The sequence below is a fragment of the Amborella trichopoda genome, chromosome 6, assembly GCF_054954075.1.
Source record: "Amborella trichopoda isolate Santa Cruz 75 chromosome 6, AtrichopodaSantaCruz75HAP2 v2.0, whole genome shotgun sequence".
Taxonomy (NCBI): domain Eukaryota; kingdom Viridiplantae; phylum Streptophyta; class Magnoliopsida; order Amborellales; family Amborellaceae; genus Amborella; species Amborella trichopoda.
The window spans coordinates 16,594,878-16,738,960 of NC_142341.1; the positions used below are offsets into that span (position 1 = coordinate 16,594,878).

The following is a 144,083-nucleotide window of genomic DNA, read 5'->3' on the forward strand; positions in this document are numbered from 1 at the left end:
TAGGGATGCTATAGGATCCTTCGGAACTAGACTTGCCAGGAATTCTCGAACTAAGATAGATCCAGGTTATCCCCTAGCTAATATTTTGTTCATTAATATATTTAATCTTATGAATTGTTCTTACCCTTACAATGCTTTTTGCATTTTAATACAGCTGAATGGTGGGAGATATATGGTACTGATGCACCTCACCTAAAGAGGATAGCAATCAAGGTGCTCTCCCAGACATGTTCTGTTACTGGCTGTGAGCGCAACTGGAGTACGTTCCAATAGTTGCACACTACTAGGAGAAATCGACTCGCTTTGGAGAAGCTTCATAAACTAGTCTACGCATTACAACTTAAACCTCGAAGAGCGACAAATAAGAAGGACGCTTCAAGACTATGGGCCGATAGACTTAGATACAATATTTGTCACAGACACAGCAGACCAATGGGTAGTAGAAGAGGAGGAGCCAGTGTTGCACAAGAGAGCGTTCTTTGAGGCTATCAGTGAGGAAGATCTTGAAGAACGTGATGAGCAGCATGAAAGAGGAAGCAGTCAGCCAACGTATCCACAATTCGTCGGAGATGTCGGTGATATTGCACCTAATGAGGGAGAGTGGGAAGGGGGTCCAAGGGAAAATGAGAGAGATGATGATTCCGAGGCCACCCTATTCTAGCCATATTATTTACATATCGACTCCCAATAGCAACATGGTAGGGATGAGCACGACAGTGTAGGTGAGCATGAAGGAGCTTCGGGGATTTTGGATTGGGAACACAATGGAACACTAACACTCAGGGATTTGGATATAGTCAGACGCCTGCTAATATCGATGATTCGTTTTTAGATCGAATCAATGAATTGTCAAACGAATTCAATCAATGGCATCAGTGTGACCAAGAAGAAGAACAACGTCGTCTGTCATTTTATTTTTAGATCATATGTTACTAATTGTATGCTTTATTATAGTCCATGTATGTTGATATACTTATTCCATGATAATTCTATGTTTATCCTTTTGTGTGACGTAAATTAAATGGTAAATAGTAGTCCATGCAGGGAAAGAACATATCAATATTCGCATATTCATGCAAAGAAATGAAAATTTTTAATAGAGTACCCCCATTTTTTATTGAATTCCTAAAAAAAAATATTTATAATGAAATTTTATAATTTTTTCAGATTTTTTTGAAGCTTTAATTTGACCGATTCACCTGATTTCCGATCCGAATTGCCGATTCGCAGATCCGAATCGGTTTTTTAAGTGCCCTATCCAGGTCTCCGATCCGCTTTTTAAACCATTGGCTGCAATAGACAAAACAGCAAAAAAATTATTTTTCAAAAAAAAATATAGGTAAAAAAGGATACAATTTTTTCTTTGATTTAAATCGTATTATGAAAAGAACCCATTTTAAATGGGTTTATGAAAATTACATGATTTTTTGCCAACTTTTTCAAAAAGTCACCGTTTAAAACTGTTTCAATAAAAACACTGATTTTTTGAAAAAATCGCCGATTAAACGGCGATTTGCTTACTATTGTTGGGACTCATATCCAAGTACCCTTTTTATGCCAATGCGTCTAAGCCAAATCCCCTTTTTTAGTCGTATTTGGGACCGTCTGGATATATCCGATCTAGATTGCCCAATTTCAGATCGGGTTATGGATTTGTAAACACCATAATGCCAATGCTTCAAAAAGCCAAATCCCCTTTTTTCGTCGTATTCGGGATTGTCTGGATATATTCGATCTGGATTACCCAAATTCAGATCGGATTACAGATTGTTTAAACACCAGGAAAAATATGCATATTTACCTGCGCAAACAATTTATAGGGAAACAAAATAGGTTCATGAAATAGTTTTCTTTAAAAAAAAAATTGTAAAATTTTATTAAAGAAAACTAAAACGAAATTACAGAATTAGAGACAATTGCCTCAGATAAAAACAATGGGGAGAGCTTTCTATGTTCCCCCTACGATATAGAAGTTCTATCCTCCCCCTACCATCTAGCCGTCCATTTGTTATCAAGAGAGTCACTCACCGTTTGATCTTAGATCTGGCGTCTCAAAGTATTTTATTTTTAGTTTTTTTAATAAAAAATTTTTTAATATGAAATTTGGTACGTGCCATCTTATCATTGGGGCGCACCTATAAAAAATATTAACAATAATTTTTCAATAAAATATATAATGATCAAAGTACCCCTTAAAACTTTCAGGGGTATTTAGATCATTTTATTTTATTGAAAATATTTTTCGTTAGTGCGAGTTTAATAGCAGAATGGACCTCCAAAATTTGGTGTCAAAAAAGTTTATAGAAAAAAATTTAAAAATAAAATAGTGTAGAAACGTGACATTGTGATTGGGGCAATCTTAGCCCTCCATTAAAAAATGAACGGTTGTATAAGGGTGAGGATAGATCTTCTATGTTGTAGAGGGAACATAGAAAGCTTTCCCAAAAAAATGCCCCCTTGGCAAGAGAATCAGCCATCACATTGGCTTTCCCGATAGACATGCCCAAAAAAAAATGAGAAAGACCTTAGATAAATCCAAAATCTGCAGCACAGTTCTAAGCTTTCAAGGCGTCTTCGGCTCCCCTTTGTACCACGACATTTAGTGAATCACCTTCGATAATACAAAAGGGACCTACCCTTATAGACTACCCAAGGCTTGCTTGCGAGCTAAGCTAATAGACTCCCCTTGAAGGGCTAAGCTTATAGACTACCCAGGGTTTCCTTGGGAGCTAAGCTTATAGACTCCCCTCGAAGGAGGAACCCATCTATTCTTAAGCTTGCACCGGATAAATTTTTCAACTTCTATAATATCTTTCCCCACTTTCGTAACTGATAGATACAACCAAATAATATGTAAAATTTTCTCCATAACCCTCTCGAAAGGGAAGTTTACCCTCATAAAAAACTTTTCTATTTCCCTTATTCCATATTTCTCACAAAATCATCCCTCACGGAACCTGGTAATAAGTTTAAAATGATGCTTAGGTGCATGAAATAGTTTGACAAACTCTTCTATTTATCTCCTTCCATATCTCCCACAAAATCATCCCTCATGTAACCTGCGAAATCACTAAACCTGTTTGCTGCAAAAGAGGTGGCGTTGAGTTCGAAATGATGCCTTGGTCCATGAAATAGTTTAACATGAAAATATTTATGGGAAACCTACTTACACAGGCCAACAATCTACAGGAAAAAAAATAAACATATATAAAAAGATTATACGCATACTTAGAAATATTGTCATAATATGGTAAATCAATCATATTTTAAAGAATTTATAAGGAGTCCATCAATCGTATTTGAAAGAATTTGTATTTGAAAGAATTTATAAGGACAAAAACAAAGAAGAAAAACTTCATATATCTCCTGGACAATACTTCATATATCCACTGTGTACAAAATCGTCGAGTACGGAAAAATGCCAAATCCCCTTTTTTTTTTCCGGTTCTGGGACTGTCTGGACATAATCGAGATTGCCCAATTTCAAATCGGATTACGGATTTTGTAAACGCCAGTTCGACGTTTCCTTTATACTTTGGGGTAGTTTCGTTCGCATGAAATAGTTTGACATGAAAATATTTACCGGAAAAATATTTATATAGACAAACAATTTATAGGGAAAAAAATAGGTCCATTGAATAGTTTGACATGAAAATATTTATAGGAAAACTACTTGCATAGGCAAACAATCTCCAGGAAAACAATTAAGCATATATAAAAAGATTGCAATAATACTTAGAAATATTGTCATACTAGACTCAATCAATCAGATTTGATAGAATTTAGAAGGACAAAAAAAAAAAAAAAATTCATATATCCCCCTGGACAATACCTCCTGGACATGCTTCGCCAAGAACCTTTTTAAATCATACCACCAATCGAAATACTATTTATTTTTCTCTTTGTACGAAGAGAGTAACTTTTAAGATAAAAATACCCCATGTGTAAACTATAATTTGAGATAGTTTCTTTCTTCACAAATTTTGTGATATTTTCTCTTTAAAATTTAAAATTTTATATAGTCTATCTCTAAAAATTTTAAGATATTTTCTCTCTCTAAAACTTAAAATTTTAGATAGTATATCTCTTCAAAAATTTTAAAATAATTTCTCCCTCTAAAAATTTTAAGATAGTTTTTCACTCTAAAAAAACTTGATTTAGTTTCTCTCTCTAAAAATTTTTAGATATTTTCGCTCTTTAAAACTTGAAATTTGATATAGTTTCTCTCTCTAAAAGCTTTGACATATTTTCTCTCTCTAAAACAAATTTGAGATAGTTTCTTTATCTAAAAATTTGAGATGATTCCTCCTTCTAAAAATTAAAAATTTGAGTAGCTTCTCTCTTTCTCTAAAAACTTTAATAATTTTTCTTTAAAATTTGAAATTTGATATAGTATCTCTCTAGAACTTGAAATATGATATAGTTTTTCCTTCTCAAAATTTTGAGATATTTTCTCTCTAATTGACGTAGTTCTCTCTTTAAAACTTTTATGATAGTTTATCTCTCTAAAATTTGAAATTTGAGTAGCGTCGTTCTCAAAAAACTTTAAGATAATTTCCCCCACTAAAAGTTTTAAGATAGTTTTCTTCTAAAAAACTTTAAGATCTTTCTCTCTAAACTTGAAAATTGATATAGTTCACTTTCTAAAATTTTGAGATTGTTTCTCTCTCTAAAACTTGAAATTTGATATAATCTCTCTCGCTAAAAATTTTAAGATTGTTTCTCTCTTTAAAACTTTGAAATTTTGAAATTTGATATAATCTCTCTCGCTAAAAATTTTAAGATTGTTTCTCTCTTTAAAACTTTGAAATTTGAGATAGTTTCGCTCTACAAAGTTTGAGATAGTTTCTCTTTGTGAAACTTAAAATTTTATATAAAAATTTTGATATAATTTGTCTAAAACTTGAAATTTGATATACTTTCTGTCTCTAAAAATTTTACGCCATTTTCTCTATCTATAATTTGAAAATTAGAGATAATTTTTTTAAAAAAAAAATTTAAAATAGTTTCTCTCATTAAAACTTAAATTTGAGATAGTTTAATTCAGGTTCGATGGGAAAAAAATACCCGATATAATTTTCTCCTCACCTCATGATGTAGGGATTTAGTTTCATGCGAAAATGATCATTTTATGGTAAACGTAACATTTTTCGCATGGAAGAAATTTTCACATGTTTAAAAGAACGAAACAAACAGTGTAACCTCAATTTTCATATGAAAAAAATTCTTAGAATTATTTTCATATTAACCAAACGACCCCTTATTTCGTGTTTAAGCATTAATATAGGACTATTTCACGGTGGTGTTGCCGTATTGGGAATCATCGGGATCATAATTATCAAGATTGAAGTGAATATTAAATCAATAAGGGTTTTGGTCCAAACAAATTAATTTGGCTACTAGTCCAACGAGTTGGAATAGATTATAAATAAATAAAAATTAAAAATAATGGCTAAAAAGTAGATGGTGCGGTTTGTATAGAGCCGAGACTCTAAATAATCAAATTAGAAACGCCTTCAAATAATGTTGAGAAATTTGTTTTCAATACTGAAAAGTTTTGTGATAGCCTTAAATTATATTTTAATATATAGTTATAAAATTTAAAGCTTCAAAAATAGTGTAGATCAAGCATATCTATGAAAACTTAAAAATCTTGAAAATTGATGGTCCAAAAATGTGTTACAAGATGAACTATTTTCAAAACTTGAAATCCATATTTTTCTCATGTCCATGCATCTTGATGTCGAGATGATCAATTTGATGATATTTGGACATCAAAACAACATCTTCTAGTTGAAAATTTTGAGGTACGTTCTTCTTCGATTATTTAGAGCCTAGGCTTTTCCCAAAAATAGAACATATTAGAACAAAAAAAAAAGGTTTCTAAACTTTGTTTAACTGTCGAATTAGTAAAAAATAAATGTTTAGATTTGTCAAATATTGTTTTTGACCATTTTTTGGCTAAACCAAATTTTGTTTTTGATTGGATCAAGCGAACCCCCTTATCAGTAGTCCAACTAGTTGGAGCAAGTGGTCTAGTTCAGTTTTCACGACTATGTAGGGGTGGCAATGGATCCGGACCCGACGCATACCCGTTGGGTATTCTCGACTTGGGTCCGGGTATGGGTACAAGTTTTGGACCCGCTGGTAGGGTCCACGTCTAATAAAGGATACGCGAATAGTCCCTGGTTTGGATACAGGTCCTGCTATACCAAACGCTGCACTTACTTGGACCCGAATTTTTAGTTTACCCAAAGGCCAAAGTTCCAACCCTAAAATAGTTTCAATACTTTTCGACTTCCCTTGGTTCTCCAAACGGCCAACCCCTATCGCCATCCTCCATCTCTCAGTTTCGTAGAGACAGGTCTTTATTTGGATCTCTCTCTCTCTCTCTCTCTCTTATCCCACCCATCAAAACTCAATTCTTTGTTTTTTTTTACTATTGTAGTAGGTTACAAAAAAAAAAGAAGCTCATGGTGAGGCTGGAAATGGACCGGACCAGACCCGGGACCCGACAGGATAGACCTGGAACCCCATGATGGGTTGGGTCCAGGTCTAGTCGGACCCGACCCATTGCCACCCTCCATATGTGAAACATATACCTAGAAAAAAAAAAAAAAAGCTTATATAAGGCCATCACCAATAGGGTTGTATGCTCAAACTGCCTGAAAAACTGTTTTGAGTCTAACAAACTCGAATTGAGACATCAACAATTTGGATATGAGAAAATAAGAACATAGAAAGTTTAGCGACACCTTTCACTATTATCTCTTTCATACTGACACGGACACAGTTTCGGGCTAGGCCATACCGGACCAAGTACATCGTATGGATTCGGGAAGATAGGTCATGTGGTCTGTATTGTTTTAAATAATTAATTGCTTATAGCCATAAGTAACAACCACCGTCTGGGTAGTGTAGTCGGTTATCACGCTAGTCTCACACACTAGAGGCCCCCGGTTCGAACCCGGGCTCAGACAATTTAATTTCTTTTGTGAAGTCAAAAAGGTGCCCACCTTATTATACTGTACAGGTTTTAAGGCAAGGCAGCACTTCTCTAAATTTTGTTACAACTGGCAAGGCAGCACTTCTCTAAATTTTGTCACAAGTTGTAGCTCTATTGTCGAAGCTCTATTGTCGGAAATTTTATAATGGTTTGAAAATCCATATTCAGCCATAATCATGAAATCTAAAAATTAATTTATAATAATTAATTTTATAATAGTTTGAAAATCCATATTAAGCCATAAAATCTCAAAATTTAGAAAAGGTGCAGATCAAGTAAATTTATAAACATTTTAAAATCTTAAAAATAGACAGTCCAAATAATTTGTTGTATAATGTGTTATTTTTAGTAATTCAAATTATTGATTTTTTTTATATCCATATATTTCTAGGTTGAGATGATCAATTAAAACATTTTTCCAATTCATAACACTCTTTTCTACTAGATTTTTGAGATGTACCTTACTTTGTTGCAACCTTATATAATATTTTCTTATAACTATACTTCTCAAGGAGCTTATGAAGTTATCATTCCTACTGGATTTTTTTTGGGAAGGCCCACGTACTTGCTTATTCCAGAAATTCCAAGAAATACCTTAGAAAAAAAACTCTAAAAATAGGAACCCTTGAAAAAATAATAGTCTAAAAATAGGAACCGCTGAAAAAATATAACCTAAAAATAGGAAGGAAAAGTTATATAAGGTGTCAACCGTATGCTGTACACGCAAGGTGCAACTAAAAAACTCACTAGAGAAGGTTGTTTCTATGTTGGAAAATCCTCAAATCGATCATCTCGAACTCAAAAATTCTTAGAAAAGAAAAAAAGAGAAGTTCTAGTCCTAAAAATAGTCCATCTTCTAACACATTATCTAGACCGTCCATTTTTAATAACTTCAAGTATTTATAGATTTGCTTAATCGTCATCATTTCTGGAGCTTTAAATTTCATAATTGGGGGCAACAATAGATTTTTATATCATTTTAAGGCTTTGCGGTACCAATGTGTATTTTCGGAATAGTTTTGAGATGTACCATACTTCAATAGCATAACGTTGATAGCTTATACAAACCTCACCCAAATAGGAAAGGTTCAAGAAATTTGGCTCCACTACAAGTACCAAAGGCCTACAAACTCGATGGAACTATTTTATCGCAATCCAATGTCCAAATAATCCTCAAATAATGTACATATTCACACTCAAATTTGAAAATTTAGCAAAGGGCTCTCCAGTCTAATCCATTACTGGTGTTTAAGAACTTGAATTCCATAACCGATTTGGTGTTTAAAAAATGAACTCGGTGCTCGTTTAGGTTATGCCAAACGGTTAACTTCCCCATCTAATTCATTAAAATTGAAATGTGTAAATGCTCAACTCATTCCGATTAGGTTATGCCAAACGGTTAACTTCCCCATCTAATTCGCCACAATTGAAATGTGTAAAAGCTCAACTCATCAACTGACTTGGTATTGGTAAGAAGTCATGTCACCGAGTTGAAAGATAGACTTAGAAAAATTGTGGACCGATTTTTTTGACCGATTTTCGTGTGAAAAATTCTTAAAAACCCAATATTGGCAGGGCTTGGCAAGACCTGGCCCTAGCCCTAGCCCAATCCTCGTCTCCAAAGGGCCAGCTTAGGCCCAAGCCGAATCGGCCCGGCACCATGTTGGGTTTATGTGGCCTTTAAAGGCCTTATAAGTGCTTGTAAAATGAAATGATATAGTGGAATATAAACTCAGTAGGAGTGTGGTCCTTCGTGGACTATACTAAGCAAATGATGGTTTGCTGATATCAATCTGTGCTTAACGATTTAGGCCAGTCAGTTGGAAAAAACCCATGTTACCTGGGTATGAAGAACAAACCGATAAGGGTTTATGGGTTAGCCCTTGATGAGGTTGGAGAACATGCCCGGATGAGTGAACCGAGAGACTGTGTGACCCTTGTGTGTGATGGTGGCCTACAAAGATAGGGACCAAACCATCATTCATGTACCATCACACGGCATACATATCAATATATCATTCGGGAAAGCCAAAAATCTATCTTTTACGGTGAAGCGTATGCATGTGCGAGAGATACTCCTATGCACCATAGGAGCTATGGTCACATCAGGTCTAGGTGACCTTGACTCGTCTCTAAGGGAGGACCTGAAATCCACAGACTGAGATTGCGATCCCTTGGCTCATCGGCCGGACTTTGGTGACCCGCTAATGAGCCCCTGCTTGGACTGTGGGTCATGGAAAACACTGGATCGGTCTTATAAAACAAATGTGGTATGTAGTCCACAGTTGAAAGTGGAGTGCCCCATGATTGTTGATTCTTAAACCATATAGATCATTTTCCCATCAAATTAATTTAATTGTATCTGTTTTATGATGAAAATTATTTTAAGATTATTATTTGAATTTTTATGAACCTCTGAATATTTTATTTATAATTTTTGGATTTATAAAATTAAAGATATTGATTTTACAATTGTTTAAATATTCAAATAATATTTTAAAATATTTTTATTAATTTTAAATATATAAAAATATCATGGGGGCCCATTGTACACATACCCCCCCCATATTTTTATAAAGTGGGGCCCATGAGTACCTCCCTTCGGTGGCACACCCCACCTTTATTCTCTTTCATATTTTTTGGTGATATGATATGTGGCCATATGGTTGAAAGATATTGACAAAATATTGACTTGATATATCTTTGAAAGATTTTATGAAAAGACTGAGTAGACTTGTGCTATTTTATGGTATGCACAATATTTTGATTAGATTTAATTTATTTAATTTCTATTGATGATAAAATGGTTTAAGAAAGGGGGATAATGGTTTATGCACTTTCCATAATGTTGATGGCCCATCTATGGAATGGATGACTCAGATCTCTCACCCCACAAGTCACCCTTGATCGACGGTCTATGTTCAATTTCACAAGAAGAGGCAAGCCAAAGAAAACCTTAAGAAACCCTAATCTTATTGAAAAGCTACAAAAAATTATTTTCTTTACCAAAAAATCTCTACACTTTATCTTTCTATCTCTCTCTCTTAAGAAAGTTTATCTCTTAAGAAAGTTTATCTCTCTCATGTTTGATCTCTCACTCCCACATTGTGAAAGAAATTGAGGGTTTAGGTTATGGAGTTCTTCTCTCCTATCTCTCAAATATGGATTTATGACTAAGGGTTTTAGGGTTTAACAAAAAGAGAATTCATCTCTCTCAAACTAGGTTGCTTAGAGAATTCATCAAGGGTTTAAGTTTGTGATCAAAGTAGTTCATATTTTATTGATGTGGCTTGGCCGAAATTTGCTTTCCTGGTTCGAGATTGAAGCTAAACCGTTGATCCCACGCCATCGGATGGTGGTGACCCGGTATGGGGTGTAATAAGCCCAATTGAAGTAATCTCCGACACTTTTCTTTTTGTTTCTTACAATCTTATAATTTATTCTCAAGCATAGTGCATAGTTGTTTCAATGGCATTAAGTTGTTAAGATCTTGGTTTTATTGTTATGCTGATTTTATTTTGAAGTTTATCTTATTATAATAAAGACCACATGTAAGTGATCTTTTGCCAAAAGAAAGGGGTGAAAAAAAATAAATAAATGTATTCCCCGTAAAAGATCACATTGGTCTTTTTTTCACACCAGCTTTAGCCATGTCCCATGCCTAACTTTTTAAGGTCGGGCCGGGCCAGGCCCCCCGACACGTTGTAACTACTATACCTCTTTATGGAATTGAAATTGATCTTGTGGGTCATGCATATCAAAGTGCTAGCATATTGGAAAATGTCGGAAATACTGTGTAGTTGATCAATCGTACATAGATTAATTGTTATCACCTTGTACCAGAGATAAATGGTTTCATTGTTTACTTTTTCAAATTATAAATACAAAATACTCGGATACATCCTGAGTTTTTATTTTAGAAATTCTAAAATCTTGTAAATCACCTTGTACCAAAGAGAGAATGTTATTGTGTGTGTGACTAAATGAAAAAGTTATTCGAACTGTTTTATCATTGAAACCATAATATTAAAGAGGAGATCTTGATATATATCTTATATGTGAGCTAAACATTCATTATAAGTGTTATTGCATGTTCATTATAATTTATTAAAATTAATCATTTATAAATGGAAAAGTTTACATAGAGTCGAGGCTCTAATCAATCAAATTTGAGCCTACCTCAAAAATCTCACTAGACGATGTTGTTTTGATGCTCAAATATATCAAATTGATCATCTCGTCATCAAGATGCATGGACATGAGAAAAAAATGGAGTTCAAGTTTGGAAATAGTGTATTTTGTAATGTATTTTTGGACCGTCAATTTTCAAGATTTTCAAGTTTTCATAGATCTGTCGGTCTACACTATTTTTTAAGCTTTAAACTTTATAAATAAAGATGAAAATGTATTTTAAAGCTATCACAAAGATTTTCAATATTGAATCCACATTTCACGATACTATTTGGAGGTACGCTCTGATTTGATTGTTTATAACCTAGGCTTTATACAAACCGCACCCTTTAAGATAAATAGCAAAGTTTCATCTCAAAATGAAATTAGGAAAATTTTGGGGATTACACTAATGTGACTAAAAATCACCCATCATATTTTATCAATCATCATCATCTAAACCTTATCCCAATTATTACATGAATCATGTTCATTCATTCTTTTTTATCAAGGGCCATACCATCAACAAGATCAATAGTTATCATACTTTTGTCACTACTTCTATCCATATCCTTTTGGTCTTTTCTGTTACCCTTTTAGAGCCTTCCACTTAAACCAAATTGTACCTCTTAACCGGTGTTGTATTAAGTCTATACTGCATATGACCAGTCTACATAAGTCTACTTTCCCTTATTTTATCGCCTATAGAAGCCACACCTAAGTTACCTTATATATATTCTTTCTGAATTCTATCATTTCTTATATTGCTACTCGTCCATCTCAACATCCTCATCTCAGGTATGATCATCCTAAGAATATGTTGTTTTCTTAACCGCCCAACATTTTGTCCTATAAAGCATGGCTGGTTTTACAGTCATCCTCTAGAACTTCACCTTCATCCTCAATGGTAGGCGACATTCACATAAAACTCCAGATGTACATTTCCAGTTCATCTATCAAATTCTAATTCTATGTACGACATCTTCATCGATTTCTCCATTCTCTTGAATTATCATCCCATGAAACGTTATCAATATATTTTCCAATATTAAAGTATTATATATATTATTTTAAAATGGAATTTTCTTGTCTGCTTACCTGCTTTATTTAGGAATACCTTATTTTCCTCTTTTCTGTTTTTTCTTGGTAGTTCATCACAGAAGGGAACCGCTAGTCCAAGATTACTTGATGTAGAAAAACACATTTTTTGCATTAAACAAATACTCTAAAAGGACACAGTTAGCATGCGGCTAAGCCCACACATATACAAATGCGGGCTTGACAATAAATATATTTTAAATATAATTTGATCCTAATTTTTAGAGGCATAATATTTAACATGGAGATCATGAATATGAAAAAATAAATAAATTTTAAAAATTAGAAATAATAATTATATTAAGAATACATTTGGACCATTATTTATAATTGTTTTTAGATTGAACTCCTATTTGCATCCATCTTTAAGATTGATGCTTTATACTTCTGGACCGCATATTGTACAAATGTGGTTCAACCCACATGAAAACGATTGTTCCTCTCAAAAAACACATTGCTAAAGATTTCGAGCCTAAAATCATGAGGATATTGTGGGTATCCTAACTTTATAAATTCGTTTTATTGGTGGTGCTACAAGTTTAACGCCCTTATCCATGATGTGTATATGCCAATACCTGCCTTGTTACTAATTTATCATTATTGTTAGTCTTTGTATTTTCTCATTCTTTGTATTTTATCTCAACATGTATATTTGTGCATCCACTCATCATTAAAGAGATTAGTACTCTCTCTGATATCACATTTGTGGAAAATATTATGATATCCCTTCTTGTGGGGAAGATTCTCTCTCTATGTGTGCGTCTCTCTCACTACAAAAAATAGTGCAAGTAGGGAAAGAATAGAAGAAAAGAAATAAGAAAGATAGATAAGAAGAAACTGAATAGTACTTTGGAAGAAATGAACTTGGACGTTTTACTAAGCCTTCAATCAAAGAACTCAAGGAATCCCCTCTTATGGTTTTCTTTCTCAAAGTTCTTTGCAACCCAAAAAACAAGTGGTGGAACATCTAGTTCCCTAGAAAGAACTAGATGATCTAATCTTTCATCTCTTCTTACAATATGAATTTGCGAGGAGATTGTGGGCCTGAAAAATGCAGTTATTGGGTTCACAAATGTCATTGCCCGATGGCATGACACTCATTTTTAACTATCTAAACAGCCCAACATCTACAAAGAGCGGTCAAATTCTATGGTTGGCTTGGAGAGAGTGGTACTGAGGTGTTTCAAATGGTAGTATCAAACATTTTTGGACATAAACACTGTAGAAGATAAAACTAAGGTTTCGAAAAAATAAAAGGAAAGAAAAATAGTACAGAAAGATAAAATAAGCGAGACACAAATATTTATGTAGTTCGGAAAATTACCTACATCTACAAGGCAACAAAATTCTCTTACACTAATAAAAAAAACACCATGCAAGCATGAAGAATACAAGGGATTATAAGCTTTCTCTCAAGCCCAAAAACATGGTCTCTATCTGGAACACTCGCTCAAAGGACTACAAAAACTAACCATTCTCTCAATTTTTCTTTGCATCTCATATTTAGTCTCTCTACAAAACACAAAGTTTATAAAGAATAAACACAAAGACCACCCACGTGAAAGACTTTCCCATCTTGTTTCTAATTTAGAATGACTTTCCTGTCAAATAGGATTTAGTTTCAAAAAAATTTGGGAAAACCCATACCGTATCACATCCTTTTTCCATATTACAAAATAGGAAAGTTCGTATTCTATGGAAATATGATTCATGTACAACATTCTCCCACTTGAAGAAATGTTTCCTTTCTAACTAGTCTGCTACAAGAAATTGTTGCCCACCAGTTATTTCATCAAGTAACCACAAGCTCCAAAGAAGTCCTGCACCATTCATTTCTCAATGGGCTTAGTTAACATATTCGTTGGATTGTCATCAACATGAATTTACTGCAATAAAAAATTTTCATCTTCTACCACATCACGAATAAAGTGATACTTAACATCAATATGTTTAATCTTGTCATATAACGTTGGATTCCTTGCTAAAACCAAAGCACTCTGGTTATCACAATGAAGCATATACTTTATTGCACAACTCGAAACTCACCAAGTAACTTATTTAGTTTAATTGTTTCTTTGGATGTATGAGTACGTGATATATACTCAATCTTTATAGAAGACAAAGCCACCACATAGACTGCAACCTTGATAATTTACTAACTGCACGACCTCCTAAAGAAAAAACATACTTAGTAGTAGACCCTTCCCTTATCTATGTCACCTGCAAAATTTGTATCAACATAACCACTGACTTCTAAATTCATTCTACTGTAACAAATACTAGTATTACAAGCTTCCTTCAAATACCGAAGGATCCACTCCATATATATGTCTTATCTACTTCGGTATTATTTTGAAGAGAACTTCATATGCATGAGAAATGGGGCACAAACTGGTTTGGCGTTATGCATTTTGAACCGTCGCAGAACCTTCTCCACATAACTCTTCTGAGTTAACCACATTTTCCTATTTTTCATGTTTTTAAATACACTCATCCCAAGAATTCGTTTAACGACTCTTAAATATTTTATCTCAGATTTCCTAGCCAACAGAGCTTTAAGTGTGCAATATGCTCTTTTTTTTATTATGCAACAATCATGTAATCGACATAGAATAACAAGATAGTAAAGTTTCCATCACCGTAACCACAAAAATAGGCACAATACTCAGCTTCATTTCTACAAAAATTCAAGCTTAATATGCAAGAGTCGAATCATTTATATCAACACCTGTTTCAACCCATATAAAAATTTCTTGAACTTACAAACTTATTTTTTTACCTTCCTCAATAAAATCTTCAGGTTGGATCATAATAAGTTACCATACAAAAATGAAGTTTTAACATCTAATTGTTCCAAGTCTAAATTAAGAACGATAGCTACAACCAAAACAACTCTAATAGTGGACATGCACACAACAGAAAGAAAATTATACCAAAATTGATACCTAATTTCTGAGCATAATCTTTCACAACCAATTGAGCTTTGTACCTTTTAACAACATATTCTTAAAGACCCACCTACTACCAGTTACCGTTCGTGCTTCTGGTAATTTGACACAGTCTCAAGTTTTACTTTTCCATAGGGCCTCCTTATCTTCTTCCATGGATAAAATCCATTGATTACCTTCTTCGACCTCATATCCCTCATGATAAGAAACTGACTCACCCTCCTTTGTTTGGCAAGCATAGGACAAGAAATAGTCGTTAAGCCCCACATGAGTGTTTTTAAGACTATTAGATCTTCTTAATTCAATACCACTTAAATATTCTCTAAAATTTTTGATAGTTTCAGGTTCTCAGTCCAGACCACTATCTCGCTGGGTCTCATGGGTGCATTCCACATCAATAGCTTTTACATCTGGCTCATCGTGCTTTTTCTGCATGGGTTTTTTATTGAAAACAATATCTTGGCTAATTATAATCTTGTGGTAAGTAGGATCGCACAATGTATGCACCTTTGTACCATCTGCAAAAATCCAAGAAAATTCGTTTTATGGATTTTGCATCCAACTTAGTTCTGTTCTCCTTTAAAATCAAAGAATGTGTATCATAGCAAAAAACACATAGGAAAGAATAATCAACTGATTCACGTATCCAAATCTCTTATGGTATCTTGTAGTCAATAGTAGAACTGAGATGCCTACTAATTAGAAAACAAGTTGTATGAACTACTTCTGCTCAAAAACACTACTCTAACCTGGCATCACTTAACACACACTTGGCACGCTCCATAATAGTATGATTCATCCTCTTAACAACACCATTTTGTTGATGTATTCCAAGAACTGTTACGTTCCTAGCAATATCATGCTCACTACATCAGTTCTTAGACACTTGATGCTCTTAATTTTCTGATTTTCTACCAATGCCTTAAACTTTTTGAAAGAACAACATGCATTTAATTTCCTTTTCAAGATATAAACCCATATTTTTTTTAAAAATCATCAATAAAAGTGAAAAAGTGTGTTGTACCCCTCATAGAAACAACATATGATTTCCATGTGTCCAAATGAATCAATTATAAAAGATCATTACTTTTAGAGATGGATAAAGAAAAGTGGACTTTATTATACTTTCCAAAATAAACAAGAATTCTAAAAATCTAAACTAAAATATTTTAAACTAGGGAGGAGGTTTTTTATCGAGAAGTACATTGAGTCTATACTCACTTGTGTGACCCAAACACGTATTTCATGTCATGAAAGAGTCCACCTCTACAATATCGGTATCTCCCAAAACTGTTTCTTCAACAAGTTTGTACAAATTGCTTGTTGACTCTCCTTTTGCAACAAATAGTTCTCCCTTTGAAATTTTTAGAAATCTATTTTCACATGTAAATATGAAACATTGCTCCTCAAACTTTGTCAAAGACAAGAGACTACTTTTGAGACCTGGAACGTGTTTAACACCACCCAGGATTGTGCATATGCCCAATGAACATCTTGATTCTTACATCTCCAACTCCTACTATTTTATATGAATCATTATTTCTCATGTAAACAATACATCTATCACATGGTTGGTACTTATAGAGCCAATCCCTATGTGAAGTCACGTGAAAGGATGTACCTGAATAAAGTAGCCAATACTACAAAAAATTTTCCTTATCCACAAGCATAACTTTTCCATATGTAGAATACTCAATTATTCTACGAAATTTCCTTGAGACTGATATGAATTAGGCTTCTCATTAGAATCAGATTTAGGGGGGCTTCCAGGTTTTTTTTTTTTGTGTCTTACAATCTTTCTTCACATGACCTAATTTTTACAGCTCCGACACTTCATTTTCTTACGCCCTCTTGATTTGGATTTTGACTGATCTCTTCATGTAGCTTTATCTATTGATTTATCTCATGATACAAATACATTCCCAGATGAATCCTTATCAAACTTTCTCCTAGACTTCTCCGTCATAGTTGCTGAAACAAATGAATCAAATTCAAGAGATTTCACACTATTGAGAGTCATGAGCAATCCATGCATGATTCTGGCATAGAACAAAGTAACATAGTTGCTTTATCTTCTTCATTAATTTTTACATCTAGTGATATCATCTTGGTAATCAAGGCATTTAACTCATTTAGGTGCTCTTGCAAAGATGCACCATTACTCATCTTGAATTGTAAATTAACTGATGACGAAAATTTTTATTAAAAAGTGACTTACCTTCATAAATATTTTTTAGCATGTCCCATAAATCTTTCATGGTAGTTTTTTGAGGAGATATTGACTAGAAGGAACTCATTAAGCGCCAAACAGATATCTACCCTAGCCATCATCCTTCTCATCAAATTCCTCATCATCTTTTAAAGCCACTATGCAACCATCTTTCACCAACATCATATGCATCTTTAATTTCTAGGTTGAGAAATTCAAATCGTCAAAATTTGAAATTCATATTTAGTTGAACTTCCTCAAGCCATATTTAATGATATGCAATCTTCCACAAACCTTGTGCTCAACAAGGATCTTAAACCCTAAATATATGAAACCAATTGTAGAGGATTAAAACAAGGTTTGGAAAAAATAAATAGAAAGCAAAATAATACAGAAAAATAAAAGAAGAGAAACACAAAGATTTACGTAGTTTGACAATTGCCTACGTCTATGGGGCAACAACATTCTCTTCTACTAATAAAAAAACATCATGCGCGTTTGCATAATACAAATGATTATAAGCTTTCTATCAATCCCTAAAAACACCTACCCCAAGGACTACAAAAAAACTAGTCATTTTCTCAATTTTTCCTTGCATCTCATATCTTCTCTCTGCAAAAAATAACTTTTATAAAGAATAACCACAAAGACCACCAACATGAAAGCCGCGATAGACTTTCCTATCCAATAGGATTTAGATTCCACAAAATACGAGAAACACGTGACCTCAAAAACCAATAGCATATCGCATCCCATTTTCATCCTACAAAATACGAAAGTTCCTATTCCATGGAAATATGGAGTCTTGCATAACAAACACAAGCATCATGATGTTTTTAATAGATTGGGAGTATGTGAGGAAGGAATTTTGGGAAATATCAAAGGTGGATGTCTCGTATAAAATCAAAGAGGTCAATGAGATGAGAGATGCAAGTATGGTGGGCATTACCAATGGAAACCACATGTGAGAGGTTATATTAAAATAAACTTTGATGAGAGTTCACAAGCAAATCCAAGATAGGGTGGTGTAGATATTCAGAATGATAATAGGAATAGTTTATTATCCTATTTTGATCGTTTAGGAGTAGTTGCCGCAAATGGGGCAAAAGTTATATCTCTGGTGTGGGGGCTAAAACCAATTAATGAAATGCATAGATGAATTACGAGGGAAGGGGATCCATTGAACTATATCAAATGGTTTAAGGGAGAATTGAGTGTCATGGGCATTGAAATCAATGATTAAGGAAAGGACACGGTTTTTATGCGCCTAGCCTCAACACTGTCGAAATGTGGGCTTAACAATAAATATATTTTTTAAATATAATTTGATCTTAATTTTTAGAGAATATATAATATTTAACATGGAGATCATGAATATGAAAAACAAAAAACAATTTGAAAAATATAAATAATATTTATATTAAGAAAGCATTTGGATCGTTAGGTATAATTGTTTTTAGATGGACCATCAATTTCATCCATCTTTAAGATGAATGTTTTATACCTCTGGACTGCATATTGTAGAAATGCGGTCCAGCCCAACACTCAATTTATTCATCATGTATAGAGGAGTTCTAGTTAACATAGGACTTTCAGCTAATACTTCAACTGTAAAACAATTTATTCATCATGTATAGAGGAGTTCTAGTTAACATATGACTTTCAGCTAATACTTCAACTGTAAAACATAAAGTTTACATGAGGTATCAACAAGTCACAACCACCGGAAAAGGTCAATTGGACGCTATAAGACCTTCCAATTGATCATCTGTCTCTCAAGATGTTTGAAATACATATATTTTTTAAAAATAAAAACTTTAGTCCTATAGTACATCTGGTAACACATTATCCATTACTATTTCATTTTTAATATTTTAAGTGTTTATAGATATGTTTGATTTGCACTATTTCCATGCTTAGAATTCCATAAATAAGGGTCGAAATAGATTATAAGGTGTCATAAGGGTTGGGCACCAGATTTACATTTTCCGAGATACGGAGCTTCACCATTGATTGTTTAAGGCAGACCACGTGTATAGCCCACAACCAATTGTAAATCAATATTAAGCTAAAAGATATTCTACTCCCTTGGAATTATATTGTCTATATACTCCATCAGGTAAAACACTACCTATGCTTAATTTTATATTCATACAATTTATATAAACAAAATTAAAAATAAAATACTTTGGGACGTCGGATTTAAGATCAAATGGAGAGTGGCTCAAAAATAAAATACTTTGAGACGTTGGATTTCATCTTCTAATTTCCTTATGTGGATTTACAAAAACATAAAAAGTTAAAATAAATAAAAAAACATAGACAAACATTACAATTCAACCTTGAGCGGTACAAAGGTTGAGGCCTCTTATAAACCTAACTCAATCAAAACCTTTTGCATCCTGAAAACTCAAAATGAGAATATGTTACATTGATTATCCAAAAATAAGACGAAAAATGTCTAATCCCATGTCTTAAGCCTTCATAATATCAAAAGGGCGCGATTTGGGAGCAACAATCTTCAAGCTTATCTCGTCCAACCCCTGCAAGACCAACACATTAAAAACTTGTGAAAAGATTCTTTGTTCCCACAGGAGAATGGCATCCATTTGTGACCTCATGAAAAACCCAAAGATAAAGTATATGTAGGATCTCAATATCTTTTTTTTAAAAAAAGAAAAATGTTAATGCACTTGCAACCTTAGTAGGAGTATTATTTAGATGTTGGCACCCTGCTCCTTGACCACGTAGACCTACAGGGTACTCCCTTAAAACTTAACCAGGCTATGTGAGTAGCTGGAAACTTCAAAATATTGACTAGCGACCGTCCAAACTTTGGACGGTTACGGCTAATGGTTTAAAACCTCGAAAACCACCTCCTTTTAAATAAATTATTTCGTGATTCTTAAGTTGATCTCAAATTTTGAATAAACAAAAACAAATCTTCGAGCATCTCCTTGTATCAAAAGTAAACGGTCTTATTTTATACTCTTGGATGTGAAACCAGTTGGTTGGGCATGTGTCATTAATTTGGTACAAAGTCCAAAATAGAACTTCTTGAAGGTTGTAACACAATTCAATATGCCAGATTTCAGATTCAATGGTTGAGGATGATTGTGAGCTCTTTGTATCAAAATTGAACATGTTTCATGGTATGCATGGTGTTTCTTTAATTATGGGTATGTTGGAATTTGAACTCCAAACCTTGCCTTTCTTCTAGTAAAGAAAAATTGAGGGCCAGATAGAGAGAGACTCACCATTCCAGACTTGCAGTGCTTATAAGCATTCTCCATCACATCATAGACATTGTTAATATCAGGGCGGCCATCACTTGACTGAGCAACACAGAGAACTGCGACATACAATATAGACCGGAAGTGTTCCTCATCGTACTTTCCATTCAACTTTGGATCTACAAGATCAGACAAGGGTCGGATTCCTGAATTCACATCCTTTGCCTGAAAGATGATCCACCAAATGATAAATATTTGCTCATAGACACACAGGCACGTGCGCATAGAGAGAGAGAGAGAGAGAGAGAGAGAGAGAGATGAATCTTGTGGCACTACCGTTCTAGCCAGCGTATCTCGAGCCAACACGTCAAGCTCAATGACTCTCCTTCCTGAAAGAATTTGCAGAATAACAATGCCAAAGCTATATATATCACTGGCTAATGTGAGTGTAGCATTGCTAGCATACTCAGGATCCATGTACCCGATTGTGCCTTTCACCTCTGTAAACACCTTACTCTGCTCCATCCCCAACATTTTTGCTAATCCGAAATCTGAAAGTTTTGCCTCAAAATTTTCACCCAGCAAAATATTAGTTAGCTTGATATCCCTATGAACAATGCACCCGTCTGGATAATTATGAAGAAATCTGAGAGCCAAAGCACAATCTCTCAGTATGGTTAGCCTTCTCTCCCAAGAAAGAAATGTCTCATTTCCTGAAAAAACAAAGCACATATAGCATCTCCCAATGGGAATTTTGATGCATTTCATTTGAAACAGTAGAAAATAAAACTATGCTCTCATACCATTTGTTAGAATTTAGAAAGCAGCGATGTACATCTTGATTTGGAACTACCCAGGTTCAACGATATTCTAATTGGATAGTGAAAGCCTAACCATATTGGTCAATGGCAATGCAAAAAACTAATAGATAACAACATAATAAGATCAAACACAAAGGAAAGTAAAATTGAAAATAAAAGCATTAAAAAAGCCTAAACTTTACATGGTTCATCACATATGTCACTATTCCACAAAGCAACGAGAATAAGTGATTTTACTATAGCAACTCTTAAAAGGACAATACCTCTCTTAAAAAAGCACATTCTCTCTCTCTCAAAAAAAAACACACCTCTTTATAACCAAAATACCCCTATAGGCCACGGAAGTTCTCAAACCAATGATACCTATCCTTAACCACCCACAAAGGCCCATTGGCCCTACTATGCCCCAACTAGATGCCGGTCCCCCGGACTCTGCCTATTAGGGCTAGAGAGTAGGGAAGATCAAGTCTAATATAAAATAGTTATTATAGGTTATCCTTATAAATCAGGGCATGGCAACACAGAACAAATATCAGAGCAAGTTTTTTTTTTCTTAATAACGAGCATTTGGGAAATATCCAATTCTCTTGATAATCATATTTAAGCTATTCTTGACATGGTACCAGAGCAAGATTCAATTGTCTAATGAGCATTAGTCCGATTCTACGAGTGGGGTTTGGAAAAAGTCCAATTTATATAAACTAATATTACATAATGTGAAATATTATGTAATTGTCTAGCAAGGTCTAACTACTACCAACAAGTGGTATCAGAGTTAATATTGTACTACAGTTCAACACCCTAACAAAAAAAATCATCATATTTAATTGAAAAGAAGAATGCTTTACTTCGGAGTTGGTAAGAGAGGTTCCCGTTAGGGCAATATTCATAGACTAAGTATTGCTGTTGATCTTCCTCACAGCAACCAAAGAGGCAGACGAGATTGGGGTGACGTATCCTCGAGAGGCCATGAACTTCTGCATAGAACGAGTCTGCAGTGCTGCGACGCTGTATGTGTTTAATGGCCACTACTTGGCCACTTGGAAGGACACCCTTGTACACTATGCCTGCGCTTCCATAGCCAAGGCACACCCTTGGGTTGATGGAGTTCATGGCATTTTCAATCTCCTCTTTCGAGAATCTGTAGAGCCCCGACCAGGTGCTCACCTCTTTTATGGACATAGATGGCAGTGCTGTGAGAAAGAGAGAGTCAATAAGCATTTCTTAGGACCCAAGCAGAGGGCGAGAGGGAGAAATTTGATGTGTTTGTATCTGTCAGAGCGAGGAGAGAAGCATTTCGATCCTTCTCTGTCTCTGTGTGTATGTGTGTGTGTGGGAGAGAGTGTTTATGGGAACCCAATCATAGTAGCATAAGTGAGAGAGCTAGGAGAGAAGCACCTTGGAGAGATTTTGTGTCCTTCTCCTTCTTGTTTTGCACTAGTCTTATGAGCAAGACAATCAGGAGTAGTGCAGTGAACGCCATGACTAGGGTCAATACCATGCTCCACACCAGATCTGGGGTTCTCTCACAATTAGTTAATTGAGAGAGAGAGAAATGTGAGAGAGAAAGAGTGTGGTTGTGATGTAGTCGAGATGATCGTGCTCATCTCGACTGCATCAGGTTGTATAAGAAATCCTATGGTTTTAGTGAACTCACATTTGTTCTTTGGGGCATCTGTCCAATGAGAAACCGACGATCAGGTTCATGCAATCAACCACAAAAATGCATAAGAATAGCATTGGTTAAAGGAAAACGTTTATATATGGTTGCAACCTTAAAATGTAGAATTAAGATGCACCTCAAAAATCCATCATAAAAGGTTGTTTTGATGTTTGAAAATCTTCTAATTGATCATCTCGATATGGAGATGTATGAATATAAAACAAGAAACAATTTGACTCCTTAAAATAATGTATCGTGCAATATATTATCTAGACCGTCTGTTTTCAAGATTTTCATGTGTTTGTCAATCTATTTGATTTGAAACATTTTTAGAGTTTAAAATTTTATTATTAGATATGAAAATAAATTCTCAAGCCATCCTAAGAATTTTTTACATACATCTATGACATAATTTAGAAGTACATTTAATTGGATTGTTTAAGATTGCAACCTTATGCAAACCACACCGTTAGTTAAATCCATTATTAATGCAACATAAGTCAATCCATTGGTAAAAAGTAAGGGAAAATATCTCCATACCTCTTATTTTTTACACTTATTTCTCAAGAGACACGAGGATTTAAACTATTTCTGATGACATAAGTTCTCCATCTTTTCCATCTTCCAAGCCCTCATACCCCATGGACATATACAATTTGTGAAATGACTCCATCTCTTTCTCTCTAAACTCTATCTATCGCTCTCAAATCTCTCTCTCTCGCCCTTCTATCTCTCTCAAAACTATGTCTCTCATTCTCTCGCCCCTCTCTCTCTCTCAAATAACCAAAGTAAAGTTTGGGTTTCCCTTGCAAAACACGCATCCATCTCTTTTCTAGTACAAGTTTTGCAATGTTCCCTTATTAAACTCAAGCGTAGAGTTCGCAATAAAAGTAGGAGGAGATCTTGCAGCATTGTACCCACCATATGTCTCCAGTGAAAAGTTGGTGGTATTAATGGTGAGGAGAGAGATTTGGGTCACCATGGGCTTGAGCATTGCAAGTTGGGCATTATTTGTAGAGAGAAAACCTTCGATCAAGGTGAGAACTGTGTGGTACTATTGAAAATGAAAGAAGACCTCAAAGAGAAGGCGATACCAAATGTGTAGCCATGTAATTTCTGGATGCCAGTGTCTTGGCAAAGCTGGAACACATTGTTATTGTCATCAGCCATGATCACAATGGCCAGTACTGCAAGCACTGTGATTGCACTCTCTACCCTAAAGAAAAACCTTAGTTTTTTCGTTGCAAAGATTTTGGAAACTAAAAGCTCTCTAGACCATCGCAAATTGAAATTGAAGAGAGCTAATTCTAGGGTTTGTAAGTCAAATGGAGTTCTTCTCGAGACTTTGAGTAGGAAATTGTAGCCCTTGCTAGAATTTGTGGCCTCCTCTATGTTGAAATTGAGGAGAATCTTTGATGTTTTGAGAGAGAGAGAGAGAGGGGCAAGAGAGTGAGAGATAGAGTTTTAAGAGAGATAGAGGGAGGGGAGACAGAGATGGAGTTGAAAGAGAGGGGAGAGGGAGATATAGAGGGAGGGGAGACAGAGATGGAGTTGAAAGAGAGGGGAGAGGGAGATACGGGTTTTGAGAGAGATTGAGTCATTTCACAAATTGTTTAGGTCAATAATGTATAGTCAAAAGAGTTTAGGGGGTTGGAAGATAAAAAAGATTGAGACTTTATGCCGTCATAAATAGTTTAAATCCTTGGGTGTGGTGAAAAATGAGAGGTATATGATATTTTCCCTAAAAGTAATAAATAAAATCAATCCTATGATAGCATTTGGGTTACAAACAATATACTAACAACTTAAAAAATTGGTATAAATAATTGAGGTACGTCATTCTTGCCCTAAATATCCATCCTTAGACAATTGACAGGCTTGGGGTGGAGGAATAGTACATCTCAATTCTTAAAGAATCTGCTGACCTCCCATTGAATCCCAAATGTTGTATCATACTATAAGCGAAGGTGGAAGTGGATGGGGGGTTTTGTAATACTAATAATGATTTTAAAAATGGGAAACTTATACCCATCTCAATATCTCACATGAGAAGATATCACTTAGTATATGAGATTTTTTTTATTTTTTTTTCAAGAAACCTTTTTTTTTTTTTGGTAATAAAAAAAAGGTAAATCAGTGGAGATTTGGACTCCTACCAATTTCTCTCTCTTCACATCCCATAATAGAAGTATGGGAAATGTATCAAATTACCCATCAGAGATGAACAATTTAACCCCTTAAACACATGTTTTATTTAATTTCAAAATATTAAAAATAATACATGATATTAGTAGGGAATAGTTGCAAATGAGTAAAATGTTAAATAGGTCATGTTTCATGAGTAATTTGATCAATTTCCTTATAAGTACTTTCAAAAACAATATCTCAAGAATACTATCCTAACATCTATTTGCTCAATAAGGCGTAAGAGGTATTAAGGAGCTTTTTTAAGTGATTCACCTAAGAATTATCAAATAATTATTCTAAAAAAATAAAATGGATTATAAGTTTTTTAAACACTTAGATCGAACTGTCCAAAAACTGAACAATCCTTGGTCAATAGACATTAACCTTTTCAGGCACTTAAAGATTCTGATTAAAAAAAAAGAAAAATTTATTTTTTAGGTTGATTAGTAGGTTCAAGAGGTTGCATGCGAATGCTCAAAATACCATTGGGTTGGGTTTTACATGAAGAAAAATGAGAAAATGGTCCTGCAGGAGCAAGAAATCTTTTCAGCTTACTGAATCGAATCCGAAGTCATTTTGAAGTGCTAAAGTTTTCAAATGATATTGGTGTTTCCATACACTATTATCTTAATAAATATTGGGAAAAGTTTATATAGAGCGGAGGATCTAAACAATCAAATCTGAGCCTACAGCGGAACTTTCACTAGAAGATGTTTTGATGCTCAAATATCCTCAAATTGATCATCTCGATATCAAGATATATAGGCATGAGAAAAAAATGGATTTCAAGTTTGAAAAATAGTGTATTTTGTAACGTATTTTTGGACTGTCAATTTTCAAGATTTTCAAGTTTCCATAGATATGTTGAACTACACTATTTTTTAAGCTTTAAACCTTATAAATAAAGTTGAAAATATATTTTAGGGCTATCACAAAGATTTTCGGCATTGAAACTGCATTTCTCATCACTATTTGAAGGTAGGCTCTAATTTGATTGTTGAGAGCCTAGGCTCTATACAAACCGCACCCATAAATATTTTACCTTTTTTGGATACTATTATCTCATAAGGTATTTAGAAAGAGGTATTTGTATTCTTAAATATCAATATGTCCCACATATTCCGGAAGCCGCTTTGAAAGGAGGCACAAAATTGGAAGTTGCCCCTTCATCTATTTATGACCCCTAATGATGTGTACTTGGTACCTTGATAGGTTTTCTAGAAGTCCAAGCGAATTGTCAAAACAGTGTATCCTTGGTGTAGTTGATAAATTCCCATTCTGGGAAAAAGTATATGAGTTGTGATAATGGAATGCATATTATGGTCCATTGGACCATAGAAAATTTATAGTCATTTGGATTGTATGGTGACTGCAGTAGAGAACCTACGAGAACTTTATATGAAGAACCACCATCCGTCTATCGATTTGAACGGTGCTAGACACTTATGACCACATTGGTCACATGAATCGTATAGTATCGGGCCTGGGCCACGTTGACCCCGGCCCTAGTCTAGCCATAGTCTCTATAGGTTAGTGGAAGCCCTGACCAAACTAGACCAAATCGGAAAGACCCTAGCCCAAGCCTAACCTTAGCCCAGAAAGGCCAAATAGACGGAAAAAAAAGTTAGAAAAAGGGATAAAAAAGGACTGGGTCGTTGGCACTAGGTCCTGAATTTTTAAGGACGATTGGACTTAGGGGTGGCAATAGACTCGGGAACCAACCTGAATGAATCCAGGTATGAGTCCAAAAATTAGGTCTAGTAGGTCAGATCTAGGTCCAAATATTGGACGTAAATACTATTCAGGTCCTAATTATATAAAATATAATATTAATGTTTTTTTTATTTTTGGATCGGGTCCGGGTTCAATAACTTCTGGTCGAGGCCCAGCTAGACCCAGACCCGATTTGACCTGTTCCCACCCCTAACTGGGCTGTCAGGCCCATTGCCAGCCCTTCTTTCCTAGTTTCCTTGACAATAATAAATACAATAGAGAGAGAGAGAGAGGAGCTTCTCCTTAATCATTGAGGGCAGAGATTACATGTGGTATGCAATGCCGGAAGGCACTCGAAAAAGCTCCTAACCCAGGTGGCGTTCTTTATATTAGGTGTGGCAACTGCAATAACAAGCGCCGTGCTGCATATGCCAGTCTCATTACTCTCTACCTTCAAGGCTTTCATAAGTGCCTGTGTCGCATTTTTAAGACCATCGGTGCACACCCTGCAATCTTCTTCAAACGTATCAATCTCGATCCTGGAACAAATGCCATCAAATGGAGGAGTCTCCATGGCCTTAACACCTGAGACAGTGAGCTCAGAGCACTTGCCATGGCCTTGAGAGAGGGTTGAGAAGCCACAGTGATCAATATTGATGGATCCATTTTGTGGAAGAGATGAATTGCATTCCATCCATTCTAGGCTAGGCATGAAGATTTCGTTTGATTTATACGCCCGAAGAGCTAGGGCCTCAGTGAGGGTGGCCAAGCCATCGACGCAACAGGTGTTTGTCTGGATGGCTCCCCATGCTTTCACTCTCTCCGGGGAAGCCATGCAGCTGCCCGACGGCTCGTACGGGTATGCTGTGAAATTCAAGAGGCAGGCTGACGAAGAAGAAAGATGAATGATTCATCAGAAAGTTTCAGCAGTATTTCGACTAGTAATTGTGCTCTGTGATACATACAACTTAGATGATGGATGTCATCTCCCTCATCTGAATTTAAATATAGTTGGTGGGGATGAGTTGTTCTACCGCTCGAGCAGAAGAATGACTCATCTGCACCATTTTTATTGAATATGGACCATGGAAATGACATGTGTCAAACAAATGGAATAAGAAACGCGTCATAGGAAACTTTAAAGTAAGGGCGGGTAAAGGTAGAAGAACATAGGGAATTGGACTATATAGTGAAAAATATAACCTGAAACTTCTTGTTAGCTAAGGTTATCACCATCCAATGAAATGCTGAATGTCAATGTAGAAAGAGAGAAGGAGAGAGGTCATGATAGGACGTCCCAATCATGGTTGCATTCTATCTCCATCACCCTCAATCAATCCATCCAACCTTGATAATTCCAATGGAGTATGGATTTCCATGGACCACTAGACTACAATGTAGTTGAAATTATATAATATTTCATTGATTAGGCTGTATTGGAAATTTTTTTATTTTTTGCAGAGAACTCATTGTATAATGATGTATTAAAAAATATACAAGACCAATATAAATATAAATATTGGGGACTTGATCACAGGGCACCACGACAAGTACCTGAGTGAGCCATGTCCAAGAAGAGAAGAAGAAAGATGAAATATGGAAGGTTTCCGTGATAAAGAGCAGCTTTCATGGCGTTCAACACTTATGTTCATGAAATGAAGGTGGTGGAGGATGATAGATTGGAATTGATGGCCATGGGAGATGATAATGTGCTCAAAATTTCAGAAAACGAAGGTGAACCTGGTAGATATAGAGGCATTGTTTCCTTGGGGAATCCGAAAGAAAGCTGGACATTGGTTGGAGAAGTGGATTATTTGTTGGTTTGTTGTCCCTGTACCTCTTTGTGATTCTCGATTCCAATTCTTTACATAAACGGCCCATCCTTCCATTCAAATGCCGCCACTAAGTAATATAAATAAAGGAAAAAGTTTATATAGAACCGAGGCTCTATACAATTAGATTAGAGCCCACTTCAAAAATTTCACTAGAGGAGGTTGTTTTGAAGCCCTAATATCCTCAAATTGATCATACCGACATCAAGATGCATGGACATGAGAAAAAAATGGATTTCAAGTTTTGAAAATAGTGCATCTTGTAACGCATTTTTTGGACTGTCAATTTTCACGATTTTCAAGTTTTCATTGATCTGCTCGATCTACACTATTTTTTAAGCCTTAAATTTTATAATTAAATATTTCTAAGGCTATCTCAGAGATTTCTAGTATTAAAGCCATATTTCTCGACACTGCTTGAAGGTATGTTTTACTTTGATTGTCTAGAGCCTCGGCTCTATACAAACCGCACCCTAATATAAAAGCCTAAACTATCTAAGGGTGGGTTTTATGGGAATTGAAGAAATAAATGGGTAAAATAGGCATTTTTCCCTTCATAAAATAGGTGAGGATGAGGTCAATGGATTATTCTATCATGGAAGCCTTATCCTTTTGTATTTGTAAACGTAGCAAACTCCGGCTATGGAAAAATACCTACCCCGCACACCCCCCCTACACATGAAAACAACAAAGAAAAAAACCTCTCTCTGTCTCTAATGGCGTATTAATGTATATGCCATTGGTATGCTTCTTGATGGAGTGAAATGACGGAACCTCTCTTTCTCATTATGAATTAAAATATATACCATGCATATACTAGTTATCATCATCATCTGAGATTATTTGGGATTGTTTAGACAAATCGTTTTAGCTCATTTTGCTCATACTAGTAGCTCTTGATAGAGAAAAATGTCTGAATAGGATTCGTGTATGCGATCTCAAATAATTGAAATAAGACTCAGATGATGATAACGACGATAATAATGTTGACGACCATATACCTACTGGCGTATTGGCCTATTAGGGAATCTTAATGTACATTTGGGTCCAGTTCGGAAGTGCGTTATCAGATATACATACTGGCCTATTGGCCTATTAGGGAATCTTAATATACATTTGGGTCCAGTTCGGAAGTGCGTTATCAGATATAAATTGAAAAAAACAGTTTTGTTGATCACCAATATATCGGGTTTAGCGTACGCCTATTACGGAATCTTAATGTACATTTGGGTCCAGTTCGGAAGTGCGTTATCAGATATACATACTGGCGTATTGGCCTATTAGGGAATCTTAATATACATTTGGGTCCAGTTCGGAAGTGCGTTATCAGATATAAATTGAAAAAAACAGTTTTGTCGATCACCAATATATCGGGTTTAGCGTACGCCAAAAATACATAAATACAAACATTGTAACCACTGCAACCTAGCTACCAGCATTAAACGGAAGAAAATTTTTATTTGCATGTTATATTTTAATTTGCTTGAAGTAACTAGCGTCCTGAAATTGAACACACACTAATTTTGGGACCATCAAATTTAAGTGTTCAAGCACTCGTAGTCTATTGCTTTTTCTTTTTTCAAAGTATTCTATGATGATTCTAAGGTGGATCTCAAAATTCTAAATAAGGAAAATCCTCCTAAGTAAGTATTGGATGCGGTTAGCATGCTGGCAGCCTGTATAGTGTAGAAATGCAGACTTGGCAATAAATATATTTTTAAATATAATATGGTCCTATTTTTTAGAGAATATATAATTTTTAATATTGAGATCATGAATATGAAAAAAACAAAAAAATGAAAATTAGAAATAATAATTATATTAAGAAAATATTTGGAATGTTAGTTACAATTGTTTCTAGATGGACCACCTATTTGCATCCATCTTTAAGATGGATGCTTATACCTGTGGAACATATACTGTAGAAATGGGGTCCAGCCCACATGAAACAATTGTTCATAAGTATTTTGATCGAGAGATTAACATATAGTGCGCTTATGTAGCAATACACTACCTTGATTTATTGGGATGCACCGCTTTTTACTTGAAGCAATCTGAAATTCAAATTTGGTTTGCCATTTGACTTAATTTTAGTAAGGAAAATGGTTTGATAGGCCTACAACCCTATTAAAATAAGTAAAGCTTCACTTCATAACTCTTTGAAAATTACAATTCGAACTTTAAAAAAATTCCACATCAAACATCTCGGCTAGAACATTATGTTGTGAAAAAAAATTAAGATTTTAAGCTCTAAAAACAGTATAATTGTTAGCTTATGGATATCTTATTAGTATTGATATACATCATTATGAATATATATCAGTATGGATATGTAGCTGTATGGGTATATATCTCTTAATTAGGTGTTTCTTGATTATGATAAGATTAGTTAGTAATTATCTATAACCATTGGAATTTATCTTTAATTATTACTAACTGTATATTTATATAGGGTCTTGTATATTCTTAATCAATAATAAAGCGAGTTCTCTACGAAATTCTGAGTTTCTAATATGGTATCAGAGCTATAGTATTTTCAACCTCAAATCTGCGCTCGCCGACCTCAGATTGAGGCTTCGACCTCATATTTGAGGCTTCAACCTCAAATCTGGGCTCGCCGACCTCAGATCTGAGGCTTCAACCTCAACTTTGGGCTCGCCGACCTCGATCTGAGGCTCGCCAACCTCAAATCTGAGGTCGGGAAATTTCATTACCCTACATGATGACTTGACTTATTCATGCCCTTCTCTCTCTCTCCATGTTCTTTTTCAAATGCAAGTGATACAGGGATTAATCAATTGGGGAATGAGCTTTATGGACCCAATTGTAGGAACTTTGAGATGTGATGCTATTATTCCTTCTCTTCTAAAAAACCCATGCCTCGCTCTCTAGAAACCTAAGCTTTATCTTCCTCATCAACAAGTATTCCCTTGATGGTTTCATAGCACATAATGCCATACCAGGAGCTGGGACCAACTTCATACAACTTGGACCCAATCCCTTATAGAGCCCACCCAGAGACATAGGCTCTAGGCTCCTCAACCTCAAATTTGAGCTCGCACGTTAGATCTGAGGTTGTCGGATTGAGCTCGACTTCAGATTCGTTCCGACTCTCTGTCAAAGCACTACGCCCTTTCTCTCTTTCTCCTTACTTTAGGGTTTTTCATCCTCTCCATTTTCCATTTGGTATCGTTTTAGCTAAATAACCTCACAGCAATTTCTGAGGCTTATCCATTTCGTTGCAAACCCTAGAAAGTGCAAAATAAAAAATAAAATAAAAATAAAAATAAATTTTAGAGAAAATGAACATCCTCATGCAGAGAGCAGCGAGATCGGCTTCCTTGTCTTCAGTGATGAGGCCGGCACTCACTGCTATGATTTCGCTCGATTCCTCTCGAATCTTTGTGAACCAGCACACATCTTTTGTAATTGCGACTAGCCAAAAAGGCCTCCCAAACTAAACGGGCGAGTATTACAAATACTTAGCCTCCTGCTTCACGAGGTGTTGGACCTAGATCCACCTCAAGCACTATTATGGATCGTGCACACACATGCAGGTCTAGGGACGCTATCGGCAAAAAGGGGAAATGAGCGTCCACCGCTCCTCCAACTGCCCCAAAGCCGCTTGCTACCGATCGAATGCCTCGAAGTCGCCTCCCTGGTCTAAGTGATTGGGTGACACATGTCTCGAGTTTGGAAGACCCAGGACCTAATACCGCTCTCTCGAGAACCTTGTTCACAAAACAAGGGCAAGTGCCCAACTGGTGAGAGATGAATTTTGAACCTGAGGTGGGGACCAACCTCACCTAGCTTCGTAGCTTACTCGGGTTGACGCGCGAGGGCGCCCTCTTAGATCGCAATGGAAAGCCCCCTAGTTACTTTAACTTGTTCGGAATCACCTCCCTTGACCTGTAATCTCTTTGTTTTTTGTACAGCACTAACATGGTTAATTTGCGTGACAAGTGGGCCGAAGGATGCACCCTTGTCTTAGGATGATGCACATTTAGGTTGATGAAAAAGAGGGTGTGAATAAGGGGAGAAAAGAGAAGAGGACTTTACAAGGGGATGAGACTAGCAGGATAGTTGAAGGAAACAAGTTCTGGCGGCGTTAGGCATCACTGTCCACAGCTGTAAAGAACTAGTGTCGTGGCCCCTGGACAGCGCTGGACACTTCTGCTCGTGGCAAAGGGACGGGTAGTGAACTTTAGACGACGTTAGCCATCACTGTCGGCAACATGAGAAGGCAGCATGACCCTTCGAGGGCGGCGATAGGCAATGTCGTCTGCGAGGGGCACAGAACGCACAGAAGAAGCTTGCGAACGGCGAAAGGCATTGTCGAGACCCTTCGCGGGCGGTGATAGGCATCGTTGTCTGCGAGAGACGCGAGGTAAAGCGAGACCCCCACGGCCGGCTATAGGCAATGCCGCGACCCCTTCGCGGGCGGCGATAGTTATCGCCATCTGCGATAGGCATGAGGCAAGGCGAGACCCCCCACAGGAGGCGATAGGCATCGCCATCTACAAGAGATGCAAAGCAAGGAGAGACCCCTCAGGCGACGATAGGCATTGCCGTGACCCCTTCACGGGCGGTGATAGGTATCGCCGTCTGCAAGAGACACGAAACCAGTGGGCGGCGACGCGGGAGACGATAGGTATCGCTGTCTGCTATAGGCGAGAGGCAAGGCGAGACCCCTGTGGGTAGAGATAGGTATTGCCCTCTGCGATCCGTGAGAGGAAAGAGAAATAGTCCGCGATCGGCGATACACATCGCCGCACAAAACGCTAGTCTTATAACCAAAACAGGAGCCCTACCCGTTGCTTGAACGTGGCCTGACTTGCCGTGTGCTCCTTCAGACGGCATTTCGCACAACGATGACTAACGCCGTGTGCGAACCATGTTGAGGAAAAGAGACGAACAAAGAGAGAGAGGGAGAAGCTCGGGCATGGCGCTGCCATTGGTATGCACGACCTGCAAAGCCACAGGAGGAGAAAGAAAGAAAGCAGCATGTACGACACTGCCACTGCCGTGCATGGCCTCTGAGAAAATTTCAGACGAGGGGGAAAGAAGAGAGAGAAGAAGAGGAAAAGAAAATCGAAAAGAGAGAAGAAAGGAAGAGAGGGAAAATACCTTGAGAGTAGGAGGGGCACCGCTCTAAACTTTCTCTCTCCTCTTTCTCTCTCCAAGACACACTCATGAAGAATGTCAAATTTTATTGCTCAATGTAGAGAACGAAAGTGGCATTTACAGTGATTTTTTCAGCTTCCCTCTCAATGAGAGGTAGCGTCTTTTTATAGACTAGGGCTAAGGATGACCCAAAACTAGCCCAAATTGATGATAATTAAGGTTTATTTGAATTTAAAAAAAAAAGAAAATAGGGTGCAAAATGGCTGATTTGCCCCTGTCTAACAATTGGAGAAATTCCAAAACAGTCCCTATTGAGAACTAGAGACGTTCTTGATTCTCCCCGGACGATCCATTCGCAGGCAACGATAGTTATCGCCATCTGCGATAGGCATGAGGCAAGGCGAGACCCCTTCGGGCAGTGATAGGCATCACCGTTTGCAAGAGACGCAAAGTAAGGCGAGACCCCCGCAGGCGGCGATAGGCACTGCTGTGCCCCTTCATCGACGGCGATAGGTATTGCCGTCTACAAAGATGCGAACCAGGGCGAGACCCCTGCGGACGGTGATAGGTATCGTTGTCTGTGATAGGCGCGAGGCAAGGTGAGACCCATGCGGGCAGCGATAGGTATCGTTGTCTACGAGCCGTGAGAGGAAAGAGAAATAGTTTGCGGTCAGCGATACACATCGCCACGTGAGACGCTAGTCTTATAACCAAAACAGGAGCCCCGACCCATTGCTTGAACACAGCCCGGCTCGCCGTGTGCTCCTTCAGACAGTGCTTCGCACAATGACGACTAATGTCGTGTGCGAACCATGTTGAGGAAAAGAGACAAACAAAGAGAGAGAGGGAGAAGCTCGTGCATGGTGATGCCATCGACATGCACGACCTGCGAAGCCAAAAGAGGAGAAAGAAAGAAAGAGGCATGTACAGCACTGCTACTGCTGTGCATGGCCTCTGAGAAAAGTTCTGACGAGGGAGAAAGAAGAGAAGAAGAGGAAAATAAAATCGAAAAGAGAGAAGAAAGGAAGAGAGAGAAAATACCTTGAGAGTGGGAGGGGTACTGTTCTAAAATTTCTCTCTCCTCTTTCTCTCTCCGAGATACACTCATGAATTCAAAGAAGAATGTCAAATTTTATTGCTCATAATTAAAGTTTATTTGAATTAAAAAAAAGAAAATATGGTATAAAATGATTGATTTGCCCCTACTTAACAATTGGAGAAATTTCAAAACAGTCCCTGTTGAGAACTAGAGACATTCTTGATTCTTCTCAGACGATCCGTAGACGATCCGGCTTCCGATTGGACAAAAGATGATTGCCATCTTATAGGGCTCGATACTACGATCATTTTGATATGAATTTTAAGTCATGAATGACACTTTAAAGGCATGATCACATAACCTCAAATTTGAATAGATCTTGAAATTTTTGATTGATAGTGCGTCTTCATATCGATGTTTTTCTGAGATTTCTTCACTGAATTACACTGAGCATGTCACCAAGGTGGCATTTCAACAAACGGGATGCAATTTGGTGTCCGAAAAAAGTTTTGGCCATCTTAGACTTTGGCCGGAATTTGAGTTTCCGACTACCAGAATCTGCAGTGATTTCAACTTGATCTTGTGTAAAATCCAACTGTTCATCACAGACGGCGTTCAGACCAATGATATCCATGGACCTTACGCACACGATGCAACTGATCTCATGTCGATCGGGTTCGCTGGAACTGTGATTCGGCAGCTCGAGTGAGCGGATGTCCTGCTAATTTTTTGCAGCACGTAGCTTCAAATCATGAACTTCTCTCTAGTTTTTCTTCTGCCTTGGTCATCATCAAGGGATGTACCACATATTGAAACGCTCATTTTGATGAGATGAATATGCTCTATCAAGTTTGAGCACGATCCGATCTTGGACGAGTGAGATACGAGCATTACAAGTCACTGCTCGTGAGTGCATTTTAATGGAGATTACTTGCAGGGTAGCCGCACAGGAATAGTGTGCGGCTTCTCCTGTTTCGGTCTTTTGCTCATAATTTCTTCCTGGAGTGTCCGTTTAAGCTAAAATTTTACCCCTAATAGTGTGGTCCCACGGCCATTTATTGCTCCGAGAGTAGGGTTCTAGTTATGGGGATCTGTTTCAAGGTGCCAGAGGTTGATTCTACCGAAACTGTTTCTCCGTATGCACTACTTTAGACATGTCGAAATACGATGAAACTTGACAGGAGGCTTTTATAAGTCCTTATGAAGATATTGACCAGTTCTAGGGTCATTCTGAGACTATTGAAATTTCCACTGTTTGTCAGGCTTTATTGACCAGCTTCTCCCTTTTATTCCCCATCGGGAACCCATGGTGCTGAAAAATGTCTTCAAACAGCTACATGGTACTCGAAGAAGTTCCCCTTGAGCACCATCCTCTCCACTCTACCTTCCTTGCACGAGTAAGCCAACCCCCGCGGCAGAACTCGAGATAGGAGGCCGCCGCCAGTGACAACCAGTTAGGCCCCCCATTTCTTTAGACAATTCTCAGCGACCACGATCCCTTACGAACTCCCTTCTTCCTGGGCAGCGCACTTTGCCTGAATTGATCATCTTTGCTGGTGCATCCATCAAGCGGGCCTGCCAAGAAGGAGACTAGAATCATTTCCGATTGTTGGGGAAGATTTGCTAGAGCTTGCAACTTACACAAGTAAAGGGGATGGAAGTGCCACCCTTACAACAAAAAGTAGACTCTTCTATCATAGAAGATCTACAAAAACAAAACCGATTCCACCCGTTGCAAGACACGGAGGAACCCGAGACAAACGACATTGTTCATTCCAATGTTGTTGAAATACATGAAGGTGAACCCACTTTTCCCAACCCGCAGCCCCAAGGCCGTCAAGAGCCAGCAGCCGGGATATGGCCCCTAGGCCATCTTTTGCCCATCCAACTCAAACCTTGGCTCCAAGGCCTTCGGGCATCAGGCTCGACAGCAGTCCGGCCCCAAGGTCGTTCAGAGCCGGTACCCACATGTGCTTTAAAGCAATCTCGGATGCAAAGGGGGCAAGCACAGCCCTTGCTGCTTAGAATGCTGGATCGAGGTACAAAGCGGATCAGGATCACCCCTCCCGCCGAGTTACCAGACTCTGATGAGCAAGTTGAGGTAATGATGGTAAGCAATGACGGGAAAGACCCTGAAAACCCGATGACTCGCTTCGAGAGCATCCGAAACAACATCTTGGATAGGCTTAAAGGGCTTGAAGATGCTCGACCTGCGGTGTCTTCCCATCAAGAGGCAAACTATCCCCCGGAGATGCCGCACGGAGAGGAAGAAAGACCTCAGCCTCCCCCTCAGGCCCAAACCTCATGGCCTCCAAACCCTCTTGTCCCTTTTGAGGACTAGCCCAACATAGCTTCCCAAGTTATGCCATTGATGTTCATGTAAGAAGACGTGCAGTGAATGATAAATAAAAGCATCCAAGACTTGCAGGTGTCTGAAACACAAGAATGTGTTTTATACTAGAAGCCTTACCTGCCCTTTATTGATCAAATCCCCTTCCCTATTAGGTACCAAAAAGGGAGATTTCTAGTCCTCAATGGCACGGGATCGCCTCAGCAGCACGTGGCCCATTTCATGTCCGCATGTTAAGAGTCAGCTTTGGACCCCAAACTGTCGCTCCAACAGTTTGTAGAAACTCTAATTGGGCCTTCTTTCAAGTGCTACGCCTGCTTGCCGCCCAACTCGAAATGGAACAGTTGTTATATAAACGCTTCTACAAAGCGAAGTTGGATGTCCAAGCCATAGAGCTCCTCAAAATGGCTCAAAACCTGGATGAGTCAGTGAGTCAGTACATCCAAAGGTGGATAGATCCTGCTATCCAACAAAAGAATCTAATCAGCGCGGCAATCACTACCACCTCTCAACCTGTACCTAATGTTTCTCCTTTGTAGACATTAGATACCTCTCAGGGGCTATAGCCAAAAAATCAAGGGGGACGCAGCACCAACTACCTCAAAAATGAAATTATAACAAAATGCCCCCTCCATAAAGCTATTATCGAACCAAAGACTTCGAGCGGAGATTGAATCAATAATATAGCTTGAAGAAGGTGTGGGAACCAGCCCTCTTGAGGATGCTGATTGAGCAGGATATGGTGGTCCTTCCTACCATCAAATAAACCACCCCAACTACTGCGCCTATCACCAAACGCTAAGTCACCCTGTGCAGGACTGCATTTAGCTGAAGGACCACATTGAGGCCTTAATCCAAAACGGGAAAATCAACTTGGAAGACCTCAAGAAGGCGTTCGGAACTCCGGAAGCTTCCCATATGATCACAGTCCAGGAAGAGTCGGTGGACGAGGCCCCTATGACTAAACTATCTCTGCACCTGTTTCCCGCCCTCTTCAACATAATGGTGCAGCATGAGATGATAGCCCCTTGCGCACCCAAGAAATGAAGGCAGACTACCGAAAGAAATCAAGACTCTTGGTGTCATTATGATCAACTAAAAGGGCACGACTTGACCTACTGTTTCGGATTCCAATCCATCTTGGAAAGGTATCTACAAAGCGGTAGGATAGTCCTAATAGATTGGCAATCTCTGCCTTTGGGGGAAACTCATGAAGCTGAAGCCCCACAACAGAAGGAGGTCGAACAAGCTCGAGGTCCTGTCTCCATTACTACGGAAGCACCCACTCCTCGTGCTCCCACAAGAATGCTCGCACCGTGGGAAGTATATCATGGTCGTGGCAAGATGAAAAGCATAAGAAGGGAGGCTGCTCGCCAAGTAGATATGGCACCCACACCCCAAGCTTAAGAGTCTTGTCCGCTTGAAGAAAGGGGGAAAATCAAAAGATCTCAGCGGCGCAAGGTCGCAATTTTGAATCCCCTCGACGCCCCATCGAGGCGGGATCCTTTTGCCCTCTTCCTACCTTGCATGACTTCATCCCAAGGTAAGTTCTCTTTGCTGAGGGAGGTCAATACATCACTACAAGGACCGTCCAAGTTGTACCCTATATGGGCGAGAAACCCTAGAAGCACACCGTGCTGGCAGTCTCGAAGGCAAGACTTTAAATTTAAATGTGCCTCCTATCGTCACGGTGGTATGAATTTAAACTACCTCCTCAAAAAAAAAAAAAGGGCGAATGCCTTGAAAGAAAACCTCTGCCGGTGTTTATGACGATTATGAACAAATTCAAATGTCTTCGCAGTAGAGTTCATCCCCTCATTTTCCTTCTCAAAGAAGGTTGGGGGCAAGGTTTGAGGCAGGAGCACGAGAAAGCAAACCATCGATGAATTGAACAAGAAAAGAAAAAGATAACCATCTTCTTCATATGTCAAGAGGATCCAAAATTTGGCCAGCCTCGAGGGCCCGCAAGACAGAATAAAAAGACTCTAAAAAATGGTCAAGGGCCTCGCATAGCTTCACCTTCAGCTCCTGCACACCCTCTAGTGCATCCCGTACCTGCTCCTCACCATGAGTAATGTCCTGAGCGACTGACTCAAACAAAATAGTGACCGCCCTCACTTCAAAGCTCAACTGCTTCAGTCTGCCAGAGTTTGTGGCAATCACCTCCCGATACCGCTGTTGACAGTCTTTTGAATCAGCCATGCGGGCTTGCAATAAGGCAATCTCGTCTTCTGCTTCCAAAATCTCTCAAGATATGCTCACCTCTTGCTTCACGAGGCAAGCATAGTGAGAGGCGATCCGCTTCTTCCTTTCCTCGTGGCCCTTCACAAGAGCTTGTTGATTAACCAGCCTCACCCTCAAAGAAGCCAGGCTGGCCTCATGAGCCGCCCGCACCGAAGTCTCACATAAAAGGGCCTCCGCTCTCCAATCCATGAGTCTCTGCAGCAACTCTTTCAGTTGGTCGAAGGTTTCTTCGTCTGGGTACACGACCTTTAAGCTAGTTGTGCAAGCCTTAATAGCCTATATCTCTTCCTTGAGATCAGAAAGGGCGCACTCTTTAATCCCTTGAAGTTCTGATCGAAGCATACGCTTCACGGTGAGCGCCTTAAAATTCGACGCTGATGAGGCCGAGGTCGAGAACCAATGGAAGCACGAGGGGGAACATCAAGAGTTGTACACCCAACCACAAGAACCAAAGATCCGGGGAGGACTGCATGACGTCCGGACAAGGGCTCCCCAGTTCGCGTCCTTGAAGCGAACACCTTCCGACTCGATGACCCGCACTAAGGAAGGCGCTTTTGAGCCAGATTCCGACCCTTGCTCCACTTCTGAAGCTGCCGAATCATAAGTCGTTGAATTCACATCGCCAACCCTCATGACATTGTCCTCAGCCTCGACATCAATCAGCATCGACGTCGCATGAGGCAGGGTCGAAACCACACCAGCAGCAAACTTCACACGCTTGGCAGAAGTAGTCGCCAGCGACTCACCCGTGGAGGATGAATCCCTCCTCTTTAGTACTCTTCTTTAAAACAGAGGGGACCGACTGAGGACCCTCAGTTCCCTTGCTCCTTTCTCCTCTCGCCTCTCCTCCCTTGCTCCCGAGGGAACACTTTGCGACCCCACAATCACAGGAGTCCTCTGACCACACTCGAGCCTGGCGACTAAGTTGGAGCCTGACCCTCTTCCTACTGGGACGCTCGTAGTATCCTCATGGCTACCAGGCTGAGCAGCCCCTCCTCATGAGTGGCTGTCAAAGGCCATTATATCTCATGAGGATTGTCAGTATTAGGATCAGCTCCTAATTCCCCTTCACGAGGCAAACAGTCCATGTCAGGTATCTCCACTGCAAAGGAGTATCAAAAAGAACAGAAAGAGAAGTTAGCGCCCAAAAAGAAATGGTGTTATGGCCAGACCAAAAGTGTGCCAAAGAGAGCAAATAAACAAGCAGGCACTACTTGGAGGAGGAGTCGAATTGGCACCCACCATGGTCGTCAATAAAAGCACTGGAGTGTAGCAAGAGGCTCCACTCAATAGACCAACGATAAAAGGGGGCGCAGCCAGAAGGTAAAAAAGAAATTAGGGTTTTCACTCTGGATAAAAAAGCCCTTGTAAAAATGAGAACTTCCCTTGTGAATTCCTTTTATAAAGCCAAAAAGTAAGGATGGCGTATCCCTTAAAATCGGCAGCATGATGCATGGCCCAATCATGAGGGAGTGTCAACGGCATGCGGGACGACACGTCGCGTAAAAACGGCGTCACAGAAGCACAACCAACATGCAAACTAAAGCTCCACACAAGCGAAACGTCTTGTGACTCAAAGGTACAGAAGTACGAATGGAACAAGAAGCGACACGCCACACATGTGAAAGGTCACGTTCTGTCCCGAGAAGGCATGAAGGACACATAATCAAGACGTTTTGCAATCCCGACGTAGCCTGCTCATGTAGAATTTACTTCCCCTCATGCGCAGCCCTGTTCACCAAGAACGACGCGTCCACTACCGGAAAACGCTGCTCAGGTACACAATACTTCCCCTCAGCCCACACGTGCTTCAAGGTCACTCAAGAGTTCGATGTGCACTCACGCACCACTACACTGGGTGGATAAGGGAACCACGTTCCTTGCGCCATCCAATCACTCAGCACCCTCTACGGTCAAGTGCTAACAACAAAAAAAACAAAAATAATAAAAAAATAAAATAAAATCAGGGTCCTTGCGAAAATAAAAAATGATATATACCCCAAGGATTAGGATGAAAACCCACAGGGGTGTTCCAACAATTCAGATCAAGGCAAATGGTGACTGCCCCACATGCAAGATGAGCATCCTACAGACCATTTCTTATCCTCGCCAATAGCAGGGATAAGAACTAAGCCAAGGAAAGAGAAGATAAAACAAACCATTTGCGAGAAAAGAAAAGCAAAAGGTACAGGGAAACAAAAAGCGTTTAAGCCAAATGGAAATTTATTTCATGAACAAAAGGATTACAGAATCATGGTTACAATAATCAGTAGCTATAAGGAAGTACATCCGTTCTGAAACGTGTCTCTTGCCTTCCAAGGCACCGCCAGCTTCTCGGAGTAGTAATGTCTTCTAAGACGAGGGGTCATTCTTTTCAAAAGAGAACTTGAGAGAATGGGCATAACCCTCGCTCTTTCCCACCTTCTGTGAGGAAGGCAAAGAACCGGATGCTAGTTACAGGAGCAGCAACAAATGAAAGCCTGAGCAAAAAGGCCCTTGCTCCACATACTAGTAGCCCACCCAAGCGCTAAACCAACAAGTCGATCAAATCACCCGATTGTTCGACCATCATGAATAAGAAGGCAGATCAACGAAGACCATCACAATAGGCCATCCTATCTGGATGAGCCTGACGGGATTTAGGATGGCTGACCCTCAACACCTTATGTACATCCTTGGACCTTGCTCTTTGAAGCACCAGAGCTCAAAAGGGACCTAACGGCACGAACCCCCCACCTAGCATGGGTCCACCAGCACTTTCGCATGATTGAACACCGTCACCTAGAAGCGCAACACTTGGACGCACCCGAGAGCTAGCCTCAGCAAAGGACATGGCCTCTCGAGAGGACGCTTTAGAAAAAGAGGGGTCTCTTCATTCTATACAAGAACACAGGAAAGGGAAGTTTCTCCAAACAACAAGAGGAACTGCTTTCCCACTCGCTCCGCCTCACCTTCTCATAGGACCGCCATCAAAGCGCTTCGCTTCTTGAGCAACACCTCGTCCAACCACATGGACACGTGTCATTACAATGGTGCCTCGTTTTACTGCCATTCAAGTCTTGATGCCTCGCCTTCCAGACGTCATTTTCAAAGCATTACCGGTTAAATCTTCAGCCGCTTCACCTCCCATGCATAATTATCAACATATCACAAGGCGGATCTCCCACCGCTTCGCCTTGCAGGCGTCACTTTCTTTGACCACGTGTCAGTCTCCAAACGCTTCGTCATCCGGTCGTCGTCTTCATGCATTAATCCCTGAGCCATCACACTTTTTGGGCGACATTCCCCATGTACGCAGGCCAGTCATCAGAACGGCCCTCATTCCAAGAGTCAAGGGACCTCCACATGGATTCACTTCGTCGCCTCCAAAGGTCGTCTTCAGCAATCAACGACCGACGAAGACAAGTGCCCCGCGTGCCTACAATGGGAGCGTGACTAAATCGCACTCACCTGCTCCAACACCTCAGTCAAGAAGGTCGCTGCTCCAGTAAGCCTCCTCCAAAGAAGAAGTCGGGCACGATGGAAATCATCTTGATAAAAAGAAAAAGAGCTTCAAGCTAACATAGCCACCAAGGATATGGATAAAATCACCAAAATAATAGAAAATGGACATGGTGAAAACCCGAGAGGGCACCATGAGTAAAAATAATAGGCTGGCATGGTCGTGAAGTCATGAGTAAACGTGTCCAAAAAACAAGAAAACTGGGCCTGGAAAAACCCGCAAGGGTAGTAAAATTGGAAATCAAAAGGCGGATGTGACCTCAAAGTCATGGGTAAAATTTCCTCAACAAAAGGACTTGGTGAAACCACCCTCGTGGCGTCATTTCCACCTGATTCAAGTGACCTGCAAGGGTGCTTGAGCCGAACAAAACAATACGGATCAGCGCCAACAAAAACACCGGCCCCAGTGCCAAACAAAAAATCTCTGGCCTCAATTCCAACAAAAATCCGGCCCCAATGCCAAACAAAAAATCCGGCCCCAGCACCAACAAAAATTCGGCCCCAGTGCTAAAAAAAAAATGGGGCCCTAATAACAAACAAAAAAAATCCAGCCCCAGTGCCAAACAAAAAAAATTTGGCCCCAACGCCAACAAAAATCTGGCCCCAATACCAAACAAAAATTTCAGGCCCAGCACCAACAAAAACTCTGGCCCCAGCACCAAACAAAAAAATCCAGCCCCAATGTCAAACAAAAAAATCCCGCCCCAGTGCCAACAAAAATCTGGCCAAAGGGCCAAAAAAAAATTTTTTTTCTTACCAGCAAGATTGAGACCAACGCCCACAAAAGGGCACCCGCTAGCTGGGCCATCAGGAGATTTCGTTGGTATGGAATGGTAAGCCCTCCACAAGGCAGCCTATCAGTGCGCTCTCCTCGAAAACGGACTGTAGTAGGACTTGGAGAAAACCCCAAACCGTGGCTCCAGTCCGCTAGAGACCACTTTGGTCACCCTCCAAGAAAAATCTTAGCAAAGTCTACCCCTCAAGGATTACGCAGATGCCGTGATCGAGAAGAAAAACATCTGTTGAGAGGAAATAGACACGTCTCAGTGAGGATTCAAGAGATGAACTTCGACAACAAAGGTTTCATTCCGAATGTTGCCCTTCTCTCAAAGCGCAACATCCATCGAGGCAAGTTGTTATACATCACTTTTATCATACTTACATCTGCCACATAAATAAGGAGAGAGTTGGTAATAGCTTGGTCCTACTGGTACTCAAGACACTGACAGACCAACGTTGTATCGTGAAATAAGCCTCAAATCAGACAAATTGGGAGGATTGTTATCTTACCAAGGAAATAACTTACAACTATACCCCTATACTAGCGGCTTCAGAATAGTATCAGACCATCGCCATTGCATTCAGAACGTCGAAAAAACCCCGAGGACCAAATTTGGGCTCAATTGGACCACCCAAAAGGGGTCTACGCCCATACAGCCTCAAAACGGTAGGTTTTATACTATAGTGATGTGGCTTCACTAAACCAGTCCCCAAGTACGGAGACTGCAACATCACATCTCGAGAGAGACTTCAAGGACCCACAACAACTTCATCTAGAATCAGAAAGAGCTCAAATTTGGACATATTCTAGATCGTGCCAGCCCCGTCATTTTGACCTACGGCATGCACCGTGGCGTGACCCTGAGTCAAACCTCTTCTAGAAAGAAGGTGACCACAAAACCAAAAAAATCATGGTTTTAAGAAGAAGACATCTCGAACCTCATGAAACAAAGCTCGAGATCCACTAATCGGATCATCGCGAAAATGAGTTCAATGCATCCACCTAGCGAAGAGTTACAAACTGGTATAACTGTTGTACCAAATCCAAGGTCTGATAAGCACAAATCCCAAGGTTATAGGAAAAGCAAGTCTGCTCGGTCGCTGGAATCTCTTTTTCTAATGACCTCCCAAATTAGGAAATGTCGCAAATGAAGACCAAAACATACCAAACATGGGGCAAAACAACTGTGACAGTCTCCTCTTTCCTCTACAAACAAGATAAAGATTCAGAGTATCACTGGTCGAATGGCATTAGCAATCAAAGTTCACAAATCTGATCGGATTTCCACCCCACGGGAAAAGGCTGCGTCAGCACGATTAAGGGCATCAAAATGCTCAGAATCGAATAAGCATCGAGGATATAATGGCAAACCAATTGAACCATCGCTACAAGTTTTCGAAAAATCTTACAAGATCTGGCAATGGCAGAAGGCCCCGTAGGCAAGGATGGTTTCTTCATTAGCATAATGAATTTAAGAGTGTTTTGATCATTGTAGCTAATTTCAAAATTTTATTCTAATTTCTTTAATTGTAATTAAGTTTAGTTTTTTAGCATTCACCCATGTTCAGTGAGTTCTCTATATAAACAAGGTCAAGTCATTTGTAAAGAGGCGGATTATTCATCACTAAAAGAGAGGCATAACTCTTGTTTTCACTCGTCTTTTGCTTTTGAACCCCAAATCTCATCGAGAGGATAGCGAAAACTTTCAGAGAGAAAGAAAATACCCCTGAGAGCGTGGTTCCTCTCGTTCCCAGAGAGAGGAAATATCTCTGAGTGTGCGGGTCCACTCTCTTCTCTCTTAAGATGGGTCACATCCTGAGCCCTCTCTCTCTTCTCCTCTACACATCATCTTCCCCACACAATAACCCACGTCCACAACAGATGTGCGGTCCCAAGCGAGCCCACGAGTCCTAACTCTTGGGTTCTCTTGCACCCTTCCACCAGCGAGCCGGCCTCTTTGAGGGAATCATCGCAGGGAGGGATAATGAAGCCCCATGGCAGCTCCAAGCAAGAGAGAGAGAGAATAGATCTTTTGAAAATCTTAAGAGGGTCCCCATCCAAACCGTGTTGGTAGACAACCGAAGGACTTCATAATTGTTCTAAGAGGACGAACTCCCCGGGTGTGTCCCACAAACCCCAAACAGCAAGGTAAGCATCCAAACACACTCCCGCTGTAAATATCTCTCTCATTGTTGGTTCCTATCCACGCTCAGGAGGGTCACGCCCACGCACCCACATGTGCCCAGCAAGCGCAGACCCCTGCGATTGTTTGAGAGAGGGTTTTCTGCCCCACGTGCGTACGCCCTATCCACGTGAGGATAGAAGCAAAAACCAGGCCCCGACCAATGTGGTGTATGGAATGGCAAATGGACTCTGGTGTATGGTGTACGGTGTAGGGAACGGAAGGGACTATAGTTTATGGTGTATGGCGCAGTGAAGGGGCTATGGTGTGTGGTGTAGGGAAGAGGGGTAGGGTGTTTGGTGGTCTAGAGGTGTTTTCTCTCTCTACAAAAATGATTCTCTCTCCTCTCCACTTGATCTTGAACTTGAAAGAAAAGCAAAAGAACGAGCCAATTGTTTACTCTAAATACTCAAGTGTTACATAATGATCAAGCCTCTCAATAGTTCTATTACAAATGACTTGGGTTTCCTTATTTAAAGCAACCTCTAAATAAGGGTGGAATACTCAAAAATACCCAAGATTGTCAAAAAATACCCATTTCATGAATTAAAATATTACCCATTTTTTTTATCAAAATACCCTTAAGTACTTTTTGATAAATGACAAAACCATCCCTCCATGAGGGGCCTCTTGCCATTGCTAGACTTCGAAAGCTTTTTCAAACGTTTATGGTGTGGTAATTCGAGCGATCAATCGTCGTAGAATCAATGTTTGAACTATTTAGTACGTTTTGATACCTTTGATCGTCTTGAAATAGATTTTAAGGAAGAACCCAAAATCCGACCAAGTTCATAAACTTTGCAATTCTTCTACTACCAATCCGGCACGTTCTTGGATGTTCCAAGTCTTTATTTTGATCACAAATTGAAGGGGACATTGTCACAATCATTTTGCAATAAATTTCATCCAATTTTGTTTCTGTTTAAACGAAGTCGGTGGAAAATGGGATTCCGGCGACCTGAAAATTGTGCCATTTTCAACCACAAAATTCATGTCATCGGGCCTTCGATCGTACATAAAAGTTTGATCAAATTGTAGCTCTTTCCAATACGGTCGCAATAGACCCATATTTGTGATGATCCGACATCAAGATCTTGAGCTATGGTCTCTCAAAATATGGGATGTTTTCTTGTATAAAATCTAAATTTTATACTTTCGATATTATTTTCCCTTTAAAAATTCTCTCGTTTCAGGCCACGCCATGACGCATGCTATATGTCAAATGATCAAGTCATCAAGATCAAGCTCGTGTCCAAATTTGAGCTTGATTGGACTCAAAATAAACGAGTTATGAGTATTTGAAAATCATTCTGAAATGAGAAAATACAGTTTTCATAAATGGAAACTAGTTCACTGAGGTTGCATCGCAATCGTGTAAAACTCACCCTTTTATAGTAAGTTAGGCTCAGAATGGTCCTAGAATGTCCGATTAAGCCTAAATTTGGCTCCTTGGGGTTTTTTGAGGTTCCAGATCTAAATTTGGAATGTCCATTTTTAGCACAATAGAAACTGGATTTGAAAACCAAGTTTCGTCCTGATCATATCAAACTTATCAGAACGTGACAAAACATTATATATGTCCTTAGGGTATCCCAAAATATCCCCTCATTCAATTTGAGGCTTTTCTAGCACTTCTTTAGAGGTAGCCTAGTTTTAGGCTTATTGTTGCAGTGTTCTTGTGGTCTGGTAGTATCTTGGATACTGACAGAACTAGGTTACTACTGGCTCTCTCCTTATTCGCCTCGAAGATACAAGTACATCAAAAATGACGTATAACAACATGTCCTGTTGAATGCCACTCTTCTACAGCATTTGGAACAAAACCTCGTCAAAGTTTATCTTTCGAATCCTTACTAAGATGCTTTTATTACCTCCCAACAATCTTTTTCTTCTCAATCATCGGCATCAACATGATCCTTGAGGGGGAGACCATGCTAAGCTTCTTCCCTGGGAAATGATTGAAGTGGATTCTAGCGACTGGGGACCTTGCTTAAGGGCTTCCTTCCCAACACTACTAGGATCTGTTTTCTGGGGGAGCATGATGACCGGGTGCCTTGTAGAAGGGCTTACCTTTCTAGTTCAACAATGCTTCCTAATGAGCCAACTGGTGGGTTCCTTTTGGGGTTGATCCCAATCCAATGGTATTTTTGGTTCCAGTAACTGAGGGCCCTTCATGGACTTGATCTCAGTTTAGCTAGAACTTTTACATGGAAAGGGCTAGTCTAATTTTCACCTGGTACCTTCCAATTTTTCCAGTCCCCTATTGAGTGTCGTTTAAGGGTTTGCTCCCCACATCAAAAGACATCTTTTATTGCAATAACTGAGGGCCCTTCATAAACTTGATCCCAATGTAGTTAGAACTTTTTCATGAGAAGGGCTTGTCTGATTTTCACCCAGTACCTTCCAATTTTTCCAGTCTCCTAGTGAGTGCCTTTTTAAGGGCTTCCTCCCATATCAAAATACATCTTTTACTGCAACAACTGAGAGCCCTTCATGAACTTGATCCCAGTGTAGCTAGAACTCTTTCATGGGAAGGGCTGGTCTGATTTTCACCCAGTACCTACTAATTTTTCCAGTCCCTAGTGAGTGCCTTTTTAACGGCTTGCTCCCACATCAGACATCTTTTATTGGAACAATTGAGGGCCCTTCATGGACTTGATCTCAGTGTATCTAGAATTTTTCATGGGAAGGGCTGGTCAGATTTTCACTTATTGCCTTCCAATTTTTCCAATCCCCTAGTGAGTGGCTTTTTAAGGGCTTGCTCCCATATCAGAATACATATTTTATTGCAACAACTGAGGGCCCTTCATGGACTTGATCCTAGTGTAGCTAAAACGTTTTTACGAGAAGGGCTAGTATGATTTTCACCCAGTACCTTCCAACTACCAAACTTCTGTTGTAATAGTTGAAGTCGCCTTTGGTTGAAAGCCGCATCACCCTGTTTATTAATCCAAGCGCCCTTTCAGGTTTTCACTTAAACTGAATAGAAGTGGCATCGCAGAACAATTTTCACCAATTTCTTCTTTTATTGAGGCTCTTTTACCTATAACTTTGAGGTCACATCCACCTTTTATTTCCATTTTTACTCATGAGGTCATATTCACCACGCTCAGTTTCTTATTTTCAGAACACTTTTAATCATGGCTTTGTCGTCATGCCTGTCTGTCATTTTTACTCATGGTGCCCTTTCGGGTTATCACCATGCCCTGACTTTTTTATTTTTTTTGTAATTTTACCCATAGCTTCATGACTATGTTCATCTAAAGCTCTCGTAGAGATTCAATACGTATGATATGCTCCATCGGAATAATAGAGTTTTGCAGGGAAACCCAAGTGAACAAGGTTTGTGACGGGATGATTGAGACTTCCATGGTTTTTGTGAGTCATTGGAGATCCGGTGTATGACCCCGCTGGGGTTAAATTCCTTAAAGGATAAGAATCATATTCAAGGTCCATCAAAGCTCATTGGGCTGAACCTAGGGTTGTACTGGATTAACAGGTTCATGGCTTGATCTGAGAGGGTTTAAAAAGGGGTTAATAAGCTCAAGGTTATGGGCTTCACATAGCCAAAGGGTACCCATTGAGGGGCTCGTGTGTGTGGGTAAATCAATAGATCAAGAGCATAGCCCCTTTGTCCATCGTGTGTTATTGTGTGCAAGTGTGTGCTAAGCTCATGGTTAAACCATGGGCTTGTGTGAGTTCATGAAGAGAATGTGAAGAGTGAAAGTAGATACACTCTTGGACATGGGTCCATGTGGTGCATAGGACAGAGGACAAGAGAAGATGACGGTAAAAAAAAGGATGATGCACGCCTAAGCGCAGGCTCAAAACTTTAAATGAACATAGAGATGAGATTTTGTGAGGGGGTAGAAGAGATGGGCCCACACCTAAGCGCACGCCTGGAACACTAAACAAAGACGATGAGAGTTAGATGAGGGACGGGCTTGTGTCTAGGGGTGGGCCCGAAACATTTAACAAATGAGAGGGGGAGAGATACGGTGAAGATGGAGAGAGAGAGATGGGAATGGCAATGGACAGGCCCACTCTTAGGCACGGGCCTAGAGTTTGCAATGAACAAGAGAGAGAGATGGGATTGGATTGGGTTGACGGGCCCGCGCCTAGGCATGGGAACAGGGGCTTGCAATGATAGAGAGAGAGAGCGATGGGTATGGATTAACGGACCCGAGCCTAGCCGCCGGTCCGGGGGCTTGCAATGAACGAGAGACAGAGAGATGGGATTGGATTAAGGGGCCCACGCCTATGCGTTGGTCCAGGGCGTTAGCATTTTAAGAGAGAGAGAGAGATTTTAACCAAAAAGTGACTTGGGGAGTTCACTTCTTACCTCATTTTCTGTACGATCTTCCTTTTGACCTTTAGAGATAGAGTAAGAGAGAGGCCCTTGAACAAGTGACTTTCAAAAGAAGCCATAGCTAGCTCTTCTAGCTCTCAGGGTAATCATCCCCCGTCTTTTTCTTTCCACTTTCCATGTCTCTTTGATGATTCTTTTCTTCTCCCATTTCTTCTTATTTATCCATTGCACATCGTGCGTTTGATGTTATGCTCAAATGCCCCTTTTTAGTATAACCTTGATGCCTTAACCACCTTTTAAGCACCTTTTTCTCAATCTTAGTGCATATTGCATCTTTTTGCATCATTTCAACCTTTCTTAATGCATTTTGCATCGATCTTGAGCATCATGGGTGCGTCTTAAGCATCATCATCATGGTCATGCACCATTGAACATACTTGGGGGTTACGAACATTTAGGTCACGTTCATCATCTACTAACACCGTGAGCCTTTTGAAACTTCATGAATAAATTTTGAATATCATCATTATGCTCGAATATTGTTTGAGCATGCTTGGGCATCACGAATGTAACCCGGCACTTCACATCTTAGCACCAAAAAGCAATTTCGTAGCATTTTCACGCACCACTTGTATTTTCAGCATATTTTTACATCATGATTCTGCATTTTCAGCATCCTCACCGTATTTTTACAACCCATATTGATATGAACTGTCAGCTTGTTCCATTGCTCCCTTATTTTCTTTATGCTTCTTTTGCAATGAAAATCCTTGATGTAAACCAATCGCCTCGCCTTGGAGAATTGGAGACCAATACCTATACAGGTGCTGCTTTTACCAGATCCACCAGCCTTGGAATTCTTGAAACCACCCAAAAGTTGGAATGGCCTTTGAGGATTACATACGTAGGGGAAGATGCTCGATTATATAGGTATGAATACACAGATGGGGAGCTCATAGTTCAGGGAGATGTTCTCATATATCATGCTCTCCATAGAAATTTCGATTCTAGTGAGAATCTTCCCACTCTGGGAAAGAGGATGTTGGAGAAGCAAGGTCTTCATTGGGCCTCTGGTGGACTCCGTTTTGAAGGGGAATACCAATACATGCGAGGATATAGCACCTAGAAATTTGATTTCCTTAAATTGCACGCCGATGTCTTAGAAGCGTGAGGCTTGGCTACAGCATGCCAGTGCTCAGCAGGATATTATGATAGATGCTCAAACACCATTAGGGCTTTATTACATGACCAACAACTGGCACTTTGACCACGGTGAAGGAGGAATCACCCTTCTTGACATGTACTTCATTAGTGGATTGCCCATGTTAGGGGGTGTATGAAGAATTCATACCTAGCAACGAAGTGATTTTCGGAGATCAGCCAATTAATGGTGAATTGCCCCCTCTTGGTCTTCGTGAGTTGTTTGAAATCTACCAACTCTTGCACTCGAAGACCAAGACCAAATCCAAGGTGGTGCATTTTGATGCCTCGAGAGACTTTTTCCATGGGAACCGTCAGGACAGAGGGGAACCCAGCTCCAGTGCCATCTGGGATGATGATGAACAAGGGTAAAAGCAAAAAAGGATGGCAAGAAACCTGTAATTCCTCCCAGAAGATTTGAAAGAGACCATGTGTACTTGGCTGCTTAACTAACCCTCTTCTTATGCAAATTCGTGCTGTCAGGGTCAAGGAGTATTACCATTCATCCTGGCTGCTTCTGCTTAGTCTGCAGGCTTGCTCAAGGGTGTCAGTATGGCCTAGCCCAGCCAGTAATCTGCAGCATATACCATGGCTTAGGGGTAATTGCATGTGGTCATGCTTCTTCAAGGGATAGCACGGGCGAGCCTATTGTTGGGGAAGCCCTTCCTGGCCGTTTTACGACAAGTTTCCTTGTCCACTACATATTCAGTTGGCTTTCTGCATACTTTCCCAAGAAGGGGTCTGATCCCTAGAGCGTATGAGAGCAATGAAGACCTCGCAGGGTATACCTGCCCTCACATGCTGAAAATTGCACAGATGAAGGCTATTTTTAGATGGCCAGGAGAGGCACATAGATTTTTGGCCGACGGCACTTTCTTTTCTTGTGGGAGCCCCTTTCTGTAGGCAGTCCCACTAACCGTGTCTACATGGATGCCTTTAGTGATATCTTTTATGGGGCATATTACTGAAACGAAGGAAATCATGTATCTCCTAAGTGTGAGGGGATGCATTTTTCCATACATGGGGGGTCAGGGATAGAAAGTTCGAAGGCTGTTTTCCCCATAGGTTCGCACGACTTGGACCAAGCATGGGAAAAAGGGGTCTCAGCAAGACCATGAGGGTGGCAGTCGTGAATCTTGGACAGACAGCAACATAAGGATAGCCTAGCAAACTTGGCTTGGTCTTACTGGCCTGAGCAAGTTTGTAGTCCCTCATTATGGTCATGTAGTCCATGATATTGAGGGCTACTGACAGTAGTGGAATGTTACTAACTGTTCTTACTGGCGGCCGGGCCATACATGAAACGCTGTCAATAGTGTCAAACATGACGGCAGGCTTGGGAAGCATTGGTGCCTCCATTCTTCCTCAAGGTTCATGAGCTTGACTACCCTTTGAACTGGAGGGAACTTAGCATACCCTGATTTCTGGCCATGGAACTTGCTGGCATCGAGTATCTCTCCCTCGAAGGCGAGACCAGGTCTTTATTTGACGACCTTTGTTCTATCTTCCAGCGGGCCAAGAGTCGTGCAGTCCCTGGTCAAGAGGGTCGTCTTGTCCAAGATCTTAATGCCTTGATAGGAAGTGGGCCTCATTTTATCCCAGCTGCTTGGCCTCGTTGTAGCAAGAAAGCCCAGGATGCTCTTGAAGTGATCCCAGAGGAAGGAGCAAAGAAGAAAGGGGCAAAGAAGAAGGATGCAGAGGGCTCAAAACCCAGTACAGCTGCAGAGCTTGAAGTTCTCAAAAAAGAGTGCTCGTCAGAGCAAGAGGGCTTTGTCGAGCTCATATGCATTTCCCTCAATTCCACCTGCTTCAAGTAAGGGGATTGATATACCTCCTAGGCCAAAGAAGTGTGCGAAGACAAAGGCTTCTCCTAGCCCAATTTCGCCGTCGGAGGTAATAACTCCCACTCAAGAAGTAATTCGAAAAGCTGCTGGGGCTCAATCAAGTGCATCTGGTCGTGGATCAGAGAGTGCCCCTCTTCCGTCAATAGACACAGAGGCACCTCTTGCTGATAGTCCCACTGATCCCGTAACAGTGCAGTCTCTGACTCGCTCCTCTTTGAGTCCGGGAGATTTTATCTACAGTATCACTGAGGAAGGAGATATTACTGAAGCCATTTGTGAAGCTCCAGATGTTGAAGTGGCAATTCCTGAAATTTCTACTCCCATCACTTCAGACGCAGAGCCTCAGCTGGATACTTCTTCTGGTGCTGCTTTGGAACTTATGCGGTTCCCATTTCAGAAGTACCAACTTCAGTGACTCCAAAGGTGGAGGCTTTATCTAAGACTATCATTCCTTCAAGTGAGCCTTTAGGTCTTGTTTCTCGGGAACCAGCTACCATTGCTTAAGTTCCTCCTCCTGCTGCAGCCAGTCCTTCCTCTCTGCCTCCCTCAGCATCAACCAGGAAGGCTTTGCTACTGAGAAGCCTTTTACGATCAAGTCTCCATGGAATAAAGGAATGCTCCCTCTCTAAACTTGCAGTCAAGATAGATGTAGTCAGGGACTGCGCAACTGCTTTGAGGGTGGTCAACTATGATAAGGAGACCTTTGACAGGTTCGAAGGCCTCCTGAAAGACGTTGAACTTTGGGGAATTGAGGCTTTGCAATGTGAGTTCAAGGTGCAAGTAGTATATGGGACTCGCTTGGCTTCTTAAGAGGAGACTCTGGCTCAGCATCAGAGTCTCATGAGAAGCTATGCTGACAAGAAGGCCCCTCTTCTTTCTTATCAAACTAGCTTCAAGAAAGAAGATGCAGCCTATTTTGCAGAGATAAGGACTGCACAAGAAGAATGAGCAAGGTTGGATATTTATATCCATCAACTAAAGTACAAGCAAGCCTAGAAGAGAATGGAGGCTCAAAGCAAGTTTCAAGAACTGGAGACATCGAATTCTAAGGTGGCTTTGACCAGCACAATGTCGAGTCAAGTTGTTCAGGCAATCTCCCACCTCAAAGGGTAGATGAAGACAACTTTGGAGTCTTCAAAGGCATTGAAGACCAAGATTCGTGAAGCCGTTGACAACTTCTAGGGGCTCATGAAATCTTTAATATTTTTTCTTGTGCTGTCTTCTTTTCATTCCTTTTGTGGATTTTTTATAATTGTCACCATAATTTTGTAATCTTCTAATAAACATGGAATGAAACTTCTCTTCTTTCGTCTCTAATTGTCTGCCTCTCTTCACTTCATGGTTTGTTTTTTTCTTTGCTTTATGGTTTGCTCTTGTTTGCTTATGGTTTGCACCTTCTTTTATCTCTTGTGACCAACCCTTATCTCTTGTAGAAGGGGGGTAAGAGATGAGCTTGGAGGCCTGCTTCGCATAAAGGCATTTCTGGTCTCCGTCATGTGTGACTTGAACACCCTCTCGGGTTTTTATTCAAGTCCTTGAGGTATGTGTCATTTCTAGTTTACACAAGGCCCTGTATATATATTTTTTTTTGTGGTGCTTTTACCCATGATTTTTACACCATGTCTGCCATTTTTTCATTTTTACTCACTATGGCATTGCAGGTTTTCATCATACCCATTTTTTTATTTTGCCATATTTTACTCATAATAGTTGACAATACTATTACGCCTATCTTTTTTCTTTTTTTTATTTTCTTTGACTTTTTTCTTTACCCATGACGCTTTTGCGGGTTTTCGTCATATCCGTCATTTTTTGAGAAAGTAATTTTAAGATCATGTCGTCGTGACCATTGGAGGCGTTTTAAGGTCATGCCTTCGAGACCATAGATTGGTGTGTTTTAATGTCATCCACCAAGACCTAATGGAGGTAAGTTTAGGGTCGTGCTTTCGAGACAATAGGGTTGGTGTGTTTTAAGGTCATCCACCAAGACCTAGTGAAGGCAAGTTTAGGGTCGTGCCTTCGAGATCATACGTGATGCAGTTTAACCTCATGCCACCAGGACGTGTGTTATAGTTTAGGGTCGTATAGTTTGGACGATTCTCACGCAGTTTAAGGTCATGCGGCTTGTACCGTTGTCAATGAATAATACTTTCTCGATTATCTCCCATTAATCATGGGCATAGCTTCCTCACCTTCAACATTGACCAGTACATAGGCTCCATTAGAAAAAGCATTTTTCACTACGAACGGGCCTTTCCATTGTGGTTCGAACTTCTCTTTTGTTTGACCATGAGTGATGATTGTCCTCCTTACTGTCATGACCAATTCTCCTTTCACAAATGATCGTATCCTTATCGATTTATCAAAAGCCCGTTGTATAGGAATGATATCACCTAGAGCATCAAATGGACACAAGTTCATTCTAACCGCCATTGAATACTACACCAAATGGGTTGAAGCTACCTTCTTTACAAAAATTGAAGGTTGACATGCAATGCAATTACTTAAAAACAACATCATTTATCGATTCGGAGTCCCCAAAGAAATTATCATTGATAATGGAACGAATTTCAAAAACGATATCATAATTAAGGTATGCAAGAAATTTAGCATAATCCAGAAGTTCTCCACACCCTATTACCCACAAGGGAATGGCGAAGCTGAGGCCACCAATAAAACCCTTCTCAGGACAATTGATGGAACCATAGAGAATGAGGAAGACTGGCATGAAAAGTTACAAGATGCTTTGTGAGCATACCAAACCAATATGAAAACACCAACCGGTATGACCCCATATTCACTAGTCTACGGTATTGAGGCAGTCACGCCTGTTGAAATTGACATCCCTTCTCTTAGGATACTTGCTCATCGTACTTTGGACAGTGATGGAATACATGAAGCACGGTTAGCCGCCTTTCTCACTCTATATGAGAGGCGACTCCGAGCTTGCAATACAATGTGAAGCAACCATAATCGCATCGAGCAAGCCTATCTAAGAAAGGTCATCCCTAGACACTTGCAAGTCTGTGATATGGTCTTAAAGAAGATATTTCATTCATCCGCCCATTGGGAAATTCAAACCTAATTGGGAAAGACCATTGTGGGAACCAAAATAAACCCAGGCAACTCTTACAGGTTAAGAAATCAAGATGGGCTGGAAATACTTGACCCTATCAATATCTTGTACCTTAAGAAATATTACCCGTAAGGGGCACAAAAAAAAAGGAAACAGAAAATGGGTCATTTGATTCATAAGAATCCACTCTTGAGACAAAAGTTCATTTTCAAATCTAGGGTCTTGAACTAGTTTTTGGATTTAATTAAACCCCTAAAAGCATGCCTAATTTCATTAACACCAAGGGGTCATAGGTGTCTAAACTATAGGGCCCACTCCGGTTTTAAAACGATTTTATGAAAACCAAATTTTACTCACTTCAAATTATTTTTAAGAACCTTTTTTTTTTAAAATGGTATCTATAGTCCATGGTTGCACGACTCTAAACTACTAACCATCATTTGATGGAAATAGTTTATCCCCCCATGACGAGTCTTACCAATACAAGAGGTCTCACTCACCTATTTTTCTGAGGCAATTAAGGGGCAACTCGTTTCCCACCTTGTGTTTTCGACGTGAAAAGGAAATGGCTTACACAAGTTAAAAAGATGAAGAAATTCACATATGTAAGTGCTTGCACATGGTTGTGTCAATCAATCCATCTACATGCAAGACATTACAAACAAATGTGCAATCAATAGCCATACCATTTGACTAGCAAAAGGTGAGGATCCGTTAAAAGAAACAAATTCGGAGGCCTTCATGGTGGCGCCGTCCACAAGGTGCCAAAAGCATGTAACATAGGCATGATGCCATTGGAAATAGCGCCAACGCCATTCACAATGACACCCTCAACAGAGTAATAGGAGAAGAGAGAGAAGAGGAAAAGACAGACCAATCATATCTCCATCAACATAAATTTCATTTCATGCTTAAAGATCGCGGCAATTCATACAAAGATAAAAAAGGAAATTACAAGCTAAAGGAAACAGAAGCAAGTTGCCAAACTTGTCAAAGATGGAACTTCGGAAGGCTCTCAAGCGCCCCTATCAAAACATGATTGTTATTGTCTCATCATGACCTCATGAAGTCCGAAGACTTTCAGCATGTCAGCATGCCTTACCGGGGGTATTTGCCAAACTCCAACTAAGAGGAGGATGGATTCTTCGTCTCCTCCTGACCTCATTCAAGCATTATCCTCATCCCTCCGATGGTCCACGAGAGAGTGGCAACACTGCTGTCAACCTCCGGAAATGCCCTCTGAGAACGAGATGCCAAGGCTCAACCATGCCTTTCCAACACCATCTCTACGAAGGAAATAATGGAAGGCTGATCAGAAAAGGACTGGAGTAGTGGCCCTATTGAAGGAGTTTTCTCCTTCGAAGACCATTCCCTCAACAACGAAATATAACGGGCCCAACGAACTGCCAAGTCACATCTTCCTGTAATAAGTCAGCATCAGGAACGCCAAGAGCAATAAGGTCTAATGTGGCCCTTCCTAAAGAGAAAGAAAATATGTATACCTCACGAAGATATGCCTGGCCCGTAAAACGGTAGATGGCCTTCAAAAGGCCCTCCTCTGATTTCAGGCTTCGAATATCTGAAGTCAAGAAAGACAATCTCTGCGCCCAGGCAGGAAGGGTGATAGGCTCGTTACTTCCTTGCCTCGGATACGGAACATCGTTACTTCCTTGCCTCGGATACGGAACATGAGGGGTAGTCTCCTCCACGTCATCAACGATAGTCATGACTTCGCCTGGATTTTTCCGACCCGCAGGCCTTCTTGTCTAGGACGTAGTAACACGACGGCATGACATCAAAAAAAGAAAGGACATGGTAACGCTGCTCGGGACAAGGTGAGAATTCACAAACAACCACTCGGGACCACATAGGACACCTTTATATAGGGACCCCAACACAAATCGTGGGGGCACCATTACCAATGGCACCAAAAGCTTACATAAGTCCCATCACAGCAAACCCCAATTTGTTGCTGGAAATTCTGAAACTTCAAGAGATTAATAGCAACATAGAACGAGAGAATGGGGCATAAAACACAGTAGCATGTTTTAGAGTGACCTTGCAAGGCTTTTGGGTGCTCCCCTGTTACCAAGACACTTCTAAAATTTATAGAGAGAAACTAAAACACCATAGCTAAATCTCCCAACTCATCTCTCTTTTAACCTCAAAATTCCAAGGGAGGATTTTTTGGGAATTAGTTTTCTTTTTCATTTAACACTTAGCCAGAGGGATACATACAAAATAAATTACAACAAATCTAGGGGTAGTTTAGTTATAAGACAAAGTGTTTTAAGAAAATAAGAAAAATATAGAGAAAACTCATGCCAACCCTTGTAAAAAGCATTAAAAAAAATATTTACGGAAAAAAAAAAATATAGCCTAGACTCCCCTTAAAACTCTAAGAGATAATTTTGTTTGAATTATATAATTTTTGGTAGATGCACCCAAATGAGGTACACGTGCAATCCAAATTTCATCTCGACCCAATACTGAAAAAAATAAAAATAAATGGAAATATTAGAAATAACCAAACAGTCAATATTAGTTCACTTAAAAGACTATCATCTCAACCATCTTATCTTTGATTAGGCGATTGATATCATGTTATCCTTTTTATGTAATTGGAGAAGCGTATTCTTCTAACCCTCATGCACCTCTGATAAGTATAAGACAAACAAATTTAAAACGTAAAATAACCAGAATACCGTTGAGCTTTGAAGGGTATTTTTGTTATTTTTAATTTACTCCAGTAATTATTTTTATATGTTTTAAAGACGCAACCCCTAGGGGCACACGAATCATTCAGTATTTAGTTAGATTTGAGTTCTATAAATAAATATAAAAACAAAAAATAAAAATCAAATTTGAAAACGACACCGTAGTTCATCAACTAATTCTAAACATCAGTCTTCATGGAGCATGGAATTGGATGTACACAATTTTTGTGGAAATTAAAAGTTAAATATAAGCTTTCCACCGTAGCAGTTCATATTATTAAAGGTAAAATTTCTATGCTTTTTCTACAGCATAAAATTTATATATTTCCCCTTATCCAACCGTCCATTCTGAATGGAGGACTAAGATTGTCGTAATCACAATATCACATCTCTACACTATTTTATTTTTAATTTTTTTTCTATAAACTATTTTGACACGAAATTTTAGGTATCCAATCTTCTATTAAACTCACACTAGCGAAAAAATATAAAATAAAAAAAAATATTTTCAATAAAATAAAATGACCAAAATACCCCTAAAATTTTCAAGGGGTATTTTGGTCATTATATTTTATCAAAAGATTATTTTTTATAGGTGTGCCCCAATGAAAAGATAGCACGTTCCAAATTTCATATTCATACAATTTGTATAAAAAAAACTAAATATAAAGCTTTGAAACGTCGGATCTAAAATCAAACGGCAAATGGCTCTCTTGATCAAAATTGGACGACTGGATGGCAGGGAAAATATAATTCTTCTATACTGTAGGAGAAATATATAAATTTTTCCTATTATTAAACCCAATAGTGCTACAAAAACCTGGAAAACTTCTAATTTTCGGAGTCAAAAATTCCATCACTCAAATGTTCCAAAAGAGAGAGAGAGAGAGAGAGGAGAGAAATCTGAGCTGACGAAAATGCAATGAGTTTTGCGTCCTTTTCAAATAAAAAGATCTGGATTAGGAGAGAATATACGAAGATATAAAGAAAAAGAGAAAAACCATGCATGAGACAATTCAAGATATTTATATCAATATTGAGAGAGGTTAGCTAGATAATACCAAAAGGTAGAGTCAATAAGTCCCACCATTCCCTTCCCCTAGGTTCAATTTTTCAATAGGTTTTTAACTTAAATACACACAATGTGAATAGGTTTTTAACTTAAATACTCATAGGTCAAGGGAATTCTTAAAAATCTCGATTCTAAGTCCAAATAACTATACAAATCCTAATAGATCATAGATGCGAAAAAACTTAATATAATACACTGAAATAGTGATTTTAGACATTCAAGAGCCTTGTCACCCCAGAAAACTAACCCGTATATTGATTGGACATCCAAATATTTGAAACCGAGACCCTAAAAGTCTAGCCTTGTAAACCCCTCTAAAACATCTTAAATTTTGCAAAATTTGATATCTAATTGTAGAGGAGATCACAAGCTTTCTAATGATTCAAAAATTGCCTGAATCGGACCTACGATTAGAAAGTTAAAGCCCGGGGCAAATTGCTTTAGAAAATAACAATTTGGTGCTTGAGCAACCCTACAAGTATCATGCCTCGGGGCAAGCCGTGTCGCGGCTCGACGAACCCAGGCACGGCCCGATAATGCAGTAAAATGCATTTTAAATTGGATAAATCCAAAATATTTGAATAAATCCAAAAAAAATCCAAGAAAATCCCCTCTTGAAGCCTATAAATATCCCCTCCAAAACACAAAAAAAAACTGAGAAAAACATCAGAAATTCCCTAGAAATTTTTAGAAATAGAGCACAATTCCCGCAATTAAAAAACAAAAAAAAAAAGGAACTTAGAAAACTCCTAAAAAATTAAGAAAAACCAAAAACAAATCCTCAAAAAAATCACAAAAAAAATCCAACACTTCGGATTTTATCTTTAGAAGTCCAAAAATCTTTAGAATTTTAAAGAAAGCTTCCTCTAAATCCTAGAAAATCCTAGGTCTGCCTAAAATTCTCAAGATTTTCACCATGACTTAAGAACTCTAGATCTAGGTCCAAGAACTTTAGATCTACCAATTCTGACAAGCATAAGGCATCTAAAAGGGAGATGGTAGAGCAAATCAAAATAGTGGGCTTATCTAAGAGCAAAACTCCAAATTTCGGGTCCCCAGAGCTAAGTGTTTATTTATGTGCTGAATTAATTTATTTTTTATTTAAATTATCTGTTTTATTTTGTTTCTGAAAATTAATTTATTATTCGATTTAATTAAAGTTTAGGAGTGTTTCCAAGTCAAGATGTTGATTGGAGCTGGCACTGCTAGTGGATCCATGAAAGAATCTGATCTAAAGAAATATGTGTCATTCTTGGACCTATAATCCAAGCGACTACAATTTCTCTACCTTTTCAAATTTAACTCACTTTTGCAAAGATTTGAGCAGATATCACCTTGAGACCGATGTAGATTGGAGTGTAAACTGTTTGGTGCCCACGGTGGGGCCCTCGAGCTTCATATTAGAATTTTAGATTTAAAAAAAGCCTTTTTTTTTCTCATATTTATGTTTTAGATAAAATAAATAAATAAAATAAAGTAATAATAATACTATTAATAATAGTAGTAATAATAGTAATAATAATAATATCAATAAGATCAATAATAAGAATAATAATATCATTAATATCAATAATATCAATAATAATAATAATAATAATAATAATAATAATAATAATAATAATAATAATAATAATAACAATAATAATAATAATAACAATAATAATAATAATATCAATAATATCAATAATATCAATAATAATAATAATATCAATAATATCAATAATATCAATAATAATAATAATAATACTAATAATACTAATAATAATAATATTATTATTATTATTGTTATTATTATTATTATTTTTATTTTATTTTTTTTTTATTTTTTTTTATTTTTTTTTTTATTTTTATTATTTTCATCAATAATAATAATAATATCAAGATAGATTTTAAAAGAGTTCTTCTTATTAGATTCTATCTTCTTTTTTTATATCTCATTTTTTTTTTCTTTCATCTCCAAAAAAAAACTAGGATTTTTTTCTCTCAATCTCTATCATCTTCTTTTAGATTCATCTTTTAGAGTATCTTTAGGATCTTTGTTTTAGATATTATTTTAGATTCATTTTTTAAATCTATCTTTTAGATCAAACTTTATCATTTTTTTTAAATCATCTTCTTTTAGATTGAGATTAATCTTTATCATCTTCAATTACCTGAGAAATGTGCTTCATTCAATCTTTTGTTAAAGGATATCTCCTGTATCTAGGATGAGGCATGTCAACAAGCTTTTGATCATATAAGGGAGTACCTTTCTAACCCCATGGATCTTGAGTCCACCTAATCCCAACCATAGTTAGCAAATCGGCGATTAATTGCCGATTTTTTGAAAAATTCGGAGTTTTTTTTAAAAACGTTTAAAACGATGTGTTTTTGAAAATTTCGTAAAAAAATTCATGTTTTTTTCATTAAAATGTTAAAAACGCGTTTTTTGGAGAACGAATTAAACGGGCCCAAAAAAATGCATTTTTACTTGTATTTTTTTTTTTAAAAAAAAAAAAAGTCCTGATATGTGTAATTTCTAAAAAACCGTATTATTTCCATGAAAAAAAAATCTTAATAGAGAAAACCCCTATTCCTACCAATTTCATAATCTTGATGTTCTTGAAAAAACGTATTTTTTCCATCAACAAACCTAATCTTCATGTTCCTGCAAATTTCATAATCTTCATGCTTCTGAAAACCCCCATCCCCAAGAACCCTATTTGATTTTCTCTTTCTAATAGAGAAAACCCCCATCCCCAATTTTGAAAAAGCATACCATGTTTTCAATGAAATGCAGGTCTTCCAAAGACCTTGTTGTCCTATCGAGCTTCCTTATGAGTGAGATCAGGGGAGAAGAGAGTTCTATTGAGCTTCTTCCTGTTCTCAGGTCTTCCAAAGCCTTGCTCCGTCTTTTCCTCAAAAGTCTTCAAGCTCACAAATAGGTTTGAAGAAGCGGTTTTCAATGAAAACAACTACATAAAGTATAAAGTAACCTCTATATTAACCATAGTTATAAGTGACTTGACCATAGTTAAAATATTTAATGATAAAAAAAAAAATTGTGCATTTTTTTTTGGGTATGTTGATATTTGCTAAAGTATTTAAGTAGATTTGGGTTTCTAAAGTAGATTTTGGATATGTTGATATTTAATTAGATTTGATATTTGTTGACATTTAATTGTGCCTTTTGTTTTTCTAGGTATGGTGATATTTAAGTAGATTTGATATTTATTGAAGTATTCAATGTGAAGATTTATATGGTGCATGTTGGGTATGTTGATATTTAAATAGATTTGATATTTGTAAAAAAAAAAAATTGTGCCTTTTTTTGGATATGTTGATATTTAAGTAGATTTGATATTTGTTGAAGTATTTAATGTGAAAATTTACATGGTGTACTTTTTTTTTGTTTTGATCTTTGTTAAATTACTTAATGTGAAAATTTATATAGTGTATTTTTTTTTGGTATGAAGTAGTTGTGATCTTTGTTAACTTTTACTCCGATTTTTTTAGCCTAGTCCGATATATTGGCGATATCTTTACATGAAGTATTTTTGCCGATCCATATTTTTATCCGATTTTTTTAAATAAAAATGATTTTTTCTCAATTTTAAGATAAGTCGATTTATTGAAAATCGCTGACTTGCCAACTATGATCCCAACAAACCTTTGTGCCTTTACCTTGTTGTGACAGATAAAACAATGGGGGCGATATTAAGGCAGTACGATGACCAAGAAAAAGAGAAGATCATCTACTACATTAATAAAATAATGGTCGACTGTAAAACTGGATACTCAAATGTGAAAAAACGTTGTCTAACCTTAGTGTGGGCAACTTAAAATCTGAGGCATTATGTGTTATCTCATACTATCAAGCTCATATTCAAGATGGAGCCACTCAAGTACTTGTTAGAAAAGACATGTTATAAATAGACGATTAGCCAAATGGAGGATGCTCCTAAGTAAATTTGACATCGAATATGCCATTCAAAAATCGATCAAGGGACAAGTATTACTGATCACTTAGCCAAGCATGCGTTGCTTGATAGGTTGCCCACCAACTTTCCCTATACCAATAACATTGTAGAATATGAAGCATTAATAGTTGGTCTCAAGAATGCTCGCAAACCTCAAATTGATCAATTATAGGTCATCGGTGATTCTCTTCTTGTTATAAATCAAACCAATAGGGATTGAAACGTTAGAGACAAAAAGCTCCAACCCTACTAAGACAATTTAAAAGTTGTCAAGATGCTTCCAAATAATTACTTTACGGTATGTGACAAGGGAAAACAGTTTGTTCACTGATAGCTTAGCCACTCTTGCATCAATGGTGGATATTCCTCCCCAAATGAGAGTCCAACCATTCTACATAAGGCACAAGAGTGACCATTCTCCTCCCTAAATAGAACCAGAAGTAGAAAATTAAGAACCAGAAAGGGAAGAATAAATGTTTACCCCTCGAATCCAACCAGATCATCAAAGCTTAGCCATGGTGTCATGATGTATCGGTTTTCCTGAAAGATGGAATATATCCCGAAGTTGCCTTAAGAGAGATACAGACGCCCTAAGAAAATTCTCAATCAATTTCCTTATCAAAGATGACATCCTCTACAAGAAGTCTTTCGAAGGAATTGTCTTAAGATGTGTTGACCATCTAGAAGTAGATATGGTGCTCAAAGAACTACACGAAGAAGGAGGACATGCAAGGGCAGCACTCCTAGCTTAGAAAGTCAGAAGACAAGGAAACTACTGGGCTACCATGGCTTAATATTATTGGAAATATGTGAAGAGATTTTCTAAGTGTCGTCTATGGAAATCGCATATACGTTCCTTCTATGCCACTCAATTCAACACCTCCAGTCTAGCCATTTTCCATGTGGGCCTAAACATAATCGGACTGATAACGCCAAGAGCTTCTGATGGACATAGGTTTATCCTCACTGCTACTGAATATTTCACAAATTGGGTCGAGGCTGCCTCATTCACCAAGATAGAAGTACAACATGTGGCCGGATTCATTACAAACAACATCATCCATAAATTTGGAATCCCCGAAATGATCATCACTGATAATGGGATTAACTTCAAGAATGAAAAAGCAATAAAGATGCGTAAAAGATTTAGAATAGAGCACAAATTTTCTTCCCCCTATTATCCCCAAGGTATTGGTCAAGCAAAAGCAACAAGCAAAGCCCTCCCGAATATCATCAATCAAACTATAGAAAGTGGTAAGGATTAGAATGAAAAATTGCAAGCTACACTCTGGGCCTATAGAACCATTGAAAAAACAGCCTCATGGATGACTCCCTACTCACTGGTTTATGGCATGGAGGCAGTACTTCCAATCGAAGAGGAAATATCATCTCCTAAGGTACTTTCTCACAAAGAATCAGACAACAAGCAACAGGTTGAAGCCGACTAGCCACTCTCGAAACCTTGGATGAGAGACGACTACGAGCAGTTAACAAAATGATATTTTATCATCACATAATTTTATGAGCATACTAAAAGAAGGTGATACCCCGAGAATTCAAAGTAGGGGATCTAGTTCTAAAGAAAATCTTTAATTCGACAATGAATCCTCATCCATTAGGAAAATTCAAGCATAATTGGGAAAGACCATATGTCGTAACCCACACTCATCTAGGCAATGGCTGCAAACTCCGGAACCTTGAAGGACGGGAATTGAATGATCTTATCAAATCTATGTACCTCAAGAAATATTACTCCTGAAAAGAAAATAAGAAAAAAAAGAAGAAACATAAGAAAATGAGCTTAGCCAACAAAGTAAGAGATTGAAGGACTAGGAAGTTGAGATTGATTTCGAATATGAAGTTCAAGGCTCGAGTGAAGCGATTAAAGGATGAAAGACTCTATACGAATTCGACAACCGTTGTCAAGGAAGTATCAGATACCAACCAGGGGAAAAACAATTTAAAGATAACCAAGACTAGGACCTCTCTACCACCTGGAAGAAGGAAGGGTCCCTAGCGGCGCTAAAAAAAAAAAAAAAAAGGAATCCTATGGGCTAAAAATCAGAAAAGAACCTCGAGCGTTGGAAAAAATTCCAATGGGTTGAACACCTGAAAGGGGCTCCCGAGCAGTAAAAAAAGGAATTTCTCGATCTTTTTCGTCTCTTCTCCATAATATCTAGAAATTCTTCTCTTACTAAGTCAAAATGGTATCAAAAAGCAACGTAGCGTAAAGGCATCAGTCCAAGTAAATCTGAAGAGCCTCGACTATCTGAAATTCAAAGGGTTAGATAAGTAGAGGAACAAAATTGGAAATCAAGGGGGATTTGAACACTTAGGGGCAATATCTGACATTATCCAAAACAACAACTTGCTCAAAAACTTTAAGAAAAACTCTCCCTTGAGTTAAGCCACAAAGAGCCAAGATTGAAAGATGAAAAGTACTCGATGATTCCTTGTCCTAAAGATCCCAAGCAAACGCTTAACAAACTCATACTCCAAAAAAAAAAAAAATATTCCCAGAAAAATGAAGAAAAAGAAGAGGGTTAATGGGTCCCGCACCCACTGAAGAAAAAAAAAAAAAAAAAGTGAAAAAGAAGAAGAGACTGACAAAAAACAAGCGCATAAAAAAAATTGTTTCAAGACCTAGGAAGAAAAAATGAAAAATGAAAGTCAAATGATTCGACACTCAGAAGAGAGTGAAGTAAGTTTCGAAATAAGCTCGGAGAAGTCAGAGCAAGCCCTCCACTGTGACCAGCACATCAAAGGTCCTCATACACCTCTTTCATGAATCATCTTCGAAGTCAAAGAACTCCAAGGTGATGTGAGCTGAAATGGCTCACCAATCCAATTGAATACGTCTATCTTGTGAGAGTTTAAAAACAGAAGGGAAATCTCAATCAAACATCAAACTCATGCGACGTAAAAGAACCGGGATAGGAAGAAGTCCAACCCGTACAACGTAAAGCAGCTGGAAAAATGACATTCAAAATGTCAAACTCGTGCGACATAAAAAAGCCAAGACAGGAAGACGTCTACCCCATTTGATGACAAAAAGGCAAGGCATCCAATCTCAAATCATCGTCAAACCCGTGTGACGCAAAAGAGTCAGGGCAGGTATAAGAACACCCATCACTGCATGACGTAAAACTACTCAAAGGGCTTTATGGTTGCATGAGCCTAAACTGCTGACCAAACCTATTTTTCGAAATTCTCTCCTATCTTCAAATTTTTCCCTGTGTTTCGTGAAGTTTTCAAAATCACCCGAAACTATGTATTTGTTTCAAAATCCTACCAATCTTCAAAATGTTTTAAAATGTTTTCAAAACAAAGGAGTTTCATGGAGGCTTGGATATAATCTTCCGCCGCCTCCAAATCCCGGATTATCATGCTTACGAGCCCGTAGGAAAACAAAAACCAAGACATAGATTCCCAAACCCAAAAGCCTCAACCTATGAACCCTAAAAATCAAAATTGAAGGCCAAGAAGAAGTTCAATTAGCCAAGAATTCATCATCTTATCATTTCTTCTAAATCAAACTCCCATTCCATTGGAGAACCAAACCAAAAAAGAAAAATCTAAAGTCAAAAATGACTATACTGCCAGCTTCCCATGTAGTATTGGGGTAATAAAGAGTGTCACCCGCTCAAAGATAGCATCATTCCTATTGATTGTCACTTCGGATCCCTATTGTCAAAGTCCTCTCAACCGTACTGACTCAAATGTAGCAATGTCAATTTGATGTTTTACGGATCAAAAACATCCATCGACATACTGCCTACCCAAATGGTACTGGTCATTTAAAAGATCAATCCCTCGAAAAAAAAGTTTCATTCCCATCATGTCTCAGGTATTTACTTTTTTGTCATTAACCTGGTGCCCCAGGTGAATGCCAAAGAGGGGCAACTATAGATACCCTCAAATTTCTAGCTAAGGGAATTCCTAAAATTCTCAATTCCCAGTCCAAAAGACTACAAAAAGTTTAGTAGACCATAGATAATCTAAACCCAATAGAATTATCCAAAAAACTTGTCACAATACCCTCACATACTTAAAAACCCATAAGCCTTGTCAACCCAAAAAACTAGCCCAAATATTGATCGAACATCAAAAACCTAAAATCAAGACCTTGTAAACCTCTCCAAAATATATTAAATTTAACCAAATTTGGTTTCAAAATGTAGAGAATAGCACAAGCTTTCCAACAGTCCAAAAATCGCCTAAATTGGACTTGCGGTTAGAAAGTTAATGCCCAAGGAAATTGTTCCAAAAAATGACAATTTGTCCCTACACGACCTTGCAAATATCATGCCATGCTACGGCCCAACGGGCCTAAATGCATCTTGATGATGCAATATAACACGTTTTAAATTGGGTAAATCCAAAAAACACCCAAAAAAAAAACAAAAGTCCCCACTTGAAGCCTATAATTGCCCATTTCCAAAACCCAAAAAAGAGATGAGAAAAAGATCATAAATTCCATAGAAATCCTTAGAAAATAAGACATAATTTTTAAAATTAGGGAAAATACCCGAAAATAGGAAAACACCTTAGCAATTCCTAAAAAATTAGATAAAAATCGCAAATATTCCCAAAAAAATCATAGAAAATCTTAAAATTCGGATTTTACCTTAAAAAGACCCAAAATCATTAAAAATCTAAAGAAAACTTCATCCAAATCCTAGAAAAACCTCGATAGACCCTACCTAAGATTTCCAAACTTTTCACCTTGCCTTAGAACCTTAGATCTAGGTCAAAAAAACTTTAGATCTACCAATTTCAGCAAACAGAAAACATCCAAAAGGGAATTGTTGCCCAAATCAAAAGAAGAGCCTAATCCAAGATCGAAATTCCGAGTTTGAGATCCCTAAAGCTAAATTATTTTTTTCATAATTTAACTCAATTTTGCTAAAATTTGAATATATCTCCCCCAAAATTAATGCAAATCGAAGTGCAAACACATGCCCACACTTACACTGTAGGATCGAGTAATTTTTTTCTCAAGTTAAGTTTGAACTACGGGAATGGTACATTCAGGAAAAAAATAATACTAATTGGGACGGCAAGCATGGTACCCTATTCGTTATGGTAACCGCTACCCGACCACCTGTACCTAAATCACATTCTCTAGGGTCATCTATTAGGTGAATACCACATGTTCACCCCTTAACTCTCCTTCAGTAACGTGCCTTTGGATTATATTGAAGGAAACAGAAAATATGTGAGGGAGAGACGGTGCTAATCGATTCATATGCCTATAGCATACCACTGTATGTCCCTTATAACTGCCGGTGAAGGTCATCAGTCAAAGAAGTACTATATCGACCCACTATCAGGATAGATTTCCCCAGGTGTGCAGTTTCCTAATTTAATTGTGTTGCCAAACGTAGTGCAATGATAGGCATTGAGGCACCTCCGCTTCCCCACTCATGGAACATTAAACCTGGATGGTGAGAGAGAGATTATTTCATCCATTCATTCCACAAGCAGTTCAAATATCCAAAGCCACTTGTCCCACAGTCCCAAAAAAAATCGAGAGTCCAAGCAAGCTGAAGAACCCGACCCAACAACCTCAGGAATGGCACAAGAATTCTCGCTTGTATCAGTCTCCAACAATGTCCTCTTCATCCCTCTACAACAGCCACCAACTTTCAAAAGATAAAATGTCTTAAATTACAAAACCAGCCTACTCTCAATATTCTTCTGAGAATCTAAATTTCACATCACGTAAATCCATGACTTACTGCACACCTCTCGCCGTGCCCCAATATTTAGCCTTCTTAGAAAAAGACACCTGTGAAATGAGAACTTTGCAAGAAGACAATTCTCCAACAATCATAGACAAAAAGCTCATCTTATCGGAACACTTAGCCAAGTAAGTCCCTGAAGAGGTTAGGGTTCAGACCAGATGGAGTCACACCTACCTGCCTCGCAACCGCATCTTTCTCTAATGAATCTTGAGGAGACGGGCCCTTCTTCGCAGTGGATCCCACAGATGAGGACCCTACACGAGGACTCCTAGATTGTACACTTGGATTACCAGCTACAAAGGACCCAGCAAACGAGCTTAGCTGACCAACACCAGGTGTATCCTCATAGAGGGCCATGAGGTTTACCGATTGGCTTGAGGCACTGGCTCCTGGGTTAGACTCCAAAGAAACTTCTTGTGGAGGCACGCCCAAAAGTCCCTCTAGTTGCATAAAAGGGTCCACTACTGCACTACTCGGAGGAGCATTAGACTGTGTCGAATCGCCGAGGTCAAGCAGGTCAGGAGGAGGAGGTTGTTGCACAGGTGTTGGAGCCTTCTCGGAAGTGGGGGCTTGGGGCTTTTCCACTCTTGCAGGGCTCGATTTCATAGCCTTTGAACCCTGTGTTTTCTTCTCACTCTTTGATGATGAGGCCCCAAATAGAGAAGCTGCGAGCCTTTGTTTTTCAGCAGAAACCTCGTGCTGCTGCTTCCTTGAATCATAAGAGATGGCCTCTTTAATCTCTGAATGTGTGATGCCATTTGCTGTTTTAGGATTCATGGTCTGAGAAGTGGAGGGTGTGGATTGAGATGAATAGCTTGGTCTTCCCCATTTCTTTTGAACACCTTCTAATTTGAGTTTTAGTCCAAGTTCAGTTGATGAAGAATCAGTGATGGGTTGAGGCTGCATAGGTTGGGGGGTTTCATATGGTTGATATGATTCGGGCACTGGAACAAGGTCTGAAGAAGGTAAGGGCAAGCTTGGTGCCGCCCGTGTAGGGAGTGAGGGTTTTGGAAGCTCGTAGGCCTCGAATCTTAGGGAATGAGAGGAGGCCTCAGTTTGGTCTTGGTTACGGAAGGTGGTAACACTTATTGATCCGGTGCGCTCGGATTCCGGAATGTAAGGCGTTGCTCCTTTCTCCAGGGCTTGTTGCACAAAGCTGTTTAAGAATGAAACATTTTTATCCACCTGTAGGAAGACATCAATAAATAATTAGCACAATAGAAAGAAAATAGCCCCGGGTTTGAGCTGGGTAAGCAATGCAACAGAGATAAGGAAGAACTAGATAGACGAGGTTGCTCAATTTGACAAATGAATATTATAAAAAGATGAAAATGAAGACAACCAGAAAAGTCAAAGAATGAGTCAAGTTCTGCTTGTGGAAGGGAGCTATCCACTATGAGTACCATAGCTAACATGGCTAAAAAGAGAAATAGTATAGGTGCTTGTGTGTATGTGATTGTGAATGCAGGTGTCATGGTCCTATTAATGGTCCTTTTCAAATATGAGAGAGGTTTCAATATTTATCAGATTTAGGGTTAGTTTCTAATATGATCAGGATGAGTTTTACGTGGGACAGAGAAATATGTGGGGTAAGAATTAGTAGCAACCAGAACTAAGAATATGGAAAATACCATGGTCTTGAGAGCAGAAAGTGCTTTGTTTCAGCTTCATATGTGGTAACGCAACACACACAATAAACTTTGGCACAGAGAAGCAAGTAATCATGATGTTAAACAATCATGATCATTTTCATTAAATGATTCTCTTCAACATGAAAATGCATTATAAGTCTTTACCTCAATATCTTCACAGCTTGCATCTGATGGCATTATACACTCAACAGCATGACAATCCAAACCCAAGAGTGCCTGCAGTTCATATGCACGTTGCTGCAAGTCTGTTGAATGTGATGCTGACAGTTCATCAATTAGAGCTTGACACTGCAAAAGGGAATTGCTATTACAAATTAAAAGGGAAACAAATACTAGAAGTTCACCAGCAAGGAAAAAGAATTCTCCGGTTAAACTACATAAATAGGGTGGACAAAATCTTGCCCAAAGCAGGAGAAACTGTACCTCTGGCAACAATTCAACTTTCCTTCCAGCTGCAATTTCAAATGCACATATCTTCATGATAGCCGTAACAGCATAACCCTTCAAGAAAAATATACTTTTACTAAATTTGGCCAAAGGTAGAGCAGAACAAGTATACCAAAAAGGCAAGACAACTTAAATCGACAAAAGTATAATCCACCCCGTCCACATATACAGATCAACACACATAAAACAGAGACCATATAAGCTAAGATGAAGTTATTTTAACATTTTTTTTTTAAGTACCTAAGTTCACAATATGAAAACATTTTTTTAAGTACCTAAGTTCACAATATGAAAACATTTTATTATTTAACAGCCATTGATAAACTATTATTTAAAAGTCATTGATAAACTAGACGCCGCCACATTCTGTGTAGACAGGTGCACAGAAGGCTCAATTTAAGCCAAGCTAGTTGAACTTGTGTTATTTATAATCCAACCCTAAATATATCTCACGACATATACAGTTTGTTGTAACGAGCAACTGATATTCTGCCAATATTGGCAGAGAACACAGAACTACGTATCCAGATGCTAGCAGCAAGTGTCCTTGTCATAGATAGAAAAGAAGAATACTATTGCATGTAACCATATCAAGCTTAAATTAAGAAAATGACTAACAAAGGAAAAGAACAGTGAAGAGATGGTAACCCACAAAATGTTGTACATGTAACTTTGCATGGGTGCAAGTAACTTTGTATGTATGAAGGGGACATTTTATCCCCTATTTGTATGCTATAACTGTGAAGATTCCTGAAAGTAAATTTCATTTGCTAGTTTCTATTTTAGTATTGTATGAAGTAAATTCCCTTGTATTCATTTAGCCATCTGCTTTTGTCCATCAAATTGCTTCCCACAGGCACTAGGAAACCTTTTTATGTCTAACTTTGCCATTCCAATAATTTTACAGCACAAAAATACATTTCATGTAAGTACAATTGGTTTTCTTCATGTCAGTAAATACTTCCATTACTTGTTTTCATGAAAGTTAGCATCCTAGCAATATATATATTTCTCCAGAGGTCAATTAATCAACCACGTCAATGAATAAAGAAGACTTACTATAACAAAAAGGGGTAAGTAACCAACTAGAATCATTCATTTGCATGATCAAATCATCTCCACGACTTTGTCTTTTTCTTTAGCGATATATTGACCAAAAAAAACTATATACATAGAAGAACTTCTCCCACCAGTTCTACCAGCAAGGCAGTGTCCTTGGGACCCATTATAGCCAAGAAAGTGGCCAGGAGTAGTCATCTACTAGAGGTCGTTTCATGTGGCTCTATGTGGAGCTGGCCTTGGCCGACCGAGGCCGTTGGATTTTGACAACTCGAATTCTCAAAACTTAGATACAGGAGACCAGTTCTTACATGACTTCCAAAAGGGTGAATATACACAATTCAATTTTCTTTGTTATAGCAACAAAATTATTTAACGGAAGTCAAACAAAAATTGAGTTCTAAAAGGATAGATCCCATAGTGGCAAAAATATTTGAAAACCCATATTGTTCCAGATTACATCCATTTGTCAATCTGGCCATCAGTGAGATACATTAGTATAATCCATAAGTTTACAAAGTAAAATCTACAATATTGGTCTTTGCTTTATAAGGAGATTTCCACAAGGGATTGAATAAGACCTTGAAGCCACCTTAAGTTTTGGAACAGGACAACTTCGTAGATGTAGAATGTCAAAATTAGATGCAACTACAGAGCATATCAAATGCACAAGTCATCAAAATTCTCAACATATGAACCAACCATTACAAGTAGGTATGAAGACAGACATGTAACCAAATGCAATCAATTGAAATTTATATTACCTTAACAGTGTCATCATTTGAGTGAGCTTCTGCCACATCACATAGCTTTCCCATTATATATGAAGCAGAATATTTCCCATCTGCTGTTGCATACTCCCCAAGAACCCAACAAATGACCTGTAATACAAGTACAGCATATCAAACATAAGGTAAAAGGAAAACAAAAAAAAACTCTGTTGTGAGCATAATTTTCAAGCATGAAGAAAACATTTGTAAGAACAAAACCTAAAAAAGAGGAAGTCATGTACTTGCAGAAACACTGAAGGAAGCTTAGGTTCTCCAATGATACGTAAATATGAATCTACCTGCAGAGGCAAATCCATAAAACAAATCAGTATAACAATGACCATCAGAAAAGCATTACACAAAATTGACAATCAGCAAAATATTACATTGTTATTGAACGGAATAGCCGCGTAACTGAACAAAAAGTTCTTAATTAAAAAATCAGCGACAAACTGGTAATCAGATAGCACTCATATCAGCATAGAGGTTATCAAAACGATCCCTTTCATAGATGGCGTTAAACTAACCAAGTCAAATGAGAATCAGCATTTTCCAGTTGGCAAGTACAGAAAATCACCTACAGCACTCAAATCTCTCATCGCATTGTGATATAAATAAAGATTTGCATAACATATAGTAAGGCCATTGTCCTTGGACAGTTCCATCAATGTTAAACTGTGTACTAGTTTCGGTAGTTGCCTTCTAGCAAAGTATAAAATCACCTGCAACACTCAATTTTCTCATTACATGGTGAACTGAACATATTTTATGCATTAACGTATGGGTTGATGTCCTAGAAGGATTCCATTAAGATTAAGAATTCAGGAGAACAGCAATCTTTTTAAGACAACCCTGTAGTACTTCCCTTTCAAAATACATCCCACGTATAAAGCACCATGAATTGCATCAGATGCATGAAACCAAATCAAATATAGCACTAATTTCATGGCAGTGATTCCCACAAAGGACTATGCAGCAGTCACTCAGTTTATAGAATCTGTATTAAGTTTCTACTTCTCCTAAGCCACCATAATATGAGAAAAAAATTGGCTAACGAAGTGTCAAACAGTGGCTTGTCTCCGCTCTGGAAAGAAAGCACAATCATGATCAAATCCATATTTGCAAGAACTCGCTCTAATTTTTTTTTTTATGTCATTCTGAATTCAATGTAATGTGGAAATCAAATCACATAGAGGTTCATAATACTTGGATAAGAATCACTATGATAGCCTTTAAAACGAAAGGGCCAGTTTCAAACATCCAAAGCCTAAAATTTGGTGCTTTTATCACTAATGGAGAAAATATTTGAATGCAAGAAGTTCCATCTAAGCCAAGCAACTTAAGAATAAAAGGAACCATTCGTCGGAGATCTGAACTCACAATCGCTGTGATGCATTTGAAACGTTCATGGCAGCTAAGCTACTTTCTAATTAACATTGGAGAATCCTATCAGCACTCTTGGAAGACAATTTGGAAGAAATTCAGATTTGAAATGCATCAACATCCTAAGAACTCCATTATAGTAGCTTCTTGGATTCTATCTGTCTCACTAGTAGCTTTGACATAAACAAAAAACCAAGTCTGGAGTTCAAGGTTTATTTTTTTTCTTCTTTTTTCTTTTTTGTCTGGGGGGGAGAGAAAGAGTGACAATATGTACATTTATATAGGGTGTTTACACCAAAAACTCAGGTGTAAGGTATAAGGCAGCCCACGTGGCAGAACTCATGATACAATAATCATCAAAAAGTAAAAGGAAACCTGCTGTGTTTCTTTTTTGAGGAGTGATATTCACAGGCCTTACGTTTCATATCATGGTACTGAACTCTTACAGTAGACAAACCCCTGGTTCAATAGTTTTGAGCAACTCCAGGCAGGTCTCAAACCACTTTGAACTGATTTTTCAATAACCAAAGAATAAAATAGTAAAACTAACATAAGACCAAAGAACAAAGGAGTTCATCCCAGAAGAGAAGGCCAGAGTTTTGGAGGTTAGGCTGTGTGAAAATCAGGCTTAGGGTATTACAGGGATATGTGGATCTAATAAAATTTAGGTTGAGTTGTTCGGGTTGGTTAGATGGTTATTATGAGATTAGGATTATTAGAGTATGATCTGGGGAGGTATTGATGGAAAATATGTCATGCTACATCTGATTTGGTGGACAAGAGGAATAGCAAGTCAAGAAATAGGGTTATGGGTCAGAGAGTGTGAATAGAATATGGCATGATTAGATAGAGAGGTGAATGGAAAGACAGCATTGAAAGGTTGATAAATTATCGAGAAGAGGGTGCTAGGTTGGAGGTTGGCATGGGAATAAGAGAGGAAAAGGATGTGGACGAGGGCCGTGACATGTAGAAACGAGATGTGAGAGAGAAAACCTAACCAGGTATCGAAATTGGCACCATATAATGATCTAGGAAACTCAAGGAAACACCGAAAATCAGAAATAATTCAGGCCAAGCACAAGCAACAACTAGAAGAAACCTCGGGTTTCTTCTTCAATCCCAACTAACGTTTCAAAAGCCTAAGCTTTTCCCGCTTTCTTCAATCTTAAAATCACGTGCAATGACCCCTCTAGCCAAACACACCTCTTATAATATTTAATGTTCAAGGACTTTAAATGCCCATAAAATAAATAAAATGGACCCAAAGGTCCTAATTTATGTGACTTTCAAAATAAATGACCCTGGCATTCAATCAAATGCCTAGCAACTCCCCAACTGGTCCAAAAAAAAAAGTAATTAAAATAACCTTAAAATAACTAGAAAATTATCCCGAGCAACACTTGATCTTCATGTTCTTCTTGATGCCCCTCCTAAGGTTCACATCCCCCAAATATACGCAAGAATTAGGAGGAATCTGCTGCTCCCATTGAAGATACTCGCCATCAATGTTTCAAAATTAGCAGCCCGGAAATGAAAATGACTAGTTGCAAATAGGGGTGGCATGGGCTTGGTAGCCAAGCCCTAAAAAACTAGGGCCTGGGCCACAAAATGTGGCCCGCGGGCCAAGCTTGGGCCAAGCATAGACAGGTTTGGCCCTCCCCAGTTTTCTTTATCCTTTTTGCTCTTTTTTTCATTTATTTAACCTGGCTGGGCCTGGCCTTGATGGGGACAGGGCCAGCTGTCTGGCGTGGACAGCCCTCATGGGTATAGGGCTAGGCTAGGGTCAGGTTTGGCCCGGCCTAGGCTTGGCCCATTGCCAGCATCAGTCGCATACTAGCGGGCTCTCGAGGCGAGAGCGTATCTAGGCACTCAAGGTGCTTCCTAGACGCTAGCCTTAAGGTGGGCGCCGCGGTGGCACCTCGATGCAAGCTAGCCTGGGGTGAAAATAGGCCCTTGGCCAAGAGTATTTTCGGTATTTTTCCTTAAAAGGGGGGAAAAGTATTTTGGAGGGAATTCTAGTCCCCCAAAACCCCCTTTTGTGTGTTTTAGAAAGAGAAAAACTCCCCAAAAACTTAGATCTTGAGATGTTTCTGAGATAAAAAAAAAAGTCAACATTTTGATTCTTGCATAATCCAAACATATACTTCTCGATACTTTTTGGAGCTTATAGTGGTTGCAAAAGAGGACATTTCTTCGTTAATACAAAAATGAGGAACAAACTTGAGCAGAAGAGACTAAACGATTTTGTCTTCGTTCAATATAATCAAAAGCAAGAGGAGCGTTATCAAGAGCGCAATGTTAGGGAGGCCCTTGACGTTGGTAATGTAGATAATCCTAACGAGCGACTGGTTGATGCTAGGGATTATGAGGTATTCCCTAGAGAGAACTTTACCTGGGGCCAAGTTTGTGAGGCTTCTAGGACACCATTAGGTCTTTTGCGAACCATTCGATCTAAATTTCACACTCAAAGGAAGGGGAAGAGGTTGTTGAGAGTGAGAGAGAAGGAAGAAGCAGACTCAAATGACACAAGGGATGAAGGTGAATATGTAGAGGAAAAGAGTGACTTCGATGATGATGGCATGGCATCATCATCAAAGTCTATTCGGGGTGATGATGAAACTCAAATGTCATTTTGAATTCATCACATGTGAACAATGGACATAATGCTTTGAGTTTTGATGGTGTTTATCAGTTTATGCATTTTGAGTTTTGTTACCATTTTCTTTTATATTATATGTTTACCTTGTGTTTGAGTTCCATGAATCCCGAATCTTCATTGTGTTTGAGTTGCTAGTGTCTAATGTTGATGATGAGAAATGAAAAGAGATGTAACTTTGTATGTATTTGGGGCTGGTACACCTTAAAAAGCTATGGTATTTGAAATTCTAAGTTTCAATCCAATATACAAACACAAATTCAAATAGAAAAATTGCACAACAAAGTAACATACAAAAGCCCTGAAAATGACGTTCATAGGAGTTTTAGGATCATTCTAGTTTTTGGGTGCAAAAAATGCCTCTAGGAACTCCCTAGAGGGGCCTGAACCTCTTCACTCAGGCTAGGGCTGTCCAAGCTCCTGGGTGGCCAAGACCCTTGGGCGCCTAGGTGCCCTCATCTGTTTCTTTAAACAGTGGTCATCCTTTTGTCCACTTGATGCACTTGCGCATCATCATTCTCCTCGCATTGCGCACAACTCGCCCTCGAGTTAAAACTTTCATCTTCATCCATCTCTAGCCCATGATACTCAAACAAATCCACAATGTTAAAGATATCCAAAGTCTCTATATATAAAGGAAAAGCGACCTCGTAGGCATTGTTGCCCATCTTCTTCAAAAACTCTTGAATGGTCCTTCATTGCGGTCATTTAACTTGTTGTATTTTCCTACTAGAAGCATTTACTTCATGAGGTGCACCGTCACCCAATCTCCTTCATTAAAACATCACCTGCATAAAGATCCTTCATAAATTCGAACCTAGTAATAATAGTTGTCATGGTAGTAGTAAAGCCGATCTTCTCCTCAAAGCATATGCCACTCTACTTTGAATTCATGTCTTATGCCAAATGACAAAAGTAAACTCATGCAAATAGGATACCCACTAAGCATGCCAGTGATTTAGTTTATGTTGCCCATTAATATATTTCAGTACTTCATGATTTGAGGTCAAAATAAACTCATAATGTTGCCCAATGCCTTATGGATTGAACAATAGCATAAGACTCCACATCATATGTATAATATTGTCTTCGAGTTTCATTTAACTTCTCACTGAAGAAGGCAATGGACGCCCTTCTTGACTCAACAGTGCACCAATCCCAACATGTGAAGCATCACAATCCAGCTCGAAAACTTTATCGAAGTCAGGAAGAGCCAAGACAAGAACTTCAGTCAACTTCTACTTCACCAACTGGACAACTTTCTCGATCTCATCAGTCCATACAAACACCCCCTTCTTTAGGCAATCTATGACAGGTGCAAACCCCCGATAAACCTCTCTTGTAGAAAGTTAACCTATGAAAATTGCGAACATCATGCACTGTAGAAGGACTAGGCGATCCTTGATAATAGCCCTATTGTTCACACACATGCCCCAAGTCCCATCCTTTTTTGGCGTCAATAAGGCTGGGACAGCGAATGGGTTCATGATCTCTCGAATGAACCCCTTCTGTAGATGTAGAAGCATTATGACCTGTCTCTGCAATTCTTAATGCTCCTTCGGGCTCATTCTATATGCAGCCTTTTTCGAAAGGTCTATGTGATATTGGATGTCCCTCATGGGTGGCAACCCCTCAAGAAGATCATCCGAGATGACATCACAATAATCCCCCATTAATTGCTCTAACTATGGTGGAACCAAACTAACAGGCTGCTACTCCACTCGGTCCACTGCCAACAACATCTTGGAATCCTCTAGGGGTGGCAATGGACCCGACTAGACCCGGGACCTGACGGGAATACCCGACCTCGGGTCCAGGTATGGGTCCAAATTTTGGACCCGAATAGTATTCGATTGTGGGTCTGAGTACAGTCGGACACGACCCATACCCGTAGTCATAAGGTATATGATGCCAATCATGTCTTTAGGCGCGCACTAGGTGTTCATATTGTCACAATATTTTGGCAACATTTACAGTATTATTAACAAAGAAAAAGAAGCTCATAGTCATAGGGTATATAATGGTAAAAGAAGGGCAAAAAAAAAACGCTATAGTCATACGGTGGCAATGGATCCAACAAGACAAGGTACTCGACAGGTAGACCCGATACCTGACAGGTCCCAGTACGAGTCCAAATTTGGACCCGAATACTATTCGGATAGGGGTCCGGGTCCAACCGGATTCGACCCTTTGCCACCCCTAGAATCCTCCAACCCCGTCATAAACTCTGCCAAAGAAAGACGGCTCCGACACCCCTCATCTAATTTGGAGGTACTTTCCTTATTAGATGGACCTAAAACAACTTTTACCCCAACTTTGACAGAGGAGTAACTATTTTTAAACCATCATGAATGGTGCGCCTGTACCGTCACAGTCTACCCAATAATAATGACATTCAACCGTAGGCACGATATCGCCCCATATATGAACATAGTGATTTCCAATAGAAAAGGAAACCAGACAGCATTTAGAAACTTTTACTTCATTTCTTGTCTTGAACCAAGCTACCTTGTATGGCTCATCTTCGATTTCAGCTTGTCCACCATCACTTGAGAAAAAATATTTTTGCAACCTCCCTCGGTAATGAGAAGATTACAAATCTTCCCATAGGTAGTGCATCGAGTGTGAAAAATACTAGTGCACAACCAATCTGCCTCATCTACTAGTGTTCAGCCAGATCACCAAAGCCTTCCATGGTCACTAAATGTCATTTCAAGCTCTTCTTCCTCAGGTTCCGCATCATATGCAAGGTCTCCATCAAACGGTAGCTTGTTGTCCTCCTTAGGAAACTCCTCAACAAGATTCATGAAGTTTTTATTATTTGAGGATTTAAAAGAAATGTGTCTAATTCCCAAACCCGTAAAGCACTTAATAATGTTGTTGTTTTGAGTGATTCAGGCGACCAGAATTGCCACCAACACCCACAGTAGCCTGCTGCTTGGACGAACTTGTAGGTCATGAGGTCTGTCCACCTACCAAATTCTCCCTTTTCCCTCAAAAATTGCTTCCACAGCCACTATAACCACTATGTGAAGTGACACAACTTGATGATGGACGACTCTGCTGAGCTACCTTAACTACAGGTTGTAAGCTTCATCTAAAGTCCAGTAATGTTGTAGCACCACCACATCTTGTATAGAAATTCTAAGCCCACATGCATAGTGAGCTAGGCATTGTTCCTCTCTTTCAACCACATCACTTCGAGCCATCAACTGATGACGAAATTCACCGATGTACTCTTCCACACTTTTTTCTCCTTGATGAAGGGTATTCATCCTGTTATAACAGGACTACAGGTAACTATTTCTCATTTAATTTCTTTTTCATCTTCTCCCAAGCATTAGTTTTGAGCTTTCCCATTCTCTCTCTTCTAGCCCTAAGTTGCTACCACAATGCCGAGGCACCTTTCTTCAATTTATGGAAATAATTTTCACTTTTTTATTTTTGAGAACCTCCGTAAAATCAAAAACTCTTTTTATAGTATTTATCCAATCTATAAACTCCTCAGGTTGAGGTTTATCGTCAGAGTCAGGAATATCAACCTTCATGTAAAAAACCCTAGAGTGGATCCTTGCAAATCTAGGCCTTTCGTCATTGTCCTCGTCACTCTACTCTACACGGGGAACGCGACAATGAAAAGGGTTGTATTTGAGATCTTCTTGGGCCCGAACTCATCTTCTTGCACATGATTGATACTTGCTAACTGTTGCGTAAGCTGCTGACTTGCCTTTTGAGGTCTTCAATATCTTTATCCCGAGGATCACTAAGTGGGTCTATGAAAACCACCCTTCCACAGCTCCTTCTCACTTCCAAAGGTTCACCGAAATCACAAACCTTAGGCAGAGAATCAACAAAACCTAGCTGAATTTAGAAAACCCTACGCTCAAATCAATAAAAATTTGGTTGAAATCAGCGAACCTTGGACAAAGTAGAAACCCTAGACTTGGTTGTAGTTTTGGCCTTCTTGTTGAAGAAACCTTAGCTCTGATACCAAATTGATTCAAGAAATTCAAAAACTCAATGAAAATAGAAAATCAACAATAATTCAGGCCAAGCACAAGCAACAAATAGAAGAAACCTGAGTTTCTTCTTCAAACCCAACTAGAGCTTCAAAAGCCTAAGCTCTTCCCTCTCTTCTTTCAATCTGAAAATCACATGGAATGCCTCTAGGCCCCACATACCTCTTAAATAACAATATTTAATGTTCAATGATATTAAATGTGCATGCAATAAATAAAAGGGAAAAGTTTATATACAGCCAAGGCTCTAAACAATCAAATTAGAGCCTACCTCAAAAATTTCACTAGAATAGGTTGTTTTGATGTTCAAATATTCTCAAATTATCTCAACATCAAGATGCATGGACTTGAGAAAAAAATGGATTTCAAGTTTTGGAAATAATGTATTGTGTAATGCATTTTTGGACCGTCAAGTTTCAAGATTTTCAAGTCTTCATAGATCTGTTGATCTACACTATTTTTGAAGCTTTAAACTTTATGAAACCACATTTCTCGACACTATTTGAAGGTAGGCTCTAATTTGATTGTTTGGAGCCTAGGCTCTATACAAACCGAACCCTAAATAAAATGACACAAAAGTCTTAACTTAAGTGACTTAAATAAATGACCCTAACATTAAATAAAATGCCCAGAAAGTCCCCAACTGATCCAGAAAATAAAAGCAACTGAAAATAACCTTGAATAAAATCATCCTAAAATGCTTACTCTTCTCGGTAACCTTTCTAGGGTTCACATCCTCCAAATATACAAGAGAATTAGGAAGAACGTGCTGCTCCCATATACTTGTCATTCTGTCCACTCGATGCACTTTGTGCATCATCATATAAGAACTAGATTTTTTGTAGAATCAGTACCACAAAGGAGTTCTGGAATCAAACACAACCACAACACAAGGAAGAGGGAATCAACACCACGATGGATAGCACGGAAGCAATTATATTAATCATAACATGACTGGCCCTTTACTGCATTTGCAATCCTTCAGGATCCCTAAACCTGCCATAGCTTGAACTTCAAGCAACCTAATAAAGCCCCAAATTAAATATAGAAAACTAAGCAACTAAGACTCCAAGCATTTATGGATATCCAAAACAACTACTGAGACTTGGCACTCCTAATTAAAACATAAATCAAATTATAAATAAAATTATTTTCACTAAATTTGTCATTAAGTATCGACAGTGCTTTGAAGCCTAAAATCCCAACTTAAGAACTGTAGTCCTTGCGAAGATGTTAAAAATGAACATTAAATCACCCCATATGCATCTAAGGTAAAAAGTGATTTCCTTTTGAGGAAGAGTGAAACAAAATCCTCGCAAACTTCTCATACACTAAAATCTCGAATGCTACTAATTACCATCACTAATATAGTTGTTGACCTCCCAATAGATGCACCAAGACTCCAGTTTCTTTCTTTTGATTAATTTCAATTAGATCCCAGACCCAATCTAAATATGTTCTTACATAACCAAATACATTAACAAGAAAAATAAAAGCATTAGATCACAGATTTATGCTTAGGAGTTATAAAAAGGATATGGGGCAAAAGATCAACTGAAGCAAATCGAATATCATAGGAGCCAAGAAAAACCTAGAGGTGGTGAATGATGAAATGGTCAATACGGAGGATGCGGGAAAGCAGAAAGCTTGAGAAGTAACTGTCTTTGGGTAACTTTGTGCAAGGGCAAACAGCAAGAACACCTCTTACAATGTGCTAGATAGCGCTAAAAGGAGACATGAAGCACACAAAAGAATACATTAGGAAGGACTAAGAAAGGTCACATTCTTAAATCTTCCAATTATAGGAATCGAGCTTGGGCTTGAATGGTTAGCAGCTGACGACTAGCAGTGTTACATCTCAAGTTTGATTCCTACCTTTGAACTACCCAAAAAATAAATCTTTCAAACATTAAATATACCACTTTGAGATGTCCCATCAAGGTCCTCAAGTCATTTCCGTACAGAAATAATCCCATCTGGTTCAAAGAACAAAAATAGGTAAAATCCAAGAAAATTAAATGCTTAGCATTCGCGGCCTTAAAATGGTGAGTGCGGTTTTCTTTTCTCAATGTCTGCAGCAATATTTCATTGAGGAAGATTTTATGAGGATAGGCGCTCCCAAAGAAACTACAATGAGGAGACCATGTTGGAGCAACCAAAGAGTATCTCAGAAGTTCAGACCAGGAATAAAGTGCTGGAACCTAAGTGGGGAAGTTTGAAAAGTGCAAGATATCCAGTATGCGTGCAGTGTGGAAATATGCTTTTTATTTAGTAGACGGCGTGGAAAGGATATATTTGAGAATTGTTTCCCAAAAATTTGCCTGGCAACCAGCTAATGAAACATTAAGGCAACTGAGTTTCTTCATGGACTAAGGAAAGAGTGTGTTAACCTGTTGGGTAACTTCACTGAAAAGAACCATGATGACAAGAAGATGGCAGAAAGAACAGGAATCTTTGAAGTTGAAGGTCCCACTGGTACCATGAGGGCTAAAGTGTATTCGAGCACAGTGATAAGAATCATGCTTTTTAAAACAACGGCGTCAACTTAGTACCAGTTCCACCAATCAAAAAGCCACAGTACCAGTTCCATGAATAAAAGTCTTCAAGAGTTCTACAAAAGATACTCAACGGGCATGCAATATTGATATGTAAACAATTCCATGATAATAACCATGATAATAACAGAAACAGAAAATATGGAGCAAGAGCTACACATACAACAGGAATTTCCTATAGCAAAGTATTAGCTGGATTTTCCTGATCTCCTGGTACATATTGTAATTGTCTAAAGGATTATACCTCCTTTCTAGAAGGGATTTAAGGCTTTATTTTTTTATTATTTTTTTTATAGTAGCTGTAGTAATTATGTCTTTTAAAATCAAATGAAGGTGCAAAAAAGCAGGTCAGTTCAGCTCAAAAAACCACCACGTGTCCACATAGGAGGAGGAGACCTCAAATTTAAGAATCAATTTTTTACTGCTTTATCCATATATATATATATATATATATATATATATATGGGAGTGGATTCTGTACGTCCACTAGCTAACCGCTACAGTAAACGCCAATGGCACAAATTGAATCTGGGCCTATCTGACGGTTACGACCTCTTTACGTGTTTGAATTTTAATTTTTTTTCTACAAATGCAAATCACTTGAAATTTTAGGTGTATATTCTTCTCATCAAGGCGCATCTAATAAAAATATAAAAAAATAATCCGCAAAAAAAAAGATCAAAATACCCCAAAAACTTTACAGGGGTATTTTGATCAATTTTTTCATGTAAAATATTTTTTTTATATTTTTCGAAGATTCACCTATTTTTATGTACACATGCTCTAAATTTCAGATCAATCCGATTTGTTGAAAAAAAATTAAAATTCAAACGCTACCGGGCATTCGGGAACATATCAGCCCAGATTCAATCTGGGTTGTTGGCGTTTACCGTAGCAGTACACTCTTGGGCTGACAGGATCTTTTCCCTATATATATATATATATATAGGAAGATGCTAGGGTGAGCCCACTAGCTCACAGGAAAAAATAAACACAACGGCCCAGATTGAACCTGGGCCGATCTGAAGATCACAGATGTCCGGTAGTGTTTGAATTTTAATTTTTTTTTTACAAATCCAAATCACTTGAAATTTGGAGTATGTGTACATCAAAATAGGTGAATCTTCAAAAATATATATATATATGTGAGTAGTGATACTATGAGACCCTCCCACACCCATGTGAGTAGGACCCCAAAGGATCGCCATTATATTTTGACACGGATCTCTAGAAAAGTTATCAATAAATCTATTCACCCATGTCATAACTTTTCTAGAGATCTGTGTCAAAATTTAATGGCGATCCTTTGGGGTCCTACTCACATGGGTGTAGGAGGGTCTTATAGTGTCATTACTATATATATATATATATATATATGTGCATGTGTGCATGCATATGTGGGTGTGTGTGCTGGCTTGAGACCTCCACTCATGAAGACTGAAAGATCATGTAAAATAGAAGAGGTACATAGAGACCATGATTCTTCAAAACAGAAGTATAACATTTTTGGACATAGATATGCAACTTGCCAAGGCATATGAGAAGTCAAGCAACAAAGAAAAATTCCATCCATCAGTATCTCCAAGCATAACAACGCTTGCAGTGTCACATATTCATAAAAAAAAAAATTAGAGTGCCCAAGGAGAATTGAAAAACTAATATTTATGCGATTTAAATATTTGTTATTGATAACCCTTTTTTTTTCTTTTTTTTTCTTTTTTTTTTTTTTTTGAGAAAAGTTTAACTTTTATTAGTAATCCATATTATTAATGAGAAACTGCATTGTATAAGGTTAGTGTCACATATATCATCAAGATTTGCTAAATTATGTCAAGAAACTTTAGAATCCACTATAGTCTCATTCAGCCATGTTAGGAATAAATAAATAGTAAAGCAACAAATGAACCAGGGGAGTACATACAGCAGAAGATCTCAGTTGATTATCTGCACCTTCATCATCCTCCCCGAATCCCTCAGCAATTAGGCGGATCAAGTTATGAGCCACTTTGACATTTACAAGATCACCAGCATGCTCAAAGACCTTATTTATGGTCTAGATGAAGAAAAAGATACACGGGATTAAGAAAAATCGAGAAGAAAATTTGGCACGAAACTCATGTTTAGAAGATGGATTAGTACTTATTATTTGTGAATACCTGGATAAACCACTGGTTACTGGGTGCAAATTGCTCTGCAAGCTCAACACACCGAGATGCAATTTCTGTTTTATAGTGTGTGTCATTGATGCTAATCATGTAATCAATCATCCGATCAACAATTACTTCGACATTGCTGGATTTTGTCATTTTATAAAGCAGATCTAGAGTTTTCCGCTTCAGAGTATCATCAGGATCCTGCAACAACATACGTGAGTTCCAATCCAAGCTTAAATGAAATTCCAATACATAGATGAGTCTCTTTATATGTGTGTTTTTGTGCATGCTTAACTGAAGAAGTAAATCTGAATTCAAATATCCCACATCAAAATTTTCACAGTTTTCATTTAAAATTTACCCAAAAACAAAAGATATCACACTCTAGACAGCCCTAAAAAGCTGCGGTACATGGATGCCAACCCAGATGTTATGTCCAGTACGGGTCTCAAGTATCTATTACTTCGGCATAAAAGTAGAAACTGTCTAACACATCTAAACAAGTAATTTTTTATAAAAAATTTCAATATATACATCTCATATATATATATATATATATATATATATATATATATATATATATATACATATCTAAATAAAATTTAACTCTTTTATATCCAAAGCTTAAATGACATTTTGGCGTATTCTCTAACAAACAAAATGGGATAATATATATTTATTTATTTATCTTATTCCATATTTTTTCTATAAAAAATTTTAGTGACTAATATTGTCACTAACTAGAATGTTTATAGTTCATTTTTTGTTCTCTATTAGTTTACCTTCGATTTTTGTGGTCACTACATGGTTGATGGTTAGTAGCTCAAAAATCTTAAATAAAATAAAAATAGAATGGAAAAAAATGAGCAACAATATCATGTATTCAATATCCAATGTAAGTATACAAGTTTTGCTTTCTTTTCCGAATTTATCATTAACTACTTGCTTAATTTTAAAACTTATTACATTTACATATGATAAAAGTCATCATTTTTAACTTAATATATAAAATTTGAGAAAATTTCTTGAAGAAGAAATAAGTAACATGTTGCTTAACGTTTTCTTAAGTGAAGTTCTTTGATAATTTTCTAGTTTATTATTTTGTATAAAACAACACCTTTTGGTTTTGTCTTCTATAAAAAATACACATGCAGACATTTAATCGTAGAAGCTTAAATAGCATAGTGGCAGACTTTACCCTTTTAACTTAAAAGGTCTAAGGATCAAATCTTAGGACAGCCATTTTTGGTTCCCAGGACAAGACATCCCATGTCTGAAATGCAGACATTGCCTACAAGAGTGACAAATACTTCAGACACTTCTGTCATTCTACTTGACTTGTACAGGAAAATTGTCCAGCACGAGTCAGGAAGTGTCAAAACGTGTTCCCACACAACACCGAGCCAAAGACAAGGTGTCTAAGTAAACTGCTCACAGGTGGACAAGAAAATATGGTGAAAACATGCAACATTATCCTCAAATATTATGAGCCACTATCCAATATCAGAAAGGGTAGAAAAGTACCATTTTATCACAAGTGGGAACAAAAGAGTTGCATAACAAAAAATGATATAGTTGCATATTGTAGCATCATTTTGAAATTTGTATTTAAATCAAGACAATGCACAAGCCTATAAGAAGCTATCATTTATGCGAATGATACCGATACTTATGAGGTGCCCACCTTATGCTATACAAGTAAGGCACACCTCCAAACTTTGCCAGAAGATGTAGTTCCGGTCTCTGAAAACTTAAGATGGCTTAAAAACCCATTTCCTATCCTATTTATGAAATTTAAAATTCTAAAAAAATGGTGTAGATCAAGTAGTATTAAACACTTGAAAGTCTTGAAAATAGACATCCAGATAACTTGTTACAAGATGCACTACTTCTAAAGCCTGAAATTCTTTTCTTCTTTATATCCATAAATCTCAAGATAAAGAAGATTAATTAAAAAGTTTCCCAACTTCATAACACTCTTTTCTACCAGATTTTTAAGGTGCACCTTACTTCTATAATATAAGGTTGCAACCTTATGTGAATTTTTTCCATAAATGATTGCTAAAACTTGACAGCACATAAAATTCACATCCAAAGAAAAAACCAATACAGATCTAGAACCAATGATTCAAAAAGCTGACTGCCCAGCCGCCTACGCAGTCCGAAAGGCCTGGGTGCATCGCCCAGGCCTAAGCGACCAATCTGGGCGGTTGATCCCTGGGCGGCTGCCTAGGCGGTACGGAAACCGCCTAGGCGGCTGCCCAGGGCCTATGCCCCACCCAGGGGCAGAAATTGTTTTCAGTAGGGGCAATTTTGGTCCTTTTTTTTTTTTTTAAAGTCCAAAAATTACAGTTGTAGATTCATTTGAACCCTAAAACTTGTTGGAGCCAATTTTAGAGAGAGAAAGGCCCCAAAAATCTAGTTTTTAGTGAATTTTTTAAGATTGAAGGGTTTCTCAAAGTTAACAAAAATTGATCAAAACATCACCCATTGATATTAGATTTACTTTTTGATGTTTTGTAAGTTATTATGGGGTTTTTTAGAAGAGTTTGAGTATTTAGAAGCATCTTTGAGGTGGAAGTTTGAAGTTTGAGCAATCAAACTCAAAGTAAGTGATTTTTTTTAATTATTTTAGTAATTTGCATTATGTTTGAGATGTCTTCTTAGAGATCTAAAAGAAGTGGTGATCCCGGTTGGAAATATGGCTACAACCCAGATCCTAATGATAAAAATTGCATAAGATGCAAGTTTTGTGAAAAGGGCACAAAAAGGGGCACAAACCAGTTCAAGAAACATCTTGCCGGTATCAGGAAGAATGTTGCCCTTTGTAAAAAGACTCTTGATGCTTTTAAAGAAGAAATAAACAATTTTTTTAACATGGTGAAAATGAAAAAAGATGAGAGATTTGCCTCTATAGCAGAGATTAGGTCTGGGGTTCAGGGCAATTTTAATGATGATGATAGTGATGAGGAAATGGAGGGATCAAGAGGTTGAGCAATCCATTATTAAGGGAAAGGGGACGGGAGTTGTAATTGCTTCTGGTTCTGGGACTAAGAAGCCTCGTGTTAAAGGCCCTATGGATAGTGTTTTACCTCGGCCAGACCTTGAGGTTGCAGGAGAGAAAACAAAAAAGAAAACCACCATTGAAAATAGAATCAAGAAGGAAGAGAGAGATAAAGCTGCGTATTATCTTGCTACATGGTTTTATGAGGCGGGCATTCCTTTCAATACCGCTCGCTTAAGCAATTTCTATGCTGCGATAGAGGCAGTTGGCCAATTCGACCCTGAGATGAAACCCCCAACCACATATGAGCTTTAGAGCCTTTTTTAAAAAAAGCAGTGAGTGCCAAGAAGGAAGCTGTAGAACTTAAGAAGGATGCATGAGCTCAGTATGCGGTTTCTATTATGACTGATGCTTGGAGTGATAGGAAGAGAAGTCAGATGAATTTGCTTGTGAATTGTCCTGCAGGGACTATCTTTTTTAGGTCTATTGATGCCTCTAATCATATCCATGATGCCCATTACATATTTCAAGTGATAAAGAAGGGAATCAAGGAGGTTGGTAAGCATCTTGTTGTACAAGTTGTCACAGACAATGCTGCTCCTAATGTTGTTGCATCTAATTTGTTGCGCATAGCTTATCCTTGAATCTTTTGGACACTATGTGCAGCACATTGTATAGACCTCATGCTTGAGGCTCTTGGCGGTTTAACTGAGATATCAGGTGCAGTGAAGAAGGCAAAGTTAGTTACAAATTTCATATATAGCCACCATCTCACCCTCAGCATGATGCGTAACTTTACAAATAAGAAAGAGATTGTGAGGCCTGAGATTGTGAGGCCTGAGGTCACGAGATTTGCGACCTGGTACTTATGCCTAAATAGTATACATTCAAGAAGAGTGCAGTTGAGGCAAATGTTTATCTCAGATGAGTGGAGATTATGCAAGTGGTCTAAGGATCAGGTTGAGAAGAAGGTGAGAGATATTATACTTTCTAAGGCTTTTTAGAGAGGGGTGAAGGACGCTCTAAAGGTATTTTTTTCCTCTTGTCAAAGTCCTTCGCATGATTGATAGTGACAAGCCTTCTATGGGCTACATATATGATGTTATGGAGAAATGCAAAAGAGAGATAGCCCAAAATTTCAATGATGAAGAAACCCGCTACAAGCCTATTTTTTAGAGTACTGATGAGAAGTGGGATAGGCAGATACATCGGCCATTGCATGCAACTGGTTATTATTTGAACACAACTTTTTTTTATATTGACAAGGATATACAAACAAATGACACAATTATGAATGGATTTAATGAGTGCGTAGAGGTGCTAGTCCTTGATCCTGATATGCAGGATACTATATGCGCAGATGAGCTGATAAATTACAAGTGCTCATTAAAGTCTTTTGAAAGTCCAATGGCGATGAGGCAAAGGGCCAAAATTGATTCAGGTATTAATATTATTCTTAAGTTCAAACTGTTCAAGTAATCAAGTAATTATATTATTTATTTATGATTTTATTCCATATCTTTGCAGCCCATTGGTGGAGCCAACATGGGTTTAATTCTCCAAATTTACAAAAAATGGCCATTCGGATCTTAAACCTAACCACTTCTTCATCCAGTTGTGAGCACAATTGAAGTACTTTTGAAGGGATAAGGCAGTAAGGTTTATTTGTATAATTTTATAAATAATACATGAACCATAGATATTAGATTTTAATTAGTTTCATTTGATTTTGTTAGATTCATACAAAGAAAAGGAATAAGCTTGAATCAAAGAGGCTCAATGACCTAATCTATGTCAAGTACAATCGATTCTTGAATGATAGGTTTGCTAAAAGAGATAAGAGAGACCCCATCAGATCAAAAAATATGGACTATGCTATGGAGTGGTTAGTTGATGATAATGAGGTCGAGGGGCATGAAAGATTGACATGGGACATGGCCATAGATGCTTCAAGGACATCAGTTGTCCCTCCTAAGGCCACTAGATCTTCTGCACAGAGAAAAAGGATGGAGAAGAGGAGGAAGAAGAGGCTGATTCAGAAGAGACGGAGGAGGACGGGGACGATCAATATGTTGAGGAGGGTGATGACTCCGTCGACTCCGATGAATATGATGCCAATGCAGCTGACCCAAGATTTTCTGATGATGAATGAGTGATGAATGTTGATTGTTGAATAATTATTAAGCTTTGAAGTTTGAACTTTGATTGAAGTATTGTGTATTGAACTATTGAAGCTTCTTTTGAGTCTTCAAGTATTACTTTCATAGATTCATGATTCAATTTTGTTTTCTTCCTCATGGTGGTGTACTGCAATACTGGTGTGATACTATTTGATAACTTGGTTTGATAATTTGGTTGGTTGTAAATTTTAAGTTTTAATTGGATTATGGATATGGAGACTTATGGATTATGGTTATGTTTATGGAGTGTGTGCTAAATGCTAATATGTAGTATAATTTGAATTATGTACTGCAATACATATAACTGATACTGACATAACTACACAGTCTGCACTGCAGAATCCGTATTTGGATTCAACTGGGCCGCCCAGGTTCTAGGCGCCAACCTAGGCGCTAGGCAGCCTGGACCCCCTAAGCCGCCTAGGACCCGCCTAAGCCGCCTAGGACCCGCCTAGCGCTTTTTGAAACACTGTCTAGAACAGCAGATGGAACATGTTAAAAAGTACAAAAAGATGTTCTTATCAAGTATTCATTGTATATTTGTGAAGTCAACTCTCAACCGCGTAACAACAACACTCATGTCGTGTGCATTTAGGAGAATACATCACGCAAACATGCTAGACACTTGTAACGGCACATAAGACATGCAAACACCAGAAGTCCATGTCAGATGATGTCTAGAAATGTTTATCTTTTTGATTCACAGACATGACACATATGCTATGTAGACATGCGAGTCTACTAATAGGATAAACAAGTCACAAAGAAATGTGTGTCTGCATTAAGAAGCACAAGTCATTTTTTATGACACATTTGGTCACAAGTCTTATGATTCGGCACTCGTGCTTGTGATTTGCACCCAAAGTTTTTTTTATTACTAAAAGGTCCCAATGTCATAATGAAATGAGCAAGAAATAGGTAGGTGAATGGGATTCTTCGAATCCGAGTCAGACATGGATTCACATATCCAAATCCTTGTAACATAGATTGATGACATTCCCATTATGCAGGGTTACCAGTGCCTTATGGCAGCATACATGGAGGATGTCCAACAATCTAGCAGATCTACTGACGAAGGAGGGAGCTAGTTTGCATTCGGACTCCCAGGCTAGGTCCAACTCCTTTTTTGTTCAGGACCTCAGCCGTTCTGACTCCTAGACTAGGTCCAACTCCTTTTTTGTTCAAGACCTCAGCCGTACAGAATGGCACCTCTCTCATTGACCAAGCCACAGCTCAGATTTTTTGTAAATCTCATTGTAAATCTTGTAACATGGGCGCTTCTTATAAGCCTAAACTGATAATGGAAGACTAATGTATTTTTACTGTTAGCCACCCAGGGAGGGTGTGCTTTCAGTCATACCTTTTGTAAACTTCTACAGAAATACAATGTTAACAGTTCTCAAAAAAAAAATCCTTGTAACATAGACTTTCTTTGATTCTTAAAAGAGCGAATAATATTGCATATTGAAGCAAAAAAGTAAATAGCCTAAATCGTTTGCTTTTGATCCTATGCTGTTAAATTTGCTTCGCTTCGGGTCAATCACCCAAAATCGCCGATTTCTGGACTTCACCAAAGCAAACCAATGTGCAACCAATATTTCAAGGTTTTAGGTTGATTTATTTAACGCTTGTAAGAGGAAAGTCTTGTACGACATGCCAAGTGTATCTTAAGAAAACAAAATTTTGAAATTTAGGTTGATAATTTAAAATACATATTGCATAATAAAAGACTAATACAAAAGCCTTTTGAATTGAATGTGACTTGCCACATCCAAATATGGATTTTTTAGAGAAAAATACAGTTTTAGACAGTACTCATGGGATTAAATCACAATCTCTCTCTGTCTAAATGAAAAGTAATCATCATCATTATAGCCTTTTCCCAATTAATTGGGGTCGGCTAGACGAATCTTGGTCCGCCATTCTGCTCTATTAAAAGTCATACGCTCAGTGAGGCCATAAGTCCCCATATTTTTTCGAACTACTTCCAACCACATCTTTTGGGGCCTACCCCTTGCCCTTTTAAGTCCTTCCACTTGAATTAACTCACACCTCCTAACAGGTGTTATACTTGGTCGACGCTACACCTAGGCAGCCCACCTAAGTCTACTTTCATATTATCGCCTATTGGTACCACACCTAAATTCTCTCGGATGGATTCATTTCAAATCATATCCCTTCTTGACTGACCACTGATCCATCTCCACATCCTCATTTCCACTACACTCATTTTATAGGTATATTGTTTTTTGTCCACCAAACATTCAGCCCCATAGAGCAAAGCTGGTCTCACAGCTGTCCGGTAGAACTTGTCATTCAGCTTCATTGGTATGCGACGATCACATAAAATTCCAGTTGCACATCGCCACTTTGCCCACCCAGCTCTAATTCTGTTTGCGATATCTTCCCCAATTTCCATTTTCCTAGATTATCAACCTAAGATATCGAAAGTGTGGTCTTTTTTGTACTTAGTGGCCGTCAATCTCAACTACTTCCTCGTCTTTATTCCTATTATTTTCTATGGCAAGAAAGAGTTTAAAGTTTTAAACTTTAAATTCATAAAGCTTTTATTTAAGGGTTAATTTCCTTTATTTTGTACTCTCTTTTAGTATTATTCTTATATTACTTGAAATTTTATTTTTTAAATATACCAAAGAGTTCCCTCGTATCATCCAAAGCGTTTTCCTCTATTGGCCAAAATGAAGAGACCTCTGATGTGAATATCATAACATTGCCTCGTACATGGAACTCTTTGTCCATCACAATGTTTTCCACCTGCTCTTGGTTCTTTCCCTGTGCCTTCGCATAAGCCAAGTCCTTTAAGTGGCAGCACTCATACAACTTGACATAACTCCCTATCTTTATCAAAATATTTAAATAAAAGTCAAGCCTTTATAAGTTGGTAAGCCCTAAGCAGACACAAGATGGAGAAAGCAAATAAAAACAGCATAAAATGCAGCACAGGCAGTCAGGTCTCCCACATCATGAGACCAATTTCATAAGGGACCGAAAATAAAATATTTCCATGAACCTTCATTTTAAAACACCACATAGTGTCAAGCCTGTTATGAATTTGAAAATTCACTCGAATTTAAAATGTTAGATGCTCACAAAACTAGGGAAGAGCCAACACCATTTAAACCAAAAATTCCACAAAAGTTGAAAGAAATGAGCTTTGCTCCATTATGGTGGAAATGCCCTCTCAAATGTTCTATACTGATTATACAATGCAATAAAAGTATAGCGTATAAAAAAAAAATATGTACGAGGGCTGCTATGGCTATAGATTCTTGTTTGCTAATCTTATATGCACTAGGGAGAGTAGTTAAGAGCCAAAACCCTTTTTCCTCCATGTTTTATCTTAAAGGATGGAGGTACAAATCATATTTGTTGGAAACGGGATAAAAAACAGTACCGGGATCGAGGCACGATCGACGGTTCGAGGCTACCCAGAAGATCCCTATGTTGAGATCAATGTCCGCAAAACCTCAAAATTATGGAACACAAGCCATGTGTATTAGTAAACGAGTTCCTCAATTAGATAAGATCAAGTATTATATACGTGGGAGAGAGATCCTCTGATCAAGTTCCGAAGTTCCTGAGTGCATGTTTTTTAGTTCCTTAACTGCAGGAGTGGAACTAAAAATGATCCAACATAGTATGGAGTGGGCGATAATTTTATAGGAGCGAGCTCCATTTAGTTGAAAAACGAAGCCCTCATGCAATTTTAAATAGGGATCCCTGGCTCTACAAAATAGTTGCCAACGTCCTAGAATTAATAATATGTAATCTTGAACTTTTATTAAATAAAGGGAGATTATCAAAATCCTCGTGAATCCAAACTATTTAACATTTTACCCATGTTGTTTGATTTTATTTCAAAATACACATGATGAGTTGGAATAGCTACAATTGTATAAAATGCCAAATAATGCATCTCTCATGGGTATTCAAAAAGGCGGATGCGATGCGGCCGCCTAGGCGGTCAAGGGTCTGGGCCGCCTAGGCAGGCGCCCAGACATAAAGGCTGATGCGTTGGGGGGTGGGGCAGATCCTTGCAAGGGGTTGGGGTGGGGGCCATATGTTGTTTTGTGTGTGTTTTTAGTGAATGCGTTTGTATGTGTTTAGTGTGTGTGTGTGCATCTGTGCATGCGCGCATATGTGTGTGAGTGAGGCCTTGCATGAAATTCTTGAAAATCATCCTCTTTCGTTTTTTTCTTTTGGATCCGTATTATGAGAGAGAGGTCTCGAACAATTGGAGGATGTTCTTCTTTTTCTTCTTCTAATATGTCAATCAAGAGAGATAGAGAGAGAGAGAGACTGTGAGAGAGAGGGACCTCGCATCGAACACTTGGAGGTCGTCTTCTCATTTTTCTTCTTCTTAAATGTAAAGATGGAGCATATGGGTCCATCTATATCTTTGTGTGTGTGGGAGAGAGATAGAGAGAAGCCGTGTATTGAACATTTGGAGTCTATTTTCTTTTTTTCTCATATGTAGAGAGAGCACATAGACCCGAGAGAGAGAGAGAGGGGGGGGGCAATACACATGGCTAATTTTTATTTGGGTGGATTTGAATTTTTTTTTAAGGGCTGGCATTAGGTGGGCGCCCAAACTCACCTAGGTGCCCGCCTTGAACCCGCCTAGGCACCCACCTTAGGCATACCCGCCCAGGACGACCGCCTAGGCGGTTTGAGAAAATGGCCACCTAGGCCGCCATGCGGCCGAATTTTCATTCATTATATACATGAAATAATTTGCATTCTATTATTACTTATTAAATAATGGATTGCCCATTAGCGAGCGAGGACGGAGCATTCGTTATGCCGGATCATGGGGGGATTATTTATGTAGTGTGTGAACTCTAAATTATCATATTACATTTACTTCTTAAGACATAGTTGCCCTTAAGGAAGCAGTAATGCATAAAAGTTATTGTAATGATTAACAAGGCAAGCTAAGAACTTAGGATACTTACCATTTATACACCTAGACATGCAATGGAACTAGATCCCGTAGAAGCAAGGAACGCAAACACATAATTAAAGGAACTCATTCCCTTGAAAAGGGATCGAGATCCAAATTCCCAAAAAAGGTGATCCTTGGGAGATCCGTTACTGGTGCCTTAGAATCGAGACCCCAAAAGGGATTGCCGACCAAAGTAGACGATCTCAGAAGCTATGGTACAAAGTCCTAGATTCTATAGTTAAAACAGTCCTAACTTTCAAGGTTCATGGCACAACTCAAGGGCACCAAAGCCAACAAGTCCAAGCTACTCCAGATCCTTCTTAGACTGATCAAGAACTACCAGTAACCATGTTTCTAAATTTCCTTAACCTTCCTGCCATAACTAAGCCAACACCATCAGCAAGTCTGTTTTTATCAATAAACACACAACACACAAAAAAAATATTTAAAAAAAAATTGTTCTTTTTTTTTTTATCAATAACCAGGATATAGGAAAACAAAAGAAGTCCAAGTCAACGTGACTCAAAAACCCTGCAAGGCATATTGAATTTGTAAGGAAAGCACAAAACATGTTTAACAAGGATAGTATAAAAACTTTATGCCGAAAGTGAGAGAGAAAAGAAAAACAAGAAGAAAAAGAACACAAATTTTGATTCATACAATCCAGCTCAAATAATCATGGAACAGTTCATATGTAACCAGCAAAACAATTGTCTCATCATCCATTTGAGGAAGTACAATCACCAAACAGAGAGAACAAGAATTCATGCAACATTAGCAGATAAGAAACAGTTAACAGTCTGGAAAGGCAGAATACGTATTGAATATACATAAGCATTTTCACATCTTCCAACAATCAAAATAATTTCAACCAGGTACACCAATTTACAACATCGTGATCAACAGGTATGCTGAAATACAACATTGAGAAAGGAAACACACCTCTAAGCAATCAATTACTGCAAGTTGGTGTTCTTCTGCAATGTCTGGATTTATTTTGATGAGTCTGCTGAGTGCGTCGATACCCATATATTTCAGATTATGAATTTCACTCTGCTCATATGGTAAATGTACCAAATATCAGATAAGTGTCCTTGGAGGAAATGGAAAAAGACATAAATTAATATCTAGGAAAATGGTTCAAACAAGCTCTGATGAATGTCTAGTATTTGAAACATAACCCTTGACTAAATCCAAAATGACATCATACCAATTTTTTTTTCTTTAGCAGCACAAACCTTCAAAAATCTTGAAGTTACATCAGCTGCAGCTTCTAACAATTTGGCATTGGGGTATATAGATGAAACAGTACATATGCATTCATATAAAATGGCGTTCCCTATGTTGCTTGTGGACTCGCACTTCCTAAACATATCACCCAGGACAGTATGCATGTTGTCACTTGCTTGTTTGTTGCCCGCACCAAGCAATGCCAAAATTTTTAGCAATCTGATCTGAAATAGTGACATAAGAATCAAATAAGTAGACAAAGAAAGGATGCAAAAAAGGAAAACACCAGAGTCCTAACCCTGCAAGGCATTAACACTAGAAGATATAAGATAAACAGGATCATTAAGTTGCAACTAAGATGTGATTTCAGTTCCAATGGAGCCATCTGCGAAAAGAAGTTGTAGCTGAACTTCTCAATATAAATCCCAAGAATAGCAATATTTTGCAAGTATTCTCAAAGTTCAAGAGGAATAGAACTTCAATCTTCATATATACAGAGAAACCATAACAGAGATGATTGCCGAAGTGATATACTACTCATGTGACATAATAGCAAATTATATTAGTGTCACGATTCTAATTATTCCTGAAACTAATCTGAGTGGTATTTCAAGCTGTAAAATAGTTTGCCTTTAACTAGCTCAGATTGCGGTCTATAAATATACTATTCCTGAACAAGAGTGAAATGCCAGAACATTCTAAGGAAAACCAATGTTATCAAGACTCAAGGACAGAGTTGGATACTCAAGTCATCTTCTGGGCCCAAACCAAACCACACAATTCCCAGCCTGATCAGCTGGGGACTTTGCTACAGACAGGACTGACATATGACACTCTAAACCAATGACTACCTGTAAGAGCAGTTGCCAGGTCCCCAAGCCCTAAGGAAACATTAACTATTGAACTTAGGACTCGAGGAGATTTCCGTGATGATTCCGCCAATATAAAAGGTCCTTCTCGAGGCCCATTGGGGTAGAGGACTGAACCATGGCACTGCTAGAAGGATGTACATCTTTTGACCCAAGTTGGGGGTCCCCTCTTAGTCGAAGGATCCAATGGCTCCCCCTATCACTACAGACTTGAGGTGATTATAAAACAGACTTTCATGATTTATCAGGCCGCTAACAGCGGCTTTCCAGAACACGTGGAGACCGGCGAAGGCGTTGGCTGATTCCCTAGCCAAAGAGTGCAATGTCAGAATATTATAAGGAAAACCATCGATGTTATCAAGACTCGAGGACAGTGTTGGATCCTCAGTCATCTTCTGGGCCTGAACCAACCCACAATACCAACCTGATCAGCTGTGGACTTTGCTACAAATTGCAATGACATATGTCGCTCTAAACCAATGACTACCTCAAAAAGCAGTTGCAGGGTCCCCGAGCCCTAAGGAAGCATTAATGATGATTGAACTTAGGAATTGGGGGAGATTCACATCATGATTCTGCCAATATAATAAGTTACTTCTCAAGACCCATAGGGTTGGAGAACTGAACCATGGCAGGATCCTATATCTTTTGATCCAAGTTGGTGAAAGGTGGACAATGTGATCTAGCCAAGTATATACAATTAAAAATTTTCACTTTTTTTTTATTCGTACCAACTAAAACACTTACAAGCTTCCACAAATACAATTTAATTTACAAAAATAAACACTAATACAATATAGGATCTTCGCTTGCATGCCATTTCAATTCTTACATTCAAACAAAATACAATATATATGATAGAATCAAGAAACATGGAACCATTAGAATACCAAATTACCTTTGCCAGGGTTACCCGCAAGGACTTGATACACTCCACTCAGGGTCACCTCCACTAATGGCATATGGAATCGAGGTGTTCAACCTTGTCTCACAATGTCGGAAGCCTGGGCAACCCTAACTCTATGACAGGATATACCAAAATATGGGATAGGGCACCTCTCAACAAATCCAGGGTTAATAGCAATAGCAAGCCGGTCGATGGATCTAGGTGATCCGGGAGGGCGGAGTCGGAAGGGGCCTGGGGAAGAATTTGCCCCGGGCTTTTTACTACGAGTTTGGGCATGCCAGCTTAAGCAGACTTGCATGGGGCGTGGCACGCCTTCTTAGCCTAATTTAGAGAGAGGTTTGATGAGAGAGAAAGAGGAAGAGAGAGACAGTGGCCTGCCACGTAGAGAGAAGGGGAGAGAGAGAGAGATCAAGGGAGAGAGATGTAGAGACTTCATCCCCATAGGTGGTATTTATAATGCAATACTAGGGATTTGGAGGTTAGGGTTTTCCATCCTTATAGAAACTTAATCTTGACTATCGATCTTAGGAAACTTGTGGGGCGAAGAGATCTTAGTCACCCATTCCCTAGATCAGCCATCATGATTAAATGGAAAGTATTAGAACCATTATCCCCTAATTTCTTTAATCCATTCCCATCAAATAGTTGATATATAGAAAATAAAGTAATGTGTCATATGATTTTCGATCAATCGAACAACTTATTAAAAATCTCTTTAATCAAACCAATCTCACTCTCAATCAAAATATTTGATTTCAATCAACTTACTTGGTCAACAAGTCAAGACCAAGAAAGAGTGAAAATAAGAGGAGGTGGGGCATGCCACTATATGTGGCCCTTGTGGGTCCTACACTCCCATCAAGGTGGGGGCCCCTTCCCAAATGGGCCCCCACACTCTCCCATGAATTTTAAAATTTATAAATGAACTTTTGAAGTCCAAGAAGTATTTTTAAAATTGTTATGTATTCATAAAATCCTGAAAATCAATTTTTAGCCCACCAAAAAATCTTTTTGATAAAATAAAATGGGAATGACCTTGTGAGACCCTCCCACACCCATGTGTAGGACCCCAAAGGATCACCATTAAATTTGGCACAGATATCTAGAAAAGTCAAGTCCCACACCCATATGATAACTTTTCTAGAGATCTGTGCCAAATTTAATGGTGATCCTTTGGGGTCCTACACACATGGGTGAGGGAGGGTCTCATAGGATCGTTACTCAAATAAAATACATATAGCATTTTAAGAATTCATTTTAATGTTCCATAATTCCAATAACATGTAAATCAATAAAATTTGATGGGAATTGGATCCATATGGTCAAGGACTATACAAATATATTGAGGCACTCCATCTATTGTAGCCATCATGCACCACTGTCATCTTTTCAAGCTGATCCAACAGAACTCATGACCCACAGCATATAGCAGGGTCCATGATTGGTCCATCAAAAGCCAGTCACTAAAAGAGGAGTATACAATCCTAGTCCATATATTTCAGCTTCCTTCCTGAGGACAAGTCTAAGTCCCATTTGTACACTATCTCATAGGACCTTCCAACACAATTTAGTGTTACAGGGAAACATCTCTTCCGCACACATAAACGACATGCCTCAATGGGGTGCTCCCTGAACAGCTATCTAATGTACATATCGTGCCTTGGCAATGATGAAGATTTTGGCCCTTGTCCTCTTTGGCCAACCACTGCACACAAGGTCAACAGTCCCCTAACCAACCACCCTGGGCATCTCTCCGACCTCATCAAAGGATGACCCTACTATCCCTTATCGGTTGTGACATATGCCCAAGGCTAAGGGTTTTAGACACCAATCCAACCTCAGCCCATCAAAACCGGGTGAGTCACGACATCAAAAATGCCTCATTTGGTCCCTTTGTACTGCAATTGGTCCCTCCAAACCACAATCCCACTAGAGTTATCACATCACTATAGTCAAAGTTTTACATGCTCCCAAAGGGCCTTTAAATGGCCACGTAACCCTAACAGTTTGGGGCCCACTCTTAGTTGAAAGTGATTCCAAAACTACATTATCTTGGGATCAAATGGCTCCCTTCCCCTATGACTGTAGAGTTGAGGTGATTGTAAACCAGATTTTCATGATTGTCAGGTCGCTAACAGTGACTTTCCAGAACACATGAGGACCAGCAAATGAGTTGGCTGATTCCCTAGCCAAAGAGGGAGCTGGGAGCAACATGCGGAGCACAACCAACCCAAATAAAAGGACAACAACCACCATCCCACCATACCTCCCTTCCCTCCCCCTTCTCTCCCCCACCCCCCCCCCCCCCCCCCCCCCCTTCCCCCTAAGGGTTGTGGTACCCAAAACGTTTTGTGAATGAACATTTTGTAAATCACCCTATTTGATAAAGGGCACAAATTTGTAACTTGTATACATTACTGTAGAACTACCATACAATTATTTCCACACAAAAAAAAGGAAAGGCAGCATACATTCCTTTCACTCCATGATTCAAAAATGTACAGAAATGATGTAAATGTAATAAAATGGATGAGAATCCAGTCACAAACAAATTATCCTCCCATCCTCTTTAAGTTCAGGCAATAAAACAAAAACTTAAGGCCCCCAACTGAATGGACCATTAATTAACAAATAAGTCTGTTTGCTGCCCAGTTCAACTAGGAATTCATAGTTTGGCTCTATGCATAGAGAAATCAATCACAGTATGTTCATGAACTTATGAAACTAAATGAATCTATCCGTAGACAGAAAAAACAATACGATGAATTCAACAGAATGTGAGAAACAGCATCAAATTGGAATAAGCAAGGCACACACCTGAATGAATGGAGCTGGCATATGATGGTAATCATAAGTCTTTGGCAGTCTGCGTTCAGACACCTGTTTAAGAATGCTTACAAAGCTAATAACCAAATCTTTATATGAACTCACATCTTCTGTAACAAGATCAAAAAGAGGACAAAGAGATGCACCCATGACTCCAGGATCATCATCACAAAGCCTCTGTCATAACAGCAACAGAGAAACATGCAATTCTTAGGAGCTATTAAATAGCTGATTAATTTTCAGGCTGTATTTGAATAAGATAGATGAATAACGAGAATGCAAAATTTGCAGAAGAAAAACAAGACAGCTAAAAGCCTAAGACAAAACAAACAAGAGAATACCACTGGCATCCATCTATAATAAGAAGAAAACAAAAAAGTCAAGCTGATCACCATGATTCATCAATGATGAACCTCAAGCAAGAGAAGAATTAATACTCCTACTAATTCCTTGGAAGCCAAATTTCTGGTCAATGTAGTAGCAGGAGTAGGAACTCAGAAAAAGAACACTTGGAATTGAAATTCCCAGTTGTGCCATGTTAGGTGCCAAGGTAAGAAACTAAGAACTCATGGCAAGAATCAAGCTTCTGAGATCAGTTCCCACAAAAGCCACTCTGCGAAGGTGGCATCCTCTTTAAACAATCTAATACTCACTCGTTAAAGTCTTCAAAGAACTCTCATTACATAGACAGCCAAAAATAATTGTTAAAAGCTAAGACGAACTAATGTATCTAGTGTAGACCAAAGATAATAGAAAACTTGTATAGATTCCTTGGGAGAAATCGCCTCATGCCTTTTTCTTGTTAACAGCCACAAGAAATAGCTTTGGCATAAAGCTCACTGAGCTCCACAGAAGGGCAAAAGACACTTTAGATAATCAATAACCATTTGAAAAGTAAGTGCCCGTTCAGACGCACATGTAGGCTGTGCTTGATACAGTAACACCAATATAAAGGTGAAGCACTTTTATGACATACAATGTGATTGACACTTAAAATCTTCTGAATACTGTAGGCATCCAGAAGTAGCCAAAGAACATGCACATCCAAACAGGCCCAAAGAAAGCACAACTGTCATGTCATACCCAAGAATCCACAATAAAAGCATTCAGTTAGATACCTTTCAATAGCAGAAAGACTTTTGAGACCCCTACGATAATTAATCGCCAGTATGATACATTAATTTGCCGCAGTTCTGATCAGGAAGGGAATGCACTACCAGGGATATTTTGCAGATTCATGCACTGAAACATCATGCACTCTCCTCTTCTCTTTACTGATGTATGAAACAAGAATTATCTCAAAAAAAAAAAGGCATCAAACCAGAATCTGGCTGCAAACATAATCACCTTAAAATAGTTCCACGGGCCTCCCTAAGAGTGCACCAAACTGTATTGGCTGTTATTTCTCGAACTCAGCAGACACTAATCGCATCACAGGTAACCCCGTCTGTATTTACATTGACGATAACCTCTGTTTGAGTTAGGCGATAACAATATTCAAGGCACATGGGGGCATTTCTACCAAGCAAGACTCATCTACTATCCTATTACTTTCGAGGTATCAGCTAATGCTTATTATTCTGGTGTCACTATTTGATATCAGAAGGAATGGGTGGCAAACAAGACTTGAGGACCAACTATTTACTTTAATGTCCTTCTGGGAATACACATCATGGTCAAGTAACTTCAGCATCATTCAGGAAAGAGTTTGCAAAATGGCATCATAAAGTTAGATCAATCGTCACAGGACACAACAGAGATTTTTACTTATCGAGTGTAGTTCTATGGTTCCTTCAAATCTGAGTCTGAAATAAAGGAGTATTCCAGTAGCAGAAGCCAAATCCATGCACGTCTTTTTAATAGAAATGGTAAATCAGCAATGGGAATCTCTATTCTATTTTATTTACTCAACCGGTAACATTCAGATGAGTATATATCATGTTATATCTAGAGAATGCAAACATAGACACTGAAAAAATATGGAAAAAACAGAAAAACAATAACAAAATTAAAAGAGAAAAAGGAGATCAAAGGGGAGATAAGGTCCAAGAAGGTGTAAGAAGGATGGTAGAGGATCATACAGAAGACAGTTCAAAATCCAAACAGACTCTCCACCCACCACCTCTGTAGCCAATAAATCCACATATGCAAAGAATCACCAAGGGCGTGTTTAAAGAAGTTAAGGCCCTCAGTACAAATCCTATAATGCTTCCATAATGCCAGTGATCCTCTTATGGGAAAAGATCTATAATATTTCCCAATTGATAGCGTTGACGAAATCCATGAGAGACGACAAGCTTGTCTTTGATCAATGAGGAGAACTGACACTTAAGCAATTGTCGAGCACAAATTATGTGGGCAAAGAAATAAATGATAATGGAACTGCTGTGGTCCCTCACAAAGCCCCCAACTCCTGCTTGCCCCAGGCTCCTGCATCAAAATTGAGCTTCAGTCTCCTAGAACAGGGAAGCCACAACCAGGTCAAGGGTCTGGGAGTAGCTGGAAGATCAGGCCAGCAAATAGTGCTCCAATCACGAACAAAGTCTAGGTCTCCCATGACATGAACTCAACAAAGAAAAGGCCCAAGATAGGACAGCTTCATGGATCAACTCTAAGACTAGCTCCTACCAACAATGGATGTGTAAAAGATATGATGATTTCCATGGTAGAGTATTTCCTTACAGAAGTCCTACAAGATGGCCACCAGCCAGTTTATGTTATGTTCCAACTTAATTGTAGAGGCAAGGTTGTAGTAATCCACACCATCAATTTTATTCGGAATGTGTGGATTTAGTAGTATTAAACATGGTTACCGGGATCTCCTACTTTGGTAGGCGATCCCTTCTAGGATCTCGATTTTGTTGCTCCCGGAATAGATCTCTGAAGGATCTCGATGTTTAAATTTTGGGATCTCGAGCCCCACTCATAGGGATCCCGATTCCTACTGATAGGGATCTCGATCCCGACCTTAACAATCAAGACAACAACCAAACTAATGATTTTTTTTGTTTATAGCCAACTAGCAACGCAACTATTGCTTGCTTGCTATCAATAATAACATCCTTTCTTTAAAGAGTACACATTATCCTAGATTAATAAGAAATTAAGTCAGAAGAAAATTTGCTTTTATTTATGGTGTTGATTCCGTCCTAAGGTGTTGATGCCTCTTTTCCATGGTATTGACTTCCTAAACCCTAGTTTTGGGTTTGCGTTGCTGCCCATACAACTCTAAGTCTCCTAATTTGCATAAGGTATTGATTCCTTATGGAACTTCGGATTTTTTCCCTCTTCCCCCTTTTTCTCTTCTTTTCTCTCTCTAGAATGCCACTGTACCAAAACCCATGATTTAAAAAGGGCAATCCGGATCAAAATCACTATCCAAATTGGGAATTTTCTAAGACCATACTGGTTCTTGGAATGAATTAGCCATTTGATAAATATAAATACATAATGTGTCTTATATTACAAAAGTCGAATTGTTGTATTGGCTAGAGAGTGTGGGTCTCTGCAAGGTTAGACGTTCAAACCCTCCTAAGCACTCTTTTTATTTTATGTAGTTATAGGGTGTTTGACTTACACAAATATATAAGACATGTAAGGTATCTCTTAATAGTCAAATGGCACTATTGGCTGGAACATTTGGGTCTTATCCACAAGGTTGGAGGTCAAAACCCTCCTAAATACTCGTTATATATATATATATATATATATATATATATATATATATATATATATATATATATATATTATTTTTATTTTATTTTATTTTTTTATTTTAAAAAAAAAAACGTTCAAAAAGAAAATGGAGGATGGGAAAGTTTGAACCTCTGACATTGTGGTTGTAACCCCAAGGCCTAATCAACCAGATTATCATAGTTATAGGGTATCATTTATACATTATATAATATAAATCTTTGTATTATTTTTTTATTTGACCTACATAGCTATAATATATGTAAGTTACATCTTAAAAGCCAAATAGCTATGTTGGCTAGACCACATGGTCTTATCCACAAGGTCGGAGGTTTGAACCCTCCTAAATGCTTCCTAAAAAAGGGGGAAAACAGAAAGTAAAAAAAATATATATATATATAGATATATATATATATATATATCATATTTTTTACTTTTGAATGTTAAAAAGAAAAGGGAGGATGAGATAAGTTCAAATCTCTTGTGGTTGTAACCACAAGGCCTAACCAACTAGACAATTTGAGTTATCTGATATCCCTTATATGTTATATTATATACGTGTTTATATCCCCCATCCAGCATTTCAGAAGCTCTTTTAAACCCTAAGAAAGACAAAACCCAAGAGACCCTACCCATATAATCATCCTAGCATTTTGTACCATAAAATCAACCATAGATGCCCATTTTTCATCCATATATCTTGCTAAACCAAGGTTTCAAAAGTTCTAGGTGGCTAGCCTAGCGCCCAGTGCCCACGCAGATGCCCAGAACCTCAGGTGCCCTGTAGTACAAATTCGTTAGATATATAAATATATGAGTTGTCCAAACGCACATATATGCACGTAATTTGTGTCAATTTTGTAATTTCTTGCATGTGTATATATTGCAATATACTTTTTTCAATAATAAACATATCGCATGTTAGTACATACCTGTTCAAAATTTTAAAATTCAAAACACAAAAAATTTAAAAAAAGTCAAAAGTCTAGTTCATGTATTAGTAATAGTCTCCAACTCTGCATGTTCCATAATAACTTGGACTACAACTCTCCAACTTCCAATAGTACCTTAAAAATAATTCCAATGAGAAAATAAAAGTTTAGGATGCTTCTTCAAAGAACAAAAAATACTTTTACTCTCTCAAAAATAAGTATAGCTAAGAGATTTAGGGCTTATGGAAGTCTTCTTTTAATTTTGGGGGGTTGAAAGTAACCCCTATAGTCCTTTAAATTTTTTTAGGGGGTCAAAGACTCGAAATTACCCCCTTTGCCCTTTTGGGCATCTTTAAATATTATAAAAAGGCCCATGGCCCTAGGGGCCCACCTACCTAGAATGGGGCCCCTTGGCCTAGGTGTGACGTCTATTGGGTGCCTAGGCCCCAGGGAGACCTTTTTTAGAACACTGTGTTGAACTATTGAATTCCAACAAAGTAACCTCCTTTGAACCCTTTAACTCAAACCAAAAAATTAGCCTAACCCCACCAAATCCTCTCCCGTAGAGCTAGCCTAAGTCCTGTCCCCATTAGGCCTCCTAACATTCACTACTCAACAAAAAAAGCATTAATCCATCCTAGTCCTTGCCAACCTTATCCCTACTTAATATACCCTACCAACTCTTAGAAGCACTGAACAGAACTCCTCTATATCACAATGAACTTCATCAAGAAAGCGCACGCATTGTCATCGCTCCTTCATCGCACAGCATACTCCCTGTTGACACACATATTACAGCCCCAAGATTCTCCAATAAAGATGAGAATACAAGCTTCTTGGTCTCCCTTAGGTCATGAAAAAATTAGAATAAACAATCTTCTCCTACCATTCTTGCACTCAAAAATTCAAAAAGACATCCCCAACTCAAATCTTTGAATCTAAAACAGGCCAAGAGGTGAGACAGGATCCTAGAAGGCCCCATCCCAAATCAAATGTCTAGAACAATATTAATGTAGCTCCCCTCATGATTTCTAAGCCTCATAAACAACGCCTAAACTAACCCAATGCCCTTCTAAACTAACCCAATGCTTGAAAAGCCCCATCCCGAACCAAATGTGCAAGCTATATATGAATGTAGCTCCCTAACCAACTCTAAGCCTAACGCCCTTTCAAACAACGCCTACTGACACAATGCTCTCTAAATCCATGATGCTCTAGGCTCTACTAAGTCCCACATCCCCCATCCATCTGCTCACAATACTTCCATCAGTGTTTCAAAGAGCGCTAGGCAGGCCACCATGGGGGTCCAGGCCTCCCAGAGCCTAGGCGGGCTCCCAGAACATGGGAGGCCCAGGTTCTGGCCTTTGATAGAGGGACTCATGGTGTGGCTGAGGGTATGGCCATAATCCCAGTTTAAAAAAAAAAGATAGAAGTCGAGAAGAGAATTTTGATAATTCGTAAGACCATAATCCATATTTTCATACAATGCAAAAACATTAAAACCATACAAGCATACATTGATAGTCTGATATACTGTAGACTGTACACACAAAAGTTAGATAGTAGAACTAGAAACTATAACGTAGAACAAGAAACTAAAAACAAGAAAGATAAAAAATACAGAAATTCAGAAAATATACAGTTTAGGATACAATAGTCAACACTCAACAGTCAACAATCAACACCAAGAGTCTTCACTCTTCAGTCATCATCATCATCATCATCAGAAGGAATAGGGTAAGCTTCATCATATGCATCAGAATCGAGGCCATCAATGTCAGAGTCATCTCCCTCTTCAGTATAGTGCTAGTCCTCTGTTTCTTTTGAATCTGCCTCTTCCTCCTCTTTTTCTGCTACCTCCCTCTTACTAGTATGTGCAAATGAGGCCCTAGGAGTCTTAGTTGCTCTATACTTTTCTATCTTTTTGTGCTTCCCTGAACTCAAATATTGTATAATTTCCTCCCTAGTAGTCTCAAGAACATTTTTACACAAGGTAACATCCTCCTTAATACTGGCAAGGTGTTTTTTAAACCGATAAATGCCCCCATTTGTATCCTTTCCAAAATAATTACATTTTTTCACAATAATTACATTTAATACGATTTTTGTCATTCAGATTCGGGTTATAACCATACTTTCAACCCGGATCATCACTTCTAAAAGAACCTGAAGAAGATATTTCCACAGAACAAGGCTCATTTTCATCATTTTCTGGTTCTTTTAAATTCAAAAGTTGTTTAATCTAATCCCAGAATAGCTTCAGAAACCTTTTTACAAGAAGCAACATTCCCTTTAATAACGTCAAGATGTTTTTTGAATCGGTTAATACCCCCATTGGTATCTTTTTCACAAAAATTACACCTTATGCAATTTTTATCATTTGGTTTTGGGTTATGACCATACTTCCAACCCGGATCACTTCTTCTATAAGTAACAGAAATAGACCTATTCAAATGACAAGGATTTTGATTATGTTTTTGTTTTACAGAACTCATATATTGTTTAATCTCCTCTCGGATAGCTTCAGAAACATTTTTACAAGGGGCAACATCCCCCTTTATACCGCCAAGATGTTTCTTAAACCGGTTTACGCCCCCTTTTGTTTCTTTTTCACAAAAATTGAATCTAATACAATTTTTGTAATCCAAATTTCCAACCCGGATCTCCACTTCGACTAGATCCTAAAGAATACATTTCAAAATAAAACAAGTAATCTAAAATAAATTTTTGCATTTATTTTGATTGTTCGAACTCCAAACTCCAACCTCTGAGATGTTTTTTGGTGCTAAAATAATAAAAAAACCCTATAAAACTCCAAAACTAAATCAAATCTACCTGGGTGATATTTGGATATGTTTTCCGTAACTTTGAGAAACACTTTGATCCAATGAAAGTCACAAAATTTAGTTTTCTTGAGGTTTCTTTCTCTCTAAAATGGGTTCTTGTGGGTTTAGGTTTGAAATGAACCTAAAACCTATCCTGCAAACCCTTTATATTTCATAAAAAAATCAATACAACGAAAAAAAAAAAATTTCCGCCTTAGGCGGGTTCTGTACCGCCTAGGCTGCTGCCCAGGGACTGCCGCTCAATTTGGCCGCCTAGGCCTAGGCGACGTGCCCAGGCCTTCTAGACCGCCTAAGCACTGGGCGGTCCGCTTTTGTGAACACTTTCATCCATTAACAAGCTCGAACCAAGATCAGCCTCATCAATAGAAAATGCCACCGCTTCCCCTAGAGAGTAACATTGACAGCAAGACCAATACCACCTCCATCCAACTTACCTACTATTGGGATAAGAACATGGGCCATATACATCAAGATATTGTTGAGCATTGCCTTGGGGAAGGATTATTAGCCCTTTCGTAAATCTAGAAGTCCCTGGATCCTAGAGTCTCTTGTTGGATCTCATTAAACATTAGTCAGGACCCAGGTAGTTCCATAGGAGACTCTTCACCTTAACCTCTAGCACCTAAGGAAGCCAACTAAAATCTTGATAAGCAAATTAGAGCTTCAGGAAGACTTTACTTTCTGCCATGAAGCAAGCTCAAAACAAGGTTTTAAGAATCCTTGATCCAGATCAGATCAAGCCGATACGAATCTGAAATCGATCAAGCCGATCCAGAACTTGTGAAATATCAAGAACCGGTCGGTTCCCCCCATGAACGGGCCGGTTCCGACTGGTTCTGTTAGAGAATCGGCCTGAAACGGCCCCTTTTTTAATTTTTTTCAATTTATTTAATTTTTTAATGACCAGTTCTGGGATCCCAATTCACTCATTGGGATCGGAAATTTGGAGGGGCAATCCGGATCACCAATCCAATTTTTAAAACCTAGGCTCAAAACATACCAAAATAAATGTCTTATACACAAGTGAAGTGAGTATTGAGTACTCATCATATTCCTTGGGCTTGCCATGAACCCTTTAATCAAGCACATAACCTTGGCGCCACAAGACTAAGATTGACTAGGAAACTACAGAAATGCATCGTCGATACCCTTTTCATCTTGGGCCCAAACCTACATTACATGTGACTCATTAGATAGCATGAGAATCACCACTGCATGTGATAAGAGACCATTTTAAGGTCAATCCTAATTGCAAGTTGAGGTCTTAAATCCAATTCTTTTTTAGCTACAATCATGTGCAAATGAAGACACCATCCCCAGTTATATTCTTGGAAACCCTTACACTCGGATCACATAAGGAGCTATGATGTATTATATGCTTTATTCTTACTATGTGATATACAACTGACACACAGTCATTCAGCATAAATTGTTTTTGGCAAAATGCGGGGCAAATAAAGATCTAAAAATTACATAAAATGATGAATCTGATTGCAGCCTTAAATCCCCCATTCAAATGTACAACTTCTCATAACTCCTATGGATTCAAAGACAAGATCAGCCGCAAGCTGACCATTAAAATCAGTGGCAACCAAAGTAAGAAAGATCATTCCTATTCATATTCTTCCTAAATCATAATTCCACATTCCATCGTGGTTGGGTATTTCTGAATCATGCCACGAAATGAGACACACTATGAACATGAATAACTTGTCTAGGTTAATGGTCAGAGCATTCTGTTATACAAATTGCAAACTGAGAAGTGAAAACCATTTAATCACTCATTATACAGCAACTTGAGATTAAGATCATAGTTTAAGCACTTATTCGCTGAGGTAAACAACCCGTCAATAAAAGTATTCATGAACCATACTAAAATAGAAAAAGTAGTGTTCATGATAAAAATAAATAAAAATAAAGATACCCTTAATACTCAGAGAACTGATCAAAAACAACTACTTCAATATAGAAGTCCTTCAAAGAGGACTAAAAATGCAACAACAAAATCAAAAAAGCAAACCCCAGAAATCAATTTTTAAAATGTGTAACAAAATGGAGAATCTCAACAAAAGCCTGCATATCAATGGTGACTGTGCATCAGTTTTGACAATACACATCAAACTAGCAAGCTAATTCTTAGACAATAAAAAGTAAACAGATAGAGCAGAATAATCCAACATACCTTCTAACTCACCTTCAGAAACCACTAACCATTTCAAAAATGCGTAGGGGCCGGTATTCCCCACTGAATTACACACACACAAAAAAAAAAAAACACATACCTTCCTAAAATTAGAGACAAGATGAGTAATCAAAGAAGGAGCCTTCTGATAAAACCTATGAAGCGCCATGATCGCTTTCTTCCTCACTGACTCCTTCTGGTGCCCTAACAACTCAACAACCTGGGGCAATACTGCAGGTATTGTCTCCTCATTGATCAACTTGCACACCGCATTTAAAGCAGCACAAACCACAAGATAATTATCAGATTTCAAATCCTTTTGTATCGTATTCACAATGAGTATAATAAGATCATGGTCCTCGTTGAGAAAGAGGGTGACAGCCAAATAACCAGTCCTCTTAAGAAGGAGAGCATCATCGTGAGTCATCTTCACTGCATGGATATACCCAAAAGAGGCATCGTGCCCTAACATCTCGACATAAACCAGTCGAATTATGTACTCTTTCATCTTCCTTTTGGGCACATCTGGTTCAGTGATTCGCTTCTTCAGGGTCTCGATCTCCTGTAAAACTATTCGATCTTCTTCGGCTTTGGATCTGGCCTCACCGATGGATTTGATGAGGTCTAAGAACTCCTTCGATTGACCCCATCCACCTTGGGAGCCCATGGCGAGCTCCCTTCCAATTACTTTGAGTTGCTCCAGCTTGGATGATCAGGGTCTAATGCAAGGTTGGCTAACTATATAGCATTAAATCCTACGTTTCATCTCTGTTACTGCAACAGTTAATGGGCAGGGGGACCTCCAAAATCAATGATTGGAGGAGAGAGAGAAAAAAAGGTGGAAAGATAAAAAGATGGGTTTACAGCAAGGTGAATTTGGGGGTACAGTGGTTGAGATCTGGTAATGGGTTGATCAGAATTTGGGGAATAGTAATCTTCTTAGAGATGAACCACTGAAGCTTTTAGAGAGAGAGAATGCATTTGCAGAGATCAATGAAATGAAGGATTTCTGGAGACTGGAGAGATTAATCAAAGTGGGCCAGAAAATGTTTTCTTAGATATAAGAGAGTATTTTGTTTAGATATATATAGATTAATTAAAGTGGTTCTGAAAATGGTTTTAAGGTTGGAAGGGGGGCGAGAGAATGGGACTGCGGAAGAGTTCGCCCCCGGGTGTCCGAAATGCAGTTTCATCTTAAGGAATCATCGCACAAGTGCCCTCTTTCTCTCTCTGCCCCTTTCACTCTCCCGCTCATTGTTCCTCGATTTTCTGTCGGTTCCTGGTCTCTGCCATTTTTTTTTTTAATGAAAATTCCGGCTCTCACTTTATCACTTGTGACCCGGATCAGCCATTCAAAAATCCCGGTCCAGATAGGATAATTGTTGGGTTTCAGCTTAAAAGCTTATGAAAAAAAAATAGTATAATTTTTTAAAAATCTAGTTTTTATTCGTTTCTAAGAAAAAATAGTGACAATTGTATTATAATTTTTATTACTGTGTCGAAAATATGTAAATACTAAAAACTTGTTTCATATTGAGAGTTGTTGTTTATTAATTTTATTTTATAATTCAAATAAAATTTAAAATGAACTATGATAATAAAATGAATATCTCTATTCAATTTATTTATTGGTAAAATTGTTGAAAACCCCCTAAAACACACTCTCTACACACTCTACCCCCACCCCAAACTTTCCTCACTTCTTTTTCTAAAAACCATCTTTTATAACTAAAACCCCCCTAACTCAAAAAGTTGTAATTTTTTTAACGAAAATACCCCTTCGCAGACCTTCACCATACGAACGACCCCAATAATAATTTCGCCGAACCGTGGTACTTATTTGTCGGACTCATGACCTATGCCGGATTGAATTACTGAAATATCGGACTGCTTATTTAGACAGTGATACGTCAGACCGTAGATTACTAACACACGCCGGAGAACCCTACTCCTATATCTAAAACGCCGGACCAAGACAGGGTAAAGGTAGGGTCGGCGTTAAAAAAAAGAAGAAAAAAGGTAAATTGAAATAGATGGGTAATTTTGTCCTAATTTCTATGTTTTTTAGCTTGGGGGGTTTTAGTTATAAAAGATCTTTTTTTATAAAAAAGAAGTGATGAAAGTTTGGGGTGGGGGCAGAGTGTTTAGAGAGGACGTTTTAGGAGGGTTTTTCAACAATTTTCCCTTATTTATTTTATTATTATATTAGTTTAAGAGTTTTGATTTTAAAAAAAAACTATATGGAGTAAATTTAATGGAAGAAGTTATACTTAATAGAGAGAGAATTTAAATTTTAATCAAATTAATTTTAGCGAAGTTATTAATGGAACAAACTTCGTAAAAAGAAAGCTAAATGAGGAGATATACTAAAGTTGAGAAGGGGGGGAGAGAGAGGTGGGACTATTATTTGTTAGGAAGTTACTGATAAGCCCCCAATGGTTTATGCCCTAAAAGTAGGGCTTGCGGTGAGGGGAGACTATCATCACACATTGAAGGCACCTCACACTTAAGGGTGGCAATGGGTATACCTGAACGGGTCCGGGTATGGGTCCAATATTTGGATCCAGCGGATCAGGTTCGGGTCCAAAACCTGGACAGTATTTGGGTCTGAGTTTAGTTGTGCTCGACCCTTATCCGTAAACTATTAGAGATAAAATACTTCAAGCTCTACTCATTTAGGTGTATTAAGGATTGTATACAATAAGAATTCATAATCATCTTTAACTATTAAAAGACAAATAGGATGGCTTGAAATCCAATGGCGGGTTGTGACTTTGTTGCCTATAAGATGGTAAAAAAAAAGGCAAAAAAAAAGGAAGCTCACGGTGAGGGTGACAATGGACTCAACTAGTCTCAGGACCTGATGTGTACGAGTATGGGGTGGGTTGGGTTCGGGTCCCAAATACATTTCGGTCCAACCGAATACGGTGTATTCAGGTTTGAATTTGAATCCAACCAGACTCGCCCATGCCTGACCCGTTGCCACCCCTACTCACGCTTCCATCACATAAAGCATGACTTGTTTATCACATGTTCTTGTGCTCCTTTGAGAGTAGTTGGGGCCTACCATTACGTAGAAAAAAGTATGAGGTGGGCCACAATTCTTATTTCTAAAGAAAAATATATTAAAAATTGCTTTTTTGACTGCATGAGTCGGTCAAACCGGTCTGGACTAGCCGGTTCAAAAGCGGATACGACTTAATCCCGATATATTATGAGATTCGAAACGGCCAGGATGATTTATGATCTGGATCGGGCAATTATGATATGAATTGTTAAATTTTTAAACAATAATTATGTGCCCCTATATTCTCTATTAATTTTTTCTCTAATAAAATAGCATTTTATTTATTAACTTTTCCCATCTGATGAAATTGTGGGGGAAATACCTTTACGAATTCAAACTAGTTAATCAATTAAATTGCAAACAACTACAGTTACTTTTAAAGATGATTTCACTTAGGTATCACCCTTTTTGCAAACAATATGGTTACTTTTTATAGATAAATTCACTTATGTATCTCTTAAAAAAGTGGCAACGGGTTGGGATATTTTACAAATTCAATCAAGGGGCTGTTTGGATACCTGGAAATATATTACTGGCGTAATACATTACCCGTAAATAAATTGTTACTGTTTGGGTAGTATTTAGATGCAACATTGGAAATATATTGTTATTGTTTGGCTATGTCTGAAAGAAATATAGGAAATGCATTACTAACATTTTACGAGCACCTGCTTATAAACTATAATTCTTTCCTTTTTGTCACAAAATTCCACTAAAATGCAGAATTATCATTTCCTTCTTTTTTGTCACAAAATTCCACTAAAATAGTAAATTAAAATCACCATCACACCATTCCAAAAAGATTTTTAATAATAATATTATCACCGTTCCAAAAAGATTTTCTAATAATAACTTGTACCATTTTACAGTCATGACACTACTTTCTACTTATTTTAAGTGCCTTTGGCACTTATATGCAATCATATGTTTTCTAACACGACATTGGTTTCAACATGATAAGTCATTGGAACAATATGATTGGAATAACATGATTTAATAATCATAAGCTTTATTTTTATTTATTTTTTATAGAAGTCTTTCAAATGTCTCTCTATATAATTTCAAATAAACAATAAATTTATGATACTAAATTCAAAATCTGTAGGGTACGAGTTAAAAAATGGGAAGAAGTTTGATTAGTAAACTGGAAGGTTTTGTAATTGCAGTATAAAATTTTGAGGTATTGAATGAGACTAAAGAGGGATGTTATTTCAATTGAGATTTTAGTAATCTCTTATGAGGATTATGTTGTGTGAAATTTTTTATTATGATTGTGTTGTTTAATTTATCATTGATTATCTGATTTTTATTTTTATTATTTTTGTTTATATGACACTGATGCTTTCAGATGAGGGGACGAGCTCAAAAAGGGAGGGATCACATCATGTTGTTGGAATTTTTTTTATTATGATTGTGTTGTGTAATTTATCATTGATTACTAATTTTTATTTTTATATAACAGCTGATGCCTTCAGATAAGGGGACGAGCTTAAAAAGGGAGGGATCACCTAGTTATTATGAAGAGAGAGGTCTTAGAAGATTTTTTTAATCAAAATAAGGTAGGCAAAAACGCGCGCGAAATATTTCTCAAAATTACCTGTCACGCTCGTAATAGATTTTTCACCTATCACCGCACGTAATGAATTTCCTGATTTTTTGGAAAATCTCGGGTAATCTCTTTCCATTTCCTTACGATTAAGTGTACCCAGACAGTTGGAAGTATCATATTTCTTTGTAATCTATTGTCACATAATAGATTTCCATACACCCAAATGGCCCCCGAGTGACTAAACCAACTAAATTGCAAACAATATGGTTACTTTTTTATAATAATTTGATTTAGGTACGTCCTCTTGGGGTGGATTGGGTCCTATCTTGGTTGACCTTGAATTGGACCCAACTCAACTAGGTTTCACATGGACCTAGACCCGGATCTTGGTTAGGTGCAAGTCACTAGGACTCGAGTCTAGAAATTAAAAAATCAAAAAATTATTACATATATTGAATGGTTTATAAATTTTATACCGGAATCCCCAACTTGACCCGATAGGGTCCAAGTCGGACCAAACCAAGACCCGACACAAGCTGGGTCCAAGTCATTTGGACCCAGACCCGACTAGCCAAGTCCAACACATAGACCCCGACCCCGACATGGTCAGCTCCACCCACCAAGTCGGCAGGTCAATCCAACCCAATTGCCACCCCTCTTCCATTATTTAGTTAGAAATACCCAATTTGCATTCACTTTGCATTGGAAATCATCATCATCATCATCATCATCATCATTATTATCGTCATAGCTTTTTTTCCAATTAATTGGCGTTGGGTACACAAAATATGGTATGTCATTCTACTTTATTCAAGGTCATATCTTCAGTGAAGCCATCAGTCCCTATATATTTTTGGATTACTTCCAACCACGTCTTTTGGGCCTACCCCTTACCATTTTCAATCCTTCCACCTGAACTGACTTGCATCTCCTAACAGGTGTTGTATTAGGTTGACCATACATATGGCCAATACACCTAAGTCCAATCCCTCTCAATTTATCGTCTATTGGTGCCACACCTAAACGTTCCCGAATGGATTCATTTCGGATTCTACCCCTTCCTGTCTTGCTACTCATCCATCTCAAAATCTTCATCTCCGCTACGCTCATTTTATTGGTATATATTTTTTTGTGCCCAACATTTAGCGCCATAAAGCACAATTGGTCTCACAACTTTACATTAGAAATTCTTAACCAAGAAAGGCATTTTGGTAATTTTTCTACTATAATTGCTTAAACCAATGACCTAATACCCCTCCAGTGTGGAGCTCCAAAGCCAGAGTATTATGTCTTTTGTCCTCTGTATTGAAGTATAAATAGGGCTAAATTACTAAATGCACTTGCAATTGAGAGTTCTCAATCTCTAAATCGATTTTTTAATGACAAAATTGCCCTGGTCCGAAACTCGAATAAAGGAAACCAACAGGGGTATCTATGTCTTTGGTCTCCAGTATTTTATGTCTACTTCATTACTTATTGGGCATGTTTTGTACAGGGCCGAGGTTCTAAATAATTAAAGTAAAATGCACCTTCAAATATTGTCAAAAAATGTTGTTTCAAATATAGAAAATCTTTATGATGACCTGAAAATTTATTTTCATCGCTAATTATAAAATTTAAAACTTCAAAATTAGTGTAGATCAAGCAAATCTATGAACACTTAAAAATTTAGGGTAAAAAAATGTATTACAAGATGCACTATTTTAAGACTTGAAATCCATTTTTTCTCATGTCCATACATCTTAAGGTTGCGGTCGAGATGATCAATTTGAGGATTTATGTACTTGAAAACAACCTCTTTTAGTGATTTTTTGAAGTGCACCCTAAATTGATTGTTTAGAGCATCGGCTTTATATAAACTTTTTCCTTATTTAAGTGGATTGAATTATCAAAATGCTGTTACAAAACCAAAACCAGAACAATGAGCACTGAGTTTACAAATTCTTGAAAAAGTACTTAAATGAAAGCCAACTAGTTTCTTGGTAAATTTGTGAATAATATCTCCTTTATATTAAAATTATTTGACCATCTTAATAATATTTTATTCAAAAAATATATGTGAAAGACGTGATTTCTATGTGGGCAAGCTTGAAAGCCTGCACACCATCTTTTTTTTTTTTTGTTATTTTAGGGACATGATGTAATTTACATTGGGAAAATATTTTGATATGGCTGCAGCTCTATTAAAATAAGCACAGCCTCACTTTAAAACTTACTAGAAATTGCAGTTATAACATTAGAAAACCTTCAAATCAATCATCTCGGCCTTAGGATTTAAAAAATAGTGTAGATCGAGCAGTTATGTGAATACTTGAAAATTGACAGTCCATATAATGCTTTATAAGATGCACTATTTCCAACACTTGAAATCTTTTTTTTCTCATGTCGATATATCTTGAGGTCGAGATGATCAATTTGGAGAATTCTGGGCATCAAAATAACCTCTTCTAATGAATTTTTTAGATGCGTCTTAATTTGATTGTTTAAGACCTCACCCTTATATAAACTTCTTCCCCTTAAAAATCTCAAAAAATATGAAAAGTCTGTTTAAAATATAATTAAACAAAATACATCTAAATGAGATTAGAAAAATAGTAAAAAATGGAATTTTAGGAAAAATATAAAAATAAATATTTACGGCTAAAGTACTTTTCAATTTTTTCTAAAAAAATAGAAAACATTAAAGGGAAAATTGTTGAAAACCCCCTAAAATAGACTTTCTAGACACTCTACCCCCACCCTAAACTTTCCTCACTTCTTTTTCTCAAAAGCCATATTTTCTAACTAATACCCCCCCAACCTAAAAAAAATAGAAACAAAGACAAAATTACCCCCCTTTTTTGACTTCTACCTTAAAAAGGGCATTTGCGTAGGCAGTTCGGCATTTGCGTTAGTAGTCCGGCATTTGCGTTAGGAGTTTGGCATTTGCGTAGGCAGTCTGGCATTTTGTTATCATTGATCCGACGTTTACGTAGGCAGCCCGGCATTTTGTGGGTACGGTCCGGTGTTTTGCATACTGTAATAAAATCACTCCGGCGTTTTGATACAGTATCGGGCAGTGTATGTACTCGATCTGGCGATATGTTTACTGTAATTGTTTGAACACATTTTTTATCACTTGGGTCCCCGCTGCGGAAAAAAAGAGGAAGCCGGTTAATAAAGCCCATGCGTATAGTGGAATTTTTGATAGCCTCATAATTGCCCCAAAATAGGTAAAAAATCTTCCTAAGGACTTAAAAAGCGCACCTGCCAAGTTTTGTCGTAATCCGACTTGTCTAAGTCAGCATAGACAAAGAAACAATTTCAAAAAAATCAGCCACAAGCACTCTAAAACGGATCCCGTAACTAGAACTATATTTTTAATACATCAAATTGCTATGGGACCACGTTCATTGGATCCGACATGGTTGAAAACCCTTATGGGTCAAGTTTTGGCTTAATCCGACACTCCAAGACAAAGTTATGGGTAAAATACCGAAAATGGGTAGGCCGCACACTATTCCCGTGCGCCCTCCCTGCACCAAGTCACCATTAATGGTGACTGTTTTTACAGTCACAAGCAGTAACCTTGAAGACTCGTATCTCATTCATCTAAAGTCGGATCGTGCTCAAATTTTGTGAGCATGCTCGTCTCGTCAAGACGAGCATTTCGATATGTGGCACGCATCGTGACGACAACCGAACAGGAAAAAAGGCTAGAGAGAAGTTACCGATTCATGAAGAAAGTTGCAGGAAAATGAGCAGTGACATGTCTCACTCGAGCAGCTACATCATGATGCTCGCACATCAGATGGACACGAGACTAGTTCCATCGCGTGCGTAAGGTCTAGGGCTATCTCTGATCCGAATCCCGCATGTGATGAATGGATGGATTTCACACATGAAGGCATCGAATCTGCTATAAATTTCGGCTGTCGAAATTCAAAATCCAGCCAAAACCCAAAAGTTGTGAAATCTTCCCGGGCACGAAATCGAGCTGCGTTTGTGGCAACATGATTGTGACGGCATGCTCAGTGTGATTCAGTAAAGAAATCGAATAAAATCATCAAGAAGCGGGCACACTATCGATTCAAAGATTTCAAGGTTCATTCAAATTTCGAGTCGCGTGATCGTGGCCTAAAAACACAAGCCGTTGTTCAAAATTGGTATCAAATCGATCGCTATGTCGAGTCCAACAAGAAAGCAATTATCTTTTTGACAAACAAGCGGCAGAGCAACCCCAAATCACCCATGGAAGATCACACACGCTCTAGAGCAGCAGCAGAGACTGTTTTGAAATTCCATGTATTGTTGGACAGGGGACAAACAGTCATTTTGCATTCTATTTTTAGAGTTTTCTTTAATTCAGAATAATTATAATTATCATCAATTAGGCTAGTTTTTGGTATCCACCCATGTTTGGGCCCAATTTTATAAATACGTGCTAAACCTAATTGTAAAGGAACCCCCTTTCATTCTTCACACTCATCAACAAAATTTGAGTTTTTACTCTGCGTTTATGGGTGCGTCTTGGAGAGAGAGAAAAAAAGGGTCGATACCTTTTGATAAGGTAATCTCCTCCTCTCATCTCTCTTTTTCTCTCTCTTTCTCTCATCTCTATCTCTTTCTCTCTTCCTCTCATCTCTATCTCTTTCTCTCTTTCTCTATCTCTTTCTCTCTTCCTCTCATCTCTCTTTCTCTCTCCTACTCTCATCTCTTTCTCTCTCCTCCTCTCATCTCTTTCTCTCTCTTCCTCGTATCTTTCTCTTTCTCTCTCCTCCTTTCATCGTTATCTCTCTTCGTTCTTTCTCTCTCTTCTCCAACATGCATGGCAGACGACAATCGCCGTGTGTGTCTTTCATCTTCTTCTTCCTTCTTTCGCCCTGCTCCCTTTCTTCTCCATTCATGCATAGTGAAGTCTGTCATCGGGCATGATGACTTCCTCTAAGACACATACAATGGGCCGGACCTTAACCTGTGCAGCGGGTCGGGCCACTGTCTGAGTCTCCTCCCTTATCATGGACAGCAGAAGTTTATCATCGGCTATATTTTCTCTCTCCTCTTTTCTTGTCATGTACGATGGAAGCTCATTGCCATCCATATTTTCTCTCTCCTCTCTCCTTTGTCATGGACGATAGAAGTTCATAGCTGTCTGTATTTTCTCTCTCCTCTTTCCTTTTCATGGATGGCAGAAGCTCATCGCCATCCATGTTTTATCTCTTCTCTCTCCTCTGTCATGGACGGCGGAGGCTCATCGCCGTCCATGTTTTCTCTTTCCTCTGTCATGGACGGCGAAGGTTCATCGTTGTCCATGTTTTCTCTCTCATCATCTCTCCTTCATGGACGGCGGAAGCTCATCATCATCCATGTTCTCATCCTCTCTCCTTCTTCTGTCATGGGCAGTGAAGGCTCATCACCATCTGTATTTCTCTTTGCTATTTCTCTCTCTTGATCATGGATGTCGAAAGTTCATCGTCGTCCATGTTTTCTCTCTCATCTGTCATGGCTCGCCGTCCATGTTTCTCTTCTCCTTTCTCTTTCTTCTTTCTTCTCTCTCTGTCTTTCTCCCTTTTTCTTCTTTCTCTTTTCTCTTTTTTCTCTCCCTTCTTTTATTCTATTCTTCTCTTCTGCTTATCTCATTCTTCTCTCTCTCTCCTTACTCTCTCTTCTCTTTTATTTTCCTTCTCTCTTTTTCTATTCTCTCTTTTCCCTCTCTTTTTGTTCTCCCTTCTTTCTTCTTCCTCTCTCGTTTGACCAAGGAAGGTTGATACTAGTACTATCATGATAGTCATGTCGTCTAACCGTAATGTCGTTGTGCCAGTCAGAGTTACCGTGCTCGTCTTACTACTACCATAGACTAGCCATCGTGTCAGGCTCGTCGGTATTGGTACCGCCGTCTAGTAATAATGTCGTTGTGCTGGTCTGAGTTACCGAGCCCATCTTGCTACCACGCCGGATCAATCACCTACTAGTCTAGCCACCGTGTCAGTCTAACTGCTTGGTCAAATTCTTTTCATCCCAATCTCTATTCTTTCATTCTTCTCTTTTTCTTTTGGATGTGCACACATGTATACATTCACCCAAAGACAAGGTGGGGTTGGCCCACTTGTCTTGTAACCTTAACCATGTATGTGTGATTGCAGAAACAAGAGACTACAGGCTAAGGGAGGTGATTTCAAACCAGTTGTAAGATTGGGGGGCTTTCTTCATATCTAAGAGAGCACCCATGGGAGCCAGCCCGAGTAAGTCTCGAACCCACCTTAAATTCCTCTCTCATCGGTTGGTATACCTACCCTTGTTCTTGAGCAAGGTTCCCAATAGAGCAATCTCACCCTTGAAACCTGAGACACGTGCCATCATATCACCTAGATTCAGAGGACGAGATCGAGGCACCTAACCAGCTTGGCGAATCCACTGGGGACTTACTACCCCTTTGTCGGATCGTCCTTGTTTGGCTAGTATTTCCTTTTGTTTTCTGCATTGCACACACATGTTTTCTGGGTTCCTTAACCCCTTTATCTGGATCGGGGATTTCCTCATCCTCGTATTCGAGAGCTTCCCCAGGGAACAAGTTCCTCGAACTTCATTCACAACTTTCCTCTTGAGCAAAGACTTAGTGTCTAGATCCTAGGTCTTAAACTGGATAGGCGTAAGAAGGGACTTAAAGGTCCCTAACTCCCCATCTCCTAGCTCTGATGGAACCCCCACCAAAGCACCCTGCATCCATAACTCACAACATGCACCATGTTATTGGCAAGTATCTTGTCAGTCATATTGCCAAGGTACGCCAAAAGGCTGCCCAGTCTCTTGCTGCAAAAGGCATAGAAATTGTTGTTGCTTCTGTGGGTCGTAGCAAGGCTACCCCCCACATTCCTACACCACCTTGGGTCTCTATGATTAGAGACTCTAACACATCGAGGAGGAGACCCTAGGGCCTCCACCTCTCGCACACACCCTAAGACTCGTGGGTCATCCACTCGAGTCACACCTCGGGGCTGCCCTTGTGCTACCTCGAGTAAGTGTTCAGGATCAGACCTCCTTGGGCCGAAACCTATGCGCCTCCTTCCCAAACTACTACTGGCTCCGGACCCAGACATCATTGAGAGCCAATCCCTTCTTCTTCTGCCCCACTTCCTTTCGACGGATACCTCAAGACCTGGTACACGAAGGTTTTCCTTAAGAGTACCGTTCTCAGTCAGCCTCGTCAGGTTCGCTATGCCTTTGGAGCCCACAAAGGAGCTCAGGGCAAAGGCCTGATGATTGACGAAGTTCTACAACTTCCAAGGCAGCAGCCCAAGCTGGTCCCTGTCCAAGGTCCACATTCGTTGCCCCATCTTATGAACATGACCCTCTCATGCTCTAAGAAGGCGGGTCAACATCGATCCCAGTCCCAGTTTTAGAAAGGAGTATACCGCAACCTCAAGCTCAAGCAAGGCAGAGGACTGCACATCTTAATTAAGGAGTCGACCAGAAAAGTCGGGGCATTCAGCTCCAAGGGCCTCCTGCTTGAAAATCCCTTCTACCCTATTCAAATCACAAAGACTAAAGAGGTGGTACAAGAAGCCTGCACCATGGTCAACGTTGTGGAAGATGACCTGACCACCCAGCAGCCAAGGCCCCAAGACTGTCAAGAACAGGTCCTTACATGCTCGACATACAAGAGTCGGGGTATGTTGAGTCATTGCTGACAGATCTGCCGTGTACGACTCGTCAAGCTCGAAAACCCTCAACTGCACCCAAGGCTGACCTCCTTGGAGAAACGATCAGCGTTGTGATCATAAACTAACCTAGTGACTCTCAGGAGCAACACATGGATAGGTTCGAATAGATGGTGCAAACCATGATGGAGAAGATTGATCGCATGGAAACCGCACGACACTCGGCTAACCATGAGGTCAATTCCCTTCATTCAGATGATACAGGTCCAAGGCTTTCCCTTCCTCTGGCCTCACAGGACAATGCTTTCCCTCACCCTGTCTCACAGGCAGACATTGATGCTATGGTGACTCACAGTCTCAAGAACAGACAAATCCCCAGAATACATGGTGCAATGCTTTACCAAAAGCCGTATCCCTCTTACATTGACCAGGTTCCATTCCCCTCGGACTACAAGAAAGGGAAATTTCCTCGGTTCAATATAACAACATCCCCGTACCAACATATTGCCCATTTTCAAGCGGCATGTCGAGAGACAACGGCTGATGGGAGACTCGTTCTCCGTCAGTTCGTTGAAACTCTTGATGGCCCTACCTTTCAGTGGTATGCTCGGCTTCCTCCAAATTCAATACATACTTGGGAGGAAATGGAGAAATTGTTCCATCATCACTTCTATGAGGTCGAGAGAGAGGTCCAAACCATCGAACTTCTCATCCTAGCCCAGGAACCAGATGAGCCTATGGATCAATTCATAGAAAGGTGGAGAGATTTAGCTACTCGCCATCTCAATCTCATGCCTGAGAAGGAAGCAGTTCAAACCTGTGTGCGAAACATGCAACCTGAGATCGCTCTACATATTGAGGCCTCAAATCCAACCTCCATGTCAGAGCTCATCTCTAAGTCTATTCCATAGAGATCTTGTCACGCCACCATGGCGGTTCTCGTCAACAACCTTCAAGCTTAGGGAATAATCGAGGCAATGGTAACTCTCGATTCAACCCCCGAGGCAATCAGTAAAAAGGGGTGATCAATGCAGCTGTCACAATTAGCAATCCAAAGAAGGCTGCCTCTCAGACTTTGGACCTCTCCAAAGGGGTAGGCACAACTAAGACAACCCCTCAGGCAAGCAAGCAGCAGCAATCGTATAACCAGGTACCTCCACCTGCGAACCTGAATCGAGTTGATTATTGGGCCAGGCATAAGAATGGATTCCCGCGTTACTCCGACTATTGCTAGAACAGAACATGATTGAGCTACCTGAGCCCAAATTCCCTAATCAAGCTGGACTCGACACTCATGCGAATTACTTTGCCTACCATCGGAGGATTAACCACCCCACGGAAGAATGCTACACGCTTAAGACATCAGAGAGGCTTTGATCCAGAAGGGTCAGATAAAACTCGAAGAGCTAAAGAAGGCATTCAGGGCAGGAGAAGCCTCCAATAGAGTGATAGTCCACGAGGAAGATGAAGTGCCCGATCTCGTTTGCGCCTTGTTTGTCATGATGCTTCAAGAAGGCCACATCACACCAAAGCCAGTGAGGCAACCCAAGAGTCTTGCTTTGGGAACTGAGAAGTATTTTCAGATATGGGGCCACAACCTGAGCGAGTGCTCCAGTTTCCATGACATAGTTGCGAAGAAAATATAGGATTGCCAAGAACCCTGTAACGTTGCGGAAGGAGATCCACAAGTCACTATTTCACTGGTGCAAGAGGGCCTCCTGATACAAGACCCGGGTAATGATGATTCAAATCCTACTGAACCCTCAACTTCCCAACCATAGAGAATCTACCATGGGCAAAGTAGACTCAAATCATTGAAGTGAGAGGTAGTTCGTCAAGCTAGGGTTGTTCCCAAACCTAGCGAGATTGACCAAGCACCTCCGATGAAAACTAGGAGAAGACGGGCTCCAAGGGCTACACGCTAAAAGAACAAGGTTCCTCAGCCCCCGGTCGAGCAAGAATTTCTCAGGCTTCTTCCTCCCTTGCCGACCTTACAGGATTTCATCCCCAGCACGATCATTTTTACTCCCACACCTCACTAGGAGGACATCCCTGAGTTTTCTCTTACTCGGGGGCACGTCCAATGAAGGTGACATTAAAACCACCCCCCAACGGTCTAAGCAAGGGAAAAACCGAAAAGATCCCTTACACGTGTCCAATTCTGGTGATGACATGAAAAGCTGCCCAGATCGGTCCAATGAGGGGAATGACCTTAAAGCTCCCTCACCTACTAACCCCTCTTCTTCTTCTCCCCCCACCTTCTCTTCTATGTCTCCTACAAGTACACAGATTTGAAATGTCCAGATTTTGAGGCCCTTGATAGAGAACTCGAAGGAACCAATATAAGCAGGACCCACCAGCGACGGTTAAGGAAGATGTTGGCCTTAACGGCTGGATTCCTGCCAGTTGCTGACACCTTGGCGGCTCGAGCCAAGTCAGAGCCATCATCTTCTTCAAAGAAGCACAAGAAGTTAAAGCCAAAGAAAACCCAGTGGCCCCTTGAGCCTAACTCTGAGCAGAGGCTGAAAGAATCAAGTGGACAGAGCTTCTATTATCAGGAAGCCTGTCACATGGTACAAATCTCAGAGGCATTATCTGGCACGGGTTAAATGAGCCTAAGATTGGGGAAAACACTGCAACCCACACCTCAGAAGCCAGGGATCTTGAAATCACCAAGTCCACCACTTCTCCCTCACCTGAGTACTTCAAATAATTTACCAATCCTCTAGCTCCTTGGGCTCCTTCCTCGCCTGAATACCCCAAACAATCCACCTCTCCTCCAATTCTCTAGGATGCCTCTGGTTGCATACACCCAACCACCTCTTAAACCTCAACCTCATCCTCAAACCTCCAATTCTCTTAAACGAATCCCTATCACCCAATCCACTCAGACCACCCAAACCAAGCTGATCGCACAACAAGCCAGTCAGCTGACCAAAATAAACCTTCTCCACTTAAACCTGCTCCTCAACCCAGTATACCACCCAAACCAGTGGTAGGATCGGGAGCACAAAAGACTGACCAAGAAAAGGTGAAATATGATGTGATAAGGCACTTGTGGAAGCTTTTAGCCCTTCTCAGCATCTATGATGCTCTTATGCTCTCAAGGGATTATCGCGTGGCTTTGATTCAAGCTCTTTCGAATCCAGAGGTGTAAGAGACTGAGGTGGAACCTATTGAGGTGGACCCAGCAATTTTAAGTGGATGTATGCCAATCACGTTCTCAGAGGATGATCTGCAGCTGGGAGAAAAATTTCACAATCACCCTCTCTTTGTGACTGGCGAATTACATGCATGCTCCATCAATCGAATTATGCTAGATGGAGGGTCAGCAGTCAACCTTATCCCAAGAAGGATCCTCACTCGTTGGAATTAGGGTCTGAAGATCTCACTCCGACCCTCATCATAGTCCAGGGATTCAACCAGTCATGACAGATGCCGCCTGGCACAGTCCACCTTAATCTTAAGATCGGTGAACTAAACGATTAGGCTCAGTTTCATATAATTGACACCGACACCTCCTACAACATTCTTCTCGGTCGCCCATGGCTCCATGACCAGGGGGTGGTTCCATCGACATTGCACCTGTGCTTTAAGTATAGTCAAGATGGGAGACAACATACGGTCTATGCTAATAAAAGACCATTTTCTGTAGCCGAAACTCATTATGCTAATGCCATGTATTACTCACAGATCTGGTGTCACCCCAAAAGCCATAAGATGGGGATCATAGGTCTAAAATGGAGACAAAACCTTCACCTCATGAAAATGTTGAGGACGTTGGGTGAACACTGGGAAACATGTTCAAAGAAGAGAAAAGACAAGGAAAAATTCTCCCTCTAACTCCCATTCATCCTAGTATGCCATCAGCTATCCCTGAGGAAACTCCTTCTTCACTTGAAGATGAGGCTTCCCCCTGTGCTCCCAATTCTGAGCCACCTTCTCAAGAAGACAAACCAGAAATCCCTCTTGAGATTGAGGAGGTCATGGGGACAGAACTCCCAGCTCCCAAAGTTTCCTATATGCCAGACCATCAAAAGATCCTGCACTCACCTATTGCTCTCTTGAAAGTCGAACTGGCACGCCAGCCGCCGCAAAAGGTACTCCAAACCTCGGTTGCCGTAGGCAAAGAGGATGCTCCTTAAGTTCTGTGCTTCCCTGATTTTATAGGAGGAGAGTGGGTCGAGAAAGGATATCCTTCTCGCCCTCAAGAACAAGATCCCCTGGCAGGTTCGCAGTCTTCAGAGCCAATTTGAGGTCATGCATATCGCTTCAAAACATTTGAAGTAGTTCATGCTTGAGACCAAGGGCTATGATGAACATGAAGTAAATATGCCTCAAATAGAAGCTAAAACCCCTCCTAATTGGACTATTTATAGTGAACAGGCACATCAAATGATGAGAAAAATGAATTATGAGCCCTTGTCCAATCAAACATTAAGAGGAGAAGAAGCAACTACTCTTCCGTTTGAAGTCATTGGAACCACAACAGTTTGTCACAAGACAAAGCAAGACTTAGGGTTTCCCTCGGTAAAAGGGCAGTACCAGTAAATTCCTTGAGACGTGGCCTACTTAAGAGTGAGAGATGAGATGCAGTAAAACAAAATGAAGAATGAAATTGTGCAGCAAAGTGAGACAGAAAGGAAAAAGAGGCGTTTTCATTCATAAACCCAAAATTGTTACAATTGCTTGTATACAGAGAAAGAAACAAGAAGCAAAGAAAGGACACTCTAAACAATGATCAATTATCTTATTGATTTCTTCTCTGCATGCTGCAGAAGAAGCCTTGGTGTCCTGAATACGCTTCTTTAGTTCGACCACCATTTGAGCCTCCTGCTTCATTGGGGCGGTTTCTGACTCAATGGTGCGAGTGAGTTATGATAAATCCTCAATCAAAGAAGCATCCAAGGCCCTTCTCTGAATCATCTCCTTCTAAAGTTCATCAAATTCGCTTCTCATCTTTCGCATCTCCACCCTTATTTCTTCATGTTAAAGCAAGTTCTCCCCTCAAGATCGAGCTGATGGGCAACCATAGTGGCCTTCTTCTCAGCGCAGGAATCTATTCCTTCACGACAACATGAGATTGATGCCTCCAAGGAAGCCAGCCTGTTGGTCTCTACCTCATGATGCAATCTTCCTAACCTGCCAACCCTCCAATTCATTTAAGATAGCATCAAAATGAGAGAGGACTTCTGGTGCGTTCCAAAAAATGGTGGTCACAGCAGCAAATTCCTTGAGTTTGACTAATGCCCCGCCCAGCTGAGTGAGAGGCAGCTCCCTTAAACCTAGAGGCTTGCACAGAGCATGCCCGCAATTATGATAGAAACCCCACTGAAAATAGGTCTGGGCAATACTTTTGGGTTTGCCACTGCTAAAGAAGCTTCGGTTTCAACGACCGAGCTCATAGAGATAATGGCCATGTGTGTCACTGACTCTTATGAGGTAATTGTGAAATCTAGAGCCTCGTGCACCTCAGATTCAGAGGCAGCCCCAACCTCAACCTGCCTGGACTCCTCAATACCAGCCTCATCACCTTGACCCTTGCCTGTTGGGGCCACCACTTCTATCCTAGCATGCTTCAAAGAAACCCCATCCCCTTGTCTCTCGCCCTTTGTCATGGGCTCATCAAGTTTGAGGTCGGTATCTCCCCCTTGTTCCTCACCTTCCTGAACTGTCACGTCAGCTTAGACAAGTTTAGGAGCCACCTCATCCCTTTGCCCCTCATCTTCTAAGACCATCACTTTAGGCTCAGTCGCGACCTCTTTTACCTAGATCGCATCCTCTACAGCCAGAACCTTGGCCACAAAAAGCTCAACCCCTTCATCTTCATGACCTGTGTACTCTGAGGCAGCAACCTCTTGATGCTCAGGAGTTTCATCAACCATAGGCCCCTCCTCCTGAAAAATTCCCGGGCTCTCACTCCCCATGATCGCAGCCCCAGCTTCAGTTGGGGCAATAATCTCTTGAGGCTCAGAGGCCATGACAGCTTTGTGTTCCTCCCCTTCACCACTAACTGCATGGCCCTCAGTCTCATCAATCTCCATTGGAACTGCATCTGACTCGGGAACCACCCTTGGACTTAGTGGTGCCTCCCCAAGTTCTGGAGTCACTTCACAATCAGAGGCAATAATAATAGGCTTAGAAGCGGCCAGATTCATCCACCTCATTCTCTAAAGGGGAAGAAAACAATTCAGGAGAGGCAGAAGATGATGGAGAAAGGATAGAAGGTGACCCCAAGCGAGCAGCTAATGATTCAGACGAGGAAGAGCTACCTCATGATTCCAAAATGACATGAAGTTTGGCACCCCTATGTGTTCGAACAAATCTAACAGCCCGAGCTAGTGCACGAGTGCCAGTAGGGGTAGAGCGTTTCCTTTTCTTCCCTCCTGCTGGAGAAGGGGTAGTTGCCTCAAAACTCCCCCTTGTGAAGAGCCTGCAACAAGAGCACCGTGCGGCCCGCTCACGATCAATGCGTTCAAGTCCTGCATTGGACGCCCTTCATGACCTGGGACTTTTTGGCCCTCCCTCCATTTGAAGATAGAGTCGAGTTTATAAAAAAGTCTCCCTGTCTTTTTCTCCATGGAAAGAAATTCCGGTGAAGTGTCATCGACCTCTATCCCTCGAGGAATCCCAAGAGTCTGCCAATTTCAGGGATAGGCCAAGTCAAAGACCTCGCCAAGGTCGGGAGTGTTGACGATCCTCCTTTGTCTAGTCTCTTGATGCCAATGGCAATTCTCCCCTTTCCAGGGGTGATCATCATCCCAGTATCCTTGGTTGGTAATTATCCACCAGCGTGCATAGGATTCGGTCACTTAGACCTTTCTGCCAAAATGGGGTAGCACATAAATCTCCGTCATCTCCAGACATGTGGACCATGCGGTGCGTATATGCTCAACCCGCCACGATTCTCGAAGAGTCCCGAGCTCTTCTTTCTTCCCGGTAGTTACTCTACTGTGGTGCTTCTCAAAGAACATGGAGAAGGGGCAACTGTGATCCAGTGCATGCTGGCGAGCAAAACGGTGGGGGAAGTACCCTTCAAGTTTGGCACTGTGAGAAGTTCGGTAAGCCAAAATTCCCCCTCTAACACTCAAGATGAACATGAGCTCCATGATAGTCGTGGGAGCACCGTCCAACTCCTTTCCTAGCTCATCGATAAAGGCCCGGTCGGTAACACTCCCAACTGGAAATGGGACCCGACGTATACTTGAGGAGTCATTCCCAAACAAGCTCCGTGCTTCCTTGAGGCTATAAAAAATGGCCTTTTGCCTAGCAATTCTCATCAAGAAGGGGCACATTTTATCCTCCGCTCCTTGACTTCTAACATTGGTGGCGAGGAAATAGGCACATAATGGATGGGTAATGGTGTCTTAAAATCCTCCGAAAGGCTTCACCCCGGATAAGGCCATTGCCCCCCTCTTTTCCTTTGTAGGCCTTTCCTCGTGAGACGGCCCCCAATCCATGGTAAATATTGCACAAAATTGGTTGAGCATGGGCATACTCACAAGCCACAGAGAACGTGCCTAGACGAATGTTATCTGCCCCCACAAGGAGCACGAATTTGCATAAAAATAGGGCAAAATATGCAGCCAAGAAGATGCAGTCGTCACTGGTCTCGGATTGATAGATGGGAGGAGTCTCCTGTACAACTGCCTTCCCCTTCCTTCTTGGAGCACCTCGACCATCCTTGGGGTAATCCCCGCAAAAAAATTTCACCCATTCGGTGAAGGTTACGCTACCGTTGCTAGACTGGGAATGAAGCAACCGATAACCCTCAAAAAATTTCTAGAGACTAGCAGGTGGTTCCTCTCGCCGTATGCGAGCACCACCGAAGATGACTGAGTTTTGGGGCACAAACTCGTTATACATTACCCAGTTCAGCGGAAGGCTGCCAATGAAATAAAGATCCAATAAGGAGATTCCTGCCTCCCCATGCCCGAGGAGCCATGTGTTGCTAACATAACTCCATGTCTCTAGCAGTACCTTAACGATATTAGACCATCGATCATAATAGCTGGCTAAGCATTGAACCGCTGCTTGCAGAGAAGCATGCTCAAGAATGCTTCTGTGTGACCCTAGCACCTTGATGGTCTAGGAAGAGTATCCTTTTAAATATTGATGCTCCCCTTGCACTCGAAGGCCGGCAGAAGATCACATTAGCCCCTTCGTCTGTACCATCCGCTTTCCCAGGGTGGGCAAGTTCTCCCCATAAGCTATATTCCTGTGCATACAATGAAGAAGCGCCACCCCTTCGTCAATACTGACATTATCATCATTGTCCTCTCGGACTTTGAAGCGAACTGGGTTGGTAATAAAAGTGACACTGAGAGGCCACTCTGGTTTGCATATAGGCTCTGTTAGCCAAATGGGCTCGCCCCTCACTAGACCTATTCACCCCTTGGAAGGTTCTTTACGTCAGGGGTTTTGTAAGAAGACTCAGCCATTATAAAGCTTAAGGTTACTAAGGCACTGGCTTAGCGATGGCTATGTCTTCAGAGGCCTAGCACCGGCTGTGTCTGCAGAGGCCCAACACCGGCTGTGTTTGAAAAGGCAAGCAACGATTGAGTTTGTTAACGCCCAGCGTCGGTTGTGTTCTTAAAAGCTAACGCCAACTGTGCTCTCAAAGCCTAACGCCGACTGTATTCACCCCGGCTGTGTTTGCCAATACCGAATGCTGGCTGTGTTCGTTAATGCCTAGCGCTGAGTGTGCTCTCAAAGCCTAAACGCCGACTGTGTCGTTAAAGAACTAACGCCAGCTGTGCCTTTAGAGAACTAACGCCGGCTGTGCCTTTAAGAAACTGTTGCCGCCTGTGTTCAAATCTCTAGCACGTGTCATAGATTGTGCACATGTCACCTCAAGCCCTAAGCACGCCGCTTGATAACTGCCGACTGCAACGCACGTGTGGTTTGACAACTGTTCACCTCCCAATGACCCTTTGTCTACCAGTGACGGTTCACCTCCTGTGGCTATTCGCCTCCCTATGACCTTCGGTTTCCCACAGGGAAACCACCTCCCCGCTCATTGGAAACCAACTGTGACACCTTTCCCACTACTCCCCGATGACGGAAAACCATCGGGAACTACCGAAAGTCGACGGAAATGCTTGACAACCCTCATTTGCCTCTTTCCCTTCTTCACCTGAATCTTCTCTTCCTTAGCAGAAACCTTGGTGCTTCCTGGAAAGCCCCAGCAGACACCCTGTCGGAGGCTTTAACTGTTTTGGAATACCTTGTGTGCTTACCTAAATCACCACGTCGAAAAAGCCTTCTCTCTTCCCGGCTGCATCTCTTACTGTTTTACATTAGGTGAAAAACATTGAAAATGAGGGTTTCCCCCTTATATAGAAGACGCTTCCCTCAAGTATCCCTCACAAATTAGTATTGTCAAGCAGATCCTTGAAGACCAAACGACGATGGGCCGAACTGGGTCGGGCTCTGACCTGAGATCCGAACAAGAAGTTTACTACCTCTCATGAAACCCCATGCATAAAAAACCAAGACCAGGTCAGGCTCGGGCCAGAGACCCGAACACAGGTCACCGCCGGCTGTGTAATCTGTGCCCAATGCCAGGTGCGTTCTCAAAACAAGCCAGCGCCGGCTGTGTTCTTGAAAGCTCAACGCTTTCTATGTTTAACGCCATCTCTGTAACTCACGACCAGCGCCGGCTGTGTTCTGGAAAGTCTAGTGTCGGCTTTGTTCTTGAGAGCTAGTGCCAGTTATGCCCAGCGTCGGCTGTGTACTCAAAGTTTACCACTAGGAGTGTTGTTATTGCGTAGGCTAATGCCACGTATGTTACTATCTCTTGTTCTAGCATCGCACGTGTCGATGTTGCTGCCGCTCATGACCATTGCCGTACGCTCCTCATGCTAACGTCACACATGTGTCAGCACCTGGTTTCCGCTGTGCATGTCCTACCACTGTCCTTGGTGGAGTTGCACCAGAGCCATAACCTTTGTCATCCCCAGTGGAGTTACACCCAAGCCATAACCTATCATCCCCAATGGAGTTAGAAGCAGGCCACTATCCCTCATCCCCAATAAGAATTACACCCATACAGCAGCCCATTATCCTCAGTGGAGTTAGGGTCATGCTTACCCCTTTAATCCCCAAAGGGGCTTTTTTGTACCGTGCTACCTTATACCCAGGAGTCTGGTTACCTTCCATGAGCCTATTTCCCATGGATTCTCATCTTTCACCTTAGGGAGTCATACCTGCCCCTTAATCCGCAGTGAAATCTGCTTCTCTATCTAAACCCCCTGCTGGCCTTAATCATTTTATCCCCAGGGAGTCAGAGTGCTATCCACAGATATGTCCCCTATGGAGCTTCACAAAAATGGCGACCCACACAATGGTCTATGCTGCATGACCTTAAATTGGAACAACCTTGATCTAGGTGCTGACCTTAAACTGTATGGTGGTCTAGTTGCACGACCTTCAATTGCATGGTCCATGCTGCATGACCTTAAAAATGCATAGTCATGGTTTATACTACATGACCTTAAACTGTAGCAGAGGTCTAGTTGCACGACCTTAAACTGCATAATCCTAGCTGTAGGACTTTAAACTGCATAGCCACAGTCCGAGCTATATGACCTTAAACCATAGTGCACGTCCTGGATGCATGACGTTAAACTGCTTTGCACAGGTGAGTCCATTCACTTTATCACCCTCCATCATTCCCCAGTGAGTATCACCTGTGCTCATAAAACAGCAAGCCATCCCGCCATCCATACTCGCCACCAGTTAGTGAATCACCACTTTCCACCTTCCATCCATACATCATTCATCTTTCGTAGGTAGTCTCGTGCCATCTTCCCCAAGTGAGTCAAACCATCACCATACCCACTCCATGGCCTCCAAAGATTGCCATTCATCACCATCACGGTCCAAGCTATATGACCTTAAAACTATAGTGCACGTCCTAGCCGCATGGCGTTAAAAGGCTTCGCGCAGGTCCCGGAGGCATGAACTAAACATGCCCTCACGAAAAAAAAAAATAACGGGCATGATGTATACTATTTGAACACATTTTTCAGCACATTGGTTCCTGATGCGGAATAAAGAGGAAGCCGGTCAATAAAAGCTTGCCAAAACAATGGAATTCTCAACAGTCTTAGAATGGCCCCAGAACTGGTCAAGATCTTCGACTCCAAAAGGCCATTGTGTCTAGTTAGTCAGTATTGGTAATTTTGTTTAGTAGTAATTCTGTTGGGCCGGTTTGAGTTACCGAACCCGTTGTACTGCCAAGCCAGGTCAATTACTTACTAGTTTAGTCATTGTGTTGGTCTCACCGCCTGGTCAAATTCTTCTCATCCCAATCTTAACTCTCTCATGATTCTCTTCCTCTTTTTGAATGTGCACTCCCGTGTATGTTCCCCAAAAGCAAGGTGGGGTCCCTTGACCCACTTGTCTTGTAACATTTTCCATATGTGTGTGATTGTAGAAATAGGAGAGTACATGCCAAGGGAGGCGATTCCGAACCAGTTTTACAACTGGGGGGGACTTTCTTCGTGATCTAAGAGGTCGCCCACGCGAGCCTGCCCGAGTAACTCCTGAACCCACCTTAAAGTCCTTTCTCATCGGTTGGTCTATCTGCCCTTGGTTTTTAGCAAGGTTTCCGAGAGAGCGATCTCAAGTCCTGGGTTCCATTGGAACCCAAGACACATGCCGCCCAATCATCTAGATCCGGAGGACGTGATAGAGGCACCTAACTAGCTTGGCGACTCCACTGGGGACTTACTACCCCTTAGCGGGGTCATACTTGTTTGGCTAGTTTATCCTTTTATTTTCTGTTTTTCACACTTATGGCTTCTGGGTTATAGAACCTGTTTATCCGAATCATTACTTATCCCCGCATTCGCCACTATCCCTAAAGAACAAGTTCCTTAACTTTGTTTCACCCTGCGTTTAGCTCCTAGGTCCTAACCTGGATCGGTGTGAGGTGGAACTTAAAGGTCCCTCACTCCCCATCTCCTCACTCTGGTGGAACCTCCACCAAGGCACCCTACATAGGTGGCACACACGCAAGTCACTTATCGGTAATATTGCCGAGGTACACGGAAAGGCTGCCCAATCCTTTACTGCAAAAGGCAAACAAGTTGCCATTGCTTTTGTGGGTCGTCGTAAGGTTTCCCCCATACTTCTACACTACCACGAGTCTCTATCCCTAGAGGCTCGACACATCGAGACGAAGACCCTAAGGCCTCCACCTCTTGCACACACCCTAAGGCTCGTGGGCCTCCCACTCGAGCCACACCTTGGGGCAACTCTCGTATTGCCTCAAGCCAGTGTCCAGGACCGGGCCTCCTTAGGTTAAGTCCTGTACACGCTATGCATGTGCATGCCATCACTTGGGGCAAAGTTGTTGCTGTGCCGAACCGAGTACACAGGGGACGACTTCTTCGTCCTCCTACTCATCACACACTAGCGCACCCTGTAAGGGGCATGCTTCCACCTGCTTCCTTACAGACACCTGCTCGCAATTCTCGGCCTCCCAGTCAATCTGCTCATGCCTGTGATCCTTCTTCAAGGGGCGCACACACATCACCTCCCCAAACTGCTGCTCCCCGCTCTCGACTTAGGCGTCATTGTGAGTGGATCATTCCACCGCTTGCCCCATCTCTTTCGGGCAAGCACCTCAAACCTTGGTACTCAAAGTCCTTCCCCAAGAGTACCATCTGGGACCAGCTGTATTATCTCGGTCATGTACCTGGAGCCTATAAGAGAGCTCAGGGTAAAGACCTCATGAGAGACCCTATCCTTTTTCTCTCTCAACCCAGGCTGACTTTAATCCTTGGCCCTCATCATTTGCCGCATCTGATAGAGATAGCTCTCTCTTGCACGAGGTGAGTTGACCAGTCACAGTCCCATTCGCAATTCTAGCATGAGATTCATCAAAGTCTCAAAGGCAAGCGTGACATGGGTATGCGAATTTTGACTAGAGAAGCAGTCAAGACAGTCGGGACACACAACTCTGACAACTTTCTTCACCAGAATCCCTTTTACCCTCTTCGGAAGACAAACCTTAAAGAAGAGGAATGAGAATCTTGCGTCGTGGTTAATATCATTAAAAATGACCCGTCCACCCATCAGTCACAGTCCCAAGACCGTCGAAAACTAATCCTTGCCCGCTCAGCATACAAGAGTCGGGTCCAGTCAGGGCATGCTGATTCCCTACTAACTAACTTTCCATGTGCGACCTGTGAAGCACGAAAGCCTTCGACTGCATCCAAGCTCGACCTCCTTGGAGAAACGGTCATCGTTATGGTTATAAATGAACCTGCCGACTCTCAAGAGGCCCGTATGGAAAGGTTTGAACAGATGGTTCAAGCAATGATGGAGAAGATCGGCCGTATGGAAGTTGCCCGATAGTCGGCTAACCATGAGGTCAATTCTCATCATTCAGAAGATGTGCATCCTAGGCAGCCTCCTCCTCCTGCTTCACAAGACAACTCTGTCCCCCACCACTTCTCTCAGGCAGATATTAATGCTATGGTAACTCACAGCTTGAAGAGCTGGTAGATCCCAGGCATACAGGGCACGACGCTTTTCCACAAGCCGTACCCTTCTTACATTGATCAGGTTCCATTCCCCAAGAACTATAACAAAGGGAAGTTTCCTCTCTTCGATGGAACAACATCCTCCCATCAACATATCGCCCATTTCCAAGCAGCATGTCGAGAGACAGCGGTTGACAAGAGACTCCTTCTTCGTCAGTTCGTTGAAACCCTTGACGGCCCAGCCTTCCAGTGGTATACTCGGCTGCCTCCAAACTTAGTACGTACTTGGGAGGAGATGGAGAAATTGTTCAATCAACGATTCTATGAGGTCGAGAGGGAGGTCCAAACCATTAAACTTCTCACCTTGACCCAAAAGCTAGATGGACCGGTGGATAAATTCATATCAAGGTGGAGAGATCTGGCGGCGCACTATCCCAATCCTATGCTTGAAAAAGGAGACATTTCAAACCTGCCTTCGAAATATGCGAGCCAACGCCCGAGGCAACCAACAAAAAGGAGTGATCAATGTAGCGGTCATAGTTACTGATCCAAAGAAGGTCACCTCCTAAACTTTGGACCACTCCAAAGTTGTCAGTGCAGCAAAGACAACACCTCAGGCAGGCAAACAACATTAGTTATATAATCGGGTGCCTCCACCTGCGAACCTTAATCGAAGTGAATATTGGATCGCCCATCAGAATAAAGTTTATACCTTTGAAAAGGAATGGGTGCCTGCATTGCTCCGATTACTGCTGGAACAAAACAAGGTTGAATTACCCGAGAGTAAGTTTCCTGACCAAGCTGGTCTTGATACGCATGCAAAATACTGTGCCTATCATCGAGGGGGGGTAAATCACCCCATGGAGGACTGTTTTACACTTAAAGACCTCATCGAGGCTTTGATCCAGAAGGGTCAGATTAAGCTTGAGGAACTCAAGAAGGCGTTCGGGGCAATGAAAGCCTCTCACAAAGTGACCATTGATGAAGAAGACGATGCACGTAATCTCCTTCGAGCCTTCTTTGCCATGATGCTTGAATTAGGCCTTATTTCACCAAAGACAACTAGGCAACCCAAGTGCCTTGCTAAGGGAACAGAGAACCAGTGGTGCTCATATCATCAGATATGGGGACCTGATATGAGAGAATGCTCCAATTTTCATGAGATATTCGCGAAAAAAATATAGGAATGCAATGAATCATGTAATCTTCCACAAGGGGATCCCCAGTTCACAGCTCCACCGGTGCAAGAGGACCTCCCGACACAAGACCTAGTTAATGATGATTTGAAAGCTGCTGAACCCTCAACTTCTCAACCATGGATAGTCTACCATGGGCGAAACAGACTTAAGTCGCTATTCGTCAAGTTAGGGCTGTCCACAAACCTAGTGAGATGAATCAAGCACCTCTAAATGCACCCAAGAGGAGATGAGCCCCAAGAAGGGCTCACAAAAGGAACAAGCCTCCTCAACCGTCGGTCGAGCAAGAGTTTCTCCGGCCTCTTCCGCCCTTACCAACTTTGCAAGATTTCATCCCTGACGCAATCATCGTTCCCCCTTCACCTCATCAGGAGGACACCCCGGGGTCATCCCTCACTTAAGGCACGTCCAATGAGGGTAATGACGTTAAAAGCACTTCCCAACGGTCTAAGCAGGAGAAAGATCTAAAAGACTCTCTGCACACGTCCAATTCTGGTGATGACGTAAAATGCTGCCCAGATAGGTCCAACGAGGGGAATGACCTTAAATCCCCCTCACCTACTAACTCTTCTTCTTCTTCTTCTTCCCCCTCCTCCTCTTCGGTGTCTCCTGTAGGTACAACCTTGCAATGTCCAAACTGCGATGCCCATGACTGAGAATTTGAAGGAATCAACATAAGCAGGATGCAACGGAGGCGGCTGAGAAAGGCGTTAGCCCAGACGGCTGGATTCTTAACAGTTACTGATGCCCTGGTGGCTCAAGCTCGGTTTGAGCCATCTTCCTTTGCTCGAAAGCACAGGAGGTCCAAGCCAAAGAAGCCCAAGTTGCCCCCTGAGCCAGACTTTTAGTAGAGACTAAGATAATCTAGAGGGAAGAGCTTCTATTCTCAGGAAGCTTTCCACATGATACAGCTATGTGAAGTATCAGCTAGCCCATACCAAGCACTGCCAACACCCAATCAAGAATTGGATAACCCTGCAAGGGTGTTTCCCAATCTCTATGTAACCTTCAAACTAGTCTTCTACAACATGATATGCTTGAAGGAGACCCCTCAATTCCTCAATTCAGGGAGGGTACAAAAATCATGACCTACAGTGGAACCTTATTGGAAGTAGAGATGTCGAGATTGTGGGCCTTTGCATTTGAAGTTAATGGGAAATCCTCTGAGGATAATGACGACGAGTTGCAAGAAGCTCTAGAAGAATGGGAAGAAGGCGGCCAAGCCACATTCGATGAACTACCTAGGAGAGGAAGCCAATCCTAGGCCTACCTTCATTTCGGTAAATATGCCTCCAGAGGAGAAAAATGATTTCATTGCCTTTTTGAGAGAAAACAGAGATGACTTTGCTTAACATTACCATGAGATGCCTGGTCTCAATCCGCAATTCGCAGTTCACCATTTGGGCATGGATCCGATTGTCAAACCCGTCAAACAGAAATCAAGAAGCTTCAGGCCTGATCTCGAAATGCAGATAGATGTTGAGGTAACCATACTTAAGCAAGCAGGCTTTTTTTTGCCTAGTCAAGTACCCAAAATGGTTGGCAAATGTTGTGCTAGTTAGGAAGAAAAATGGTCAAATCAAGGTTTGCATCAACTTCCGCGATCTCAATACCGCTTGGCCCAAGGATGACTTTTCGTTGCCATTTATGGAAATGCTCATTGACTCCACAACTCATTGTCAGATCTTCTCTTTCATGGATGGATATTCTGGGTACAACTAGATACGGATGGCCCTAGAAGATGAGGAAACCACTGCGTTCCTGACTCCAAAAGGAGTCTTTTGATATACAATGATGCCTTTTGGATTGAAGAACGCCGGTGCAACGTATCAGAGAGTAATGACGACCATCTTTAACGACATGATGCACAAGGAGGTCGAATTGTATGTCTATGACTTGGTGGTGAAATTTGAGGAGAAAGAAGCTCACATGAAAGACCTTGAAAAGGTGTTCGAAAGATTACGCCTTGATCAAATCAAAATGAATCCACTGAAATGCACCTTTGGTGTGCACTCTGGAAAATTCTTGGGTTTGATTGTAAGACACTAGGGATTGGAGGTCGAGCCAGTTAAGATCAAGGTGATCCAGGAAATGCCGCCACCCACTACACTGTGAGAATTGCAGTCCCTTCAAGGGCAGCTTGCTTACATCCACAAGTTTATCTCAAACCTCTCGGGTCACTGCAGGCCTTTCACGCACCTGTTGAAGAAGGATACCCCATTCATCTGGAATGAAGCGTGTCAGGCAGTACTTGATGACATCAATCAATATTTGCTCAATCTTCCAGTGCTTTCTACACTAGTGCTGGGAACACCACTTATCTTGTATGTAGCCACTTTGGATGAGTCGCTTGGAGCATTATTAGCACAAAACAATGACGAGGGGAAAGAGACCGCGTTATACTATCTCAGTTGTAGGATGCAAGGGGCTGAGAAGAATTATCCAACTATTGAAAAGATGTGCCTTGCTCTAATCTTCACAGTACAAAAACTCCGTCACTACTTGCTTAGTCATGAGGTGAAACTTAAATCAAAAGCAGATCCTATAAAGTATCTCATGGCACGCCCATGCCTGTCAGGACGTCTTGCTAAATGGACATTATTGATGATGGAATTCGACATCACGTATGTCCCACAAAAGGCCATCATGGGCCAAGCCCTAGCTGATTTTCTCGCAGCACACCCCATACCGGCAGAATCTCCTTTATCAAGTGATCTCCTTGATGAAGAAGTATTATGTGCAGAACTTACAAACGCGTGGGAAATGTACTTTGATGGAGCCTTTCAATCTGACCAAGGAGGCACCGGAGTGGTATTCCTGACTTCGAAAGGAGGAGTATTGCCACTTTCTTTCTCTCTTGCAGAGGCCGGTTCTTAAAACAAGGAAGAATATCGTGCCCTTATAATTGGTTTGGAGATAGCTTTCGATCTATACTTGGAACAACTCAAGATCTATGATGACGCTGAGTTGGTTATTTGACAACTCAAGGGAATATATGATGTAAGAAAAGACACTCTCAAGCCTTATCATGATACTACAAATCATATATGGCCCAGTTTGAGGGCATATCCTGGAGTCACATCCCTAGGAGGCTAAACTCGCAAGTTGATGTACTTGCAAAACTCGGGGCTGCAATTCAATTATCCATATCAAGACCCATGCTTGTCTGGGTGACAGAATGGAGACACATTAAACTAAGAACCGAGGTAGATGTAGATGATGAGAGAAATCTCTTTCCCGAATGCCCTCCTTATCCATTCAGAGCACTTCTATCAGCTAAAGAAGTAATCAAGACTGAATAAGAGATGTCACAGAGTCAAGGAGCTAAGGTTCAAAACCAAGAACCAGAATTCTTCGACTCAATATGCGTGGAAGTCAAGTAGGTAGAAGATTGGAGAGGGCCCATCACTAGTTTCCTAAAACATGGCAGGCTCCCGAAAGATCATGCCGAACGCAACAGTGTACTTCAAATGTCTACCAAGTATACCCTCCTTGAAGGAGATGCTCTCTTTCGACGGTCATTTGATGGTATTCTTCTTAGATGTGTGGACGCGTAAGAGGTAAATAAGGTGTTGGAATAAGTACACTCAGGCATTTGTGGACTACACCAATCGGGTCCTAAGCTTTATGAACAGATACACATATTGGGGTATTATTGGTCTTCGAGGATTGTTGATTCCTTAAACTATGCTAAACATGCCAAGTGTGCCAAATACACTCGACTCTTCTTCACCAGCTTTCAGAACCCCTATTGTAAGGACCACAAATTTATGGACTAAAGACTCTCATGACAATAGAGATAGGTGAAGGAAGCCCACGCTCGATGCTAAGGAAGAGGCTAGCGTCGTCCGTGAAAGAGGCTAGTGCCATCTGTGAAAGACTCTAGTGCTGTATGTGAAAGAGGCTATCGCCATCTGTGAATGAGGAGCAACGCCGGCTGTGAAGAGAGAAAGAAGAGCCAACGGCACCTGTGAAGAGAGAGAGCGCTATCGCCGTGTGTGTAGCGCCGGCTGTGTAGCGCCATGCATAAATGACAGGGAGGAACCTTTTTATGTCGTGCCTGTATGAGTGCCACTTGTTTGCCTTGTAAGCCACTTATGCCATTACATGACACTTGCATGAGCATGAGCACCACATGGCACTTGCATGCCATTTAGCCCTTGCATGAATGACACTTGTCACTTGCATGTTACCTACCCTTGATGCTTATAAGTACTCCTACCTCATCCCTCTTAAGAGTTTTGCACGTTCTCTCTCTCTCCCCCATGTTTTTTCCCTTTAAACCCTTATAAATTCCATCCCTTTCTACCTATTGCTGAGAGACTTGAAGAGTGAGTTGTGTCAAGGGCATGGGATCACCATTGAAGCACAAGGTAAGTAGATTATGCTATTATGTGTTCCACAGTATGAAGTATGATTCTCAAGTATGAAAGTATAAGATGTAAGTATGATTTTTTATGAATTAAGCATGAATAAAGTGTGATTTAAGCATGAATAAAGCATGGATTAGGCTTGAAGTTAAGCATGTATGTTTGTGTTCTATATTTCACCAATTAGGTCTTCTTTGTATGACAAGTTGGGTACTGTTATCACTCTTGTGGATTCTGAAATTCCGTAGAATGATGCTTGGGTGAGCCTAGTTTAAGATAGAAAAAGTTTCATATTGTTATCTTATATGGATTTGAAGTTATGAGATAGTATTTGGAATGTGCCATGGTTGCACTGTGATTTTTCAAGGAATTTACATACTTTTGTGATGATAGTTTGACAAAGAAAATGATATC

The 144,083-nt window shown here is 39.6% G+C and overlaps 2 protein-coding genes, 2 long non-coding RNA genes and 1 other non-coding gene across 9 annotated transcripts; 2 read left to right on the forward strand and 3 right to left on the reverse strand.

The window, feature by feature from the left end:
• The first annotated feature begins 6,906 nt into the window (after nt 1-6,906).
• On the forward strand, nt 6,907-6,980 carry TRNAV-CAC (transfer RNA valine (anticodon CAC)). The gene has a single exon. It is a non-coding gene; the product is annotated as a tRNA-Val (tRNA).
• Nucleotides 6,981-19,647: 12,667 nt separating this feature from the next.
• LOC18425973 (putative serine/threonine-protein kinase PBL28) lies at nt 19,648-28,761 on the reverse strand. Of its 2 annotated transcripts, XM_088869841.1 has the most exons (8): nt 28,603-28,761; nt 27,376-27,933; nt 23,143-23,160; nt 22,884-23,000; nt 22,334-22,678; nt 21,001-21,377; nt 20,689-20,889; nt 19,648-19,974 (listed from the first exon to the last, which is right to left on the reverse strand). In XM_088869841.1, the coding sequence occupies exons 1-8, from the start codon at nt 28,676-28,678 to the stop codon at nt 19,906-19,908; spliced, it is 1,761 nt and encodes a 586-aa protein (XP_088725967.1). In that variant the 5' UTR covers nt 28,679-28,761; the 3' UTR covers nt 19,648-19,905. The 2 variants fall into 2 exon arrangements, with proteins under 2 accessions (XP_088725967.1, XP_006830569.4); XM_006830506.4 differs by lacking the exon at nt 27,376-27,933.
• A 21,170-nt stretch (nt 28,762-49,931) lies between these two features.
• On the forward strand, nt 49,932-59,039 carry LOC148781638 (uncharacterized). Its single transcript, XR_016057845.1, has 2 exons — nt 49,932-50,552; nt 54,888-59,039. It is a non-coding gene; the product is annotated as an uncharacterized LOC148781638 (long non-coding RNA).
• On the reverse strand, nt 57,521-59,714 carry LOC148781639 (uncharacterized). Its single transcript, XR_016057844.1, has 3 exons — nt 58,189-59,714; nt 58,033-58,158; nt 57,521-57,951 (listed from the first exon to the last, which is right to left on the reverse strand). It is a non-coding gene; the product is annotated as an uncharacterized LOC148781639 (long non-coding RNA).
• Nucleotides 59,715-69,726: 10,012 nt separating this feature from the next.
• Nucleotides 69,727-113,064, reverse strand: LOC18425967 (Adaptin family protein). 4 transcript variants are annotated; one of them, XR_016057847.1, is made up of 12 exons: nt 112,455-113,064; nt 102,693-102,878; nt 98,108-98,323; nt 97,812-97,922; nt 86,723-86,920; nt 86,488-86,619; nt 82,717-82,877; nt 74,196-74,252; nt 73,948-74,064; nt 72,101-72,178; nt 71,822-71,965; nt 69,727-71,210 (listed from the first exon to the last, which is right to left on the reverse strand). XR_016057847.1 is itself a non-coding variant. In XM_006830500.4 (11 exons), exons 1-11 carry the CDS (start codon nt 113,019-113,021, stop codon nt 70,143-70,145), a joined length of 2,874 nt encoding a protein of 957 aa, XP_006830563.1. In that variant the 5' UTR covers nt 113,022-113,064; the 3' UTR covers nt 69,727-70,142. The 4 variants fall into 4 exon arrangements, 1 of the variants encoding a protein (XP_006830563.1); XR_016057848.1 differs by having other exon boundaries at nt 74,173-74,252; XR_016057846.1 differs by lacking the exon at nt 82,717-82,877 and having other exon boundaries at nt 74,173-74,252.
• Between the last annotated feature and the right edge of the window lie 31,019 nt (nt 113,065-144,083).

What these genes read in the sequence shown, in the direction of transcription:
- LOC18425973 (XM_088869841.1), bottom strand. Translation starts at nt 28,678, where the DNA reads ATGAAAGCTGCTCTTTATCACGGAAACCTTCCATATTTCATCTTTCTT. An exon ending in CTTGGACATGGCTCACTCAG is followed by an intron (nt 27,934 to 28,602) that starts GTACTTGTCGTG and finishes CTTCTTCGTCAG; the next exon opens with CCTGCCTCTTGAATTTCACA. An exon ending in AGCACTGCAAGTCTGGAATG is followed by an intron (nt 19,975 to 20,688) that starts GTGAGTCTCTCT and finishes TTGGTCTTGCAG; the next exon opens with GGGTTGGACGAGATAAGCTT.
- LOC18425967 (XM_006830500.4), bottom strand. Translation starts at nt 113,021, where the DNA reads ATGGGCTCCCAAGGTGGATGGGGTCAATCGAAGGAGTTCTTAGACCTC. An exon ending in TTGTCTCTAATTTTAGGAAG is followed by an intron (nt 102,879 to 112,454) that starts GTATGTGTTTTT and finishes CTGTTATGACAG; the next exon opens with AGGCTTTGTGATGATGATCC. An exon ending in TTCCTTCAGTGTTTCTGCAA is followed by an intron (nt 74,065 to 74,195) that starts GTACATGACTTC and finishes CTTGTATTACAG; the next exon opens with GTCATTTGTTGGGTTCTTGG.